Genomic DNA, 140,614 nt, shown 5'->3' with positions numbered 1-140,614 from the left:
ATAGTGAGTCTTTTAGTCTATATAGAGCTTGTTTAAGCTTAACGCACTTCCTAGGTATTTAATATCCTTTAGGTAGCTTATAGATAACTATAGGGTGTTAATCCCTTAAGGCGTTAAGGAAAGCTCTAACAACGTTATATTAATATATCTTAAGGTTAAACTTAGCTCTAATAGCTATTATAGTCCTAAAGGTTTAAGCTACTAGGGTAGCTGCGTAGGTTAAATAAATTAAGTTAGTAAGCTATAGATCTCCTCTTACTACTATCCTTGCTTTACACTTAATTAGGTAACTATCCTAATTAAGCTTATATGTAAACACCTATTTAAGTAGGAGTAGACGCTCTCCCTTAGTTAGCCTATTAATCTCCTCCTAGGTACTAGCTTTTAGTAGAGTATTAATTTCTTTATATACTGCGTCTCTAAATTGCTATCCTATTTAGTAGTTATAGAGATCCTTCTATTATTTTAGCTCTTTTTATAGAGCGTCCTAGTACGTATTTCTTTTAGGGTTTTTAGGACATTTACTCCCTATTACTACTATAATTATAGCGTAGATTGTAGCGTTTAGTTTAGGATATACTAAAAGATTGTGCAAGGGATTTCTAATTAGATCTATATCTAATAGATCTATTACTATATATATCCCTGCACTTGTGGAGCCTCCTAGTAGTTTATTAGGGTCCTGTCCCTAAGCTTGCTTACTAACACGCGTTAGTGGCAGTCCTTTAACTTGTGGTTTTCTACTTCTTCTAGGAGCTCTAGGTGCCGCTTGTGAGGGATCTGCAGGAGATACAGAATCTAGTCCTAAAGTAGGTAGGTAGGAGCTCTACTTACTACCCCTATAAGAGCTAGATAGGGTGCCCTTACCTATCTCCGTGCTCTTATAGAGTAACCTACTAATAGCACTCTCCCCTCTAGGTCTTTCCTAGGAGCTACCTATCGTGGCGTTAAAGTAAGTTAGATTACTACTATCTTAGGTAGTAAGACCCTAATCTATAACCTATATAGATCCTTTGTCTCTATGAAGGGCTTAGGCTTATGCCTAAGCCTGGGTCTAACACAAGACGGACTAAGTCTAACACCACTACTAAGCGAACACACTAGACACCTATAAAAAGGCGTAGAGGGCTTACCTCTCCTTTAAGATACTAAATACTATTATTAACGCTTATTGTATTCCCCCCTAAGGCTAGTTTATAATATTTTAGTATCTTCTTCTAAATATACTATAATAGTAATAAGAGATAGACGCGCTAGATGTTTAGAATAACTAGGTGCAACCTAATATAGTAGAAAGGCTAATACAATAGGTCTATAGATTAATAGAATAATAGGCTTAAGACTCTGCTATAATAGCTATACTACGTTAATAGAACAAGGAAATACGCAATTAGATTCTATCCTAACCCTCCTCTAAGCCCGCTAGGTTTAATAACATACTACCTCTACCCTCTCCTACCTTACGCTATAAACCTTTCCTAGTTAGCTTGCTATATAATAGTACTAAGGCAAACTTCTCCTCCTAGTAAATAACTATAGAGTTTAAACTGCGTGCAGACAAGGTCTTTATTAGGGATAAGGAGGCAAGGTTTATATATATTTAGTCCTAGTTATTGCCTATAGTCTAGCGCGCTATAGCACTATACTTTAAGGATAGTATACGCAAACGTTAGGATATAAGCAGGTTTCTTAACTACCTAGTGTTCTATTATAGTAACTATTATAGGCAGGAGCGCGCCTAAGTTGCGTTAGAACACTTATATTAGGGCTAAAATTAGCCTTTTATAGAGTTCTTTATAAATTTTATATAGCTCCTTATATAGTTAGGAGGTTTATACTAGGATAATAAATAGAAGCTTTTATAACTTTAGTAATCTCTTAATAGTTATATATGCTTAGTTTCCCTTAATAGGGGAGTCTTTAGGATAAACTATAACGCAGCTATAGAGGAATACAAGATAATTATAGTAGATATTAAAATAGCCTCTCTAGAACTAGGCTTTCTTTAGGCTAGTAAGTCTAAGGAACCCTAGTAGAAGTCTAACTTAGATTAGGACAGCAATATAAATATAGTAGAAGTAGTAGCCTTATTAAGTGCACCTACTAAACTACTAATATTACACCCTAACTAGATCCTACAGGACCTATTTAATACACAGAAACTAGCAAGGGTCTATACCTAGTATAGATAGGGTAGTTATTTTATACGTGTATACCCTAATACCCTATTACTATAACTAGTAGGTGTTAAGATAGTTATAGTATTAGCAAGCAGCCCTAATTTAGGAAACTAGCTACCCCTAACTTTAGGCCAAGTTAGGGGTATAAGGAGGACACTATAATAGAGGAATTATTAATAGTAGAGGCTATTAAGTGTCCCCTAGATATTAAGGCTAGGTTAAATAATCCTCCTTTCTTTATTCCTCTCCTCCTAGGTAGAGTAGAGAAGGTGCAAGCAATAGTTAATTTAGGGTGCTAGTGTTTTAGTGCGGTTAAGGAAAAGTTAGCAAGATAGATTAGTAGGAACTTTATTAATATTCCCCTGCGACCCTTATAATATACCTAGGGAATTACTAAGGGTATAAGAATTGTATAGTTAGTAGTATTAGACTATAATTTAGATAGTTAGCAGTCTTAGCTTTTAGCTTATATAGTACCTAGTCTCTCCTATTAACTAATACTAGGTAGACTATAGCTATATAGAGAGGGCGTTGTTATAGATATTCTACAAGGTAAATTAATAATTAGGAAGGCGGGAAATATAGTAGTATAAAAGAGCAGGAGACGCCTATATCCTACCTATATCTCTACTATCTTAGGTTTAGTTATAGTAGAGTTACTAAATTAAGGATCCTAATAGGAAGATATATAGGTACAAATTTTTGCAATAAATATACTAAATATTTTATAGGTAATATATAACTTGCGCCTAATAAAATATCTAGGAAGTGTTAATAAGGGAGGTCCTAATAATATACACACTATCTATATTACTAATAATATAGTTCCCTATAAACCTAAGTATAAAACTAGAAAGATAAAGTTACTACTAGAACTATAAGAGTTTAAGGACCTGTTTAACAAAGAGTTAGCAAGTAGTTTGCTGCCTTATTAAGGCAGTATAGATTACTATGTTTAGTTAATAACTCTCCTAGATAGAACCTAGCCTAACCCCCTATAGGGTCCCCTGTACCCTATATCGCGTAACTAATTACTAGAACTAAGAACACAACTTACTAGATTAATAGATAAGGGCTAGATCTAAGCAAGCTCTTCTATAGCTAGAGCTCTAGTATTACTAGTAAAGAAGCTATTAGGTAGTTAGCGCCTTTGTGTAGATTACTAGATACTTAATAGTATAATAATATTAGACTAATACCTACTACTACTTATTAAGGAAACTTTATATATACTATCTAGCGTAAGTTAGTTTATAAAAGTAGATGTTCACGCTACCTTTTATAAAGTTAGAATAGTAAAAGGTTATAAGTCCTTAATAGCTTTCTGCACCTAGTTTAGGTTATATAAATAGTTAGTATATCTATTTAGTCTTAGTAGTGCGCTATCTACTTTCTAATAATATATTAATACTACACTTATAGAGTTACTTAGATTATATATAATAGCCTACCTTAATAATATCCTAATTTATTTAGGAGGAGACTAGTTTAACTATATAGAAAAAGTAAAGCGTGTACTTACACTATTAAAAGAAGTAGGACTACACCTAGACTTAGAGAAATGTGCTTTTAGTGTTAAGAAGGTATGCTACCTAGGCTATATTATTAAGGCGGGCAAATTACTTAGACCTAACCCTAAAAAGCTTAGGGCAGTATAGGAATAGGAATCCCCTAGGAATATAAGAGAGGTAAGAAGTTTTCTAGGTTTTGCTAACTTCTACTATAATTTTATCGCGAAGTTTTCTAAAGTAGCAGCACCTTTAAACTAACTAACTAGGAGGAACACCCTATTCTAATAGGGAGAGGAAGAATAAAGTATATTTAATACGCTAAAAAAGGTGTTTATATTAGGACTAGTATTAATATAATAGGACCTAGCTAAAGAAATATTATTAGAAGTAGACTATTTAGGATGTGCTCTTAGGGGTTGCTTATTACAAAAAGTTAGGGGCGTCTAGCGCCTAGTTACTTACTACTTTATAGCACTAACGCTAGAGAGATAAAACTACACTATATATAATAAGGAATTACTTACTATTATTAAGTATCTTAAAAGTTAGTTAGTAGAGTTATAGAGTATTTATAAGCTGTTTATAATATTTATAGACTATAAAAACTTAAAGTACTTTACTAGCCTTTAAAGCTTAAGCAAGTAATAGTACTACTAGGTGGAGGAACTTTTAAAATATTAGTACATCCTATAGTATAGGCCTAGCTATCTTATAGGATAACCTAATACCTTAAGTAGATAACTATAAGATTTAAACTCCTCTAAAGTAATACTATAGTTAGTAATACGCCCTAAATTAATTTAGGTTGCAGTGTTAGAAGTAGAGGAGGCGTCTAAGTTACTAAAGGGCGCTAGCCTCTTTGCTAACCTGCACATGTAGACACTATAGGACAAAGCAGTACTAGAAGATAAGATATACTAAGTACGTCTTAATGCAGTTTAGAAAGGCGCTAGGTCTTTCCTAGTTTTAGCTAACACAAAGTAACAGATTAGGGACTATACAATTAGTGCACACAGTACTTTGCTCTAGAGGGGTGTTATTTAGTTGCTAATATAGGAACCCCTTATAACTACTATTATATAGCGAGCACATAAATTAGGTTTAGTAGGACACCTAGGAAAGAATATAATATTTTAAATACTGCGCTGCGACTATTATTAGGATAGAATATTAAGAGATATTGCGTAGTATATTTAAAACTGCTATTATTATAGTACTTATATCTCCTAGAAGCGCTAATAGGGTCTATTATAACCTATACTAGTTGTGTTACAATACTAGTCCTAAATATCTATAGATTTTATAGTTAACCTACCTATAAAAGATAATAGCAAACCCTAGTCCCTATTAGTTATTACTAATAGATTATCTAAATATATTTAGCTTAAAGTAATAGTCTCTATAGTAGCTAATTATTATACAAGGATCTTCTAGGACAACTAGTAGTAGTTTTAGGACTTCCTATCCTCTATTATTACTAACTAAGGTTTAGACTAGTTAGGATCCTTCTAGATAACGTTATACTAGATAATAAAGATAAACTAGTTACTATCTACTATATACTACCCCTAGATAGACAGCAGGACAAAGCGGGTAAACTAAGAAGTGCAGGTAGTGCTGCGCATAATAGTATGCTTTAAGCAGACTAACTAGCCTAATTACCTACTAGCCTACTAACTTGCACTTAATAATAGGGACTCTAGTATAACTAGTATTAGCCTAAATCTACTTTTAAATAGGTATACTATAGACACGCTATAAAAGATAATATTACTACTAGTAAAGCCTAAGAATCCTTATAGAGAGGCTGTAACGTTCTTATTACACCTATAGAGGGGTGTAGAGCTAGCGTAAGCTACTATTACGTTCTAATAGTAATAATAATAGGAAGTAATAAACTAGTTTTAACACCTAGCTAAAAAGTTCCTAAAAGGTAATATAGTTTAGTTTATAATACCTAATATAAAGATAAACTAACTAAGCAAAAAGTTTAACTAGCTATAGGTAAAGTATAAAGTAATACAAGTTCCTACTCTACTTATAGTAGTATTAGACTTACTAGGGAGCTTATATAAGACTATGCATATAGATCTGCTAGAGAGAGCTACTAATAATCTACTACTAAGCTAGAAGCTTTAGGACTTATAACTAGGTCTAATAGTTACTCTAGAAAATAAAGATGCAACACTAGATAAATAGGAAGTAGAAGAGATCCTTTATGCAAAGAATGCAAAAGGAAAAGGAAAGCGTTAAGTCCTAGTAAAATAGAGGGGGTATATTAATCTAATATAGCACCTACTAGAGGTAGTGTAGGATACTAAGGCTCTAGATAGGTTTAAGGAATAGTATAGGGATACCACGTATAATAATAGCCTAATACGTATAAAAGCTAGGAAGCAAGGGTAAAAGGAGACTAGAATAATAACCTAGACCTTTATTACAATTAAGAAGTAGAAAGGTATTAGAGATATCTTTTATTTATCCTTATAACACTCTAAGTAAGTGCCTTACTACTAAAGTTTTATAATATAGCTAATAATTAGGTAGTAGTATCTATACTATTACTATCTATAACTAACCCCCTCTTAGCCCCCCCTAAACTATTATTTATATTATTCTAATACCTCTATATCTCTTAGGAATAGTAGTAACGCTTACACGCGGCGTAGGTAGGGGAGAACTTAGTTAATAAGTACGAGCAGTAGTAGTAGTAGCGTTAGGAGAAGGGTAGTGCTTTAATAGCTTGCTAACGCATAGCACCCTAGGCCTAAAGAAAGTAAATATTAGAATAGATATAAAGGGAATAAGGGAAAATTAATACTAATAATAAGAGTCTTAATACTATAGGTAGTGCGCTTAGTAGCGCTCTTAAGCTTATTAGTATAAAGGTTAGTTTAGGCCTAGGTCTTATTTATACACTAGTTAATACGCTAGAAGGTAATACTAGTAGTAGCAGTAAGCTATATAATATTGTTGTTGCTATAACTACTATATAAAGGCGTAATAGTAGACTAAAGTAGAAATACTAGAGTACTAGTAGTAGATAGAATAATAGCACTAAGCTAATACTAATTATAGGCGCGTAAATAGGTAGTAGGGGCAAGTAGAGTAATAGTATTATTAGTTTAAGCCCTTAATATAAGATCCTTAAAATAATAGTAGAGCTAGTAGAACTATAGTATAAACTAGTAATAGGTGCCTTTAGTAGGTTTCCCTATAAAAGTGCTAAGGGTCCCCTTCTTTATAATATAAAGGTAATCCTCCTAGTAACTATAATAAAACTAAAGCTAGTTGCGGAGGGCTTAGCAAATATTAGGATTATTAGTAAGGATAGCTTCTAACTAAGTATAAGTCTTATAGCTATAATAGCAGGACTTATATAAGCGCCCTAGATATAGTTAGAACTTGCTATAAAGAAAATAAAAATTAAGGGGAACTTACTACTACCCTCCTAATAGTTACACTTGCTAAAGAGACAAAGCTAGTTAATACACTAATTATAGGGAAGTAGCTTTATAAAGCTACTATTATATTCCTTATTATCTAAGTTACTAGAAATAATAAAGCTACTAAGTAACTAGATTTAGGGAGATATATGCTAAACAAAAAGTTAGTGCAGGAAATATAAGGAGAATATTAGAAGTACGCACCTTGTCTTAGTAGGCCTAGCGCAGGGTTTAACTGCCTTGTAGTAGATTACTACTACTAGTACTAGCAGTAGTAGATAAGGATATAATAGGGGCTAGATAGGCAGGATTAATAGAAAAAGAGTAGAGAGAGGGCTAATTAGTAGGGGGGAAATCTGTTATATAACAAAGTAAGTTTAGGAAATTTATAGTAGGGTAGGATAGCTATATTAGAACTTTTATAGTAGGGTGCTAAAATAAGCGTATAGATGCTACGCGCGCGTACTGCTTAATATATAGGCCTGTTATAAATTAGGAAGGAATATAAAGATATAACAATAAAATTAAAAAATATAGCAATAAAGCCTAATATAGATTATAGAGGACAAAGATATAACCCTAGACCCCTAGAAAGACAATTTCACGATAGTTTATAGGGGAAGGTTAGGGGTATGTAAAGGGCTTAGGCTTATGCCTAAGCCTAGGTCTAACACAAGACAGACCAAGTCTAACACTACTACTAAGCGAACACACTAGACACCTATAAAAAGGCGTGGAGGGCTTACCTCTCCTTTAAGATACTAAATACTATTATTAACGCTTATTGCATTCTCCCTTAAGGCTAGTCCATAACAGTCTCCTATACTAAAGTTTAGTTCTAGTGTTAGTTTAGGAGTTTAGAGCCCTATTAGCTTAGGGGACTTTGTATAGATCCTTTATGCTAAGCTAGCCATGCTTAGTACCTACGCTAGAGGTGTCTGCTTAAGGGGTTGTGAATTACTAGGCTAGCTAGCCTAATTATCTACCTCCTCTAGCTCTACCCTACCCCCTAGCTCCTACACTAGGTTTAGTTCTCCTTGCTTACTAGACTCCTTATATTGCTCTACTGCAATACAAAGCTAATTAAAGATATTAAGCTCTTTATATGCTTCTCCTATATTACAGATCTTATCTTTGCTAATAATATTAACTATCTTTTAAGCCTCTAACTATTAAAGCTACTCTAGATCTTTCTGTTTATAGAAAAGATCCTTATTAAAGGTAACGTTCTGCGTTGTAATAATCTAATTAAGTAAGGGGATCTATATCCTGTATATATTAGATGCTCTGTATCCTACTAGATATCTAATATAACCCTAAAGGTTTACCTTAAAAACCCTCTTGTAACGCCTAGCTACTTAATCTCTATTAAGGGGGTAAGCTTAATAGCCATAGGCGTATATTCTGCTCTAATTAGGGCGGAGATTAGTAGTTGCCTCCCTTCTCTACTCTGGTTGCCACTACCTAAAGTATCTAGTAAACTAACGATCTAGCACTTTGTTAGGTGATATTATATTGTAAGTATAGGATAGGCTTATATTATAGAGCTAAGTTGCTGCTTTAATAATTTTAGGCTAGAGCTTTGTTAGTAGGTTAGCACTAATCCTTATTTTAATTAATTTTGTTATAATCTCCTGCCCTACTCTTTCTACTCCTCTATTAGGTTTATAGGTATATATAGGTAAGCTTTTAATTTTAATACTATTATTAGCTACCTAGATCTAAAAGCAAGATTTGCCCCGCTAAGGGAGCGTTGCAACGTTGTTATCTTGCATAATCTTAACTATGCTAAGCTTATATTAGTTAAGTATTAAGCTCTTAAAATTTTTAAACACCTATATAATCTTATTAAGGTTTTTAGCTTATAGTAGATAGGTATAAAGCTTTCCTAAGTAGTTGCACTTTAATACTAAGATCTATTGCTTGTAAGCTATACCTATTAGCATGTTAAATAGATCCTATAATACCTAGTAGTATAGACGTAGTGATCTTTCCCTTAGTTGTCTTAATATAACCTGTTAGGCATGTATAATAGCGCAGTGCTTGCATTTGCTCCTAGGAGTTCCTTTAATCCTAACGTTTATTACTAACTTAACTAGAGCTTTAAGCGCCTTAGGTCCTAAATAGCCTAATTGTTAGTACTAAAGCTCCTTACTGTCGTGTCTTAGGTAAGTCGTCTAGGATTGTTAGGGTTGTTTAGGCACTATGCTTTAGATTATTTAATAAGGGGTAGAGGGCTTATATTCTAGGAAAGTTAATTTAAACTTGTGTAGTAGCTTAGCTAATACAACGCTCTTTCCTAATAATCTAAACTATAAGGTAGTATCTAGCCTAAGGAACTAAACTCCTACTTTAAGCAATCAAGCTTCTAATATAATATTTATATAAAAACCTTCTACTAACACCACGTTAGTAAGCACTAAATCTTCTGTTTTTGGACCTCTTAGTCTATTAAGAGCATTAGGGATTACTCTAGTCCCTCTGCCTAAGATTAGAAAAGCTTAAGTTCCTGCTTTAACTATCTTATATTTAACTAATCTAAACAAGCTTTCTTCTAGGTAGCTTATATTATTAACTAGGTGTACTGCACCCCTATTGTTAAAGATAGTGCTCTTTAATAGAGCGTGAGCTTCAAAGTCTATAGTTAAATAGATCCTGTTCGTTTTCTCCGCTATTAATATAGGGTTAATTAGTGCTGCCTAGATACTACCTAGATAGGTGATCGCGCTTACCTTACTACTATAATCTTGATTAATAGGATAGGACTTGATTAGAGCTTTTCTTAACTCTTTGAATTTTTAATTCCTATTAATCTTTTTCTTAATCTCTAATTATTAAGTAGTAGTAAGCTTGTTACCTGTATTAGTCTAAGCTTTAATAACGTTTTTGCATTTAGGAGGTTTCTATAGGTAGGATCTACTATATAGGTATAAAGACTCCTTCTTAGGTTAATTAGAAGGAGGAGCTCCTATTATTGCAAACACTCTAGGACCTTTAGAGCTTAATCTTATGTTGTTCTCTTAGAGAAGTAATAAATAGATCTTAGTAACCTACAGGAGGTTATAAGTTAGCTCTCCTATTACTAACTTTTTAATAATCCTTTAAAACATGGTTTAACCCTAATCTAGTAAGATCCTAGTAGATAGAGCTTTAAGATAATCCTGTACTGCAAGCTATCCTTTAATATTAGGAATATTGTATACCTTAGCTTGCGTATATAGGATTGTCTACTCCTTCTACTAGTAATTAGCGTCTTAGCTACTTATTTTTGCCTTAGCAAGATAAGCTTTATACTGCGATCTCGCTAGTATTGCAGCGCTTAAGTTAGTTAGCACTAGGTTGTTGTAGAGCACTTAGATAAGTGCTTAGAGGATTACTCTTCCTTAATTAACAAGCTCTATATAGGCTAGGGTAAGGATCCCTTAATCTACTATATTATTAACCTATGTAAAAAGGTTCTAGATTACTAATAACTTTAATGCCTAATCTAATAAGCAGGCTTAGTACTAAGCTATTTTAAGTTTGTACTGCTTGCTTGTTATATTAGATAGCGTAATATCTGTTAGCATGTTAGGCTTAATAGGTTTATTCTTAAAGTAGTTTTTAGTATCCTAAGCCTTAGGGTCTACCTCTGCCTAGATCTCTTTAGTTAGGGCATAGTATCTAAATTAAATGTACTAGGTAGGCTAGTTAGTTAATCTAGTAAGTAGGATATCCCCCTTTAGGATTTAGTTGCTTATAGTAGAAGAGTAATAAGTAAGCTTCTGCTTAAGAAATAGTATAAAGAAAGAGTAAAGCTTGCTAGCTTAGTGTCTAAGTTAAACAATACGCTTAAATAGATAGGACAATCTTTAATAAGGTAAAGCGCGAACTAGGCTTATAACTATAGAAATTTAGATTACTAAGGTTAGGAATAATTTAGGAGATAGATTATTAGATTATATCTACTACGATTGTACTTATATATATATAGCTTTAGCTACCCTTACTAGAAGGTGAATAATTAGTAAACCTTCCTTACTAGAGCTCCTACTTTTAGTTAGGTACTTGGTAGTAAGCTAGCAGTTGATTAGATAGTGGGTCATACAGGGGTATTGATTAGGGTTGATTGGATTAAGATGCTCCGTGATTAGGTTAATATCCCTCCTGCAACATTTTCATATTAGAGTATTATTAAAAACTAAATATATATTTAATAAGAGCGCCTATAAGTAAAGAAAGATTAAAGCTATACTTTAGGATAGTAATAGGGAGTAGATTACTACTATAGCTTGTATATGCGCTAATAGTACTACTCTTACCTCTACCCTTATTTATTAGTCCTAATCTAGAGCTCTATAGGATACCTAGTTATAAGATTTTAACCTATTATAATACTAAGCTTTCTTTATAGGATTACTAAATAGGTAGATAAGCTATACCCTATAGGTATCCTAGCTTAAGGAGGTGTTTAATTATAAGACAAAAGCTAAAGCTTATACTTTATACTAGCTCCTTATCCTTAATAGCTATAGATCTTATATAATAATAGAGTTTATTAAGTACTATAATAAATATAAGATCCTACTTATAATATATCCCTCTTATAGTACTTATACTCTTTAGCTACTTAATATTATAATATTTACTCCCTTTATAGCTTTATATAAAGCTTAACTATCTAGTTTTCTAGATAGCTCCTAAGGGCTTATAAGCATTACTAAGAGGGATTTCTACTAGTTATTTAATACTATATAGAGTAATACCTTTAAAGAAAAGCTAATATTAATAGCTTTTAAAGTAATAGGTATCTTACTACTTAACCCTAATATTATCCTTTTAAGGTTTAAAGTACCTATAAATAATAGTAACTAGCCTTCTTTAAGTAATAGTATAACCTTAATATTAAGTGTAAGCAATTAAAGAAAGATAGAGTAGTTACTCTATAATACTATAATTAATATCTATAATAAATAGTTAAAGAAGCTTAGCTAGATAATCTATACTATATTAGTAAGAAATACTCTACTTAACCACGAAAATAAACACCTAAGGGCTACCCTAGCTAATAAGAAGAAGCGTAGGAAGCGTGGTAAACCTCTATTATTACCCCCTAATAATAATTATAGTAGTAGTACCTAATTTATTTTACTATTAAAGGTAAAGCAAGTGTTTAAGCTTTAGGAGTAAAAGAACCTTAAAGAATAGGAGCTATAATACTAAAAAAGTAAGGTAATTAAGCTTTATAAGTAATAGAAGCTTGCTAAAGCTTAACTTATAGAGGAGTGTTACTTAAATTAAGTAATTACTAAGAAAGAGTAGGAGGAGATGATGTGATGAAAGTATTGATTAAAGAGAATCTATGGAGCAAGGTGGCTAGATATAGACCTCCACTAGCCCCAAATGGGCGTCTCCTAGACGACCTAGGATGAAGGAGTCGTGATAGGAGGTAGGTAGTCACCACCTTAGTATAGGGTAAGCACTATAGGTAATACAAATAACAGTCCCCTAAATCTATAGTAATTCAAAAAAATAGGTTACCCTTGGGCAAAGATTTATTTTTTATAAATAACAGTCCCCTAAAACTATAGTGTTGCCCTTAGGCAAAGACCTCTTTTATAAGTGCTATATCCCCTAAATCCTTAAAACAAAACAATTATTTGTTAGTAATGTGCGATATCCTAGTGTCTAGCTTCTCTAATATAGGTTGTGGGAGCGCCTTTGTGCATAGGTCTGCAAGATTGTCCCTAGATTAAACGTGCCTAATATTAAAGTTGCCCTCTAGGAATTGTTCTCTTACAAAGTTGTAGTGGACGTAGATATGCTTTAATTGTAGGTTTAGCTTTTAATCCTAAATAAGTGCAATAGCTAGTTTATTGTTAATAAGAAGACAGTATAATAGTGTAACTAGCAGGAATTCTATAATAGCGCGTTAAGCCTAGATAAGGTGTAATACTGCGTATAAGGCAGCTATATATTCTGCTTCGCATGTGCTTTAAGCGACGCAGCTCTGTCGCTTAGATAACTATAAGATAATAGAGCTATTAACCTTAAGAATATAGCTAGAGAATAACTTTAAGTTATCTAGGTCTAATATATATAAGGCGTCTAAATACATTATAATCTAAGTAGGTTATCTAGTAGGTTGTGTCCTAATTATTAGTTAATAATCTAATATTGCGCGGACATACTAGAGCACCTAGAATACTAACTTAAGATAGTTGTCTAATAGATTAGTATTATAGGAACTAAGTAGACTAATTATATATACTATATCTAGTCTGCTTATAACTGCTATAAAGTTAAGGGAGCTAATAATAGATTAGAACTTCTTCTATTATTTAACGTTAATAGGTATATCTACAGATATACGTGGTGGGAATAAGCTAGGGTTAATTAGCGTGTGTTAACTATTGTAGTTAGACATGCTATATTATTAAAGAATAGCTATGATGTACGTGCGTTAGTGCAACTCTATATAGTCGTTAAAATAGTTAATCTTAAGCCCTAGCATTATGCGTGGTCGTCCTAAGTCTTAAAAGCAGAAACGAGTCTTTGTAAGATAGAGCATTATATTAATCTGTTCTTAAGTACTAACTATAAGAATATTATCTACATAGATCCTAAGGACAAGGTTACTTAAGATAAAGACACAGGGATTAAAATTAGCCTAGGAGAAATGCTAGGATGTTAACTATTTAGACAGGACAGCATACTATTCACGTCTAGATTGCTTAAGGCCATAGAGGGTCTTAAGCAAGAACAGTGCTCTATTAGATAGCAGTCCTAGTAGTAGTTAACAATAGATCCTGTGCTTAAGATATCTATTTAGGTATGCGGCGTTAAAGTCTACCTATCATATCTGCTATCTATATAGAGCGGCAAGGACTAGGAGGATTTGCAGACTATTATATCTAACCACTAGTAAGTATGTATTATTGTAGTTAAAACCTAGTTGCTGTGAAAATCCTTGTGCTACAAGTCTCGCTTTTCTCTTAATAATATTACTAGATTTATCTTGCTTAGTGTTAAATACCTATTAAGTACCTATAAGCTTCACACCTAGAGGTATCTTGTAGTAGGGTACAACTTCCTATATGCCATTTTCTGCATAATTAGCAATTTCTTTGTTAATAGCTAGCTACTATAAGGTGGCATAATTCTTGTCTGTTGCTTCCGCGAATATCCTAGGGGTATTAGTTAATATTGTAGTAGTAGAGAAAGTTGTTAAAAATAATAAGATATATACTAGTGCATCTTCTTTATAAGTTATAGAGAAGAGCTATGCTATAGTATAGGAACCCTAGTATTATTCTAGCATTCTTGTTTGTCGTCCAATGCGAGTCGTAGCTATAGGTGTTAGTGCCAATATCTCCTTTATGTTATGGACTGGCCTTAAGGGAGAATGCAATAAGCGTTGATAATAGTATTTAGTATCTTAAAGGAGAGATAAGCCCTCCACGCCTTTTTATAGGTGTCTAGTGTGTTTGCTTAGTAGTAGTGTTAGACTTGGTCTGTCTTATGTTAGACCTAGGCTTAGGCATAAGCCTAAGTCCTTTATATACCCCTAACCTTCCCCTATAAACTATTGTGAAATCGTCTTTCTAGGGGTCTAGGGTTATGTCTTTGTCCTCTATAATCTATATTAGGCTTTATTACTATATTTTTTAGTTTTATTATTATATCTTTATATTCCTTCCTAATTTATAACAGGCCTATATATTAAGCAGTACGCGCGCGTAGCATCTATACGCTTATTTTAGCACCCTACTATAAAAGTTCTAATATAGCTATCCTACCCTACTATAAATTTCCTAAACTTACTTTGTTATATAACAGATTTCCCCCCTACTAATTAGCCCTCTCTCTACTCTTTTTCTATTAATCCTGCCTATCTAGCCCCTATTATATCCTTATCTACTACTGCTAGTACTAGTAGTAGTAATCTACTACAAGGCAGTTAAACCCTGCGCTAGGCCTACTAAGACAAGGTGCGTACTTCTAATATTCTCCTTATATTTCCTGCACTAACTTTTTGTTTAGCATATATCTCCCTAAATCTAGTTACTTAGTAGCTTTATTATTTCTAGTAACTTAGATAATAAGGAATATAATAGTAGCTTTATAAAGCTACTTCCCTATAATTAGTGTATTAACTAGCTTTGTCTCTTTAGCAAGTGTAACTATTAGGAGGGTAGTAGTAAGTTCCCCTTAATTTTTATTTTCTTTATAGCAAGTTCTAACTATATCTAGGGCGCTTATATAAGTCCTGCTATTATAGCTATAAGACTTATACTTAGTTAGAAGCTATCCTTACTAATAATCCTAATATTTGCTAAGCCCTCCGCAACTAGCTTTAGTTTTATTATAGTTACTAGGAGGATTACCTTTATATTATAAAGAAGGGGACCCTTAGCACTTTTATAGGGAAACCTACTAAAGGCACCTATTACTAGTTTATACTATAGTTCTACTAGCTCTACTATTATTTTAAGGATCTTATATTAAGGGCTTAAACTAATAATACTATTACTCTACTTGCCCCTACTACCTATTTACGCGCCTATAATTAGTATTAGCTTAGTGCTATTATTCTATCTACTACTAGTACTCTAGTATTTCTACTTTAGTCTACTATTACGCCTTTATATAGTAGTTATAGCAACAACAATATTATATAGCTTACTGCTACTACTAGTATTACCTTCTAGCGTATTAACTAGTGTATAAATAAGACCTAGGCCTAAACTAACCTTTATACTAATAAGCTTAAGAGCGCTACTAAGCGCACTACCTATAGTATTAAGACTCTTATTATTAGTATTAATTTTCCCTTATTCCCTTTATATCTATTCTAATATTTACTTTCTTTAGGCCTAGGGTGCTATGCGTTAGCAAGCTATTAAAGCACTACCCTTCTCCTAACGCTACTACTACTACTGCTCGTACTTATTAACTAAGTTCTCCCCTACCTACGCCGCGTGTAAGCGTTACTACTATTCCTAAGAGATATAGAGGTATTAGAATAATATAAATAATAGTTTAGGGGGGGCTAAGAGGGGGTTAGTTATAGATAGTAATAGTATAGACACTGCTACCTAATTATTAGCTATATTATAAAACTTTAGTAGTAGGGCACTTACTTAGAGTGTTGTTAGGATAATTAAAAGATTTTTCTAATACCTTTCTACTTCTTAATTATAATAAAGGTCTAAGTTATTATTCTAGTTTCCTTTTGCCCTTACTTCCTAGTTTTTATATATATTAGGCTATTATTATATATAGCATCCCTATACTATTCCTTAAACCTATCTAGAGCCTTAGTATCCTACACTACCTCTAGTAGGTGCTATATTAGATTAATATACCCCTTCTATTTTACTAGGACTTAATACTTCTCTTTTCCTCTTATATTCTTTATATAAAGGATCTCTTCTACTTCCTATTTATCTAGTATTATATCTTTATTTTCTAGAGTAACTATTAGACCTAGTTATAAGTCCTAAAGCTTCTAGCTTAGTAGTAGGTTATTAGTAGCTCTCTCTAGTAGATCTATATACACAGTCTTATATAAGCTCCCTAGTAAGTCTAATACTACTATAAGTAAAGTAGGAACTTCTATTACTTTATACTTTACCTATAGCTAGTTAAACTTTTTACTTAGTTAGTTTATCTTTATATTACGTATTATAAACTAAACTATATTACCTTTTAGGAACTTTTTAGCTAGGCGTTAGGACTAGTTTATTACTTCCTATTATTATTACTATTAGAACGTGATAGTAGCTTGCGCTAGCTTTATACCCCTTTATAGGTGTAATAAGAACGCTATAGCCTCTTTATAAGGATTCTTAGGCTTTACTAGTAGTAATATTATCTTTTATAGCGTGTCTATAGTATACCTATTTAAAAGTAGATTTAGGCTAATACTAGTTATACTAGAGTCCCTATTATTAAGTATAAGTTAGCAGGCTAGTAGGTAGTTAGGCTAGTTAGTCTGCTTAAAGCATACTATTATGCGCAGCACCGCCTACACCTCTTAGTTTGCCTGCTCTGTCCTACTGTCTATCTAGGGGTGGTATATAGTAGATAGTAACTAGTTTATCTTTATTATCTAGTATAATATTATCTAGAAGGATCCTAACTAGTCTAAACCTTAGTTAGTAATAATAGAGGATAGGAAGCCCTAAAACTACTACTAGTTGTCCTAGAAGATCCTTATATAATAATTAGCTACTATAGAGACTATTACTTTAAGCTAAATATATTTAGATAATCTATTAGTAATAACTAATAGGGATAATGGTTTGCTATTATCTTTTATAGGTAGGTTAACTATAAAATCTATAGATATTTAGGACTAGTATTATAATATAACTAGTATAGGTTATAATAGACCCTATTAGCGCTTCTAGGAGATATAAGTACTATAATAATAGTAGTTTTAAATATACTACGTAACGTCTCCTAATATTCTATCCTAATAATAGTCCTAGCGTAGTATTTAAAATATTATATTCTTTCCTAGATATCCTACTAAACCTAATTTATATGCTTGCTATATAATAGTAGTTATAAGGGGTTCCTATATTAGTAACTAAATAACACCCCTCTAGAGTAAAGTACTATATACGCTAATTATATAGTCCCTAATCTATTGCTTTATATTAGCTAAAACTAGGAAAGACCTAGCGCCTTTCTAAACTGTATTAAGACGTACTTAGTATATCTTATCTTCTAGTACTACTTTATCCTATAGTATCTACATGTGTAGGTTAGCAAAGAGGCTAGCGCCCTTTAGTAACTTAGACACCTCCTCTACTTCTAACACTATAACCTAAATTAATTTAGGGCGTATTACTAACTATAGTATTGCTTTAGAGGAGTTTAAATCTTATAGTTATCTACTTAAGGTATTAGGTTATCCTATAAGATAGCTAGGCCTATACTATAGGATGTACTAATATTTTAAAAGTTCCTCTACCTAGTAGCACTATTACTTGCTTAAGCTTTAAAGGCTAGTAAAGTACTCTAAGTTTTTATAGTTTATAAATATTATAAATAGCTTATAAACACTCTATAACTCTACTAACTAACTTTTAAGACACTTAATAATAGTAAGTAATTCCTTATTATATATAGTGTAGTTTTATCTCTCTAGCGTTAGTGCTATAGAGTAGTAAGTAACTAGGCGCTAGACGCCCCTAACTTTTTGCGATAAGCAACCCCTAAGAGTATATCCTAAATAGTCTACTTCTAATAATATTTCTTTAGCTAGGTCCTATTATATTAATACTAGTCCTAATATAAACACCTTTTTTAGCGCATTAAATATACTTTATTCTTCCTCTCCCTATTAGAATAGGGTGTTCTTCCTAGTTAGTTAGTTTAAAGGTGCTGCTACTTTAGAAAACTTTATAATAAAATTATAGTAGAAGTTAGCAAAACCTAGAAAACTCCTTACCTCTCTTATATTTCTAGGGGATTCCTATTCCTATACTGCCCTAAGCTTTTTAGGGTTAGGTCTAAGTAATTTACCTACTTTAATAATATAGCCTAGGTAGCGTACCTCTTTAATACTAAAAGCACATTTCTCTAAGTCTAGGTGTAGTCCTACTTCTTTTAATAGTATAAGTACACGCTTTACTTTTTCTATATAGTTAAACTAGTCTCCTCCTAAATAAATTAGGATATTATTAAGGTAGGCTATTATATATAATCTAAGTAACTCTATAAGCGCAGTATTAATATATTATTAGAAAGTAGATAGTATACTACTAAGACTAAATAGATATACTAACTATTTATATAACCTAAACTAGGTGTAGAAAGCTATTAAGGACTTATAACCTTCTACTATTCTAACTTTATAAAAGGTAGCGTAAATATCTACTTTTGTAAACTAACTTATACTAGATAGTATACGCAAAGTTTCCTTAATAAGTAGTAGTAGGTATTAGTCTAATATTATTATACTATTAAGCATCTAGTAATCTATATAAAGGCGCTAACTGCCTAATAGCTTCTTTACTAGCAACACTAGAGCTCTAGCTATAGAAGAGCTTACTTAGATCTAGCCCTTGTCTATTAATCTAGTAAGTTATATTCTTAGTTTTAGTAATTAGTTACGCGATATATAGTATAGGGGACTCTATAGGGGGTTAGGCTAGGTTCTATCTAGGAGAGTTATTAACTAAATATAGTAATCTATACTACCTTAATAAGGTAGCAAACTACTTGCTAACTCTTTATTAAATAGGTCCTTAAACTCTTATAGTTCTAGTAGCAACTTTATCTTTCTAGTTTTATACTTAGATTTATAGGGAACTATATTACTAGCAATATAGATAGTGTATATATTATTAGGACCTCCCTTATTAATACTTCCTAGATATTTTATTAGGCGCAAGTTATATATTACCTATAAAATATCTAGTATATTTATTGCAAAAATTTATACCTATATATCTTCCTATTAGGATCCTTAATTTAGTAACTCTACTATAACTAAACCTAAGATAGTAGAGATATAGGTAGGATATAGGCGTCTCCTGCTCTCTTATACTACTATATTTCCTACCTTCCTAATTATTAATTCGCCTTATAGAATATCTATAACAACGCCCTCTCTATATAGCTATAGTCTACCTAGTATTAGTTAATAGGAGAGACTAGGTACTATATAAGCTAAAAGCTAAGACTGCTAACTATCTAAATTATAGTCTAATACTACTAACTATAAAATTCTTATACCCTTAGTAATTCCCTAGGTATATTATAAGGGTCGCAGGGGAATATTAATAAAGTTCCTACTAATCTATCTTGCTAACTTTTCCTTAACCGCACTAAAACACTAGCACCCTAAATTAACTATTGCTTGCACCTTCTCTACTCTACCTAGGAGGAGAGGAATAAAGAAAGGAGGATTATTTAACCTAGCCTTAATATCTAGGGGACACTTAATAGCCTCTACTATTAATAATTCCTCTATTATAGTGTCCTCCTTATACCCCTAACTTAGCCTAAAGTTAGGGGTAGCTAGTTTCCTAAATTAGGGCTGCTTGCTAATACTATAACTATCTTAACACCTACTAGTTATAGTAATAGGGTATTAGGGTATACACATATAAAATAACTACCCTATCTATACTAGGTATAGACCCTTGCTAGTTTCTGTGTATTAAATAGGTCCTGTAGGATCTAGTTAGGGTGTAATATTAGTAGTTTAGTAGGTGCACTTAATAAGGCTACTACTTCTACTATATTTATATTGCTGTCCTAATCTAAGTTAGACTTCTACTAGGGTTCCTTAGACTTACTAGCCTAAAGAAAGCCTAGTTCTAGAGAGGCTATTTTAATATCTACTATAATTATCTTATATTCCTCTATAGCTACGTTATAGTTTGTCCTAGAGACTCCCCTATTAAGGGAAACTAAGCGTATATAACTATTAAGAGATTACTAAAGTTATAAAAGCTTCTATTTATTATCCTAGTATAAACCTCCTAACTATATAAGGAGCTATACAAAATTTATAAAGAACTTTATAAAAGGCTAATTTTAGCCCTAATATAAGTGTTCTAATATAACTTAGGCGCGCTCCTACCTATAATAGTTGCTATAATAGAACGCTAGGTAGTTAAGAAACCTGCTTATATCCTAACGCTTATATATACTATCCTTAAAGTATAGTGCTATAGCGCGCTAGACTATAGGTAATAACTAGGACTAAATATATATAAACCTTACCTCCTTATCCCTAATAAAGACCTTATCTGCACGCAGTTTAAACTTTATAGTTATTTACTAGGAGGAGAAGTTTGCCTTAGTGCTATTATATAGTAAACTAACTAGGAAGGGTTTGTAATATAAGGCGGGAGAGGGCAGAGGTAGTATATTATTAAACCTAGCGGGCTTAGAGGAGGGTTAGGATAGAATCTAATTGCGTATTTCCTTATTCTATTAATATAGTATAGCTATTATAGCAGAGTCTTAAGCCTATTATTCTATTAATCTATAGACCTATTATATTAGCCTTTCTACTATATTAGGTTACACCTAGTTATTCTAAATATCTAGTGCGTCTATCTCTTATTACTATTATAGTATGTTTAGAAGAAGATACTAAAATATTATAGACTAGCCTTAAGGGAGAATACAATAAGCGTTAATAATAGTATTTAGTATCTTAAAGGAGAGATAAGCCCTCCACGCCTTTTTATAGGTGTCTAGTGTGTTCGCTTAGTAGTGGTGTTAGACTTGGTCCGTCTTGTGTTAGACCTAGGCTTAGGCATAAGCCTAAGTCCTTCACACTTTATACGTGGTTTCTTCTTAGTTAGGGCAGGCATTTAGGGGTCTAAAGATAATAGGCCTCTATCTATCTAAAGTAGTACTTGTGTAGAGTAATAATCTAGGCTTAAAAGATTATATAGCAAGTTCGTCGCTCTTATTTTAAGTAAAGGAGGCGTCTAAGGTGTGGAGGGAAGGTTACTAATATCCCCTAGCTTAGCGTTATTAAATTTAATAGGAGGGAGCGTTGTGACTAATTCCCTTAGCTACTATTTAGGGTGTTAAAGGTCTTAATATTATAGTTTATAGTTAATCCTATTACCCTAAATAGTTTAGAATATCTAAGGGACTAGTAGGATAAAAGTAACATCCTAGGATTTAACAATAACAGCCTGTTATGGTATATAGAGGCAGCTCGTTCTAGTGCTATAACTATAGCTAACAAAGATACCTTCCTTAGAGCGGTGTAGGAGTTTAGTACCTAGCTTTTAGGCCTCTATAGGAATATAGACATAGGCCTAGATACTAAATAGTTAGAGGTGTTAAATTAATAGTTTCCTCCTAAAGAGCTATTTATGTAGGGTACAACGTAATAAATCTATTAAATACAGTGCAATATTCTTAAGGAAATTTGCAAGTATTATAGCTTTAGCCTATAGGAAAAGCAGATTGTTAGATAGTATTATGTATTAAGTAATTTAAAATAGTGTGCGGTTAAATTGTTCTAGAACGCTATTTAGCTTATAGTAGTAAGGTAGTAATAGCTTATGGTTAATTCCTTTAGCTTTAAAAAAATTTTAAAGATTATAACTAATATACTTGCCGCTATTATTAGAGCGGAAGGCTTTAACGATAGAATATTATAGGATATTATTACTTATCTTGTTATAAAATCAGGTGTTTACGTAGGCAATAAAATCCTTAATAGCTTAGGGTGCGTTAGCTTTAAGCTTAAGAAACTAAATCTATAAATATTAAGTGCAGTTATTAATAAAGGAGATATAATACTATAAGCTACTAATGCTTTAAGCAGGTATTTTTCCTAAGAGGTTAGAATAAATAAGCTTAAGTAGCTAGGTATAGCGTAGTATCCCCTGTGTTAGTATATAGTGCACTAACTTTAATTGTTAATATATAGTATATACAAAATCCTTAGGTTTATCTAGCACTAGATATCTATTAGTATAGATACGTAATAGGTTTAGCACTAATAGATATCCTATAGCTTTATAGAACTCTTAGTATATCCTAAAACCTTTACCTTTATATGTATTATCCTTTGCCTTTATTGCTACTACTATTACCTCTACTGTCGTTGTTACTAGCGTTAGGGCCATTAATGTTTAATTAGAAGTAGGGGGTGTTAGTAAGCTCGTGAGTATAAAGGTAGATAGTAAGGCTAAAGGTAGTTAGTTAGTCTAGAGCTATATTAGACCCTAGATATATCTAGCCTATAGTATATATTAACTGTGTCTAACAAGATATAGGTCGTTCTTCTTAGCAAATAGCTTAAACCCCTTGTGTCTAATAAATATCTATAAGAATAAGCAGGTGCTATAGAGTTTAGCGCTATAGAGTGTGTTAGTTAGTACTATAATATTAGTTAAGCTATTAGGGAGCTATAGGCGAAGTTAAACTGTACTAATTCCTTATATAGGGAGCTTAATGCTGCTAGCCACAGTAATAGTGCCCGTCTTTAGTATTAAGGATAGGAAGTTATTAGCGTAGCTAGATATATGCCTAGAGGCACTAGTATTAAAAAGCTATATAGGTAGGTTAATAGTAGTAGGTTAATAGATTACTATAAATACACTTACTAATCTAGTACATTTGCTATTTAAGTTAAGCACTTAGTGTAATAATAATAATAGTAGTAGTAATATTATTAAGTTAATATAATAGTAAGTAGAGTAACTAATAATAGTAGTTAAGCTATTAGAGTCTTTATCTAGGTTAACTACAGTAGTATTATTTGCCTTCTACTTTTTCTAAGAGCCTAATAATAATAACTATAACTATAATATATTACTAGCTTTTTCCTTTACCTAGTTCTCCTTATACTTCTTAAGGTGCTTATAGTTAGGGTAGATATAACTAATAAATAACAAGTTATATTTCTAACACTAGGTATATTCTAGGCTAGTACTAGTTAATAGTAGCTTATTAGTATTTAGTCTTCTAAACACTATCTATCTAGCTATATAAGTAGCTAAGGAGTTAGCAATATCTAGTAAGTGCTTCTTAGAGATATCTAGGATCTTAGGTTTAATATCTTTAAACGTGGTTACGTTCCTAGTAGATAGGTTGTCTATAATATTGTCTATTATCTTAGGTAGAGTAGCAAGAAAGAAAGAGCCCTTAACCTAATCTAAGTTAAACATGTTACGTATTACTACTATAATAGGCTATATAGATATTATACAACGTTTAGCTATATATATCTAGCGATAATAAAATTTATTAAGGTGTAATCTAAGGTTATTACTATTATAATAGTAAAGGTTTATAAGTAACTAGAATAGTAGGATTAATACGTTACCTGTGTCTCTATTAAAGCAGTTAGCGAGGTGCTTCTAAGCTTCTAGGGAGGTGTTATAGCTTGCTACGCTTATTATTAGATTATTGTATACTAATAATAGCAGCATAACTAGAGCCTTATTATCTTGTTTATCCTAATCCTCTGTATTAGAAGGGAGTAGTAGACGTAACTTTTTCCTAGCAAGGATAGGCTAAATACCTGCGTACCTAAACGCTATTATCCACGCTAATTGCTATTCTAGGTAATTCTTACTATATAAGCCTAGCTTAGGGAGTAAGGATAGGTCTAGATAGAAGTTAAACGCTAGTTTAGATATATTAGGGGGTGCTAGGGATAGTAGCAATAATAGATATAGTAATAGATCTATTAGTAGAGCTATAGGAGCTATAAGAGCTAGTAAAGCTAGGGCTAGTAATAATAGGGGCAACGCGTTAAACAGGTTAGTGTATAAAGCTATAATAATAGTAATAGCAAGGTAGGTAAACTAAGTGTTTAAATATAAGCAGGTATTAGTAAATAAAGCTGCTAAGTATTTACTAGCAGATAGGCTAGGCTTATAACCTAATATAATAAAAGTATTAATTAAAGAGAATCTATAGAGCAAGGTGGCTAGATATAGACCTCTACTAGCCCTAAATAGGCGTCTCCTAGACGACCTAGGATGAAGGAGTCGTGATAGGAGGTGGGTAGTCACTACCTTAGTATAGGGTAAGCACTATGGGTAATACAAACAACAGGAGAAAGCTACCTAAAAAGCTACTATATATAATAAGTAGAAAACTACTAAGTAACTAGAAAAGTAACTCTAAAATAATATTAAAATATCCTAAATAGGTAAGAAGTAAATCCTTAAGCCTCCTACTATTATACTAGCTAAGGTGGTTAATAAGGAGCTAGTAGAAGAGGATATAGTAGTAGAGGCAACTTTATAGCGTAGGCGCCTAATTAGACCCCCTAAAAAGCTGCTTATATAATCTAAAATATTTAATCTACTCTAATAGATCTAATAATCACAAGTCTAAGAAATCTTGTAATAATAGCTATTATAGGTGGCGCAATATCCTTATTTAGTGGGTGGTGGATTTTGGTGTTGGTGGGCGCTCGGTGGGGGTGGGCGCTCGGTGGTGGATCACGTTACCGGTACCTCCTACCGCACGTGCTCTGACGCGCCGGACTGACATGTGACAGACCCACAACACAATCAGCCCTGCTCCTTTCACATGTCAAGAACACCCAACCCCCAATTCCCCCCGCCTTCTCTCCCTCCCTCCCTCTCCCCCCCTCTCTCTCTCCACACCAACGATGACGCAGTTGGCACGCACCAAGCCAGACCCTGCATTTCCTTCCTCCTCCCCACCCGTTTCCATCTCCACATCCCGCAGGCTACCCACTTGGCTAAACGACCGATTCCATGCGCATGGACGACGGACGGGGGCGGCGAGTCCCGCAATGCCCTCTTTTTTTTTTGATTTTGATTTTGATTTTTTCGTCTTTGTATTCCGTTGGAAATCTTGGGGGCTTGTAGACCCACAGCATACGTAGCCTACTACTACTACTACTACTACTACTACTACTAGCAACACAGTAGACCAGCCCATGTACATGCAAACCATAAACTTCACACAACCCCATTCAAATATACTTCGCTTTCGCATTACAAAACATCTACCTCTACTACTACTACTACTACTACTACTACTACTACTACTACTACTACTACTACTACTACTACCCTCTTCTTCCCACCAAGCCGTTGCACTCCATCTATGAATCCATCCATCCCTATCCCGTACACGTCATCAGAGTCATCCATCTCGGCCAACAAAAAACACCCGCGATGCTCGTAGAATTCTAATAGGGGGGAATCAAACATGTCCGTCATCCTCTGTTCTCAATCGTCCATCATACACACGCACACAACAACCGTCCAACATCAACGCTGCTCATGTCTGAGCAATGGCGACCGCAACGGCCTGGTCGTCAGAGTGACTGATGCTAATGTTGATCTTCTTGACCCCCACCCGATTGGCTTCCTCCTGAGCCTGGCCGTGAAGCTATCCATCTGTCAGCATTGGATACCACTAGGGCTCCGTCAGAACAGCCCAACGTACCTGTACAGTCGGCGCACCAGCCTCGTCGTTGACAATCTCAATCTCCTTCAGTGCCGCACCAGCGCCTTGGCCAGGAACACCGAGCGACTTGAACACGGCCTCTTTGGCGGACCACCTGCCCGTGAAGCTTGCCTGAGGATTGGCTGCCTTTTGGCAGTACGCAATCTCCCTCTCGGTGAAGTTGCGCTCGATAAATGTCTCGTTCTCGATGTTGATCGCACTCAAACTCTCCACGTCGACACCCACCTTGGAATTAGCAGACGCCGTGGACTGAGTAATGGACTCGACCATCTTCATCGTCTCACGCGCTTGCTGGTCCTTCTTGGGTGCTGGCCCCGATTTCGGGAAGCTATAAGTCGAAGTCTTCTTGTCCAACGTGACACGTGCGCTGGGGTTGAGGAATATCTCCTGCATCCTGTCGTCCTCATACGGTGCCTTGTCCTTGGCGCGGAACATGGTGTTATTGATGAGGCCATCGTGGTAGTAGCGATAAGCCTTCTTCTGGCGAGCTTCCACCTTCTGCTTGTACGCGGCAAATTGAGATTGGTCAAGCGTGGCGTACAGGTACTTGGGATGAATACCAATCGCCTGGGTACCCTTCTGTCCAAAACCAAAGGACGTCACCGAAAAGGCCTTGATGCCATCTGTTTGAATGGCCTGCGAAGGATAGACAATGTAGTCGAACTTCTCCATGATCTTGTCAACGTTGTCAGCGTTGCGGTTACCGGGAACGAGACCAGTATTGAGCACTTGAAGACACCCGTTGAACATCCAGGCTCCGGCGGCACCCTTGGGATGACCAGTAAGGTACTTTTGATGAATACCAAGGAGCGCATTACCCTTGGTTCGACCGAGATGACGCATCTGTTCGCAAACAACGTCGGATTCATTCTTGTCATTGGCGACGGTAGAAGTACCATGGAAAGACGCGACCCCGAGATCGTCGATAGTCAGACCCCAAGTGGCAAGGGCTCCACGCAAAGGAGCAATGCGTGGATCTTTTTTCCAAAAGCTGTTGCCCAGGCTGTTCAAGGCCTCTTTCTCTTGGCGCTTGGCCTCAAGCTCAATGTTGGCTGCTCGTTCCTCCAAGTAGTCGGCCTCGTTGAAACCTTCAAGAGCAGTTTCCTTCATAGCGGCAACCTCCTCCTGGAGATACAAGAACTCCGATTCTTGCCACTGCTTGATTTGCTTGCGTCGTAGATCCATCTGGCGCCTGCGGTACTTGATGTCGAGTAGTGGTGACGGAAACTTGGATGGGTTCTCGCGAGCTGTGGAAAGGACACCCTTGCCGGGAGCAGGCACTGAACGCCCAATCTTGTCGGTGGCAGTGGCGGTGAAACCAACGATGCCGTAAATGGGAACGCCCATGTCCAAAGCGAGTTGGGCATCCATGATGACTTGCATACCGCAACCCTGCGACTCCATGAAGCCATTCCTCGTCGTCGTCGTGGGGCGGGACATCTCCTTTGGTGTGCGACCGTGGGCAAACTCATCCTCGGCGTTACTGGTTGCCTTCATGTTGGCAAACTCGTACGAGCCCTCCTCTTGGAAGTCATCGAAGCCACCGACGAAGCACACTCGCGCCTTGCCCTCAACGATTGTGTCGTAGCCGATGTCAATGGACTCCACCGCCGTGGCACAAGCACCGACCGGCGTCTTGATGGGACCGGTGGAAGACATGAGCAACATGTTCACCCAAGCGCTCATGGTGTTGATGAACGACTCTTGGAGAATGTCCTTTTGGACAGGCTTGTCAAGGAATCGATCCTTGTACATGCCTCTCAGAGCAGAAGTACCACCAATACCTGAGCCTATGCAGTTACCGACCTGCGACAGGTGGACGTATTGGTAAAACTCGTATGGATCAGTGATACCACTGGACAAAAGACACTCCGCCGTGGATACAAGCACAAAGAGGGTGACAGGGTCGACCTGGGAGATGATGTCGTCCGGTATGCCGTACTTCTTGGCGTCCCATCCGGTGGGAATCTGACCAGCAACAAGACGATCGAAACGGAGAGCCTTGGGAATCAGGAGGGTAGCGCCCTTCTTCATGCGGACTGTATACTCTGCTGAGTCTGCAATGGCGAATATCTCCACCTTGTCCCCATGCTCGCGTTTGAACTCGTCTGCGACTTCCTTTGAAGCCTCAAAGGGGTCGAGATCCTCCTCAATCTGGATCTCTTGCATGAGCTGCTTCTTCTTGGGGTCGTAGCCGTGGAACAATTCAGGTTCGATCAGACGAATACCCGTGTGCTCAAGGATATAGGACTCGTACTTGGCTTTGACATCTTTATCGTCCACAGGTTCTCCGGTCTTGGCATCCACCCAGCCAGAGTAAGACTTGCCTTTGAGGGGCCCGTTGTGGTTCTTGATCAATCCCATGATCCAAGCCATCTCTACACAGCCTTCAATGGAGAACTCGCCGTAGGCCTCCATTTCCCAGCGGGTCCTCGAGTTACCCCAAGGGCCAACTTCAGCGAAACCTGTAACGACGACAACCTTCTCAAGGTCAACCATACCCTTGAGATTATCGTTCAGTGGTTTAATTTCGCTGTCCCAGTCGGGAAGCTTCGCGAAGTCGAACTTCATGTTCGCTCGGGGCGCAATCTTGGCCTTTTTGTAAAGAGCCTCGCTCGCTTCACCGTTCACAACCTTGTTTTCAATAGCGTTCTCCTTGATCACGGCTCGGCGGATATCGCTTGTCTGAGTAAGGTCCTTGCGAAGATCGGTCATGAGGTCTTTGAGGTTGGGAATGTACTGGAAGCCACCATTCAGATCGGCCCAGACAGGCTCAATCTGGCACAGGTTGACGATCGCCGGCGCCATGAGACCCAGCAAGTTGAAAGCCATTTCCTGTTGAGAGAAAGTACGCACGCCGTACTTCTCAATCCCCTCCGCGACGATGTTGTTGGCACCCATGAGACCAGTACCACGGGTCCAGCCAATGACCGCTCCACAAATGGTGAGGTAGTTACCCCAGCTCTCAGAGTGCCACCTGGAGAAGAGCGTCTCAAGAGAGATTTTCGACTCCGAGTACAGACCGTCGTTGCCAAAGGCACCGTGATTGGGAGACAATGGCAGGATGACTTGAGCCGGACGTGTCTCGAAACCGTGAGCCTGCTTCTGCCTCTTGATAGCACCAAGCATGCGAAGAAGGTTGGTAAGCATGATGCGGTGGGCAAGCTCGGATTTGGAGTCGATGCTGTCAATCTCACGACCATTCTCGGGAATGGCAGCAAAAGGAACAATGAGATCCAGATCCCATCCGAGGCCCTTCTTATCGTCATAGACGTAATCAACGAGAGCCTCTACATCCTGATTGCTGCCCTGATTAAAGGGCACGACAATGAGCTGAGAGCCACGAGCACCATATTGAGCGTACATGGACTGGTAGTACTCGGTCACCTGACGAGAGAATCGTGAAGTGGTGACGACTACCTTGGCGCCACCGCTAATCAGGCCCTGGAGGACCTGCGCACCGATGGAGCCGGCGCCAGCGCCCGTCATGAGCGCATGCTTTCCCTGAAACGTGACACCTGATTTGGCAGCATTTTCAAGACAGTCGAGGTAAACGCCGGTCAGCTTTTTGCTGTACTCCCAACCGTGGTCATCCTTTCGCTTGAGATGAAGGAAAGGAATGGTTTCGACTTTGCCTTGCTTAATGGAAGCAACACGGCCGCCCCGGCCCCGCTTGCCATGGCCAGCCTTGCCATTCTCGCTGGGCATAATCTGGCTCTCGTTCATGGACAAGGAACGAATGACATTGCTATACAAGCTCTTGATCTGGAGCTGGGACGAGTTCGAGAGCTTATGTTGTTGCTTGATGAGCTTGTAAATACGCTGCAGGTCGTTCTGAACCTTGGTTCGGTTGCCATATTCTGACAGCTTTCCGCCTTCCGCCATTTCCCGTACGTAATGCTCCAGCTTCCGGACACTCGGGCGAGGACCCTCTTTGTAGTTCATGTTGCCCTTGCTATCAATCTCGAGGTGGGGCGCCGTTGGGATGGCGACGTCCTTGTAGACTGGGGCCTCATTCAGGACGTCTCTGCAGTTGTCAATGAGCTGTTGACCAAGCTCCTTGGCCAGCTCATAGGTTTCACCGCGCTCCGTCGGGCAGTGATCCATGTGGTACTGCATGAAGTCGAGCAGGAGAGGATTGGATCGATTCATAATGGCAATGCATCGGCTGACAATCTCGCGATCGACGGCCTTGAGCTTTCCGAAAATGATGTCGTAGTACATGGTCAGCGCGTCCTGACGAGCCCAGTTCCACGACGAGTCGTAGACACGAGCTTTGAGAGGTGTGAATTGAGGCTCAATGCCAGCCGCGTAGAACTCGCCGTGCTCCGTCAGCCAGAGGTCGAGTTGAGCCTGTAGAGCCGCTTGTGTCTTTTGCGAGTCGACGAAGGACTTGTCACCCGAACGAAGATCGATTTTGAGATATCTCGCAAAGAGCTCGAGCTGCTGCTTGAAGAGCGCTCGCTGGTCCTTGGTGAGTGCGTCAATGGCAGCTGGGTCCATCATCATGCCGCCGCCTGCAGCACCGCCATCACCGCCGGCAACGGGGGCAGATAGATTGATGCCAGCGGCCGCTGCGTACTTGTTCGCCTGCTCGTCCAAGAAGGCCTTGCCGTCCGCCTCGGAGGCAAGACGTGCTGCGGGCTCGTTGGTGAGGGCGAGAAGCAGGACGCCGTCTTGGCGTCCTTGAGCCAGACCCCATCTGGTCTCGAGGTGCTTGCGCACCGCGGTGATGTTGAAGCCACCAGGCATCTTCGAGGACACCATGCGGGCAATGAGGGACGAGGACTGCTTTCCTAGCTGGCCATTGAATGTGTCTTGCATCGAAGCTCCGAGCTCGTCGAGGGGCGTGTCTTCGGGCTTCTCGGGTGTCGAGCCGAATTCCTTGCCCAGATCACCGAGGATCTCGTTTTGGAGGGTGGATTTGCCTGTTGGTTGTTAGCTGTGCGCTTTTGTGTGGCCGGGCAAGAGAGCACTCACCTCCGACGAGGTCCTTGATGGCTTTGCTCAGCGGAATCTCCATGAGCGGCTTCTTGAGCTTCTGGGCCACCAATGTCCGCAGAATGTCGGTGGCTGTGACAGGCGCATCGGGCACTGATGCTGCTGGGCCGGCGTTGGCGGGGGGTGGAATCGCCATGGCTGGTGCAGAGGCAGCTGGTGCAGCGGACGAAGCAGCCGGTGCACTCGCACTGCCAGCTGCGGGAGCTTCTGGCTCCTCCTCGACCGGGTCGACGTCGTAGTAGATGTCTTTTGCGTCCTTGTTGTAGCACAGAATCTGGCGCTGGACTGAGCGGGCGGCATCGTGTGCCTCGTATTTGGAAGCAATTGTCCGCTTGGCCATTACCCCAAGTGTGTCTGCGGGGCCAATTTCGACGATGCGCTCGGTCGTCTTCTCGCCGAGAACGACATCTTGCGTCTCAATCCACCTGACGGGCGAAGCGAATTGGTATGCAAGTAGCTCGATGAGCAGGGTGTGGGAAAGCTCTTGCTCGACCTCGGGACGCATGGCGGTGAAGGCGGTTGTGTGGGCAGCAATGGGTTGAGGGAGGGTGTAGAATCCAGCTCAGTGGTCGAGCTCAGTCAATGTAGCTGTCTCAATCAATGAAGAGAGAGACGAGGGAGGGGGGTTATGTTGACGGTTTAAGGAGAGAAGCGGCAATGGCAGGAAGGAGCGACGTGCTGCTGCTGCTGAGTGAAGTTGGGGGGGGGGAGGAAGGTGCGGCCGGGGGTGGAAGAGAGAGAGAGAGAGAGAGAGAGAGAGAGAGAGAGAGAGAGAGAGGAGGGCAGGATCAACCCCGAGCAGAGTCTAATTTACAAGGCAGAGGAGAGGAGGAGAGAGATGCGGGCGTTTGAGGAGTCAAGGAGGCAAACGCATTGGCTGAATAGCTCTCGTCTAATGGGCAAAGAAAAGCACGAGAAGGCGTCGAGGGGTTGAGGAGGAATTCGACTCGGCTGACGGGACCAGTGCAGAGAGTTGCTAGGTACAGCGGTAGAGTGATTGGGGTAGAGTCCAAACAGTGCAGTGCTCACTAGTAGTAGAGTACTGCTGGGCACCTACCAGAGTATTACTGGTAGAGCCTTAGCCTGGCTAGTAAAATGCCCGGACCCCTGCAAACGAAAAGGCGGCCGCACTGGAGTTTTGCTCGACGTTTGCTGTTCTTTGGCCGGGGGTCTCAACAATTTTCCTCGCAATCGACCCCGTCTTGATAACAAGAATGCGGCGGAATCTGGTTGGTCTTGCGAGTGGGCGGTCAGCACAACAGTGGTGGCGGCTGGACAAGAACGTTGACGGTTGCGAGCGTGCTCAACAGCAGGGCTCAACAATCAAAGTCTACTCTACCACCCAACTGGACATGAACCGTTCTACTTCTAGTACCGTACTTGTTACTTGGAGTACTAGTAGTACGTATTGCTATGGTAGCACCGTAGACTTTTGGGGGTTGTTGTTGTAGTTTTTTTTTTTTTTTTTTTTTTTTGGCCATTTAGAGGGTCAGGGCCAGGAGTGTATCAGTGCGCGTCCCCAAGATGGAACGGCTGTGGGTGTGCATGTCCAGTGTGTACAAACAGGATGACTACCTACCTATTTGTTGTACGTGGTGGCATGTCATATGACCATGGGTTTAGCGTCGGGCGACTTGGGCTTTACTCCGAGTGGTTAGAATATCCCTGTAGGTTCAAGTCCACGTCACAGCGGCAAATTTTTATAGTTATATAAACTAGCCTATAGTTAAGTATAAATTAGGGTAATTTAAGCAAGTAAACGTAGTTTTTATTACTATCTTTTTTAAACGTGTTCTAAACCTATTCTTAATAATATATAGGCGTTCCTAAATACTATACTAGAGTTTAGTATAGCAGTACTAGATAATATATCTAAACTAGATAGTAATATTAGAGATAAATTTAGGTAACTATATAAAGTGCTAGAGGAGGATAGTAGTAGTAGCGTTAAGGAAGTAAGTAAAAGTAAATAGAATAAGTTTAGAATAGGTTAGTAACACGTTATAGGGGCATAATATATACCTTACTTATAGTAATAGTTAAGGACTACTACTTACACTAGCAATTATTAAGCATGCAGCTATTCTCCTAGTATACCCTTAATTATATAGCTAAGGGTATAGGTATATAATACTAGTTTAGCAATATAAAGATAGCTCTTACCTAATAAGAGAAGAGGTGCTTATATAGGCTACATAGGTAATACGTTAAGAACACGTTCTTAAATTGTTCTAATTCTAGTAGGTATAATACTCCTGCTAGTCTATCTATCTTAATAGGCCTATAACTTTACTATTCTTTAATAGCTAGCTAGTAAGCTAGTATAAATACTAATACTCTAGGGTAAAAGCGTGTAAGTATCTTAAGAACACGTTATAAACGTGTTCTTATTATATTATTAATAATATATTATATAATTAGATCTAAACCTTAAAAAGTGTAGTACCTAAGAAAATTCTATAAAGAGAACTACAAACAAGAAGCTATTATTATAGCCTTATTAAGCGCTTCTCTTTAAGGATTTATAAGGACTACTAGGTATCTTATTATCCTATAATAAGGACTATAGTAAATTAGGTAGGGAGCAAAACTTAAATATATTTAAAACGTGTTAATAATAAGTTAGTAAATTATAGAACAGGCTTAACTATATATTAGCTATTAGAACTATAGCCTAATATCTGCTACTAGGAAAAAATATTATTTTAGTTAGGTACTACTAGAGGTAGACTCTATATATCTATAAGGTCTTCTAACTAGGGAGATATTAAATCTTTCTAGTAGTCCTGCTTTATATTCTGTAGTTAAGCTATAGTTAAGCTAGATAAAGAAGTGTGGTAGGCATATTGTAACCTATTCCTAACATATTCCTAACATGTTCTAGGCGTTAATTATCTATAAGGGTAAGGATCTCTATTTAAAATCCTGTGTAAAGTTACCTTCTAAGTAATTATACTAATAGATATAGTAGCAATACCTTTTTTTACTATTATTTCTTTTAGTATATATATATATATACCTCCTCCTCCTTTAACACTATCTAATAGTAATATTAAGGAAGTAGTAAAGGTGTTGTAGCCTATGCTTACTCTATAGCTTATATAATATAAGTTGTTTATAACCTATTATAAATGTGTTCCTAACTTGTTATAGCCTAGTTCCTAAACTTAACCTAGCTCTAAACCTATCTCTAACTTAAAGGTTTCTATTCTATTAAAGAAATACATATTAGCTTTGCAAATAAAGATAAAATCTCGCGTATTATAAAGCGTGAAAAGCTTCTATAGTTCCTATTTAAGAGTAGCCTTAGAGGAGTATACTATAAGTAGAGGACAAAGTATTAGGATCCTAAAACTATACATAGTATAAGAGAATAGGTTTAGAATATATTGCTAACACGTTACTATAGGCGTATATATAGTAAATCTTTATATTAAGCTTAGGTAACTTAATTATTTACCTTTTTAAAGAGCAGGTATTAATTCTATTAGATTAAGATACGTTCTAGATAGATATATTATATAAGAGGTTATATAGGGTATAGGTAGAGATTCTAATAGTAATCTTCTACCTATAGGAAAAGAAGCGTATATATTAAGAATAGGTTTATAACATATTTCTAACACGTTGCAGTTATTACACTTAGCTAAATTATTATAGATAAGGATATAACTAAGATATATTAAGTTACTATTACTAACTTCTTTTAGAAGTGTGAAGCACTTATAAAAAGATAAGTATTATAGAGGTATATTTACTTATAGGGATTCTATAGAACTACTATTAACATGTATAATAAGTAGATAATAGGCAAGTTTTATAGCGCACCACAATATGTTTGTAATATATTTCTAACTTATTTCTAGGACTTAGGCGCTATCTCTAGTTAATTAATCCCTATAAGCGTAACTAGCGCTAGCAACTTTAATCTTATATAAGATTTTGTTAAGTATATCTACAAAGAAGTATTTATAAAGTATATAAAAGAGAGCTAGATAATACTACCTCTTTATATCTAAGTAAATTACTATAGGTATTAATAGCAGAGGAATACTTTTAGCTTGCTAACCTTCTCTTACATAAGTAAATATATTCTAAACCTATTCTAAACATGTTCCTAACTTATTCTTACATAATTAGAACACGAACCCTCTAAAAATACCTAAAACTAGGTAATCTATAAGAAAAACCTAGTAATTACTACTAGGATTGTGCAATACTATAGTAAAATATTAAAAAAGGTATAGGAAAAACTAGAATCTTATTTAAATATAGCTAAGCAAGCAGGCTAGAAAGGATATAAAACTAGTAAGCATGTAAGTATTCTTAAGGCTACTTAGAAGTAAGTTTATAACCTATTCTTAACCTGTTAGAATTGTATAAGTAATATTATGTAGTGTACACTAGATAGATCTGCAGGATATAAAAGAGTTTAAAGCCTAGAGCAAGTTTAGAATACGCTATAACTATAGAACTCCTAATAGGCTTAAGCAAAGGTACCTTAAAAAGCTTTAGAGGGGAGAAAGTAAGTCTTACGCTAGCGTTATGCATATTTGCTAATTAAAACGTGTTTAGAATATATTTAGAACGCATCCTATAATAATAATAATACTCTAGATAATAATAAAGCAAGTCTTGCTATATCTAACTTAACTAGATATATCTTAGTCCTAATAAGAAATAAAAGAGCACGCTTAAAAGCCTAAAGCTAGAGGGCAAGTAGTAGAGCGGTATTAGAAAGAAGTTTACTAGCCCCTTTTCTATCTTCTCTACTACTAGGCTCTTCTCCTCTACTAATAGCAACCTAAAGGTATGCTTTGCGAAACACGTTTATAACACGTTCCTAACTTATTATTAGTCTATAACTATAAACTTTATAATAAAAGGCTCTTCTTAGTAATTAGGCTCTAAAGGAGAGAAAAGAAAAGCTAGAGGTAGATAAGGAAGAACTTATATAGAAAAAGGCACTATTTAAATTGCAAAAGGTATAGTTTAAACTTAAGAAAGAGATAGCTACTTTTTATATAAGGTAGGGTTAGTCTATAAATATAGTAACTAGTTCCTAACTAGTTCTTAATATGTTCTAGTCTATTATATAAGTATATATAAGTAGATAAATATATATTCTTTCTTCTTCTCTTTCTTCTTCTTTCTTCTTACACTCTATAAGAACTTTTTATATTTAAGAGTTTAATACTATTTTACTATCTATCTTTCCTAATATTATTAGATATAACTAGTTAATATAGTCTATAAAGATCTTTTAAAGTTAGTATATAATAGAACGCGTTAGGAACACGTTATAAACTTGTTCTAATACTAAGTAGGATTTATACTAGTAATATATTAAGCTTAAGTTACTTCTATCTAATACTAGGGCATTCTCTCCTATAATATCCTACCTAAATAATAGGTGTATAGTATTTCCTAGCAAGCTTTTCTACTAGGCTATTTAGGCTAGATTAGGGGTATAGGAACTTTGTAGAGTATATATATATATAAGTTAGAACACGTTTATAATATATTAATAACTATTTTAGTATTACTTCTTTAATAGAGGTAATCTTATCTACTACCTTAAGAGGTATTATCCTAAGGTTTAAATAGCCCTAGTAAACTATAGCAGAACCACAATATAAGGTATTATAGAAGCAAGGATCTTCTATAGGAGCTTAATAGTAAATACTTAAGAACGTATTCTAAATACGTTAATAATACGTTCTCTACTAGTAGAGTAGACTACACTAAGTGCCTCCTCTAAGGTTTAAGAACCCTCTAAGATAGCTAGTCTATAATAAGAAGTAGTAGCTAGAGTAGAGGCTAAAGAGGAAGTAGAGAGTAAAGAAGAGGAGCAAATAGTTGCTCCCCTTTACACTATAAATAATATTTAGTAAAAGTAGCAAAAAGGAGATATAAGTCTAGTCTCTTAAAACATGTTTAGAACATATTAATAATACGTTATAGCTAGACACCTATAAATACTAGATTCTTCTTTAATCTAAGGGACTACTAGAGCTTTATAATACCTATAAAAGTTAAAAGAAAAAGTTATATACTATTAAAGGACCCTATAAAAGTAAATAGTACTTTACTTTTAGTAGATAGAAAAAAAAAAAGAAGAGTAGAGAGTTTATTTTAGTAATTACTACTACCCCTTTAGGTTATATACTATTATATATTATTTATTAGAACCTATTCTTAACACGTTCTTAATGTGTTCCTACTTATTACTATTATTATCTCCCTCCCCCTCTCTAGTATCTTCTCTATCCTCCCTATCCTCCCTAGGCTCTATAAAAGTATACTATAAGTAGAACTAGGTAGTATTCTAGCAGGAATTAGTAAGGTCTACACTAGTATTAAAGTAATAGTCTTAAAATATATTAGGAATAGGTTAATAATATATTATAAATAACTTACTATAGCTAGGATAATTATAAGTATAGATAGTATAAGGAACCTAATAACCTTAAATCCTTAGTAGGGTAGATATAGTAATAAAGTTAAGCTATAACAAGTTAGTAATGTGTTTTTAATAGGTTCTTATAGGCTATACCTTATTACTATTATAGCTACTATAAGTCTTCTTCTAAATTATATTTAGGAGGGTATTAGTATTTATAGGGGGGCCTATAGTAGCTACTAGCTAGGCTTAGAGAACTTCTATAAAATATATTAGTAATAAGTTTTAAATATATTCTAAATAACTTATAGTAAGGAGTGTTCTAGTAATTATATATAACCTTTATATAGAAGTCTATATATATTAGTATAATAAGTTAAGAATAGGTTAATAATATATTTACTCTTTACCTTATAGACCTCTATTATAGAGGGCTAGCTAGTCTTCTTAACCCTACTAACCTTATAGTAGGCTATATTAAGCCTATAATCTTTTTTAGTATAGGTATATAAAGTGCCCTTAGTACCTAGAATAGCCTAAGAATATTAGAACCTATTTAGAACACGTTTAGAACCTATTCTTACTCTATATAAGGTGCCCTTATTATTAATCTTAGTATAGTAGTAGCGCTCTTTACTCTCTATCTTAACTGCCCTATTAGGGCTAACTATAGGCTATACCCTAATATTATCTAGGATATAGCTAAGGGCAAGGTACTATTAATAGTGCTTCTATAACCTATTAAGAATATATTCTAAACACGTTTCTATCTACTTATATAGGATAAGAGGGATACATTAGTAATAGGTATAGTAGTAGTAGCTTATAGTATTACTAGTATAGAATATATTTAGAATAGGTTTAGAACGCGTTGCAAAATCTTACGGTATAATATTTAGTTAACCTCGCTTAGCTAGCTAGTAGAGCTTAGCACAGCCTAACCCCATGCTGAATACAAGTTCACGCAGCGCTAATTCTATGGTTATATGAACTGCGCCCTCTTGTTGTACCGTGTGCGTATGGGTGTGTGTGTGTGTGTGTGGTGGGCAACCCCCCTGCCCGCGCTAAGAGATGCGTGTGCGGGTCAGTGAGCCTTTGAGCCAGTTGAGGTCAACCAAAAAAAGTTCGCTCGGCCACCAGCAAGTCGTCTTGTCTGTCCTCCACAAAGGCGACGATACCTACCCTAGATCATTGTCGCTTCCCGTGCCTCTTCCTTCACCCTCTCCCCTCTCCTCTCCTCCCCCCTCCTCTTTCTCTGAACAAAATTCCAATATATACCCACCCTCTCGCACGCCTGCTGCCTCCTTGTGGTCGTCCAAGTTCTCCACTGCACCTCACCTCTCTCTACACACACACATACACACACACACACACACACACACACACACACACATACACATACACATACCGTGAGGGCCCTGCCATCACCACCACCACTACAAGCAGTACAGACGACGCCCCGCGCCAATCAGCCAGATTCACTTCTGTCTGACCTCCTAGGTACGCTTGGACACATTGGGTTGCTGCGAGGATCCAGATGGAATGGGCAAAGAGTCACTGGCCGAGCTCGTCAAGGTCGCTCTTTCCCTTTCACACCTTGATCCTGCCTTCCCCGCCACTCCAGACGGAAGTTGACTGACCATTCTTCCAAGACGCACCTTCCCCCTCCTTGACCGCCCTCATTGGATATCTGGACTGCCTGACCCCATTGACCAAGCCACTCTGTAATAAAGTAGGTGCCCCTTCTTCACAATCTATCCACTCTTCTCTCTGCACCACGCATTGGCAGGCAATCCCTCATCCTGCTTCAATTGCCCCCTCTCCAAACCCCTCCCTACCTGTCCACCCTACCCCTCATTGCTCATTGATGAACCACGCTCACCATGTCCAAAACAACAGCCAATTCTCCCCCGAGGCCCCTCACGCTTGCCATCACACGCACACGCTCCAAGTCACTCGACATGTACGGTTCTGGTCAGCAGACGGGCATCTCAACGCCCCGCTCCGCTGCCAACCTACGCCCCCTCATCCTCTCCCACGGCTCCCTCGAGTACACCCTACTCATCCCCACGGCCCTCCACTTCAATGCCCAACAACTGCGAGACACATTCAAGTCGACTCTGCCGGAGCCCACAGACGAACTGGCCCAAGATGACGAGCCATCGTCAGTAGCAGAATTGGTCGCACGATACCTCGGCTTCGTTGCCAAGGAGGTAGACGAGGGCGAGGACCCAGACTCGTTTGAAGAGGTCCTCAAGCTCGTCCTCACCGAGTTTGAGCGCGCTTTCCTCCGCGGCAACGAGGTGCACGCACTGGCTGCCTCGCTTCCTGGCATCACAGAGAAGAAGCTCGTCACGGTCCGGTCCTACTATGCTGCCCGTGCTGCCGTCGACAGGCCCATCAAGCATCACGAGTCTGCCCTCTTCCGCGAAGCCGCAGACGAGAATGCCTTCATCTATGCCGTCCTGGGCGGGCAGGGGAACATTGAAGAGTACTTTGACGAACTTCGCGAGATTTACACCACATACCCGTCCTTTGTCGAAGATTTCATCTCAGCCGAAGCCGCTCATCTCTTGACTCTCGCACGAGACCCGCGAGCTGAGAAGCTCTACTCCAAGGGTCTCGATGTCATGCGCTGGTTGAACAACCGGGAGGCGCAGCCAGATACCGATTACCTAGTTTCGGCACCAGTCAGTTTGCCCTTGATTGGGTTGACGCAGTTGGCCCACTATGTCGTTACCTGCAGAGTCTTTGGAAGCCATCCTGGCCATGTCCGCGCCCGCTTCTCAGGTGTCACGGGCCATTCACAAGGTGTCGTCACCGCTGCTGCCATCGCCGAAGCGAAGAACTGGGAGACTTTCGAGAAGTCGGCCAAGAAAGCCATGGAGATCCTCTTCTGGATCGGTAGCCGCAGCCAGCAAGCGTTCCCAAGGACATCGCTTGCTCCCACCGTGCTGCAAGACTCGATTGACAATGGCGAGGGCATACCCACTCCCATGTTGTCCATTCGAGACCTTTCCCGGAAAGCAGTCGAGGACCACATTGATGCGACCAATTCTCATTTACCCAAAGACCGACACATTGCCATATCGCTGGTCAACAGCGCGCGCAATTTTGTTGTCACAGGGCCCCCCATTTCGTTGTATGGCCTGAATCTCCGGCTACGAAAGGTCAAGGCCCCGACCGGTCTCGACCAGACAAAGATCCCCTTCACCGAGCGCAAGGTGCGCTTCGTCAACCGCTTCCTACCCATCACCGCTCCCTTTCACAGTCCGTACCTTGCAGACGCTACAAGGCAACTAGAGGATGATCTCAAGAATATCAAGATTGCCTCGAGTGATCTTGGTATACCTCTGTACGACACGCACACGGGCCAAGATCTTCGCGAACAAGCATCCGACAACATTGTTCCGAGGATTGTCGCCATGATCACATCCGACTCGGTGGAATGGGAAAAGGCTACGGTATTTCCCAAGGCCACCCACATCCTCGATTTCGGTCCTGGTGGTATCTCGGGCTTAGGTGTTCTGACGAATCGCAATAAGGATGGAACTGGTGTTCGCGTTATTCTCGCCGGAGCCATTGAGGGTCAGAATGCAGAAGTTGGGTACAAGCCGGAGATTTTTGATCGTGATTCCGAACATGCTGTCAAGTACGCCGTCGACTGGGTCAAAGAGCACGGTCCTCGTCTCGTCAAGACCTCGACCGGGCAGACGTATGTGGATACCAAGATGAGCCGTATGCTGGGTCTTCCTCCGATCATGGTTGCTGGTATGACGCCTTGCACGGTGCCTTGGGATTTCGTGGCCGCTACCATGAACGCTGGCTACGAGATTGAGCTTGCTGGTGGCGGTTACTACAACGAAAAAACAATGACGGAAGCCATTACAAAGGTCGAAAAGGCCATTCCTGCTGGGCGTGGCATCTCCATCAACCTGATCTACGTCAATCCCCGCGCCATGGGCTGGCAAATTCCGCTACTGGCCAAGCTAAGGTCGGAAGGTGTGCCCATCGAAGGACTGACCATCGGTGCTGGTGTACCCTCGATCGAGGTAGCCAATGAGTACATTGAGACGCTCGGTATCAAGCACATTGCTTTCAAGCCAGGGTCCGTCGAAGCCATTCAACAGACTATCAACATCGCAAAGGCAAATCCAACTTTCCCAGTGGTGCTACAATGGACGGGAGGTCGTGGCGGCGGTCATCATTCCTTTGAAGACTTCCATCAGCCTATCCTGCAAATGTACAGCCGCATTCGCAAGTGCGACAATCTCATCCTCGTGGCAGGATCTGGATTCGGTGGCGCAGAAGACACCTACCCTTACCTGACTGGTAAATGGTCTACTGGTTTTGGCTATCCACCCATGCCCTATGATGGCTGCTTGTTCGGCAGTCGCGTCATGACGGCCAAAGAGGCAAAAACGTCCAAGATGGCTAAACAAGCCATCGTCGATGCCCCAGGTCTCGACGACAGTGAATGGGAGAAGACCTACAAAGGCCCTGCTGGCGGTGTCATCACCGTCCGCTCCGAAATGGGTGAGCCTATTCACAAGCTCGCCACGCGCGGTGTCATCTTTTGGCACGAGATGGACCAGAAGATTTTCAGTCTTGACAAGGCCAAGCGTGTACCCGAGCTGAAGAAGATGCGCGAATACATCATCGAGAAGTTGAACAAGGATTTCCAAAAGGTTTGGTTTGGCAGGAACAAGAAGGGCGAATCTGTTGATCTCGAAGACATGACCTATATCGAGGTCTTCCAGCGCATGGTAGATCTCATGTACGTCAAGCATCAGTCCCGCTGGATTGATCAGAGTCTGAAGCGCTTGACGGGCGACTTCATTCGACGACTGGAAGAGCGTTTCAGCAAATCAGACACCGAATCGCTTATTCAAAACTATGAAGAGCTGAACGACCCATTCCCGATGCTTGAGCAGGTCTCCAAGACCTATCCCGAGGCCGACAAGCAGCTCATCAACGCTCAAGATGTCCAGCACTTCTTGCTTCTCTGCCAACGGCGTGGACAGAAGCCGGTACCCTTCGTCCCGGTCCTCGACGATACCTTTGAGTTCTTCTTCAAGAAGGATTCCCTGTGGCAGTCTGAAGACCTCGATGCTGTCGTTGATCAGGACGTTGGCAGGACATGTATCTTGCAAGGACCTATGGCTGTCAAGTACTCCACCAAGGTGGATGAACCGATCAAGGAAATCCTTGACGGCGTGCATGAAGGCCACATAAAGTTCCTTTTGCGCGACATTTACGGCAATGATGAGGCCAAGGTGCCTGTGATTGAATACTTTGGCAGCAACTTGTTGGCGCCGCCAGAAGGACTGGAAGTGGATGGTCTTGGTATCTCGGAGCTCGAGAACAGAATCATCTACCGTCTTTCCGCTGCACCCAATGCTCAGATGCCCGAGAGCCACGCTTGGCTACAACTCCTTGCGGGAACCAGCTACTCCTGGAGACATGCCTTCTTCACCGCAGACATCTTTGTCCAAGGACAGCGTTTCCAGACGAATCCGTCTTCCAGGATCTTCGCTCCGACTCCTGGTATGCTCATCGAGATCCAAAATCCTGCTGAGCCCGCAAAGACCTGCATCATTGTCAAGGAGTTGCATCACGGCGGCAAGCTGATCAAGACCGCTGATGTCAGCCTTACCGGTGACAATGAGATCTTGCTTAACCTGTACGAGGAGCGCACTGCTCTCGGCTCAACCGTTGCGTTACCTTTCAGATTCACATACCGCCCTGATGTTGGATATGCGCCTATCCACGAAGTCATGGAGGCTCGTAATGACCGTATCAAAGACTTTTATTACAAAATCTGGTTTGGCAACGAGCAATGTCCTTTTGACGCTCCAGTCAGCTCAACCTTTGATGGCGGTCGCGCAACCGTCACTGGCGAGGCGATCCATGACTTTGTCCACGCGGTTGGCAACACTGGTGAGGCTTTCGTCGACCGGCCTGGCAAGGAAGTGTACGCACCCATGGACTTTGCCATCGTTGTCGGCTGGAAGGCCATTACCAAGCCCATCTTCCCACGTGCGATTGACGGTGACCTGCTCAAGCTGGTCCATCTTTCCAACGGCTTCCGTATGATTGCCGGTGCAGAGCCTCTCAAGAAGGGTGATGTCGTCGACACGAATGCGAAGATTAATGCCGTCATCAATCAGGACTCTGGAAAGATGGTGGAGGTGTGTGGTACCATCACGCGAGATGGTGAGCCAGTGATGGAGGTTACCAGCCAGTTCCTCTATCGCGGTGCTTACGACGACTTCCACAACACCTTCCAACGCAAGAATGAAAAGCTCATTCAGCTGCACCTGGCCACTAGCAAAGACGTCGCCATTCTTCGGTCGAAGGAGTGGTTCAACTTTGAGGAGCCCGAGATTGATCTCCTGAACAAGACGCTGTTATTCAAGCTCGAGACCATTGTTCGTTACAAGAACAAGACGGTATTCTCCGACATTGAAACCATGGGAGAAGTTCTACTTGAGCTTCCTACCAAGGAAGTCATTCAGATTGCTTCTGTGGACTACCGATCCGGCACCGCCTATGGCAATCCTGTGGTTGACTACTTGGAGCGCAATGGATCTGCTGTTGATCAGCCAGTGCTCTTCGAGAACCCCATTCCTCTGCATGGAAGGACTCCTCTGAGCCTCAAAGCGCCTGCCTCGAACGACAACTATGCCCGCGTCTCTGGCGATTACAACCCAATCCACGTTTCGCGCATTTTTGCCAGCTACGCCAACCTGCCAGGTACCATCACGCACGGCATGTACTCGAGTGCTGCAGTCCGGAGTTTGGTCGAGACATGGGCCGCAGAGAACAATGTCGGCCGTGTGAGGAGCTACCACGTCAACCTCGTCGGTATGGTGCTTCCAGATGACCTGCTCGACGTCAAGCTTCAGCATGTCGGTATGGTGTCTGGTCGCAAGATCATCAAGATCGAGGTCAGCAACCGAGAGACTGAAGACAAGGTACTGCTTGGTGAGGCTGAGGTGGAGCAACCAACAACCTCGTATGTCTTCACCGGTCAAGGTTCGCAAGAGCAGGGCATGGGTATGGAACTGTACAACAGTAGCCCTGTGGCGAAGGAGGTTTGGGACCGTGCTGACAAGCACTTCATGGACAATTATGGTATGCATCATGGGAGACGCGACAAGAACCAGTAACTAACGAGCACCAGGTTTTGCTATTACCAATATCGTAAAGAACAACCCCAAGGAATTGACCATTCACTTTGGTGGGCCTGTTGGCAAGGCAATTCGCCAAAACTACATGTCCATGACCTTTGAGACGGTTAGTGCCGATGGTACCATCAAGTCCGAGAAGATTTTCAAGGAAATTGATGAGAACACGACATCGTACACTTATCGATCACCGACTGGTCTTTTGTCAGCTACGCAATTCACGCAACCTGCCCTTACACTCATGGAGAAGGCTTCGTTTGAGGATATGCGTGCCAAAGGTCTTGTGCAAGCGGACAGCACCTTTGCCGGACACTCTCTCGGCGAGTACTCTGCCCTTGCTGCGCTGGCTGAGGTCATGCCAATCGAGAGCTTGGTGTCTGTCGTGTTCTACCGTGGTCTCACGATGCAAGTTGCTGTCGAGCGCGACGAGACTGGTCGATCCAACTACTCCATGTGCGCCGTCAACCCCAGCCGCATCTCAAAGACGTTCAACGAGCAAGCTCTCCAATACGTGGTCGAGAACATTGCAGAGACTACTGGATGGCTCCTGGAGATTGTCAACTACAACATTGCGAATATGCAATACGTGGCCGCCGGTGACCTCCGCGCCCTCGACTGTCTGACGGGCGTGACAAACTACCTCAAGCAGCAAAAGATTGACATTCAAGCCCTCATGCAGTCCATGTCGCTCGAAGACGTCAAGGCACACCTGCAAGAAATCATCAAGGGCTGCGCCGAGCAGACGGAAGCCAAGCCCAAGCCTCTGGACCTGCAACGCGGCTTCGCAACGATTCCACTCAAGGGCATCGACGTTCCCTTCCACTCTACATTTTTGCGCAGTGGCGTCAAGCCCTTCCGCAGCTTCCTGCTCAAGAAGATCCACAAGACGAGCATTGACCCGAGCAAGTTGGTTGGCAAATACATTCCCAATGTTACCGCCAAGCCGTTTGCATTGACAAAGGAGTACTTTGAGGATGTGTACAAGCTTACCAACTCACCCAAGATTGGTAATATTTTGGCGAATTGGGACAAGTATGAGGAGGGCGGCAAGGAGGACAAGGTTGCTGCGTAGGATGGTTGGTTATGATGTGTGGGGATAGGCGGCAAGGGGGTTTGTTTTGGGTGTCGGGGCAGGGAGATGTAATGATATTGCTGTATTCAGGCCTGCGTTTGTTTTATTTTGTGCTTGGCATAGGGGATCATGGTAGATGATAGATGGAGTAGAAGGGGTGGGGGACTTGATATCCATTGATGAGAGGATGACGGGGAAAGGGAATTGATGCATGTTTGTGTATTGTTTTGAAAGCCGGGGGTGTTCTCTTCATGTGTGGCCAATGCAGTACAGCCGTGTACTCGGGTTTACAGGTTGAAGAAGGTTGAAGAAATCAAGTCGAAGCATGCGAGAAAATGGAACTCATAGTTGTGCTCCAGTCCTCCTTGGATTGAATGCCAATTGCCAATGCTAATCCCCCAAACCTTGATCCATGTACATGTACCTACACTCCAACTCCACAGCGCATGAGTGCCAAATTTCCGATTCCCAACACCCTAAAGCACGCCAACAAGATCCCCCTAAAGATGAAAAATGACAAGAAGGAGAGAACGAAGAAAAGAAGAAAAGAAGAAGTGAAGTGAAAACGAAAAGAAAACGAAAAGAAAACGAAAAGAAAACGAAAAGAATGAGAATATAAAGTCAAGGTTGGCGGAACAAAAGCTAGACGACAACATATCCTACCCTACCCTTGCCTGACCAACCAAACACTCATCGAAACAACCCCCTCTTTCTCGCCGATTTACTCGCCCGCGCACCCACACTTTCCTCGACCCCAACGCCCGAAGAGGTCATCGCCACCCCGGGCGCACTGACACTGTGCACCAAAGGCGGAGGAGCCTGAGCCCGACCCTGACCCTGTTCAATCAGCCGCGCCATGACCGGAGCATCACGACTATACTCTCCGCCCGCCCTGCCGACGACACCCAGTCCCTGGCCCTGGCCTTGCCCATCCTCCGCATATCGCGGCAACGCACTCCAATTCCCACCCCAATTCTCTGCATTCTGCAATTCGCGTTGGAACTGGGCGTCGTGATGGAGACGTTGTTGCTGCTGCTGTTGTTGTTGTTGTTGGTACGGGGTGTAGGTGTGCGAGGGGGCGCGATGCGGGGTTTGGGGTGGGTAGTCGTATTCGTAGTCGAGGGGATGTTTGGGGGCCGCAGAGGAAGACGAGGAGCGTAGCCAGCCAAAGGCCCAGTTGGAGAGGTTGAAGCCGCCGAAGATGATGATGGCTGTGAAGATCTATCGTTGGGATGGTGAGCGATTTGGGTTTTCTTGACTTCAGTGTTCGATTGACTGGTGTCAATCAGCCAGGAAAAGAGACTCGAACTCACCATGCTCTTGTAACTAAATTCGTCGACAAAACTGTTGAAAATCATGGCAAACGTCTTGGCAGTCACACTTGCCCGAGCCACCTTTCTTGGGTCCCGGCTCATGCAGGTTTCCCAGACGCCACAGACGGCCTCGAGGGCAGGGGCCATGTTGGGGGTACCGCAATGGTTGCGCTGATAGTCTGTTGCACAGGCCGAGATTTCGACCATGACTTCGGCCGTATGCTTGCTCGACTCAATGTCCACGTCGGACATGATGCCCGCCCAGGCGCAGTAGATGAGGTAGAGGAAGCCGGCGCCAAGGAGGGTGTTGACGAGGAATTGTGCGTAGACGGAGAGGACGGTGGGGAGGGCGGGGTGGGCTTCGACCCAGTGGAAGAGGTTTCCTAGGCGCTTGATGAAGGTTTCCTGGACGACTTGGACGACTTTGGGTTGGCTGGAGTGGGGGTTGTTGAGGCCATCGAGGGTGGCGGGGTTGGCGGTGTTTGCGGATGGGGTTTCGGTGTCTGAATCATCGGAGGGTTGGAGGGCGTAGCGTTTTTTGCTGCGCGATCGATCCGAGCGTTCAGAGCGTCGCTTCACGATGCGCCCTTCTTTTTCCTTGCGCGATGAGGCTGGGCGGCGCAGTTCCCGGTCCCGGTCCTTGTCCCTCTCGCGGTCCCTCTCGCCATCTCTCCGCTCCCTCTCTCTATCCCGTTCACTCTTGCTCGGACTGGGACTGGCGCCAAAGAAGCCCTTGAAGGCCATCCAACTATCGCGTCGCGGGGGCTTCTTGTGGCTCGTCTCGCCCAGTCGGCCCATCCTGCCAGCCAATTGTGTGTCCGGTGTGGCTGGCTCGCTGTCTACCTGGGGCGTGTTGGGAGTCTCGCCGCCGGAGCTGAAGTCGTAGTTTGTGGCCGGGGTGCGGGGCTCCCAAGTTTGGGACTGGATGTGGGCAGGCAGCGAACTGGCGGGAGTGCTGGGGAGCTGCTTGTTGGCGGAGAAGTAGCCGGAGCGATTGGGGGTGGCGAAGCTGCCGTTGTAGCCGTTGTAGCCGTTGTAGCCGTTGGAGGCCGTGGATTTGGAGGGCGAGTCGAGGACTGAGTGGGGGCCTGTAGGTCGCGGGTGGTGGTTGATGTTAGTTGGTCGTCTTGGGGCCGCCATTGTGGGAGGAGAAAGAGAAGAGAGGGGGAGGGAGAGGGATTGTTGTGTCATGGGTAGGAGGGCATCAACGTACGCTTCACACCCGACTGCGACTGCGACGGTTGACTGGCAGTCAAGAAGGGCGATTGAGAGTCTACGGGTCCCGTCTGATTTGTCCACTCAAAGTCCATGGGCGTCGTCGACGGACGATGAGCCCGCGACATGTTGAGTGTGTGTGAGCGTGAGTGTGAGTGTGAGTGCGAGAGAGAGAGAGTGTGTGTGTTGTGTGTCGATGGAGAGGGTTGTTGTTCTTTGGTGGTTGTCCGTATTGTTTCTTGTTGTTGTTTCTTGTTGATTATCTTCTGGTTGTGGTTGCAAGGCTGGCCGACTGGCTGACTGCTTGGCTGCACTGGGTTCGTTGGTTGTTGACGCCAAAACACAGCCCGTTGCGGACTTCCGGGCCTAAGCCAAATCAATCCATCCATCAATCAATCCATCCATCAATCCATCAATCAATCAATCCATCAATCAATCCATCCATCAATCAATCCATCCATCAATCCATCAATCAATCCATCAATCAATCCATCCATCAATCAACAACGATGACAACAACACACTACTTTCACCACAACCACCAATCCACCAATCCACCAATGCCATCGACTTGCCAATTCAATCTTTGCCGTCATGCATCTTGTTGTCACGCGACCGAAATGATCAGTCATCAAAACGGACATGCTCGTTCATCTCTACTCTACTGTGACCGCGTACTACTCCCACCCGTCTCACTCTCTTGGAAACACTGCCATTCACGTCCACAAAAAAGACAGCCTGCCTCTCGGTGGTGGAGAGTCAAGAAACCCTTTTGCAGAATGATAGGCTACCTCTCTCCCGTCTACTCCAACCCCCTCGTCTCAGCCAACAAACACAAATCATCGTGCCGCCCTCTCCCCTCGACATCACACATGCCAAAACAGCGACTCCGCCTCCTAACCCCATGGCTGACCTTCTAAGCCGGCGTCAACCCAACCTTGACCCCATTCTTCGAGCACAACGTCAGCGTCAACCCCTCAATCCATGGTTCAGCATCCCGGCTCTCCATGGCCTTGAACTCCTGCAACATGCGCACCGTCACATAACTCGCCTCGGTAAGCGCATACTGCTGTCCTAGGCAGATTCTCGGTCCGCCGTTGAAGGGCAGATATTCCCAGCTCGGGCGCAGTGTGGCCCACCGCTCGGGGTCGTACTTGTCCGCGTCGGGCCCATACAGGTCTTTGCGCCGGTGCATCGTGTAAACGGAGTAGCCCATGATGGTGCCCTTGGGGACGAAGAGGGGTGCTTGGCCGTCTGGGCCGCCGCCGCGCGGGAGGACTGTGTCGCAGGCTGCGAGCCGGGAGTTGTTGGGCACGACGGGATGGGTGCGTAGGGCTGGTGCTGGGTTAGCCTTTGAATGGCCCTGCACTCCCCTTTCCCCCAACCCATGGCCCATCCAGGCTGACAGGACAGGCACTTACACTCGTTCAAACACCATTTGAGATACTTGAGGCCCCTCAACTGCTCATACGACGGCCGCTCTCCTCCCAAACTCTCCACCTCCTCCCTCAGCTTCGCCCATATCTCCGGTCGCCGAGCAAGCTCGAAGAACATGTTGCTCAGCAAACTGGCCGTCGTGTCGCGTCCCGCCAGCAGGATATTAATCAGTTCCTCACGTATCCTCTTCTTGTCCGTCGTCTGTTTCGCCACCTCCTGGATAAAGTAGTACTTCTCGTCCTTGGCCTCCCCACCCGCCTTCTTCTCCCCATCCAACTCTTTCCTGAACCGCAGCGCGTCCTCGACAAACTTGTCAATGTACTCGTGGCAGATTTTGATCGCCCGTTCACCCTCCTCATTACTCCGGAAGCGATCCAACGGCCCCAGTCGCATCCGCTTCGTAATGTCAAACTGTGCAAAGTTGAACGCCTTGCTGAAGATGACATCCTCATTGTGGGCGTCATCGTTTCCAGCCATGCGCAGTGTGTTGGTCGAATGGTTGAACAAGAACTCGGTCGCCGAGTCAATCGTGAGCATGAAGAATAGGTCCTGCAAGTCCACCGTCGTGCCGTCACGCGGGATATGCTTCATCATGAGTTTGAAATGGCGCTCAAACGCGTCGAGGTCCGCCACCTGATCTCTTGCAAAATTCGGCCGCAGCAGTTGCCGACTATTCGCCCACCGTTCTCCCTGTGCATTGAAGATGCCATGACCCAGCAGCGGTCCCAACCCGGCCTGACGGTGCTCAAAGCTGTAATCCTTGAACCGCAGACTCAGCATCGTCTTGATATTCTCGGGCTCACACGTTGCAATCAGAGGCGTGTTGATGATGCGATTGTGGAACGTGTTTCCATATTTTTCGAACCGTCTTTTGTTTTCTTGCAAGGTTATGTGGTGCTTACTGTTGTAAGCCATGACTCTCATGGCGTCGAGGCCGAGGATGGGGTCTTTGTGGAAGACGGATGTGCATGGCTGGCAGTTGTGTTCCTTCTTGAAGCGCTGTCGTGCTCGATAGAGGGTGATGCGGGTGTAGATGAGATAGGAGAGAGCAGCGCCTGTTAGGATGACAAGGAGTGGGGACAGCGCCATGGTAAGATTGTAGGGTCGTAGGTAGTAGGAGGAGGAGGAGGAGGAGTAGAAGGAGTAGTAGTAGGAGGAGGAGGAGGAGGAGTAGAAGGAGTAGGAGTAGGAGTAGTAGGAGTAGGAGTAGTAGGAGTAGGAGTAGTAGTAGTAGGAGTAGGAGTAGTAGGAGTAGGAGTAGTAGTAGTAGGAGTAGGAGTAGTAGGAGTAGTAGTAGCAGTGGCAGTAGTATCGAGGCAGATGATTGTTGGTGTGATTGGTCGTGTGTCACGGTGTCACGGTGTCGTGGTAACGGTGAGGTTGGGGGTGTTGTTGCGGTCGTCGACTTCCAAAGGCGGCGAGACGAACAAAGTCCCTGGGGCTCGTGGCTTGTTGCGGGAAATGACGTCGGTCCGGGCAAACAACCCTCGGTGCTTTCTATCCCCAATTCCCCACGCGAAGGCACCACGCCCTCTTTTCTTCTCTTCTTCTCTTCTTCTCTTCTTCTCTTCTTCTCTTCTTCTCTTCTTCTCTTCTTCTCTTCTTCTCTTCTTCTCTTCTTCTCTTCTTCTCTTCTTCTCTTCTTCTCTTCTTCCCTTCTCTTCTTCGCCTTCCCCACCACCACAGCTTTCAGCTCAAGTCCTTTGCTGCGACGTTGCTTTCCCCCGTCCCGCCCCGTCCCGGCTCAATGACGGATGATGCTTGGTGCGTAACCTATAGACCGAGGTGTCGGTCCCAATCAACTTGACACCTTTTGGATGGAAATCGCCTAGGTATCCCATCTTCACCCTCCTCCTCCTCCTCCTCCTCCTCCCCGTCGTACTGCAACACCTGTCGATCCCCACCTGCTCACAAACACTCGGTGGCTTGCTCCGTGACCTTGTCCACCGAGGCATGTAGCCGACTCGGGATCGAGATGAGAGCTAGGGGTCGCAAGGGCCGAGTTTGGAGTCTACAGTATACCCAATGGTAACACCAGCCGCACTTTGATACATTACTTCATCAATGACAACAAAACATTTCAGAATTAAGTGGGTAGTATGTTGGATCATTGGAATTATCACACACAGCCATGTTCCCACGCGCTACAGTTACCTCCATACCCTCTCAATCCGACCCAATCCACTTGACATCACTGACCGCCACGCCCTCCAACCATCCCATCACCTCGCCATAATCCCTACACACATGTCGCCCATCCCACCCATCGCTCCCCCCTCGATCCCCAAACTCGCCCTCCGGAAATGTCGTCGCCGCCCCTTCAAGCGCAACATCGGCCCCACACATGATCGCCTGCCGCAAGTACTCGGCGCAGTGCGTAATGTGCCACGGCTCTTTTACCGGTGGGACTCGGGGCGAGGATGAGGAAGAAGAGGTAAAAGAGGAGAGGGCCACGGTCTGCGCGTTGTACGCGGATAGGATGGTGTAGAGGCAGTGCAGTTGGTGGGTCAGGGATGTGGTGAAGACGGATTTGGAGGGGTAGTCGTGGATGGGGTGGGGGAGGGGGTGGTGGTTTTGCGGGTCGGTGATCTCGGTGTAGCCTAGGCCTGCTGTTGGTGAGGGGAGGCTGGTCAGCGGTGGTAGTACTGGTGTAACTGTTGTTTGGGGCCTGATGAGGGTCGAAGTGTGGACGAGTGGCATAGTATGGGGGAAAAAACGCGAGCTAAAGCAATTTGGGAGGTAGGAATTCAGGCACGTAGAATACAAGTGACCAGCTACGTAGACATCCAGCCAGTCAAGCAGTGAAACGAATACTCCAATCAAAAAAAAAAAAAAAAAAAAAACTCACCAGGCACGATCCCCAACCAAGCCTCCAACGTCTCATTACTAAAGAATGCCTCGGCCTTTTCAGGCGCAAACCTCGCATCCGGCCTAAATGTCACCACCTTGCTGGAAAACGAGGGTGTGAAGCCGGAGACATCGCCAAGGAGCTCAAACCGCGATGAGCTCGACGCTGTCTTGAACCCCATTTCCCCCTGCTCGCTGCCCATGAACAATGATAATAGCAGGAGTAGGAGTATAGCCAAAAGCAGGACCGTGTTGAGCATCCACAACTGTGATTTGATAGCTCGGACTGCAGTCTTTCCCTTTTCTCGTCCATGGCCGGATGCTTGCAAACCGCGCTCGGGATCCCAGCCGTCTTCTTCCTCGTCGCCAATTTCTGTGCTAGCGTCTGAGTCTGCGTCCGAGTGAGCAGAGCTGGATGCCTGGGCCAAGGGATCGTAGCGTTGCGACTTGGGTCTCTTGCCCAAGGCCGTGTCCATCTTGCTGGAAAACCTGCTGGCTGTCTTGTCCATGTGTGTGTGTGTGTGTGTGTGTGATTGTGGAAAGCGTGAAAAATGTGGGGGAGGAGATGATTTCATATAGGACGTCCTTGGACTTGTGATGTTCATTAGATCATCTGCGTGACTTGCACCTGAGGTGGTTGGGTTCAAACGTGGTTTGCGACGTTGAATGTTAGATGATGTTTCCGAGCAGCCTCGTTGTCACGGAAAGGCTGATCCCGATGCTTCACAAGTGGAGTAGAGTTTCTTGGAGAAGGATAAAAAAATCATGACAACTCAATGGTAAGTCGCCTTGATTATGTACAGCGGTTTTACTTGTGGTTGGAAAGCTCAGTGTGGAGGTATAAGTAAACGTATCTGCAGTGAATACTGCAGACGCCTGTGAACCCAGACATCTTACAAGTATGATTATCGTAGAAGAATTCGCATGAATAAACCATCACAGCTTCATGACATGTTACATTGTAGAAAGTTATAGCCTTGTAGTCCTGAGGTAATGCCTACCCTGGTGCGACAGAGCCGGCTGTCTAATTCCATCGAATCTTTGCACAGCACAACACAACACTACGCCTTGCATCAACAAGACAAATCAACCCAAGAGTCTAATATGACGCCGAGAAGGAGACTCCCTATGCGTACCAAGCATCGACGCCGCACTCCTCTTTTGTAACGCCGGCAGAGCACGCTCCTTGATCATCTCAAGTGACACCATAGAAGCATCATCATCAACATCGTCCAGGCTCAACAGACCAGACTGCAGTACCTCTTCCCGTAGAGTATCTCTTGATGCAGACTTGGCGTGATTCCTCGCATGCATGCGTTTCTTGGCCATGGACACATAATCCCCATGAGCAAAAAGCTCGGGCGAAACGCCGCCAGTGCGGACCAAGCGGGAATGCGCAGTAGTGACAGAGTCGCGATGGCCACGAAATTTAACGTCGTCATCTTCAATGTCGGACCACTTGTGAATGGCGGGTAGTAATTGCGCCCTCATTTGGCCTGTGCTGGCTGAATGTCTCACACGCCCTTTGGGGTCAGGCACAACGAGTGATGAGTGTTGATGCCCCTTCCAATCGTCTACACTGACGGGACAAGGTCTTGCGAGTACCAAATCAGATGCCTCATATTCGTCATCTGAAGGTGCTCTTGTCGTCGGTGCACTCTCTGGGCGGGACTGATGACGAGAGGGCCCAACGCTTGTTCTTTGGCTATTTGGAGGTGCCAACACTGTCAAATCTTCGTCATCTTCAACCGCCCACTCGTAATGGGGAGTTTGCGTATCTTCATCGGGAAAGACCACAGTCGTAGGCTGGAAGCTGTTTGATGGACTGTTCCAGCTACCAGACCAATCAGCAAGCTTGGTGTTCACTCTGTCCAGTCCTCGTTTCCCATGACAGCTGACATTGTGAAGAGCCTGTCCCGCAGATGAACCACGTCGGTCCATAGGCCTGCTATCGTCCTCTTCAGGCACATCATCCCAGACTATCTCATGGCGGCCGGCTTTGGATTCTACAACTTGCATGGTGGGTGTAACGGGATCAACACTATCCTCGTTCGAGTAGGTGGCAGCGTTAGCCGAGGGTGCAATGGCAATGACGTGAACATCCGTACGAGTGACTGCTGGATCGGCTGGGCGACCTTTCATTTTACCGAGTCTGATCGGGTACAATGACATAGTAGCAGGACCTTTCCCAAATTTTGTCTTTGTTCGGTCCAGTTTGGGATTTTCAGTGGTGCCACCAAGAACCATTGCTACGGGGTTAAGCGATTCTATGGATTCTTTCGATCCCTTCTCGTCAAATTCGACAGTCTTGACTCGGCGTAGAGAGTGTATTCCATCTTCCGAACCCAACTGTTCGCCTGGAGGCGATGTTGGAGTACTCTTTGCTTTTGATTTGATGCATGGCTTGAGTGTCTGATCACTTGCCCTTGATTTTACATGCACATCCATCCGTTCCCGATACGAAGTGGGCTCTATAACAACGTGCCTTCTTGGGCTAGATCCATTCTCACCCTGCATGCGTTGTAGACTCGAAATCAAAGGAGGCGAAGTAGATGCCGAAGACTGATAGCCGGGAAACTTTGGTGGTTGTATGATGCCTTGCTGCAGTGTAGCGATAGTACTTGTAGGATTATGGTAGTGTCTGTAAGATTGCACAACTGGACTGCTGGCGCAACGGTGGGCTGATGGCCGTGGAGGATTGAGCGATGTTTGAGCTGGAGCACGTCCTTCATAAGCCCTTTGGTGATCATTACTGAATGAAACAATCAGTAATGACTCTAACCCGTCTCTCGACATGCTTTCGCTGGTCGCTCTTCCTGGTCTCTGTCGTGCAACTCCACAGCTAGAACCCGTTGACCCGAATGCCTCCATCATGTGCACATCAACATCGGCTTTCCTCTTAGGCAAGCTTGGTCCCCTCTTTAGATTAGGTGAAGTAAACTGATCTATTGCAGTTGAGAAGGTTTCCGGTGTGAGATAGGATGTGAGCTTTACAATCAATCGGTCGCCGCCTGAGTGTCCGGGCATATTGATCCTTTAATCAAAGCCCCGTAGAGCTGGAAGTGGAGAATCTTTCTCCGCACTCGTAGGATAGTGATATGAGGCGCCTGACCGGTGTTTTTGGCGTATAGGCGAGTAGGGTCTAGGATAAGTGAAGAAGCTGAAGAAGAGTACTTGTCAAGGTCCATGGCTTTTTGGAATGATGTTTACGTGTCCAAACAGAGCTAGCTGGTGCTTCCAGGAAGTTACAGACTCGTGGCAGATGTCACATGTTGCTATTTTTTGCAAAAGGAAGCGACAGTTCCATCAATCTTTCGAGCTGCACATCTTGGCCGTGACTGCCATACGAAACCTTTGTAATCCTGTCTCCAAATACAAGTTTTTTATTAGTCATTAATATTTCGTGCACACTCTGCTTCAAGTTGTATTGAGAAATAGAAGTTATAGTAAAGGCAGTTCTATCAAAAACCGTCTACTTAACTATACAACTAGTAGCAATCACGAATCTAGGGCCTTAGATTACTCTTGATTATTTCCCACGTTAGGCTAAGTTGCTGCTTATAAGGCTTTTTCTCTGCTATCCTATTCAGTTCTGGTAAAAGTCGCGCTTAGATGCTCCTAACTGTTCCAAAGTCTAGATCACTTCACCGCTTTAGAAATGGAAACTCGCTACTAGAGATTTCTGCTGTTCCTGGTCACCGCCGCTCCTAATGAATACCGCTACTGGGTATTACTCTCTACTATGTTTGATACTTAACTTTTGTAAGCAGGATATTGATTTATCGGATTTGTGATAGACAGAGGTCTAATTTCGAAAGGGGCAATGCCTATGAGAACAAGGGCTAGCCAGGGGAGCAGGCAAAGGTGCTAAAATAGGGCAGTAGAAACAGTATCACAATATCGTCGACTACGTGGGCTTGAAATTGAAATTTCAACGGCTTTACGTACGAATTTTGGTATACAACTTATCTTCATACCGTATGGATAGAAGAGCGATGTAAGGTATCGATACTTCAGGCCTTAGGTACGAATAAGGCTGGCCTTGTCCCTTATTCCTATTAGCACTACGGTACAAAACCGGTTTACAGTAGCCATATTTATCTAAAGTAGACTAAGAAGTGGTTTAGGTAGAAGAAGTAAACCTAAATAGGGTTTATTATACCATGTATTCCACAAAAGTAAACTAATTTTATTTCTACTTCTATTAATCTACTAGTATTACGTAGTACTGTAACAACTAGTTTCCTACTAACTATCTAAGTATTTTACCCCTCCTTTCTTTAATCTTCTTCACCACCTCTACCACCTCTACCACCACCTCTACTACCTCCACTACCTCCACCACCTCTATCACTACCTCTATCACCACCTCCACCACCTCCACCACCTCTATTATCACCACCTCCACCACCTCCACCACCTCTATCACTACCACCACCTCCACCACCTCTATCACTACCTCTATCACTACCACCACCACCTCCACCACCTCTATCACTACCACCACCTCCACCACCTCTACCACCACCTCTATCACTACCACCACCTCTATCACTACCACCACCTCTATCACTACCACCACCTCTATCACTACCACCACCTCTATCACTACCACCACCTCTATCACTACCACCACCTCCACCACCTCTATTATCACCACCTCCACCACCTCCACTACCTCTACTACCTCTACTACCTCTACCACCACCTCTATCACCACTACCTCTATTATCACCACCTCTATTATCACCACCTCCTATTATCACCACCTCCTATTATCACCACCTCCTATTATCACCACCTCCTATTATCACCACCTCCTATTATCACCACCTCCTATTATCACCACCTCCTATTATCACCACCTCCTATTATCACCACCTCCTATTAGTAAAAATATCATGACTTATTATTATATCATATGTGCGTATAGCGTGAAGCTAATCTTTTCTACCCCTTTTAGTCTTAGTTAGGTATTATAGCGTATAATAGAAATAAAACTACTTTTTATACTTAATTTAAACCCCTACTATAAAAGTAAACCACCACTTTAATAAAAGTAAACCACCACTTTAAACCTATTTACGGGTATACACGAGGTCAGTTTACACCTATATAGTAAACCCCTAGCGTACCATTCTACAGTAAACAATTTTTTACCGTAGTGTAGATACCTAAACGCAGTCTCCAATTCAACAGGCAAGGTACCGGCCGGTAGGTACAATCCAGTGGGCAAAGGCGCAATCAATGGCAATCATTGGAAGGTTCCTGAATTTCATCTGAACACTGGAATCAAACCATCTCATGGTAAGCTTCTGGGGAATGTGTGGTTTGTCCCACCACAGTACCAGTACCGCCGCCGATACGCTTTGCTCTCCGGCCTGCCTATTTGAGTAAAGCGTTCCGGCAGAAGGAACGAAGCCCATCGAGCGACTCATGGGACATGTTAAGCAACGTGCGCTCAGCTCTTTCAACTATATATAACTGTGCGACAATGTGAATCAAACACTCGACCGGGCGCTTACCGTACCGGTACCCAAACACTTGGAGCGAACACAGCCCAGCCAAATTGCCGTCCGTCTTCAAGCCCCTCCTCCAAGCCAAATGCGAGCCGCCTGAAGATCGAGCTGAAGGGAGATTCAGCTTCTGAGCGGTGCTCGAAATGGCCCGTCACAGTGCCCTCCTCTGCCTATGACCGGTACCCGTCATTTCCTACGGTACCCGTCAATGTATACGACATGCCCTCCATTGCCATTCCACATCTCGGCAGCACTGCCAGCAATCTGTGGATTCTGGAATACCTACCTAGCTCATATCCTGATAGAGTACCGGTACAGGTAGCAGCTGATAATCACTTGACTAGTGCTGTTTTACCTAGACAGCGGCCAAACAAATCACGCGTGTGCTCTTGCTGTGGATAGGTACTACCGGTATCATATCCGTGATCCTACAAGATCTGGTATACAAATACCTTGCAGCCGATCCTTGGATAGCGTCATGACTAGTCATATGCATGGTTCCCCGTTTGCAAATAGAGCTGCAAAGGCCTCGTTCTCGTTTCATCCATCCTGACGATCAGTGTCTCCAAAGTACCGGTAAACGACGCCGATTCCTCCCTCCATTCCATTCAAGATGCTCCTTCCCTTCTCCCTCGGCTTCCTCGTTCTCTCTCTCACCGCTATCTGCGCAAAGCCCCTCACCTCTCCTGCCGATTTCTCACCCGTCAATGTAACAATCTGCAACGGAAAAAAATATCTATACTCCTCCCTCGCTGGCTATGGCCTCCTCCCAAGCAACGCACGAGACAAATACGGCGACACCATCGGCGGCATCGGGTCCGCCATTGCCCTCGACAAGAAGTCTATCAAATTTTCCAAGCGTTCCCAGTCATATTCTGGTATAATCTATGGTCTTCCAGATCGCGGCTGGAATACCCAAGGCACGCAGAATACGCAATCCCGAATCCACAAGTTCAAGTTCACATTCAATGTTGTGGGAAATGCGACTGTGGAGAACCCCGCGAGTCCCAACTTCAGTTTCGACATACTGGATACGATTCTTTTGACGGGCCCGGATGGCACGCCATTGACAGGACTGGATCCCACAGATACAATCGTATATCCCGGCTTCCCACCTCTTCCGTTAGCAAAATGTAGGTAGACCCTCTCCCCATCCCATATTTGCAAAGCCAAACCGGCCAGTCAACCCCCCACTTGCATGCTTGACATTAACAACGTTCGTCAAAGACATTGGTAACGGCTTTGGTCAATCTGGCTCAGGAGGTTCCCGCGTTTCCCTAGACACAGAAGGTCTCGTACTCGGCGACAACAACAGCTATTGGATCAGCGACGAATATGCTGCCTACCTATACCACTTCGACAGCGCCGGCGAAATGATACAAGCCATCAGCACACCCAGTGCACTACTCCCTCGCCGCAGCACCAGCAGTAATAACGGAACCAACGCGAATGCCCTCTCCTTCAGCGCCGCCAGCCCCCCATCTACGCCCCCAACACTACAACCTTGCCCCAAGACCCCACCACCGGCCGCGCAAACAACCAAGGCCTTGAAGCTCTAACCGCCAGCCCAGATGGCACACACCTCTACACCATGCTGCAAAGCGCCACCATGCAAGACGGCGGCAAATCCTCCTCCAAACGCCGTAACACGCGCCTCCTCAAATACCGCATCGGTGGCAACACCCCCACGCCCGTCCCAGAGGCTGAATACGTAGTCCAGCTCCCGTTGCTACCCTCGGGCAAAGTCGCAGGCCAGAGCGAAATGCTTTTCATCTCCAACACGCAGTTCCTCGTGCTTGCGCGCGACAGCGGCGCGGGCCATGGGCAGGAGAAATCGGAATCCGTGTATCGTAACGTGGATGTTGTCGATGTTTCCGGGGCGACGAATGTGCTGGGGACGGATGCGGATGGCGAGGCGGGGCAGGTGGCCTCTCGGGAGGGGGTGTTGAATGAAGCTGCGATTGTGCCGGCGGTGTACTGTCCCTGGTTGACGTTTAACAATATTGCGCAGCTCAACAGGTTCGGGGTAAGGAATGGTGGGTCGCGGGATGCGAATCTGTTGAATGAGAAGTGGGAGGGTCTCGCTATTTTTCCAGTGCATGCGGATGACGAGGTGGGTGGGAGCGGAAAGCAGGGCGGGCATTATCTTGTTTCGTTCAATGACAATGATTTCATCACGCAGGATGGTGAGCACAAATCCAGAATCATGGGTTCGGCTGCATGTGCTGACATTCTAACAGGATACATCAACGGCGGCAAATTTCAGTACAAGGACGCAAGCGGGTTTAATCTGGACTCTCAGGCATTGGTGTTCAACGTCCAGCTTCCAATAGGGGCGACATCGGTATGAGTTTAGTGTACTAGATATGATTATATTCAGAAAAGATTTAGGAACACACTTCCATGCAGATACTTTGTATATCTGCCTCCATGAGCATACATAGTACTACAGGGGCCAGCTAATCTGCATGTGAAGAAGATTGACCCTGAAGAGAAAAATCAATTCAGAAAACGATTTCCATATATGTCATGTCTCCCTTCTTCATTAGAGTAGTACAAAAGTGAGTCATTGGAGCCGCAAGTGCATCGAAAACTAAACAGAAATGTAATCTCGAAAGCCGCGTCCAAGCAATGCAGCTAGGCCAATGACGCAACCGCCATAATCAAAGAAAGGTGCAACCGCCTACACACAAAGTCCGCGCAATCATCAAAACCAGACTGCTACTCGCTCTCTGACCCAGAACTCTCCTCCGCCGATGAATTAGCATAAAGCTCGAGATACGGAGGAAGATTGTGCATTCCTTGCTCAAATACACCTTCGTCATCTCCATCTGCGCCAAACAGGGAATCCGTACCATCCATGTCCTCATCACTCAACTCATCACTGGTCCGCTTCGTCGGGATCAGCGAGACGGTGCAGCCTCCGTGAGCATTGCGACGGCAAGCATTCGACTCTGCATCTTCAACTGGGTTGGTCTTTGCAGACGTGTTGCCAGAATGGCTGCTGGAGGCCGTTGGAGTGGTATCTTCGGCGCTGTTGGACACTTCGTCATCATCCTGCTGTTCATACTGGCGAGCCAGTTCATCCTGTTTGCCATCAAGCCAGGCATCAGTCTGTTCAAGAGCGAGTTGCAGTGCCTCTTCATGCTCAAGACCTTGTGCCTTGGCCTGGAAATACTTTTCCGAGCAGACTTGGTTATGACTGCCAGGTTGGGTTTTAATGTTCTTGGTAGCACGAACGTTGTTGGCGGCGCGGGCTTTGTACTGGCGGGGTTTCCATTTGACCAGGCCTGGTGCTTCTTGACGTAGTATTGTTCCCGGAGGGAGAAAAAAGTCCATGACTGTTTGTCTACCGCGGCCGCCTTTGTTCGTGCCACATCCAGGGCAAGACTTCTTATCCCCTGCAAGATAGTACCGCCCAAGGCCATGACTGACATCGCAGCGCCAGGCAAACTCCTCATGTCGCTCTTTCTTTTTCCAGTATGCGCATTCAAAAAACTCTTGTCCAAGCTCCATAGTCGTGGAACCACTGGGGTGAGGGGGCGGGCCAGGCTCAGGTTCCGGCTCAGGTTTTGGAGTAGGTTCCTTGCGAGGCTTGGGTCGGAGATACTCAATCACAGCGTCGCGACCAATTTGTCGTGCTTGATCTTCCGTAGCACCAGCATCTATAGCAGCCCAGAATGGGTATTTTGCAATGCTGTTGTGGCATGAATGGTCATTTTTGCGGCCTTTACCAAGGGGCGGCTTACATGGCTTCCAGCGCATGCCTGTGGCAGGCTGGTGGAAGAATTGCCGCCGAGGCATATAGAAGTCCATATATGTCACCTTGGGTATGTCCATGAGTGTGCTGTTGCAGCCACGGCATGTTTTACGGTCGCCAGCGTTGTAGTAGTGGCCCATTGCATGCTTGATGCAACAGCGCCAGGCCGGCTTTTCGTCCGGACTTTTGGCTTCGAAGTAGGCACCTGGTGGGAGGATCTGATCAGGCTCAAGGGTCTTTGATCCGCTTGGATGAGGCAGAATGGGTGTATGAGCAACAGGTACCGGAGAATCGGGTTGCTTAGTGCCTGACCTTGATAATTTGCGCGCCATGACAGTACTTCGCTTGGTGAGCGGCCTCGAAGCAACTCTCTTCGTATCCATCTTTCTCCTCTTCATGACAGGCCTATTCGAGGGCACAGACGCCTCATTCGGTTCTGTAAGCTTAGCAGTAGCGTGGAAAGGGGCAAGTGGAATGTTATCAATGCCGTTCTTGTCTCGCGGAGAACGCGAAGTCCTGGCACCAGCCGTGATGTGCTCCATGACTGGAACAATGTGGTCAGAAATGGAATTGGTCTGCTCTGAAGCAATGATCTGCACTCTCTCATGCCAGTCTGGAGCTGTTGGGCAAAATCCTTTCGCCAAAGCCTGAACCAGCGTCTGCTCGGACCCGGAACGAAGAGTTTCCAGAGCCTGTGTTGGGTTGCCCCACCTCTCTGTCAGCCGCCTTTTGTGATCATGGAGCAATTTTAGAGGCCAAGAAGGTACGTCCATGATGCCGCTATCGCTATGGCCCCCAGCACATGGCACTGCGCAGTCACCAGTAAGCGCATCGGCTCCACAATGATCAAAAAGCATCTCCAGCCGTGTTGGGACAGCGTTACGACCGTATGGGTTAGTAAAGTCTTCAGCAATTGAGTTGTTATGATTATACTCTAGTTCAAGCTTCGCGTTGTTGGGCTCCACAAAATGACTAGGTTGCGCATTGACTATAGGCGTTGTCATCAAAGTGAGGGTTTTCTCAGGGCCGGAAAGTGAACAAGGGGAGATCGAAGACTCCTCGATGTCCGGGTCATCAATGTGATTGTTGGACGAAACAGAGGGCTGCTTCTCTCGTTTGGTAATGCCTGGTATGTTTCGAGCTTTCTTCTTCCTCGTCAAAGCCATAGGAGGACTCCTAGTCAGAACCGCATTGGGAGCCGATTGATTGAAGGATGTCTTGACAAGATCATCAATATCTTCAAGTGGATGGGTGTGGCGACGAAGAGGATATTCTAGAGTAGAAAGCTGTATCATGGGAGGCTCAGACATGGCGCGATGCCACGATTCGCTGAGTTTTCCAGCTACCCGTGAGGCTGTTATGGGTCCGAAACCAGCAAAGACATTTTCAAGATTGCGGACATGTAGGAACGATGTGCTCTCTTTGCCCTCGTTGGCGAACATGCATATCACGCGATGGTGCGCATTCCAAACCATCTTGTTCGCGAGTTTGTCGACATTCTTACTAATTGAAGCCATGTAACGAGTGATGTCGATACGCGTTGCTTCTTCGCTCCCGAAGCACTTGCCAACTTGATCGGGATGCAAGGCATGCGCAACGAACTGTTTGAGTATTGTCGCTTCATATGCTTTCTGATTGGCCTGGTAGAGGACGAAGTCCATGTAGTCGTCTCTAGAGGGAACGCGGTAGTGATCACGCACACTGGTTTCAGCACAACGGATGGTTGATGGATTGTTCTGCTGTATTTCTTCCAAAGATTGAGCTATATGGCATCAGTAAATAGTCCCTCTATGTCGAAACACTTCATACCTATGTCGGCAGGTAACCCATGAGAAAGCTGATCCACTTGTACACTAGGTAGCTTTTCATCATCAGACTCAAAAAGAGAGTCATGTTGCCGGTCGTCAACAGGGACAGGGCCGGGACACATGTTAGCAGTGTCAGGCTCATGGTACGCAGGGGCTGGTGTATGCAAGGTGCCATCACTCCAATCAATCTCGTCTTCGGTCGCGTACGGCATAGTCAAGGAATGTATGTGATTCCTGCGTTGTTGGAGACATCGAAGAAAGGGTTTATATGGTCAGAGGGTAGGGGGCGTCCGTCCCCAAGGTCTACGCAGCCTCCATGGCTGATCACGCCACACTACATGCTGCAAACGAGAATCACGGGCCGCGAATCGATGTATGGCCTTGCACACCCATGTCCGTTATGCTGATGTTGAGTGGTGAGTGGATGCGGTTGGCGTTTGCTGTCGGGGCGAATCTCGACCGCCATGTGGAGCATGACAGAGGATCCAACTAGACACCGGTTCGAGGCCATGGTAGGAAAGCGCCATGTCTTAGGACCATGTCTTAGGGCGATGGACAATTTGACGGTGGGTATTCTGTCCACTCACAGCATTCCTAGAAGGTGTTCGTTTGTGTATCTGCCCGCCGACGGACGTATGACTTGACAAGCGGTGGCGGCTCGGGAGGGCAGTACTTTTCGAATATTCGTTAATTTATACCGTAAAGTATACTTGGATGATGCAATTTTTGATTTCTTTGCTCGAGGAATCCTTTCTCATCGCATCTGCGTCATTTACAGGCCGAACTTTGCGAAAGGAGATGACATCGACTTTTTAACCCAGGCCAAACTTCGGGGACTACCAGTACTACACACTCTTGAGAACCAACTTTTGCGCCTTTGCGATCCATTTTGGGATCCGTCTTGGGATTCAGCAAGAGCAAGGGAATTCGGTAGCCCTCTGGCACATGTCCCCAGTCAAAACGTGTCGGTCTTCAGGCGGTCAGAGCAAAGGTGGCCAGCAGCAGGGCCAAGGTCATGGTAGGCAGGGAAGCCATGAGCCATAGACAGACAGCAGCCTGGAGGTCTGTTCGAGACGAAAGGAAAACAGCTGATTGTGACACATGTCGTGTTGGGTGGTGGTGAGGATACCGGTCGTAGATGTATTCGATAGATGATTAGACTCTTGTCGGTTGAGAGCTGTCTAATCGGGTGGCTGGTGGTTGCACGTGACACTGGACAGGTGGTGAGCTCTCATGGCTCGTGCGGCGGCCTATCTGTCTTTGATTGGCCCAAGCCCACTGGACCCTGAACAGCCAACGTTTCGTGGCATCTCTCAACTGTAAAGAGCTCCCTTCAAGTTTCATTGCCTTGATTTGATGCTTTAAAGGTCGTCGTCAATTCCTCTCTCTCACCACACAAAATAAAAAAGAACATGGGGAAACGACACGTGACGTCGATTGCTTTGCTGCTCCCCGTGCTCGCTGCCACGTCGCATGCGGCTTCGGAGCCTTCACGGCCGCGGGGTGTAGGCCCTGAGTGTATGTCGCTGTACCGTACTCCAAAACAAGCTCATGGGAAGATGAAGCCATGAGACGAGAGAACTTTTAGCGGGTTTGGGGGGGGGCTGGCTGACTGAGGCATTGTATAGTTGCAAAATACTACAAAGACGCCTCGACCTTCACTTGCATATCCAATCCATCGATCCAGATGCCAATGGCTCGTGTCAACGACGACTACTGCGATTGTCCCGACGGCTCAGACGAACCAGGCACCGCAGCCTGTGCCTACCTCTCGCCCCTCTCGCCGCCCCAACCCTCGACTTTCCAAGCTGGCCAGGCCAAGAGCCCGCCCGTCCTGCCAGGCTTCTACTGCAAGAACAAGGGCCACATGCCCAGCTATATCCCCTTCACCAGGGTCAATGACGGTGCATGTGACTACGAGGGCTGCTGTGATGGCAGCGACGAGTACGAGCATGTCGGTGGAGTCAAGTGTGAGGACCAGTGTGCTAGGATCGGCAAGGAATGGAAGAGACAGGATGAGATACGGCAGAAGAGCCTCAATGCTGCAAAGCAAAGACGGAAGGAGCTCATTTCCGAGGCTGGGCGGTTGCGTAGAGAAGTCGAAGACCGCATTGCAACACTCAAGACGCAAATCGAGGGCCAGACTGTCAAGGTCGACGGGCTGACCAAGAGCCTGGCAGAGATTGAGCGTTCGGAGAGAGGAAAATTGGTCAAGAGTGCGGGCAAGGGAGGCAAGATCACGGTGCTGGCGAGTTTGGCCAAGGAGAGGATCCAGGAACTGACGGACAACGTGAACCGGGTGCGCAGCGAAAGAGATGCGGCAAAGGCGAGAGTGGATGAGCTTGAAGCGATGCTGAAGCGGTTCAAGGAAGAGTACAACCCCAACTTCAACGACGAGGGCGTCAAGCGCGCCGTCAAGGCCTGGGAGGACTATGCGGCACAAGATCGGCCTGCTTTTAACGACGCCCTTGACCGAGACCTGGACGAGGTCCTCAAGCCAGACTCGGAGAGCGCCATCAAGTGGGAAGAGTTTGAGACTACCGATGACGAGTCTGACGTCGAGCTTCGTAAGTTGTTCCCTCCCAAAATCCATTCCTACAGCTCACCAAGTCCTCCCCAGTCTACCAATTCGAAGCCTACCTCCCCGCCCCCATCCGCGACTGGGTTGACGCCAAGCTCCGCGATTTACGCGTCATGCTCATCGAGAACGGCGTCCTCGCCTCCCCCTCCACTGACGCGCCCGAATCCAAGCTCGTTACTGACGCAAAATCTCAACTCGATTCAGCCAAGAAGGAGCTGGACGATGACAAGTCTGAACTAGCAAGACACGAAGATGACCTAACAAAAGACTATGGCCCAGATGGTATCTTCCGCGCCCTGAAAGAGACGTGCATCTCTACTGACAGCGGTGAATACACATACGAGCACTGCTTCTTCTCCAAGACGACGCAAAAGTCCAAAAAGGGTGGCGCGCACACGGGCATGGGCAATTTCGCGCGCATCGAAAGCATCACCGTTGATGAGGCGCTACCAGCTGATGGCCGGGGTCTGGGCAGTGGCGAGCGTCTCGCGCTCAAGTATGAAAACGGGCAGCATTGCTGGAATGGGCCGAATAGAAGTACCTTAGTCATCTTGGCGTGTGCGGAGAAGGATGAGATATGGAAGATTGTGGAGGAGGAGAAGTGTGTTTATCGCATGGAGGTTGGGACGCCTGCAGTTTGCGGGGTAGAGGTGCAGAAGGCGGTGCCTGAACACAATGAGCTATAGCCTATGAACGATAGAGGACTGGAGAAAGAGTGATGGGGTGCGACGCGAGAGATGAGGTGGTTGACTTTGGATGGTTTGGGGTGAAATTGGTTGAGCGGAGTGATGTGCACTGGACTGGTGCAAAACATTTCGAATAGGCGTTGGAATATAAACTTGATGAAGTATAATTCGTACAAATACGAGGAGCCTGTAGCATAAAACGCAAGAAACACAAAACGCTTTGCATAATCAGTTTCGCAGTATTCAAGCATGGCCTCCATCATGTTCAAGCCCTCACCAGTCCATCCTTCATCGGCTGTGCAAATCTAGCTTAGAAGTATTGTCATGTTTGCAGTGTTGATATTAGAACTTAACGAACCGCAAGCAATATGTCACCGGTGCAATGAAGGCCAGTGTACGAGGATGTCCCGTTCACGCGAGACAGAGTAACAGAAGGTTCAGTCAAGGAGCCAAACTACAAGCATGACATGAAGACTAGAAGACACCATTCCATGAGTTGCCGGTGAATTAGTAATGGTATTCAAACTGAAACTCACGCGTTGGAGTAAAATGAGAAATGGTACGCTATGTTATACACGTAATGGACGTCGAGCGTAAAGAATTTGCAAAAAACAAAAAAAATTGCAGATTCACTCTCAGGCCGTCTATTTCAAATCTTCTCATAGCGGTACGGACTCTTCAGTGTCTCTTTGTTCAAGCCAGGTTTCTATCTTTAGTAGCAAATTCTATCATGCCAATGATCAGTCGTGGGAAGTTTAATGTGATTAATGGTCTTAGACGAGAGAATAGGCCACTGAGGTAATGACTCACATAAGTGAAATTTCCCATCTTGTCTTGGGATTCATTTCATTGATTTTGAAGTTAGCCAAATCCTATTATCTGTCGATGTTTGAATCCTCTTTCCTTAACAATAGTAGCAAATGCATGTCTTTTTTTAAGTTCCAAAAAAAATCCATCGAAACGTATCAGATCATGCTTACACGCCACGCTGATTTATCTTACGAAGGCTATCGCATAATCTCAGCTTTCCTATGAAGTCCATGTTGAACTATGCTACTAGTATAATTTCCCAGGCCACGTCTTCGACATACGAATATCATCTATCAAACACTGAAAGTGAAACTATCTATGGCCCCTTACCGTGTCATTCAATGGCCTCGGCTGTTTCCAAGGAATTTCAAAGTCTACACTCTTGATTTACACTAGTAAATTCCGTTCGAAATCCTTTTTCCTTCTTGAGAACATTGTTTGTTTCGGGAAACTTGCAACCGCTTCCCTGAGTGTTTGCAAGCCGCGTACACTGCCAAGTGATGCTCGCATCAGGGGAGCAAAATCGATAGGTATATGTGATTGTGCTGAAAAATGCCTTTCACAATGATCAGCATTGTCTGAACAGCTGAAATATGCTGATATTGACATGGAGCACTTTGGGCTATTAAGCACTATGGTAGTTTGGAATCGGATGGAGATTGTGCAACAGATCCGAACCTGTAAGATCGCCGTATCAAGATTTTGATTATGTAGTATGGCAGTAACAGCACTTGTGTCTCCAGATGCAAGTTGAGAACTGTTCCTAAAGCTCCTGAGGTGAAGATGGGACTGGCCTAGGCTCTTGTACCCAGGCAGGGAAAGTTCCGCGGCAGCATATCCTTACCACTCTGTACGAGAAAGTGGTGTCACAACACAACATCTGATTGCTTGATCAGCGTGCTACAGTAATTTACTAGTCGTTGGTAGTCTATGCGACTCAATCTTGCTATTATTGCATTGCTGAGCAGTGGGTACAAGTACATATGGCAGGCATGGAAAGCACTTTGAAACCCCGGTGCCGGCACATCGCATAAAGATTATGAGTGACATGTTCCTTCAGGGCCAGCCCATGCCCCCCCGCAAAGGTTCGTCTTATTTCGTCGTTTTCTCTCCTTGACACTGAAGGAGAAAAGTGAGATGGAGAGTGTTCCATAGTAGACGGTGCAGTCGAAGCGCAGCTCGGCACTGTCAACGGTTAACGGCCCCGCTATTTCGCGTCACCAATCCCCACCACCTGAACCCCCCGTCCCAAATTTCCGAGCCTCATGGCACGTCTTTTCGCGACAACAAAGCCGTGGTTTTTCTACCCCCTGTGAGACTTCCGATTGTTTCCCCGTTTGCCATTATAAGATCAGATACTCTCACTGTCTAATCTCGATTGGCGACTTATACGGCATTATGGCGAAAACGAAAGATCTACAGACTCTCATCGACCTCACCACATCCGCGCAAAGACTCTTTACCCACTATCAGGCCTCGCTTGCGCCCTCGAACGTTACTACACCTACAAGTCAGACGGCAGAGAGCGGTCTCCCCAACCCACTCGAAGCCGTCAAAGCGTCAGTCACGCTTCTTAAATCGCATACGACCACCCTGTCCCTGCTCCTCCTTACGCCCCCCCTCACACCCTCTGCTGTGATTGCAAAACTCAACGAAATAAGCTCAGGGCCACTGAGTGGTATGGTTGCCGCTGCCTCATACACATATCAAGATGGCCAGATCGATCCACTGGGTACAATCATGCGAGTCGAAGTCAAGTCACAAGTGCGAAGACTTATATCTACATGGGGCGATGTCCTTGCCCTGATTTCAAAGACGGCAGAGAGAAGACAAGCAACCAAGAAAGATGTTGGACTTTCAGAGAGCGAAAAGCAAGAGGTTCTCTCCGCTACTGGCATGGTATGGGGAGCATGCGACACCCTACTCAAGCTATGTACCGATGGTATCGTCGGATTAATAGTCAGGAAAGCAGGGGAGCTGAGGGCCGTGCTCCTTGATGCGATCGAGGAGCTCAAGGAATGGGGCGATGACATTGATGACGGAAGCGACGACGAAGCAACGCACAGCGATGATGATGAAGACGACATGTTTGGTTCATCGAACAAGCTTGGCAAGGACGACAAGGAATTGAAGGACTTATTGGATGCAAGCCTCAAGAAGCTCAAGATGATTGGCATGCTCTACCAGGCCTTGATCAAGCGGAGGCTGAAGACCTATACTCCATCTCCCCCGCTAGCCGCTAACGGTGTCAAAGACGCGACAATTAATCCCAGCACAAAGCTAGACAAGCTGATGGATAAGATGAAGACCATACCTGAGACGGCTGACGATTTGGCGAGCGCGTTCTACGACCTTGACGAAGACGAGGTGAAGCAGACACTGGACAAATGCTGCACGGCAGCCAAGGACGCAGTAGATATCGTCAAGCAAAGTTGGAACGGTAGGGACGATGAGTTCACAGCATGGTCAACAAAGTGGCTGGATGCGCTGGAAGCGTCGTGAAAGTATCTCAGGAAACGAGGGTATCGCTATTATATTGTTTCGTCGCGTATCCCGTACGCTTCTCGTGCTACGGCAACATTACATCTTACAACCTCTCCACTGTCCACCTCCATCTACAAAGCGAAAGCAGCAAGACCCAGGGCAACGGCACCGAGACCAGCAAAGTGGGAAGCGGCACCGGCGGTGGAGACTTGGGGAGGAGCAGATCCGGTGGCGGATGGCATACCGCTGGTCCTGTTACCCGAGGGAATAGGAGAGCCAGAGGCCATGGGAGAACCCATGCCAGAGCTGGCGCTAGGTCCCATGGAGGGCATAGGTGAGGCGACGGGGGTGGCGGTACCAGAGACAGCGACACCGGAGCCGGCGCAGATGCCACCGAGGGCAGCTTGAGCCTCTGGAGCATGGCGTTAGTGCATATGGGGTAAGAGATAGAGTTGAGGGGACATACTGGCTTGGTCTTCACCGTTGCAAGCATTGGGAAGGCAGCCCTGGATGGACTCGGCGATCTTGGCAGCGCCAGTGGTGCACTGACAGGTGATGTCGGTAGGACCGCATCCTGAGGCGGGGACGGCAGAGATCAAGCAAGGAAGCTGGATCGGAGGTCAGTAAATGTAAATGAAAACCCTCAAGATGTGTTCCCATTATGGGTCAGGTTGGGGGAGACATACAGCGCACTGGGGGACTTGAGACAGATCCTGCGCGCCAGTGAAGGCGAGCGAGGCAGCGAAAGCAACAATGGTAGCCTGGAAACGCATATTTGCTAGGTGTTGATGAGTGATTGAAGAATCTGGTGAGTAAATATTACAACGGGAGTGAAGGAATTAGCGATTGTGAAGGATTACTTTGGATTCCAAAGAAGAGCATAATGCAAGGGCGGTCCTACCATCTAAATACCCCATTGCCCCCTGACCCAGAGTCAAGGGCATACGACTGTATCTTGCACACACAGACCCGAAACATTACACGGCGCTACAATATGCGCCATGGTCCATCATCCTTTCCTTTAGGGCCGTTAAGTGGCACCGAATCATAAAGACCGGGGGGCCAGATTCAGGGGTGGCTAGTATGATTCCGACGGGAAGTAGCGGTGCCTTGGCTGGTGAGCTATCGATGGCTGAGGCCCTTGGAGCCAGAGCGTGGCGAAGATTTGATCCAAGTGGATGGTGATTGGAGTCTGCTGGAATGCTATTCACCTGTGGCTTTGCGACGGCGTCGTTTCCTCTCCGCATTTGGGTTTTCGCTGGGGTGGGAGGGGAGGATGAGATGAGAGCAACGCACTGGTACCTATCTAGCTACAATGAGAGATTTTTCTTCTTCTGCTTTTTGGTTGAGAGGGACTGACAGGCCTCTGGATCTAGGTGCGTTCCTTCGGGCACTCTGCGGTAGAGATCTCGGCACTGTTACACCACAGTTTAATGGTCGTTGGTGCTTTTCCGCCCCAATTCAGCCGAACGCAGTGCTCGTATTGGATGTGGAAATACGTGCAGCGTGCGTTCCCCTGCATGCATAACATGATCATTCATGTACTATAGTAACTTGGTGACTACCGCCGTTCTGCCCGCTTGCAGACTGTCCGCGTAGCTATCAAAGCCGTCACTTACACTAGGTACTGGCTGGGCCGCGAAAGTATCCAAACTATGATGCCAGCCGATGAGAACCAAATTTTATCAAGTCGTTTGCCATGACCTGACCCTGCTCCAACGATGTGTTGCATGTCGATCAGGAGCTTAGCATCATGGACATTCTGGATCCTCTTGTTGATCACTTAGCGCATCAACCACTGTTCAAACGCTCTTTGAGCCTCGTCATGGTATTTGTCTAGATTGAGATGGTCTGGTCTGGGACAAATTATAATGAGGCGCCATCCATTTGCAGTAATGCATTACTGCGGCTAATCGCTCTGCTTCCCCGCATTGCCGTAGCAGGCAAAAAGAGGATAGACTGTCTTTGATGAGAAGGAGGATTCCGCCAGTTATTTGAATGTCACTTTGGTGCATAGTCAAATACCTACCTACATATTCAGATTAGACTGAATATCAAAAGCCGAAGCTGTGTGAATATCAAAGGGTTCCAGTACATGCAGATACCATGTCTTTAGTCGCCATCTCTTTTGCCTACTCCGGAACTTTCCCATCACATCTGCGATGAGTGCCAAAGACGATTTACTTTAGCTTACTGTGTACATGGCCAAGGACATGTGTATCAGTTCCCATGGGCGCCCGTCGCCTTCTTACTCGCATGCCTGATTTCACCCACTGCAGTCAGGTTCAGGGGCTCCGTGAGGCTGCTTCTGACAGACTGTGGTAGCACATTCCAATGATCTTGACTTAGCTGCGGCTGTCTCTTGCGTCAGCAACCTCCAAGAGGCCTAGTCAACACGATAGCTCCACACAAACCCACCCCCATCCAACTTTGCTATACCTGTTGCGCACCGTACCGGTAAAAGGAAAAAGCATAATGGGTCAAGCCAATGTTCGCCGCCCCCAGATCCATAGTGTAATTACCGTAGACTCCCAGCTTTGCCTGCAGCGCAACAGCCCTCCCACATGAATCAATTGCGTCTCAGCTCTCGCAGCAGTCACAGCATAGTAAGCCGCACGGACACTGCATGTTCATCATGATACAGCGAATAAAGTCCCACGAGTGAGCAAGTCGTTCGATTCGCCTCGTTCCCGCCTCAACACTCACGACACATAAACGGGCCCTACTGATTGCAAAGGAGAAGAGCGACGCTCGGCTGTTGAATCCGACTCTCCAGGTCACCACCTCACATCCTATTGTCTTGTCGATCAGGGGGGGGGGGGGGCGGAGAGTTGTCGGTTTCACTGAAACCTAGTCATCACGACGATCCATCCATCCATACCCACTCCATCACACTACAAAAAGGACTGCATCCTGTCACGCACTCAGATACATACAATGATGAAGTACATAGGCACACAAGTAAATAAAGTCCTATTGAAACGTTGGCCCAAGCAGCATAATGGAATCCCCAATACTAGATCCGTGTCTATGAACTTCTCCCTCCCCACCACGCGAACCGTTCGCGTTCCCGAAGACAAAAGAGAAGAAGACGGAGATGTAAAAATCAAAATGGAAAAATGGAAAAAACAGGCAATGCCAAGAGAAGAATAGGGTTCCTGTATTCTCTCGACCGCAATTCATGGCGCAACTGAGAGGAAGGAGGTTTGGCCGCTGGGTAGGTGGGGGGAAGCGGTAGATCCCATACGGCATATTGCACAGTACAATAGGCACGGCAGGCAGAGGCTTAGGTATTGCACCGAATTCGACCGGGACCAATATACAAATCGCTCGGCTTTTCTTCGATGGAATACGTGCGGAACAAAGGAATGGCCAGTGTGTTGGTTCTTTCGTATCCTTGTCTGTTTTGGTGCCCATAATGGTGGACCAGTTTCCATGTACGGTACCTATCCTCGAGAATGGGTTGTGTGTGCAAGCTTTTCCAAGACCATAGAGGCTGATCGCGCATGTTTGGTTGGATCCCGTCTTCCGGGTCATCGCGATTGCTTACAGAGAGGTGTCTAGTTGTGCCATTTTATGCAAGTGGTGGCATCAAAGCCAGTTTGTGTTGCCAATGCACAATATGAGGTTATAAATTCCTCTGTTCCCTCTGCTCCCTTCACCCCCTCTGTCCCAGACGCACGATGCTCCCCATCTGCCCTTACCCTTCTCGCCCGAAAACCCGACACGTACCCTGACCACCCAATACCCTCGCCATCCTCTTCCCACTGAATCACCGTTTTTTCCCCGTCCTCTTTGCGCAACGACGCAGATGAAAACAACATTGGACAAGGGGCGTGTGTGGAGGGTTACAACAGTTCGCCATGCCGTTGAATCGACTCACGAACTCACGCACGTCGACGTTACCGCAACACATAGACACGGTAGCACGCATGGTTGAAGCTCCCACAAGGATCCTCGGCACATTAGCAGTCGTTGTACTTTGCTACATGCGTGTATCTAGCCATGTCCACTTCGCAGGGCATGGGTGATTGGACCTAGAGAACATTCTGTCCTCGGGTAAAGTGCTAGTAGTACTACAAGCAGACATTTTCTACTCTCCCACTCCCATGGACAACATTTCGGGATCCACTTTTGAATTGCCCATCCACTTCTCCTGTGGTCGAACGGTTGCCGTTGTTGACGGTCAGCTAGTCGTCCGAACCTCCCTAAAACACCGTGTCCAGCCCGGTGTCGGGTCACCCCATCTTCCCAAAAGAAAAAGAGATAAAAAATAATTGGAACAGAAGATGAAGCCAAAATCCTGGTAAAAATTTGCTTCAAGAAATACAATGAAATCCCTAATGTAGCAGACGAAATGTTAAGAAGTTTAAAAAAAGCCGGAAGCGGAGGAGGTATATTGCTGAACCCACAAGGGAAAAAAAGACAGAAACAGGCCGTTGTGCACAAATCTCGAGACACGACGGGACAAAACCGAATAGAAACCAAAGAAAATACTGCCTTCCCACTCTCTGTTGTTCTCTCTCTCTCTTTCACTCACACACACACATATATATATATGAGAGAGAACTAGAAGAACAAACTGATTGCTTTTGAACACTGCGCCGACAATACTTTGCCAATGCTTGACTAAAACATTGCACCTTCCATGGGCTGCGGCGCCATTGGCTGAGGGTTCATCGCATGGGGAGGGGAGTTGTTGCGGTTGACGAATCCATCCTGTGGCATAGCAGGCGAAGGACCTGTTGGGCCCTGGGCCTCACCGCGTAGGCTCTTGCCCTCGCTCGACGTCTTCCGTAATCTGGCCCTTGGTCTTGGGATCTGGCTCGCCAGCCCATCAGACGAATTAGTTCTCAGAGGCTCAGCGTATGGCGCCCGCGGGGTATCTATCCCGGCTTGGATAGCAGGGTCGTGGCGGTTGGCTGCCTCACCGCGACCGAAACCAAATCGCCGTCTCATTGGGTTGATGGGTGGCACTGGAGGAGGCTCATGCTCAATGCCATTTTTAAGCGACGCACCAGGTGGTAAGTTGACGGTATCAATCACTGAAGTCGTAGACACAAAGACTGGCTCAGAAATGTCCGACTTGGCCACAGACTTCTTCCGAAGGACTCCGGTCCTGGTCAAAGGTTGAACCGAACTTGGATTGAACGTGGTGCCGTTGGGTGTGGTAGGGTTGGAGATGGGAGGTGTGTTACTGGCCGAAATGGGAGGCATAGGAGAGGATGGTTGATGGTAGCCATGCCCAGCTGGGCTGTTGAACCCACCAGGGGAAGGTCGAGGTGAAGCGGGAATGCCTGGCGAGAATTTGCCTCTGCCTGTTCCAGCACCAGTCTGGATAGGGTGGAGGTGCTTTGATTCAAAATAGCTTGCAGCAGCCGTCTTGCTGTTACTGCGTGATCGTGTACGACTTTGAGCCTCGAGCGATGGCCTCTCTGCAGACAGCGGTGGAGTGGGGTGAGCAACATAGCCGGGAACAGAGGGAAGGGTGTTGGGCGGGTAGGCAGCCCTGGTGCCTTCTGCCATGGCTTGGTCCAAATCGTCACGATACTCGCCAGGACGACTGCGGGAGCGGGCCGATGAGGTTCCGGAGCCGGATCTCTCTCGTGTAGAGCTTCTGGTGGTGGACACGGCTGCTGACCTGCCAGTAGGACGGCCTGTCTGGCTGGCGTCCGTTCCCGACCGTTGTCGAGTACTCATTTCCCGCTGTGCATCCTGCTCACTTTGCTGCAAGACGCGAGAGGGCTTCGTTCTGAGCGGTGGCATTTCGGCACCCTGCATACCGGCCAGAGAAGTACTACTGCCATTTGCGTAGCTGGCACCGACGGTAAGCTTCCTAATGGACTTGTTCGAGCTTTGCTGCTCAGCCACGGTGGCAAACGATTCACGGCTCGACTTTGCACGCAGCATATTCAGGGCGGTTTTGAGTCCTCCAGACGGGCCTGGGGCCGGGGCCGGACTTGTCGATCGACCTTCTGCTCGCGCACGAAGATTCTCCTGAATGAGACGTTGTCTATGCGCAAGGTCCTTTTGGAAGGCCTCGTGTTCAGATTCCGTCTCATTGCTCGCGATGCGTTCGTGATTTCTCCGTGGTGTGAGGTCCCAGGGAGCGCCGTTGGCGGGCTCAGTAGCGCTCAGGATGAGGGGTTGCCTATTCTGACGTTCCAACGGACTGGTGGAAGCCATGCTAGCTTGCTCGTCCCGATACGGGTTGTTGTCAATGTCATCGAGATCCCATGGGTTCGAGTGACTGTGAGTCGAAGGTGCCGGTGTGGCCGAACCGGAACCAGGTTGCTGACGTCGCTGAACGAGACCCATATCCTGAGTCTGTATGGCAAGACCCAGTGGAGCATTGCCCGGTGGACTCATCAGAGGTGGGCCAGGCTCGCCATAGGTCGAAGAAACATTGCTTCCATTACGCAGGTGCTGTCGAATCATACCACCCAGTCCGCTAGAGTCAGGACCAAGCGTTGGCGAGTCTACCTCGGAGCTCAGCTTTGGTGAGACGTCTGCTGTAGGTGAGGGCTGATCAGGCGGGCTGATTTGTACGACGTGTTCCTCGGACGTGGTACGGGATCGCATCGCAGGATGCTCGAGGAGGGAAGGGGCTGGTCCAGTCGCAACGGGAAGATTGTCAAACCGACGGCTGGGCTCCGAAGGACGCAAGGCCAATGGTGGTGATTGCACTGGCTGCTGCTGCTGCTGCTCCTCCTCCTTCTCCCCCTCTTCAGCATCGCTCGAATCGTTCGAGGCGAAGAACGTGGTGCCACCACGAGATTCCGAGGACTCGAGGTCTCGAACCCGTTCCTCGGATTGTGTGGCAACTGGTTCTGGCGAAGCTAGACCGGCAGCTCTAATTTGACTGGCAGCTGCCTGAAACCGGGAGAAGGCCGACCGTGCTGGGCTTTCTTCAGCAGGTGGTGGTTGAGGAGTTGGCTGTGGTTGTATCTGCTCGGCAGCATTCGACTTCTTTCGCTTGGCTTGCACGGCACGTTCGCGAAGACTTGGCTTGCGAGAGGGCAATTTATCTACGAGCTTGGGTACTACGGTGGCTTGAGAGGGGGTAGATTTGGGCTGCAAATGCCTTAGACGCTCTGCATATTGTTCTTCGCTAAAAGCCTCCTTGGGCTTATTGAAAGCACCCATGGCCGTTGCCTTGCCTCGATCATTGGGTTGAAGGGCGGCATTGAGGGCGTGTGCGTCTTCCGAATCGCTGGCACCAGGGCTTAGGGGAGGCGACAATGGTCGAGAGAGGACTGGACTTGAGCCGGCCGAGGAATTGTTTCGACTGACATTGGGGTAGGCAAACAGATTGGGACTGTCGGAGCGCAAGGTAGGACCCCGGTTGAATCGGTCGCTTAGATTTGTGGCAGATCTAGCCAAAGGCAGAGGGATAGGGGGTGTCGATCGTCCAGTCGGGGCACGGGCTCTCTGTATTGAGTTCAAGCGATGCATAGCCGACGACTGTTGTTCCTGGATATGCTGGTCCAAACCCTGGTCATACAGCCTGCGGTTCTTGGTAGTTGGTCGGTTCAGTTCGAGGGAGGGATGGGTGGTGGTGGGCGAGAATGCGGGCGACGATGCCGCGACCGAGTTGGCACCTTGCGAGGCTATCGATGTCGCGGCCGTGGATGTGCGCGTGTCCATGGTCCCAGAGTTGGTCGACGAGGACGTCTCCCGCTTCTGGCTCAGAGTCGTGGGACTCGACGGCTCCGAGGGCTGATGGTCCCTCTCCTGCTCCTGCCCCTCGTGCTCTTCTTGTTCTTCTTCCTCTCGCCTCAGCCTATCCTTTTCCTCTTGCCGCAGCTTTTGATAGGCAGACATGTTCACGTCGTCATCGTACAGGGTACGGCCCAGGCCTTTGGAGCTGTTGTTTGCCACCATGTAAATCTTCTGACGTCCACCAAAGAGGACATTGCCCTCGCCCGGTCTGGACCGTGTCATGACGCTACCCGGGCTCTCCTCGTCTCTACCGCTATCAAACGAGTTTGTCCGCTCGGTCGCAAAGGGAGGTTGGATGGAGCCATGGAGGGAGGAGACTTCGGCAATGTCTGCCAGGCCGCCGGCTGTAAAACCAAACTCGTGCAGTCGAGACTGTCGTTTGGGCTGTAGGACACTGTCGTCGCTTGCCTTGCCAATCTTGGAGGCGGGATCGTCCTGTTCCCGTAACATGCTGAAGCGGGTGGAGAGGCCAGGCATGATGAGACTTGTGCGGAAGTCGTCGACTTTGGGCAGGGCGAATGCGAGGTCGAGTTCGGGCTTGGGGGCCTCGTCCCCCTTCTTTCCCTTCTTCGTCTTCTTCGGAGCAGCGGCCTCGTCGCCGCCGTCCTTGTTCTTTCTCGTCAACCAGCGATTCATAATGGCCTGAGAAGTGTTAGCAGGCCATGACTTTGGTAGTGCTGGTAGCTTGTGGTGTGTGCTGCCACGGAGAGATGGGAATCTTCTTACGTAGCGATTGGCAGGGTCACGGCGAATGGGTGGTGAGTGACAGGGCGAGGGAGCCAATGGCGATGGTTCCGAGGGAAAGAATCACGTCACTCGCGTCCAATTGAGCAATAGGGAGGCGTGGTGTTGTTTTGGTGGTGATGGGCAGGTGATGGCGCGTGGGTGGAAGGAGGAGGAGCAGACGCGAGCTCCATGTACGATAGTAGCGGTACGCGGAGAGGGCAGGAACAACACGACGCAAAGACGAGCGGTCGGCGGCGAGAGGAGAAGAGAGAGAGAGAGAGAGAGAGAGAGAGAGAGAGAGAGCGCGCGAGAGCGAGAGCGAGAGAGGGATGGAAGGCGAGGAATGCAATCTGGGGTAAGTCGAGGAGTGAAACAGGCGAATGAGGAGGGGCGTCTGGCAGTGGTGGCGGGTTTGGCTTCTTTTGTGTGTGTGGCTCTCCTTGGACGGTGGGCAGTAAGTAGGTAGGATGAAAAGGATGGATAGTAGACAGTAGATTACGACAAAAGTAAGGAGCGTGGGCCAACTCTGGCAAGAGCAACGGAAGAGGAGGTGAGGTGAAGGAGTGTGGGCGCACGCGCACAGCGGTGATTGTGTTTGTGATTGTGTGTGTGTGTGTGTGAGGGTGGAGGGTGAGTGTGTGGCCGTAAAGGAAGGAATGCGACGAAGAGGAGGGCCCGACCGAATCCAGCAGACAAGAAAAGAGAGAGAGAGAGAGAGAGAGAAAGAGAGAAAGAGGGTGAAGAAGTGGGCCCACAGCTTGGGTAACTAACTACTCTACTAGAGTACGTACTACTCACTCACTAGTCATCATAATTACATACTACTCTCTCCCTCCCTCTCTCTCTCTCTCTCTCTCTCTCTTTCTCTCTCTCTGCTTGATGGCTGGAGCACAGTCTTTTTCTTCTCGCTCGCCGCTCGCCGGGCTCTCTGGGAGAGCGACAAGGCAATTCCAAGTTGGAGCCGGGGGGGGGGGCGTTGAAGCTCAATTTCCACTAGCCTCCTCTCCGCCCGCTGCATGGCAAGGGCAAGGGCAAGGGCTTGGGCATGGGCATGGGCGCTTGACAAGTTGAGACAGCTGAGCTTCGACGCGCCTCCACAGGCTCACACAGGCTCACACAGGCTCAAACAAGAGCGCGTTGGCTGCAGCTGCTTGTGCCATGGTCTGGGGGTTGTGAATGAATCTATGGTGTTACAGGAGTAGGTACTGTAGCTGGGTATTGAACAGGGTCGCCACAACGGGTGCTAGCGTCTTTTGGGGGAGAAAGGGACGGACGGAGGAGCGAGGAGGGGCATTCCTCTTTCCTTGACCACTTTGGACTGGTTCCTTGACCTCCTCACGTCTCACCACACAGAGCCGGCACAGCATCCTGCTCTTGCACATGCAGCCTGCAGCCTGCAGCATCCGCCACTTGTGATACAGTCCGTCAACGCATGCATTGGGGGTAGAGGATAGAGTTGGGTAGGACAGAGGACTTCCTCCTACGATCTACTTGGGCGGCCTGGGCAGTGTGAGTAGTTCTACTCCTATGGTGCACCCTCGGCTTCCCTCGTCCTCTCCAGCCAATCAGCGGAAACGGCTGCATTGTACCTTGCAGCCGCGTCGGGAGGGGCTGGGACGATCCCTGCGCGCTTCGCTCTTTCCCAACGCGCCCCTCCTTCCTGCCTGTTCCTGTCTTTGCAATCAAAATCTACCCAGCATGGAACAGGGCAAGTGAATGGACAACCACTCTATACTCTCCTCTTCCCACTTGCACTCACTTGGCCATGTCCCTCGACAGGGCTGCATCCTGCTTCCCAAGTAGGAGATACTGGCACTCTGCCATTTCTTCATGCTTCCAGACGTCCAGTCCAGTCCAGACTTCCATCATATCCCTACCCGCCTCATCTCCGTCAACCCGGTCCGCCCACGTGTCATCAGCCCATCCATTCCCCGCCCAACCATCTCCTCTTCCCTCACCAATGCTGTCTCTGCACGCGAAGAATGAAAAGAAGAAGAAAAGAGTGTAATGACCTCATCGCTATTGTGCTTGCTCATCAACACAGCTGCACCTCTCCGCGCCCAAACACACGAGACTGCCCTCCGAAACAAACAGGTCGCAGCAATGCCCTTGGCAGAGAATACCACAACCTGAAATCGTCTCGTGTCTATTCCCAGCCACCAAACGTTCGCCAGCCCGCCCGACCCTTTGTACGAAATTGCCTTTTCAACACTCACTTCCACTCTGAAACACCACAAACCTTGGCTAGCCACCTACTGCGTGGGCACGGTACATGGTACTCCGACAAACTATAGACGACATCATCATTCCTCGTCAGCACTAACCTGTTTCCTTTTGATGTAGTCGTGTTCAGATTCGACGCGACTACGATACCACTCATTGCCCCAAAACAAGTCCTCGTGTACGATTCACACAACACTGGTTCATATCCAACTCCCTATACGCCTACCAGATGACCAAAAAAAACATCTCTACAATTCCCTCTTGAGATTCTCAACGCCCTTGTCCAACTCCCGCTACAGTAGCTACCCCCACCCTCTACAATTCTCTCTTGAGATTCTCAACGCCCTTGTCCAATTCCCGCTACAGTAGCTACCCCCACACACCCTCCAACTCTCTCTTGAGATCCTCAACCATCCTCTCTCCCTCTCCCAAACTCATCATGGCCGTGGGTGCAAAGACACCGACATCCAGTGCACCATTGCGAATGCTGGCTTCAACATCAATCGCATGCTGTCTCCACATTAGCATCCACCTCAACCACTACACCAACCCCATACACGCCATGACTTACAAGATAGGCTCCATTCACAGATGCATTCGCCAACTTGCTCTGCATCCCTTTCCTTTCCACACTCTCCATGCTCGACACCCGGCTTACCGGCTCCTCCCACGCCTTCTTGGGCTGCACGCCAATATGCAAATGACTTCTGTACAACTCGTCGTCCTCATCCTCATCCTCGACCGGCAGACTCAGGAAATTGACAAATGTGTCCATCTGCACTCCCGTCCATTGCCAAATCTCGTACAGGCTTGCCGAGGTATTTTCTGGCGCGCTGATGTCTTGCAAATCCCTTTGAATGGTAGCGGCCAATGCCAGTATAGCACTTTGCTGTGGTGATGTTATCCGGAGCGGCAGCATCTTGACAGTCGGTATTGCGGCCGACGCAATCTTGTCAATGGGCATCGAGCGGTTGGCGAGGTAGACTCCAATGATGACATCGCTTTCGCTGGCCGTGCCCGTCATCCTAGCGTACAACTTCGCATAGCTGGCGAGAAAGATTGCCTGTGCGGATAGACCATGTTTCCGAACCATGGCCTCGAGGCCTGACGTCTGAAGCAGTCCTGGTCGGAACACTTCCGTCTTCTCCCTAGCCGTCTCGCAGGGTTGCGACAAGCCCTTGTTGCTCACGTCGTGCATGTATTCGATCCAAAAGGCTTTGCGCTTGTCCATGGTAGATTTTGCAACAGCATACGCCATCCATTCGGCAAAGCTGTCGGTGGGCGCTGCAGGTGCTGCCACACTATTGCACATACGCTTGTACTGCTGCATCAGAAGAGGCAGACTCACGCCATCGTACAGCGCATGATGGATACTCAGTCTCGCATCCCAGCCGTCTTGCCTTCTGGCAACAAAGAGGTGTGCCCATGGCTGTCTCGACCTGGCAGCTTCCCTCATTGCTCGACTGTCATCCTTGTCATGATGGGTTGTATCGACGATGAAGCCGGTCGTCTGGCGCAGTACCACTTGTACAAACGGTGTTTCATCGTTCTGCGTCGGCGCAAATACCGTGCGCAGAATCGGATTCGCCCCAACAAGATCGTACCACGACTCTTGGAGCATTTCCCAACTTGCGCATCCGTCGATTTCATAGTCAAAATCCGAGTAGAAGCTTCCGCTTTGGGTGTTTAGCCACATTGAAATCATGTCAACTTGTCCTGCAGATGCTGGTAGCACATCACAAACATTGGCTGCATCAATCTTGGCTTCCTCCAGGATGCTTGCTTGGTCAAGGGCTCGCAACGCCGCTGAAATGGTCAATCGATAGTGCTCACCATCCTCAACCGTCTTCGTTGCTGTCGTTGTTCGTGAGGCAATGATATTGGCCATCTTGTCCACGGTGCCAGCTCGGACCATGTCAGCCACACCAAGGCTGATGCCCTCTTTACGAAGTAGTGAGGACACCTTGATGGCACTAATCGAGTCTAGGCCCATGTGGAAAATGGTCATGTCGCTTGTTATATCATCCTCTGGCGTCTTGGACACCTTGGCTAAGACTTCCCTGATCGTCCGAGTCGTGTGCGCGTCTGGTGCCATTCCGTCGTCATCTGTGTTTGCCTCCAATCTGACAGGGACGGCTTTTCTCTCGTTTTCAACAAACGCCGGTAGCCCACAGAGGGAAATGCCACTTTCCATGGTCGACATGACTGGACTGTCGGGGCTCTGCATGATGTGTCGGAGCACTTCATCAAGCCGGCCTAGCAAGCCTCTCGTCCCTTCGTCTGAAAGAACATCCTCTTTCACGGCGCATCGCCAAACCAGTCTTTCGTTTACAACCTCCATTTCTACACATACCGGATACTCCACATCACTGTAACCCTCCATACTTGTATACAAACGCTCCACTTCGGATGTCGTCCCTCCCAAGCTTTTCTGGTAGATGAATAAGCTTTCGAACAGACCCGCACCAACTCCGGCGAGTGATAATGCTTTGCGCAGTGGGAAATGTTGCCATTCTCTGATGCTCCTGAAATTGTCTTGCATGTATTGAAGCATGTCATTGCACGTGCCATGCAAGATCGCTCGGATCGGCACCGTGTTCATGGTCGGGAACATGAGCTGGGCTGTCTCTTCATCCTCTCGCCCAGACAGAACAGATCCAAAGGTCACGTCCAAGGATCCTGTATAGAAAGCAAGGACCATTGCAAAGGCCGCCTGTCCAACAGTCTGAAGAGCCACATTGTTCTTCTTGGCAAACGCGGTAAGCTGAATTAGAGAGGCGCAGCTGACTTGTTCATGGCGTTGCACAAGTGCTCTGCCCAACTTTACACCTTTGCTTCGCCTCGGAAATACACCCGTCTTTGCGTCATAGAGATAGTCTTGCCAGAAGCCAGCTGCATCCTTTCCAGAAGTTGATAGTATGTCTGCCAAGAGGTTGGCATAGCTTGGCCGACGTTCGAGCTCGTCGTAATATGCGCGATGGACATCCGAATGAAGCAGACCAAGTGACCAGCCGTCGTAAAGTGCATGCGCAATTGCCAAAACCAGATAGGACTGTCGAGGAGCCTCAACAAGTAGTATTCGAAATGGAGGAGTGGATACCGAGGTTTTCAGTGCATCGGTTCGTAACTGGTCAAGGAGTGTTGTAAAGTCCGCATCGGTCTCGGTATTCTTATGCGACCAAAATTCGTGTGGTCGCTGATACACGACCTGCGCGAATGTGAAATCAACAGTCGGGTCATCTACTTCAACGAAACCCGTGCGCAGAATGGGTGAAGCTTCAACCACTTGCGACCAAGCATCCCGCAACTTTAATTTGTCCGTGTCGTGCTTTACACTGAGCACATCGAAGTTGTAGTACCTTGTGTAATCAGACGCGAGCATCTCAGCTATCATGGCCTCCTGGAGTGGCGTCGGAGGGAGAACATTTTCAATGGCTACACCATCGATTTCGTGTCGTTGCAGGTAACCTGTGAGCAGGCGCTTCTGTTCATCAATGTAAAACGATGACGGGCGATCATGTACTTGCGTGTCTACCTCTGCCATGCCCTGCACCATGCTTGCGATGGTAAGGCCTCGCATGATAGCGCTGACCGGAAGATCGATGCCGCACCTCTTGAGCTTCGACGAGATTTTGATGGCATCGATGCTGTCCAGACCTAGCTCAAAAATAGATGTTCTTTCACTGATATCCCCGATTTCCATGCCAGAGAGACTAGCAACCTCCTCTCGTATTTTGGTGGCTGTGTTCGTCCATGCAAAGTCCATTGGCCGGGCGAAACCATCCGCCATATTCTCTCTCTTCAGCTTCTGATCAAAATTATTTTCTACTCCAGCCGGCAGCTTGACTTCGGTGTATGGATCTGTCAAGATTATACGCAAGTTGTCCTCGAACCGGTCCAAAAGCGTAATCGATGTTTGTTCATCTAGGACATGCTGCTGCGTGACCAAAGTCAGCTTCAAAGCATCCTGCGACCACTGCTCTACTTCAAGAGCCAGTGGATAGTCGGCCAGGGCATCTCCGTCGGTGATCTCCCATGCACTGTTCTTCGACCAATCCTCTGTTTGTTGAACGATCTGATAAACGAAGAGCGTCTCGAAGAGCCCTCGGTCACCACCTCTTCTACACCATTTCGTGATATCTCGCAACGGTGTATGCTGATATGGATGAGCAGCGACATTGAAGTCGTGGACTCTCTTGATGATCGATGCCCATGACTCGCCGTCCTGAGCCTGGTGATGATACGGAATGGTATTGAACAAGGGACCAATGATGCGGTCTGCACCCTCAAGATCGATACTGCGTCCTGAGACAATGAGCCCCGTGGTTACTACTGCCCTCGTGTATTCTTGCAGCACGTTCAGCCAACAAGCTTGCGCAATCGCTTGCGCCGTGACATTCAGTCTTCGCCGCATGGTATCGAATGATGCCAGACCTTCCAGCTTGCGCACGCTTCTCACCGGTAATGCTACTACCGGCCCTTCACTTGATGTTCCAGGAAATGGTGCGGACGACGATTGCGCAAGATGATTCTGCCAAAAGTCTTTTGCCCCAGATTGCGTCAGTAACGGGCCATAAACGAGGGCAGTGTGAAAGTCGGGGATAGGATCGGTAAGCTCTCCTCCGTTGTACACCTGCCACACCAAGCTGATCATAATTTCAATGCTGTGACCGTCATACAGTCCATGGAAGATGTGGACAACTAGAAGCCTTACGCTCGGGCTTGTGAGCATGTGAAGTTCGAGAGGCTGTTGTAGTTCATTACGGTTGCGCAACAGCCACTGGTTCTTAACATGATCCAATGTCTGACGTACAGAAGCATCTGTCGCGACTGCATGTGTGGACCAGACGAGTGGCTTTTTACGCAGCACTGCCTGAACATAGCCGTCCTCGGTATTGACAAACACCGTACGCAATATTTGTGCGTACTCGGTTACGCGTGACCAGGCAAGCTGCAGTTTCCTTGCATCAATGCTCTCGTTGAGCTTGAATTGGAAGGTGTTGAAATATAAGCCGAAGTCGTTCTCGAGCGATCGTGCGATCATACCCTGCTGAAGAGGTGTACATGGCGCGATTACCTCGATCGATGAAGAGCGTATGGATAGAGTTTGTGCGACAGATCTTCGATGACGATGGTGAATGGCAGAGATGGTTTGTTGTGCAGCCAGTACTGATCTCTGATCATTACTAGAAAGTCTGGTAGTTCTTAATGCCTTCGCTAGACGGCGGATGGTGGAGTGCTTCATGACCATGGAGGCAGTTGCTTTCACCATGCCAGCATTTCTCATGGCTCTTGAAATAGCAATCACGGATATAGAGTCCATACCTAGCTCGAAGAAGCTTTGGTCTTTATCCATGTTCAACTCACTAACATCCAGAGTTTGTGAGAGGACGCGACGAATTGCTTGCTCAGTGTTCGTCCATGAGTCGTCCCCTGTGCCCGAAGTAACCGACAGCATTTGTAATTCGCCAGCCGAGAGACCCTGAAAGAGATTCTTCAGTTGCTTAGCGTCAGCCTTGTTGTTCATGTTCAGTGGCATACTAGTGAGTGACACGAAGTGAGTTGGGACCATATATGATGGAAGCTTGTCGTGGCATGCTTCTTTTGCTCGCAATATTTCTTGTGTTCGGCTGAAAGAGAGCTCTGTCTGACGGTTCGCTTGGCTTCCAACAACTAGGAAGGAGACAAGTTGTTCTTTCTGCTGTCTCGGATGCTTGAGAACTAGGGTTGCGACATCTGCAATGTCGCTGCTCGACTGTCTGATCACCGAGTTGATCTCACCAACCTCCAGCCTTTGACCACGTAATTTGACTTGATCGTCCGCACGGCCGAGAAAGTCGAAGGATCCATCGTGCAGTATCCTCACGAGGTCACCTGTGCGGTAGACTCGTTCCCCGAAGCGCTCAAGATATGGAAATTTCTCGGCAGTGAGATCTGGGCGGTTGAGATAACCTTTGCCTACGAGCTTGCCTGTCACGCAGAGCTCGCCGACGCCTCCTCGAAGAACCGGTTGATCTGAGCCAAGCTTCAACACCAACGATCCCACATTGTCGAACTGCCACCCGATGTTTGACGGTTTGCCGTTGGTCGGAACACGAGGGTACATCGTGCACCCAATCGTAGCTTCTGTCGGCCCGTAGCCGTTGTAGATCACAGACTTTGACCCCCATACGTCAAGAATCTCTTGCTTCAAGCTTTCTCCACCAGTAACAAACACACCTTTACATAGGCTTGGCACATCGTCCGGATGTAATATCTGGGCCAGACTGGGTGTTAGGTCGATGTGTGTTATCCCAAGAGCGTTGATGGAATTTGCAAGATCTTCAAAGATGAAATCTCGGGGCGCCGACACCACGCAGATACCTACTGACCAACTCCAGAATTGCTCAAGAACTGAGACGTCGAAGTGAAATGAGGCAAACTGCAACCAGCGTGAGTCTGGATCCCAATGATTGGCGAACAAGCGTTGAAAGGACAACATTGCCTGGACAGCGTTCTCATGTGTCAATTCGCATCCTTTTGGTGTACCGGTGGTGCCACTGGTATACAAGCAATAGCTACGGTCTTGTGTGCTGACGCTTCTCTGAAGCATTGGCTTTCTGCTCGAGAGAGAGCTAGTTGTAATCTCATCAAGGTTCAGGATCGGTATGTGGGCTTCGATCCCCAGCTGGGAAGACTGGCTTGACTTCGACAATACTGCGCGAGCATCAGAATCTTTGACGATGAATGCCTGACGTGCAGCTGGAGCACTCGGGTCGATGGCGACGAAAGCACAACCAGCCTTGAGTATGCCAAGCATGGCAAATGAAGCTTGGGGACATTTGTCGAAACAGACACCAACTAGCATACCTGGCCCAACTCCGCAAGAGATGAGGAGATGAGCAATTCGGTTCCCCTCGGCATCAAGCTCGGCGTATGTCCAGCGCCTAACAGAAAATCGACCATTGTGTATCGAATGTGCAAATTCTAGTGCGATACGAGAAGGGAATTTTGCCGCGGTTCGCTCTACCAGCTCGTGCAGTAAGTGTGCTTCCGATGGTAGTTTCGACTCTTTCGCGGGCGTGATGGAGTAGAGGTTGGAATCACTGACGACTTCTTTTGCAGGTATGGATCGATCGAAGATGAAGCTCTCCATCAAATAATCCATCTGATTGAGAATGAGGAGAGCCTGCTCGCGAGGTACCACATCCGGGAGAAAAGTAAGGCGATACTCCAAGTGCCCCTGCTTTGGTTCGATCTCAATAGATAATGGATATTCAATAGTACCCCTTTCGTCGACAATTTCCCAAAGGGTTTGGGCGAGCTCCTCTTTAGGCGACTTCTGAAAGGCGAAGATTGTGTCGAAGAGAGGCTCGCTCGCATAGCCCATCAATTTTTGGATCTTGTTGAGCGGAATATACTGGTGCTGTTGAACCTGTGCATTCAATGACATTGCCGCCTTCAGCACTTCCCTTTGATCGGTCGATGTGGCGATTGTAAAGGGCACCGTGTTGATGCAAGGGAAAATGGCATTCTCAGCAGCATCAAAGGTACGTCCAGAAAGCACAACTCCGCAAGTCACTGAATCTTCTCCAGTATATGCGGAAAGCAGCGAAAGCCAACTCGATATACCAGCGGCCTGTAGTGTGATATTGGCACTCATACAACCCTGTTCAAGATCGATGAGTGCGCTTGCTGATCGTTTGACACAAATCGTGGGTGGCGTAGGGTCTAATCTTAGGGACGATAAGTTAGGAAATCGGGACGGTTTGACTTTCTTCCCCAGTGCGGTCCAGAATCTCATGCTATCTCTGTTTTTTTCATCACATAGAGATAGAATACCACTAATGACGGGTTCCAAGCTAGAAGGTGACAAGTTCGGTTGTCCCCCATATTCCGATGCAACATCATTGAAAATCAATTGGAGGCTTTGTGCATCAAAGAGAGCATGAAAAATGACCAGATTGAGGTATCGATCTCCATTTGTTTGGCTGACCTGAATTGCCCATGGCGGCTCATGAAATTTGCTCAAGGCACGCCGTTGGTGCTCGTGTATCCATTCTTCGGACACATCAAGGGCTTCCGATCTTGAATCTACCGTCCATGGTAAATTTACAGCAGTTGTGTCAAATGTGATCATGACAAATGGATGCTCAGGGTTTTTCGTATGGGCAAAGCCAGATCGAAGTATCTCATGCCGACCCATCGTTGCGGTCCATGCATCCCGTAGCCTTCCCACGTCAACACGATGATCTAGTCGCAGACGGAGATAGTTCATGTAAACAGATCCTTCCTTCGCGATGAATTGTGACAGCATACCCGTTTGGAGTGGTGTACATGGTCGAATGGCGCAAATTTTGCTATGATCAATCTCGCAGATTTTTGACACTGACTGTTCATGCTGTCGGTGAAAGGCCCCGAAGTCGAAATTTGCAAATGCGGTTAATCTTGCTGAACCATCCTGACCAATCCGTGTAGCGATTTCCGAGCAAGTGGCGTACTTCATGACATCGCTAGCTGTCACTATATGACCTTTGCCCCGAAGGACAGCTGCTATTTGGGTTGCACTAATGCTGTCCAGTCCAAGCTGGTAGATTGTAGTCACTGGGCCGATGTCCTCAACTGGAATCTTGGATAGATCCGCAAGAATAGTACGGACTTGACCTTCAAGATGTGTCCAGTTATGCTCTGTTCCTTGCTTGGCATTGCCATTGGCGACGGTGTCCTTATCGATCTGGTCGCGGAAAATTGTGGAGAGTGCATGTTTGTCAATCTTGCCAGCCATTGACCTTGGAACCGCTTCGATGAAGATGAAGAATTGAGGTACCATGTATGAAGGTAGCTGGTGGATAGCTGCGTCCCTGAGTTGTGTTCTCATATTGGACTCTTTCTCTTGACCCAATGGCGATTTCGTCACAACGAATGCGACCAGCTGCTCCCTTGACGCCTTATCCCGTTTCAGAATCTGCGTAGCTATAGTCTTGATATCGGGGCAAGAGTTTCGAAGTGCGTGGTCAATTTCACCAAGCTCCACCCTTAAGCCCCTAATCTTCACTTGATCATCTGCACGACCAATGAACTCGAAATTGCCGTTGCTCAGCATTCGAACAATATCGCCACTTTTGTAAAACCTTTGGCCTCGTATGTGGATGAAACGATCATCCGTCAGTTCGGGTTTACCTAGGTAGCCGCGTGCTAGTTGTGTGCCCCCGATATACAATTCGCCGGTACTCAGTACTGGTAGTGGACAGTCCGCATTGGCAGGTAAAATGGCAAATGAAGTACTTGGGAAAGGCCTTCCAATGACTGAAGTGTTGGCCTCACCCGAGGCTGTGAAAATTGTCGTGCAAAACGCGGCCTCGGTAGGCCCATAGGAATTGACACATGTACTGCCCCATTCCTTGATCACTTCCGGTGACATCGCTTCACCAATACAGTAAAGCCATTTTATACTGGGTACCTCTGATCTCCGCAACGATGCTGCAACTGATGGCGTGAGGTCAAGCAGTTCAACACCCAGGGTGTCGATGACTTTTGGTAATTCGTTCAGTAAAAGTGCTTGTTCTGCAGCACAAAGAGTGAATCCTAAAGTCCAAGCGAGGAAACAATCGAAGTAACACATATCGAATGTTACAGCGGCATATTGTAGCAGACGGGATGTAGGTTTCCATGGAACTAAAGGTCTGGAACTTGCAATCGTCTGGATTGGGGCACAATGTTCCATGCTGACCGCTTTTGGTGTACCTGTGGAGCCACTTGTGAAGAGACAGTACGCCAAACTATTGGTATTCAAGCCGTGAATAACAGGGTTTTCCTTTGGAGAGTAGTCAATACGCTCCACATCAAGGCTAAATGCTCCGTCATGCTGAATGGCTGAACCAGTGCAGCATAGGATGATGCGCGGCTTCAGCTCGTTGAGCATAAATTCTTTGCGGGCCATTGGCAAGTCGGGATGAATGGGGGCGAATGCCGCTCCAGCCTTCAGTATACCAAGTATGCTAGCGTAGAAATGCGGGGACTTGGGGCAGTGGAGAGGAATAATAGTTTCAGGTACTGCACCGTTTTTTATGAGCGTATTCGCGATGGCGTTTGCTCTGTCATTTAATGTTTTGAATGACCAAGTCGTCCGAGTCTTATCCAGATGCAGAAAGTCCAACGCAACTTGTTCGGGATTGGCGGCTGTTATCTTTTCGAAGCCGGTATGTAGGTAAGGGTCTTCTGTTTTGCAGCGCTGAAACTTCGAGTTGGACTCTGCTCGAAGATATTCAGGAATACTAACAGTGTCATTGGCCGAGGCATGAGGCAATCTAAGTAGTGACATGAGTGTATGGTCGAAAGTCTCTGCAACGACCATAGCGTCCGTATACGACAGCAGCGATGTATTATAATGAAGCACGAGCTTCAGACAATCTTCAGTCTCGTCCTGCTGGACTTCACATACAATAGGTAAGTCCATGTCGCCAAGATCTTTCTCAAGTGTCCAAATGGAAGCATCTAAGCTAGCAACAGGTTGCTGAAGGATGACGAGTGTGTCGAAAAGGCGGCCGCCGTCCCTGAGTATTTTGCTTTGTATCCAACGGAGAGGTGTTAGCTGAAATGCAAGCATCTCGATGTTGAGCGCATGCGTCAGTCCGACCAGGTCCGAATTTGTTTGTCTGAAGTCGAAGTCAACTCGCACAGGTAGAGTATTAAAGCAAGGAGCCACAAGACGATGAATGTCAGCGCTTGGCAGATTGCGTCCATTTACGACATTTCCGAAACATATATCGGACTCGCCTGTGTAGAAATATAAGAGCTTCGCCCAAGTCGCTTGGACGACGGATGATAAAGATGTAGAAGCGTCTTGACAGGCCCGACGTACCTCCCCAAGAGGTTGGAGAACCTTCATCACACTAGCTGGACGTCCGACGGACTCAGTGTTTGCACCCGTCAGATTAGGAAAAGAGGTAGGCTCAAAACCACTCAGTAACGCGCCCCAGTATCGATCAGCTTCTTTGAGGTCCTGCGATAGCATCGCTTGTAAATATGAATCATATGGTATGGGAGGAGGGAGGGCGGTGCCTGTATACAGTAGTTGGATCTCTTCGAGGAGTAACGCAATAGCGCTACCGTCGTACAGGGCATGATGGCAGCCGAAGACCAGCTTTGACAAGGTCCCTTCACGCGCGATAGCGAGATATATTGGCGGTTCATGCGCAGTGAGAAGAGCTGATATAGTCTTCTCAATGTACAACTCTAAATTTGTGCCTACAGAGGTTGAATGCCATTTTGAAGTCGAAAGTTCCAACACAACTTGGGCAAAAGCATGTGAGGGATAATTGGTAGGCATGAAAGCTGTGCGGAGGATTTCGTGCCGATGGATTACTGACGTCCAGCTTTCTTGAAGTCTTTCCAAATCGCCATTCACCCTGAAGATCATGACATTGCAATATGCTGAGCCTGAACTTGAACTAGTGCTTGAAAGCATCGCCTCTTGAAGGGGTGTGCAAGGTAGGATTCGGGCGACTCGCGATCCTCGTTTCTCAAAAGTTGAGACGATTGCAGAGGTCTCGTCCACTGTAAACATGTGGGGGAAATTGATCGGAGGAAACTTTTTCTGCTCCTTAGGTGATAGCTGCTTGTCTTTTATCGTGGATAATCGGGCTATGCTAGGATTCTTTAGGACTGTAGTGACGGAAAAGTTCGCTATTGCTGTATGCTTGAGATCATTGCAGAATCTTATTGCAGAAACAGAATCAAGACCGAGATTGAAGAATGATGTTCCCTTTCTGATGTCATGGATCGGCAACGACAGAATTCTGCTCAAGATAGAGGCCACGGATTGTTCCCACTCTGATAATTGCGATACATCCCCGCTTTCATCTTGATAACTTGTAGTGTCGGCCAGTTCTTTTGCTGTCAAGGCTCCAAACGTTCTCTGAAGAACTCGTCGATCTATTTTGGCTTGTGTGGTCATGGGGAGGCGCGAGATTGGTATGAAATGCAGCGGGACCATGTACGACGGAATTTTGGAAGACAATGTGTCGAACATTCTTGAGATGGTAGCTTGGTGTTCATTCGTATCTAGGAGTTGATAAGTCTGGCAGATGGTATCCTTTGGCACCCAGAAGTTGACCAAGGCTGGCCTGTCATTGCGGCCCGGCAGTAAGCAGGTCACACAATCACGAACCCCGATGACATCGAGGGCTACAGAAGTTATCTCTCGGAGTTCGACCCGTTGGCCGCGAATCTTGACTTGGTCATCTGACCTGCCCACAGAGAGGATATTGTTGTCCGGCAACATAAGGCCCATGTCACCAGATCGATAAATTCTGCCGTACGTAGGGTGGTTTATAAGCTTCATGGCATTAAGTTCGGGCTTGTTGAGATAACCGCGAAACACCTGCATGCCTCCGAAACACAGCTCTCCAACAGCACCACGAGGCAAGATCGAATCGCCGTTTAGGGCCATTACAAAAGCGGACGTGTTAGTGAACGGCGACCCAATATTATTAATCAAGTCATCAATTGTGACAGAGGGTCGAAGAGTGCAGATGTTGGTCGTCTCAGAAGGACCATAACCTATTCCTCTGTCAGTTTACGAAGGCAATTCCGTTGGATAATCATACCCTGGTAAAGACCGCGACCAGCCCATTTTCTTCGAACATGTTCCGTGAGTCCTTCACCGGCAGTTACCAGGAATTCTACTCTTGGTACGTTCTTGGGATCTACCAAAGCTGCCACGGTTGGTGTGAGACTTAGATGTGTGATCTGAAGACGACGGATAGAAGCTTCGAGATCATGAAACAGATCATCTTTCGTAGCTGTGCATAAGCATATACCAACATACCAAGAGAAGAAGATTTCGAACACAGAAACGTCGAAGGCTTGCGAGCAGGCCTGTAGAAGTCTCGCATTTGTCGAATACGGATAGACGCCTGATAGATACTGTAGATTACTCATTAGGTTATCTTGAGTCACGAGAACGCCCTTTGGTGTACCAGTGCTGCCACTTGTGAAGATGGCGTAGGCGAGGTGATGTCCATTGTAAGCGGTTTCGAGGTTCCTGTCAGACCACAATCCAATGTCGATGAGATCGACTTTGACAATAGTCAAAGAAGGGATCTGTGGTAGGTATGTGGATAAGAGGGATGAACTGATGCAAAGCGCAACATTGGCATCCTGCATGATAGTGCAAATCCTCTCGGTCGGCGTGTCAGGCACAAGTGGTAGGTAGCCACATCCAAGCTTCAGCACTGCAAGAATTGAGACGTAGAGGTCTACAGACTTTTCCAAAACGACTCCAATCAGTTGATCCTTCTGGGTGATATAAGCGGAAAGACTGCGAGCAAGTTGATTTGCGCGTGTGTTTAGAGTCGCATATGTGACCGCTTCCTTCACCTGCATGATGCCATCTACAAGATGTCCGAAACATATCGCCTCACGGTCTGGATCGCTCATAGCCCAATTTTCAACGGCGTGTGATGGACCATGTTGGAAATGTTCTTGAGGGGGACTCGGGTTTGCGATGGAAAGAGAGGATGCAGTGAAGCAGCAATCGATGGCAGACATCGTGCATGTGGCATTCTTCAGAAACGATGACACCAATTCATCAATCTGAAGAGACCAATACTTGATCTGCTGCTCTGGAATAGTGGCAGGATCGTAGGTGGCGCGGAAAGAGATGAAGTCTTGACTGGTCTCAAACTCGAGTGTAAGCTTCATCTCAGAGTCGTCGGCGCTATCGATGATCTTGGTAGTGAGCGTATCGTCACTGCAGTTGGCAAGAGGCTGCTGCCAGACAAACAGGATGTCAAAGAGACGGGTGCCTGGCTCCACACCAGCCGCTTTCGCAATCTCGCGCAACGGGTATGCACTGTGCTCTAAGCTTTTTCGATTCAGTTGCTGGGTCATTTCTAGAAGATCTTGGACCCGAGGGACGTCTCCGAGATTCATTCTGCATGGCAGCGAGGCTATACAAGGCCCGATGATTTCTTCTATCCCTGTGACAGGAATCGTCCTCCCTGACACAACATTTCCAAACGTCACGTCGTCTGATCCTGTATACCGTGACAAAAGAAATGCGGTGGCAGCCTGGAAGTATACTTGGGGGCTCACGCCAAGTTCACGAGCTTTTTCGAATAATAAACTGGCCTTGACCCGCGATTTCTGGGAGAAACGCCGAAGGGTTTCCCCGTGAAAGATTTTACCGTTGTAGTTCCAGAGTGTAGTAGGGACGAAATCAAGAAATTGTTTACTCCAGTACAGTTTTGCTTGGGCACGCTCGTGCTTCGAGATACCATGGGAAAAGTGTTGAGCAACATCCTGAAATTGTGGTCGAGGCGCAACTTCTTTCTTGTGCAAATACTTGAGGAGATCTTGGAGTAGGAGTTCAAATGACCACCCATCGTATATTGCATGATGCAACTTGAATAAAATCCGCGGTCCTTCCGGGTCCATCCTGATATCTATGTTCAGTGGACGGAGCAATGCGTCTCCTGTCGTTAGCGCACGAGAGTGAGAAAATCCTGAGACCTTGCGGATCTGTGAACAGGAAAACCGCTCCCAAACTACCTGCATATAGCTTCTGGTATGATCGGTAGCTGGTGCAAACCCTGTCCGGAGGATCTCGTTGTTCTGGCAAATCAACAGCAGGCTATCGCGAATCTCAGTGTACGATGTGTAAGGGCATGAGAGTCCCACTTCGATCCAATTCCAGTACGCTTTGGAACGAGTGGATGTTTCCGCGAGCATAGCTTCCTGTAATGGAGTACAAGGAAGTGTTCGTGTGATCTGGTTCTCAAGGTGCGGGGGGAGGGATGAGGTCGTATCAAGGTGGCCACTGTTGCGGATGCCATGATCGCCATTTGATGTATCGTTGGCTCTTGTACAAGAAGCGCTGTCCACCGGGCGTATGAGGTCTGAGATGTTGATGGCATTCGTTGTGTATGTGCCATTGGATTTACACGTACCGTTCATGCCAGATGCGCCATTGATCTCGCTAACATTATTCCGTGTACATGTACCGTCCGAGCCATGCGGTATTTTTGAATTGTAGCTTGCGTCTGGTGAATTCTTTCTATTTGCCGTGCTCTCACTATTGATGCGTAAAACAGCTTTGCAATTGGCGAAGAGATCGGCGACCGTGTCAGATTGAAGGACGTCTATTGCACTCAGGTCAAATCTTTCTCGCCTCAATGCGGATGCGAGTCTAATGGATTGGAGTGAATCTATTCCAATGGCAGCGAGACTCATCTGCGATTCGATCTCTACCTTCGTATAGTTTTGAAGTAGTCGTACGATTGTGTTTTCGATTGAATCTTTTGAAGTCGGCTTAAATGCCCCGTTGATCAAAGGTTTGGGCTTGTACTGGGCCTTTAGTAAAGCCCGATCGATCTTCCCTGATGGCAGCTGAGGTACCCTATCTATGAAGCAAATGTCTGACGGTACCATGAAGCTTGGCAGCCAGTTGTTGCAGTAGTCGAGCATCATTGATCGCGATACTGTATCTGGATTGATCGTGCAGAAGGCAATAAGGTGGTCGTCGATAATCATTACAGTAACTGTGCGACATCCATTGATCCTCATAATGACTTGCTCAATCTCCCCAAGCTCGACTCTTTGGCCACGCAGTTTGACTTGGCCAACCGTGACGCGGCCTAGACATTCTAGACAACCATCGCTGCGTAGCCTCGCCCGATCTCCTGTTCGATATATGCGACCATACTGTGGGTGATCGACAAACACTGCGGCGGTCAGCTCCGAGCGATTGAGATATCCATCAGCAATCTGGAGTCCACCGATTGCAAGTTCTCCTATTTCTCCAGCAGGCAGTATGCGAACACCCGCAGAAACGATGGTTTCTGATATTGCGATGATAAAGGCCGAAACCGTATCGAGGGGGAAACCAATGTTAGCGATCGTCGACCGAGTTGATAGCCGCGGCTGTAGGGTGCAGTGAATCGCTGCTTCGGTAGGACCGTACATTGCCCATAGTATGCTCTCCTTGAAATCATCGCCACCAAATTCATCCACCACATGCTGAGTGAGCATCTCGCCAATTGTGAGGAGCAACTTCAACCCAGGAACACTAGATCTTCCTTGAAGGAGATTGCTGACCACTGTCGGTGTGAGTTCGGCAGCGTCAATTTCAAGCTCATTGATCCATCTGGGAAGATCGTCAAGCATTTGTGCTCGACTGCAGCTGACCAACGTACGTCCACGGAACCAAGGGAAGAAGATTTCGAAGATGGATACATCGAAGGTAGGCGCAGCAAACTGCAGAAAGCGTGCAAAATGTGGGATATGTCGATCATGCGCTAATAAGCTCTGAGTGACGGCTCGGTGTGAGACTTTCACAGCCTTGGGAAGCCCAGTGGACCCGCTCGTATACAGTACATAGGCTAGGTCGTGTGGCCTAGCATGAGGCAGAATCGATTCCGCCAAAGAAGCCTCGGACAGTTCGCGATCCGCGAGAATGGCCTGTAGATCTGTCTTATTTCGCAATTGTTCGTGGCAATGTGACAGTGTAATGAAGAAATCGGCAGATATATCCTGGAGGATGAAGTTGAGACGTTCGGCAGGCGTATCCAGGAGAAGTGGGCAGAATGCTTTGCCAGCCTTCAGTACAGCAAGCAAGACTACGTATAGTTCTGGACACTGAGGGATAAGAACCGGAATGACAGGAGAGGCACTTTCGAGCTTCGCCGATATTTCGTTTATTCTGCCGGCTAGAGCATTGCTCAAACTATGCAGATTCTTGTAGCCAAATTTCCGCCTCTTCGTTCCGTTTTCCAGGAAGTCAATGGCGGGTGTGTCAGAATCTGATTGAACCAGGTCGTGTAGAAGCAGTGGACCCTCGAGGGTGGCCGGGTGTTCATTCAGTATGGATAGGTGGCTGGATGCGACGTTGCTGTGGACCATTTTGAGGAGTCCGAATTAGGAAGGTTTTGTACCTGGAGATGGTAGGTACTGGTAACGCTCAAGATGCTCGATAGCCACACTACGCAACAACACGTCTGCGCAGTCAACACGAAGTGCGCTCGATGCAAAGGCGCCCTGAGCAGCTGCACTTGAATGTTTGCAAGTCAATGCCTTTTGGCAGGCATGAATGAGTGATGAGAAACGGCAGCGCACTGATTGGTCGACAGGCCAGAGTACCTTCTCACAAGTACCTAGAGAGGTATCCAAGGCTGCTATACACGTGAGAGCGGGTTCTCTTCCCTTGTCGAGGGCGCGTCAAGCACTGGTTGGTAGGTATGCCACAGCCGCTCCTGAGAATCGAGCTACTAAGGTCATCCCATAACACGAGTGTGGGTATTGCTGGACGACGTGTGAGGGAGCGTGATCAACGTAACGAGAGCAAGGGCGATGATGGTATTGAGGGCTGGTTTCTGCGACCGGCTGCTACGAATGAGAATGTGGATTGCTGCCTTGGATCGGGGTGGTGAGCGCGTCGTCGTCTACAGGTCGTGGCGTCGTACATTCGCATCAAAGACAGCGTTGGACAGATTACGCATGACGGCAAGTCGACGGATCTTGCTAAGATTCTAGGTACCATGTACCGGTACCAGTACGGTAGGGACCTGAGACTGGACATCCGCCGAACGCGCGCAAGAAGCGCGAAAAGCTTTACGTACTTGTAGAAGCGAATCGCCACAGCAGAGCCAAAGGCTCCACTGCTAGCCACTACAGTCTAGCAGCCTCTGAAGTCGTCGCGCGAGACGGCAAGGTGCAAATAGAATAGCACAGTAATGGGGTGGCTAGGTGACGCGATGGACAACATTCCCGCCCGCCCCACGCAGACTGCGGATTCTGTGTGTCAACCGCAAAACACACCGTCGCGCTTCGGTCACAGTCTCGGATCAGTCAGCAATTTCGGGCTTTATGCCGCCAGTCACACGCTGGCTGCACGGGATGATGATGGAGGGGAGAAAGCTGAAGTCAAGCATGTGCGCGAGTCAGGACGAAATGGGGGTTCTCGACCGAGTCATCCCACAACTCCATCAGATAACTCGGATCCGATCATCTGATTACTAGCCGTCGTTGGTCGTCGGCTGCTTGATCCCAGATCCAAGCCTGGCCGCTGCTTTTTCTTCCAAGGTTTCCTCAAGGGGGGCTGGCTGGACAAGGTTCACGAAGACGCTACCTACTGCATGCACATGGAAAGCAGCCATGGATGTAGTAGTACCTAGGCACGGCATGTAGTATGTATGTACATGCTTTAACTACCTAGATACACACACAGTACACATGTACATGTATGTATACTCTACCGTACCGGTAGTTGGACTGACAGTATCATGCATGCCTTGGCTGCTACCTAGCACTAGCAACACCCTTCGCCATCCACATACATGTAGATACCGGTACTAGGTACTGTACTATGCACGGGTAGGTAGGTTCTAGGAACCTACCTTATAATACACCGCATCCCCCACATCGAACTCGCAAGAGACAGAATAATGACACTGCCATGGGCCTATGGTCGACAGCAGAGCTACGATACTACTACCATGCCCACTGGGCCGCTTCTTCGTCAAGACGCAAGTCTCCACGGGCAACCCTCGGCAAGGAGCCGGCAACCTTCCAGGGTTCTATTCGGAAGATGGGATGTGTGGAGGAGTCGCCAAGGTGACGCTAACCTAGTTTGAGACTTGTCGAGCTTCCAGGTGCCATTCGGTCTCAACGCGACTCATCGCGAACGCATCACCAACAACATCCTCTCCATGGCTTCTGTCGTCTTCGAAGCGAGTGACCGCTGCAACTCGTTTTCCATTGCGAAACCCCGTATGTGTACTTGATCACAATGCACTACTCATCTTCTCTCGGTGGCGCATACACCGCGAGCCCAGACGACTCTGATGATGGTAGCTCTGAGACACAACTGCTTCTTAGTTCTGACAGCGACATCGAGGACGAACTTTCTGTCCGTCAAAGTGCACAATGGGAGAGGCAAATTGAGCCGTCGTTGGCTACTGTGCAGCCGCAAGCATTTCAGGGCGTGACCACGTTTCGACAGCAGTTCATCCGACAGATTTTGGGTCTCAATCCCTTCAAGACCTCTTATTTCGCCCTGTACAGCTGTTTGGACGATGCTGGATCGAAGGGAATTCTTGCTCTGGGCATTGGTCTTGCCATCTGCGCAGGCGTTCCTCTACGTACGTAAATCTCCTCGTCTACAAAACGGGCATCGGGAAGAAGCCGTAGCTATACGCATGTAAAGTTCGACCTTCAACTAGAACATGGCGCCCCGTCCACGGGTAGGCCTGACATCGTTCCTCCTCGGTTTGATGCTGACGGAAACCGCTATTCAAGCACTCATCGGCGTGATTCTTGGCAAAATCATCAACTCATTTCCCCCACCACAAGACGAGTTGAAGCAGCTGCTATATCGCCTCATGACGGTAGCGGTTGGCTATTTTGCTGTTACATGGGGATGGGCTGCCTGTTGGGCAGTCATCGGGGAGCGGGTCAGCCGCAAAACCCGCGAAAGGCTCCTTCACCGCGCCCTTGGCATGGACATGGAGTATTTCGGTCAGTATGAATTTGCATTGATTCGAATTTGACAGCTACTGATGCACCTATCCGCCGATCAGATACTGTATCTCCCGACATGACTGGCATTCTTACCGAAAAGACACAAACAATCCAATTAGGAACGTCCGAAAAAGTGGGATTGTTCATCGCATCCATAAGCTACTTTATTTCCGCATTCACTATTGGTTTCCTTCTTAATGCAAGACTCACTGGCGTTATGTAAGATTGATTGTATACGGTCCAAAATGCACAGACATTTGTGACTAACCTACTTCACAGGTTTGTCACGGTGATACCTGCTATGGCCTCGATTGTCTACTTTGGCACCAAATCAGTCTCCAAATTTACCAAGCAAGCTAGTATGTACACTGAGAAGGCGGCTTCAGTCGCAGAAAGTGCCATTCGAGCTGTCCAGATCGTACAGGCCTTCGGTCTGTTTGAGCAGCTCAGTGAAGAACATGTTGGCTACCTCAGATCTGCGTTGCGTGTTGGAATTCGCAAAAGCATCGCTGGTGCTCTCATGCTTGGCTCTGTCTACTTTGTGGCTTACGCAACAAATGCCCTGGCTTTCTGGTACGGTGATCAATTACGAGACGGTAGTGCGGAAGCTGGCACGATTTACGCAGTTGTATTCCTCATCCTTGACGCATCTTTTGTTGTTGGATCGTTCGGACCCTTCATACAAACCTTCGCCATGGCTGCAGCCGCAGGCGCTGCCGTTTCAGAGGTGCTCAGCCATCCTCCTAGTGACATCGATGTTTACTCCACGAAGGGAAAACCAGCCCTAAAGTCGCATTTTGAAAACGAACTTGTGTTTTCAGCCGTCTCATTTGTTTACCCGGCTCGCCCGACCGTTCGAATATTGGACGGTGTGGATCTTCGTATCGCGCCTGGCAAGGTTACCGGATTAGTCGGACCTTCGGGATCAGGCAAGAGCACAGTGACTTCACTACTGCTCAGATTCTATGATCCCACCTACGGCAGTGTCTCTCTTGGAAACACCGACCTGAAAACTTTCAATATCCAGAGTCTGCGCTCACACATTTCACTTGTTTCACAAAACCCGGTGCTTTTCAGCGGAACAATCCTCGACAATATTATGCATGGTAGGCCACACGGATATCCAATTCTGTCCTGTTCACATGCTGAAACTAGTGAAAACGCAGGACTGCCAGACCGCGAGCACATATCGGAAGAAGAGGCCGTTGAAAGATGTAGAGAAGCAGCTAACGAGGCATATTGTGACTTCATAGATCGTCTTCCAGATGGCCTATATACCAAGATCGGCTCGGGCCCTCAATCTCAATTATCCGGGGGACAGAAGCAGCGTATTACATTAGCTCGTGCTTTGGTGGGTGCTCCAGCGCTCCTCTTGCTGGACGAATTTACCAGTGCGATGGATGGTAAGTGCGCTTCCAGTATGCCGTCTTGGCGTAACACAGCCTCCCTTCGATCATGTTGGGTCAATCTGGGGGTTTAGACTTCGATGCTGCCACCAAGTTAATGTGTGTGTATGCATGCTGTACTTCAAAGCCCGCTGGACCCTATATCTGGATCATGACGATATCATCGTACTAATTGTATTCCCAGGAACGAGTGAAGCCATCGTCTTGGAGAACTTGAGGCGCTCCTCAGCAGCTACCGGCCGCACGACAATCATCATTGCCCATCGCCTCGCCACTGTCCGAGACGCTGATCGCATAATCGTTCTAAAGGACGGTGTAGTAGAGGAAGATGGACAGCATGAGTCATTGATGAGAACAGACGGCATTTATGCAGAGTTGATCAGAGCCCAGCAGTTTGATAAACGTTCTCGACCATCTGCTGCGTCGTCAATTCGATCTAACCCCCGATCAAAGCTCCAAGAGGATGAGCATGTCCGTCATCAGACGGGTGATTCAAACCCGGAAAATACACTCTCCGCCCAGAGTCAACCCAAGAAGAGTGCCATTGAGCTAATTGGCAGGTCCATCGCGCTTAGTCGCGATGAGGCTCCCGCTATCGCTATAGGGCTGGTCTCCTCTGTCTTCAGCGGCAGCATTATCGTTGGAGAAGCGATAATATTTGGCAATCTTGTTGAACTCCTAAACGACACATCGGGGTCCGACGAGTTGACAAGACGTATTGCTTTCTACTGCTCGATGTTTTTCGTTCTTGCCATTATTGCTTTGGTGTCGCACTCATGTGGTAAAACGGCGTTCGGCATTGTGTCCGAGAATCTGACGTTGCGAGTGCGTGACCTTTCATTTAGGACCATTCTCCAGCAAGACATCGCTTGGTTCTCGAGACCAGGACACTCCCACCACGCACTCATGTCTCGCCTCAACGCGGACAGTGGTAGCATCAGTGGTTTGTCTGGCGTCATATTGGGCACAGTGTTTTCTGTGGCAACTTCGGTGATTGGAGGCATTGTCTTGGCTCATGTGGTGGCCTGGAAGATTGCGGTCGTTTTACTAGCCGCCGTGCCGGTCATGCTCCTTGCTGGCTTTTTACGATTGCGAATTTTAGCTCTTGCAGAGGAGCACCACCAGACAGCATACAGTGATGCAGCAGCTTTGGCATCAGAGGCAACTTCATCTATGCAGATCGTCGCAGCATTCCGCTTGGAATCCCATATTCTTGAGCAATACCAGGAGGCGATCCGCAAACCTTACGAAGATCATCTGAGATTCAGTATTCTCGGCAACATCCTGCTCGCCTTCTCGCTGAGCGTGACGTACTTCGTCTACTCTTTAGCATACTGGTGGGGATCAAAGCAAGTTCGCAACGGGAATTACAGTCAAAAAGATTTCTTCATCGTGCTACCAGCACTGCTTTTCTCAGCGCAAACCGCTGGGCAATTGTTCAGCCTTGCACCGGAAATTACGCGAGCTAAGACCGCTGCGCAAAGCGTCTTCTCTCTACATGACGAGAAGCCGAGCATCATCACCGAGACAATATCTCCATCAAATGGAACCGAAGCCAGCGAATCGGCGTTGCTAGCGAGCCCATCCAACTCATATGGTACATTTGCCATTCAAGGGGAGCTTGAATTTCGTGGAGTCAGTTTGTACTACGACAGCAGACCGACTGTTCCGGCCCTGGATAACGTTTCTTTCATGATTAGACACGGCGAATATGTGGCATTCGTCGGACGTTCAGGTGCGGGCAAATCATCTACCATCAACTTGATCGAAAGGTTCTTTGATCCCACCGCCGGACAAGTCTATCTCGATGGACACGACATACGCAAGGAATCTGTACGAAACCACCGGGCCCGTTTGGCACTTGTGGAACAAGAACCAGATCTTTTTCCAGGGTCGATTAAATTCAACATAGGCCTAGGCGCGCGGCCAGCCACGCGTATAACTGACGAGGATATAGTAAGAGTCGCTAAGGAGTGTGAGCTTCATGACTTCATCATGAGTCTCGCTGAGGGCTACAACACGCAAGTCGGTGCGCATGGATCGAAGCTTTCTGGCGGTCAGCGTCAACGACTTGCCATTGCGAGGGCTCTCATACGAGACCCGGAAATATTGCTCCTTGACGAGGCGTCCTCTCAACTAGATGCGAATACGGAGAAGGCATTACGCCGTACCATTGCGGCTGCGTCTAAGGGTCGAACGACGATTGTGATTGCGCATCGGTTGGCAAGCGTTCAACATGCAGATCGCATTTTCGTGTTTGACACTGGACGCATAGTTGAGCAGGGTCGGCATGCAGATCTCGTTGCTTTGGGTGGTATATATTCTGGCATGGTTTCTGCCCAAGAGCTTGAGTGATGAATTGCATCCTCCCGCGCGTCGCCATTGCTGCCACTTTTCATTCTCAAACACTTGGCCTATCGACGGTCCTGTACAACACCTTTACAGCCTACACCATTTTTCTGGCTAATACTATCGGCATGATCTGTCCTATATATATATATATTTCTGTTCAGCATCGAGCCAGGCGAAGTTCGAATGGATATATCAACATTGCACAACAGTGAATTTATTGCACAAGTTCATTACCACCATCGACACCAGTGAGAGTACTAATGGGAGTCTGTAGGATGTTTGCAGACTACCTTGCCTTACCGGCTGACGTTCTGGGCGAGCAGATCCACATTTCAACTGAAGTGCCGTTCCTGCATGACAGAGGGCTGCGTGACTTGCTTACTGTGGATTGAAACGTTTTCACGCCAAGCACATACTCGCAATCTGCTTCATCAACCCGAGCGGAGGGAGATCTGGCATGTTTCGTCTACGACTTGTCTCTTGCATGTAGGTATGTTCCGATGCAGCTGCACATAGGTATTCACAACACAAGCATCAACTCACAAGCATCCCCTGGGTGCATGATTGCGTGTCGGACGAAACCAGTCTACAACGAACATGACATATGGTGGCGCATATGCGCCAAAGCGCCTCATTCGTCACCAGCTGCACAAAGTCGGCTAGAAAGGTTTGCTTTTACGATGAAGTGGCCAGCAGTTACGACGAGCTAACCGAGCACAGCATCTATACCGAGCCCTGCATCATGCGTGGACATGTCAGGCAGATGTGGTGTTGAATGCCTACCTACACTAGTAGGGCCGAGACGTTATCTGATGGAACTTATCAGATTTTTCTGACTTGATCCATTTTCATCCGACATCGCCCCGAGCCTATGCCCCGGCCTGTCCGCCATCCCACGCCCCAGGCACTCTCCGGCATATTTTCTTTTGGGGGTTGCGGGCATGTATTGGGCAAAGCGCAGCGGGGCCCGTCAGAAAATTTGCCTCCATCATGACACGGCCCAAGCGCGGATTGAGCCGCTCTTTGGCGTGTTCGGTCTTTGAAAATTTAATCAATCAGATAAGATGCTCATCCATGGCGGTCGTCATAACCCAGTACCAGAGACGCAGGCTGCATTTTGGACTGCACCGTATCGGTCTAGTTGCGACTGACTATCGAACGATCCTCTGGCGAGCGTCACAGATCTTTTTTATTGGCGTGCGTTTACGCAATACCTAACGGAGATCGAGCCCAAGTTACCCAATGATAGAAATAGTGGAGGTCGACGACTTTCTCCATAACTTGGAGAAGGCCTCCAATATCGATCTGCAAGTTGTTACTCCCACCCTTCCCCTCTTCAAGGCGAACTCAGTTTCCGACGACGGTACGTGATCTTGCGGCGCTACAGACCTCGCATTTCGCATCGAGTGTAAATGTCATGGTCAGACGTAAACAGTTACTGATTCTGTACAATCATAGAGACGACCTAGACACTAGCTACTGCCCAGCGCTCAATCATAGGCGACGCAAAGGGGTGGGTTTTGTATAATCAGCAGGGTGTGATTGGACGAGTCCCTGGGTTGCCAGTACGTGGGACTAGCAACGGGCCTTGCTATGTATATGAAAATCATACTAATAGCGAGCATAGAGCATTCAAAGCCATTCTTGCAAATTGTTTTTTGCTCGCTTTCAACATGAGTCCTCACGCAGAATTATCATCGACTTCTTCGGAAAACCCTGCTCCAGCTGTACAAAGGGCGTTTGACGGGTTTCTCACCGAGAATATCAATGAGAACCATTTGCCCTCGGTCGAAAACCGATCTCATTTGCGCTACACCCCAGAGGAGGAAGTTCATGACCTGGTGTGTGTCGGGTTTGGCCCAGCTTCCCTCGCCATTGGCGTGGCTCTTCATGATGCTTTGGACGGCACTGATGCGTCCCTGATGGATGTGCCTGGACTTCAAACCAGATCGCCAAAGGTTGCCTTCCTCGAGAAGCAGTCGCAGTTTGCATGGCACGCTGGTATGCTTCTTCCTGGTGCAAAAATGCAAATCACTTTCATGAAAGATATGGCAACCTTGCGAAACCCCCGCAGCGAGTTCACCTTCTTGAACTACCTGCACCAAAAGGACCGACTCGTCGAGTTTGCCAACTTGAACACCTTCCTACCCGCACGAGTGGAATACGAAGATTACATGAAGTGGTGCGCAAGCTGGTTCGAGGACGTGGTATCTTACGACCAAGAAGTGGTCAAGGTTGTGCCCGAAAAGTGTGCCAGCGGCGAAATCACCACCTTCACAGTTGTGTCTCGCAATCAGCTTACAGGCCGAACGGAAGCGCGGAGAACTAAGCATGTGGTCATCGCTGCTGGAGGACGGCCCAACATTCCCCGGCCATTTCCTTCCCATCACCCCAAGGTCATTCATTCTTCCAAGTTTGCATACACGTCGAAGCAAGTACTTCCGGATTACCAGGCGCCTTACAAGGTTGCCGTTATCGGTAATGGCCAAAGTGCAGCAGAGATCTTTGACTTTTTGCATGCAAACTACCCCAACTCACAGACGCGTTTGTTGATCAAAGGAGGGGCGTTGCGACCCAGTGATGACTCGCCCTTGTGAGTTTTGCATTCATCAAAGTCGACGAACGAAGCTTACTTTCCACAGCGTCAACGAAATCTTCAACCCCTCGCGCGTAGACTCGACCTTCAATCGCGAGTCTAGGCTCCGGAGCACTACGCTGCTCGAAGACAAGGGTACCAACTACGGTGTAGTCCGTCTGAATCTCCTCGAGCATATTTACGAGACTCTGTACATGCAACGCATCCGCTATGGCTCTTCGCCCGAAGCCGAAGCAACACAGTGGCCGCATCGGATCATGCCATACCGCCGCGTCATGGAGGTAGGCGACTCGCCCGTCCTCAAGAATGGCGTCCGTTTGACGATCCAAGACCAGTCCCCTCTGTACTTTAGCGAAGTACCGGGCGGGCAGGAGCGCAAAGAGGTAATGGACGTGGATGCAGTCTTTGTTGCTACGGGTTACCTGAGGGATTTGCACGAGACGTTGCTCCAGGATGCCAGACACCTCATGCCTGGTGGTGACTTGGCCGATGCAAAGTGGACGGTGCAGAGAGACTACAAGATTCGATTCGAGGAGAAGCGAGTTGCGGAGGATGCGGGTGTTTGGCTACAGGGCTGTTGTGAGACTACGCATGGTGTAAGTTGAACCTGTTGCAGGGCTCTCCTGCAATGACGATGATGATGATGATGATGATGAGACGGAGCGCTAATCAAGTGGATGATAGCTGAGCGATACGTTGCTTTCAATTCTTGCCTGTCGTGGTGGAGAGATGGTCAGGTCTCTTTTTGAGCAACCGACCAAGTGGGATAGCGGCGATGTGCTGGGTGGGTTTGAAGAGAGGAACTAGATTTTTGGGCTTGATGGGGATGGCCAGTCTTGTGATGGATGTTTGCAGGGTGAGCAGAGGAGTGTTGTGGATCAAAGGCAAGGTAAGCTTCTAGCTCGGGCGACGCAACGGGCAAGGAAGGGACTAGGGCGATTATGGGCGCAGAGGGCGACGAGTGACGTACAAAGTATCCATGAGTCTACATGCTTCGTTTTCATTGCGCACTCTCCTACTCTAGCTGCGTCCAGGCTTTGGACGGACGGACGGATGGACGGATGGATGGATGGTAACACATGGCAGCCACGTAAGCAAGAAGGCCAATTTGGGGTCGTGTCAAGGCGAGAAGTCTCCACACTGGTGGTGGTGGACTGGAGACTGGGAGGTGCTGCGAGGGCGATACAGCACAGCTACTGCACGTACCGTACAGTACTCCTAGGTAGGTACATTGAATACATACATGTAGTAGCGTTCAAGCTGAGCAGCGTCCGAGTGAGTGAGCGACTAGGCGTGGCCATGTACCTATGTACCTAGTGGCTGAGTCGAACATGTGAATGGTTGGGTGGATAAACTTGGCGAGGCCATGGATGGTCTGATTCCATGGATTGTCTCGCAGCAAATTTCAAGATGAGAACTTTGTTTGGTGCGTTGCTGCGCTGCTTGCTGCCTGGCAATCCATCATTCATTCGCTCGCGAGGCTAGGCCCGATTGGGCACACCAAGGCAGGAAGCAGCCCAACATTGAATGCTGTTCGCTGTTCACTGTTCACCAACCATGGATGGGGCCCTCTTCTTTGGATTCCAACCTTCCAGCAGCGGCTCACACTCCACTCGACTTGTAAACCACCCATATTCTTTGCCTCTTTTCCTCTCCTGCCACGCCACAAGACCCTCGCTCTCTGTGCCAATTGCTCGTCGCTCGTCGCTCTTCACTCGCCGTCTGGCGTGTGTCTATCAGCTAAGAGTAGAGTACTCCTAGAGTATTGTCCTCGCCCTCTTCCCTGCCAGGCTGTGCCTGCGCAGGCAGAACTCGGCCGGCACCTTGTGGCCGCCCTCTTGTTGACGGTTGAACGGGCGCGCACTGGTTTGCGGCTTCGGCATGCACCGCGCAAATTGACTGCGTTACAGCTGAGATAGCTGGCCTCTGCGACACCCGGTTGCCTTTACCTCGCTCTCTCTCTCTCTCTCTCTCTCTCTCTCTCTCTCCCTCATTCCCTCTCTCCCTCTTTCACACTCTTCCCCCCTCTCCCCCCTCTCCCCTCTCTTCCTTCTCTTCTCCTCTCGAGACCCTGCGTGCGGGCGCACACCCCCACCCCCGCCATGGACCAGCAGTGGACTGCCTACTCGGAAGCGCCAGGTGCGACCCGCCAGGCGCGGTACGCTCCACACGCTCCGCACGGAAATGCTTCGCCCCAGCACACACAGCAGCGCGACACCAGTGTGTCCTCGCAAAGTAAGCAGGACGCCTACGCCTCATCCAACGGCCCCTCGCGCCAGAACTCCATGCCCCTCGCCGCGCCAGGTCCATCCACCAACCGCGCCGGCTCCGACTTTACCAACGACGGCGACGGCGACATCGCAATGGAAGACGCAGACCCCTACAAGCCCAAGTATGGTGCACAGCGCCCCCACCACCACCAACGGCACTCGCAGCAGTTGTTACAGCAAGAAGAGAGCGCCGCGGCGCGCAGGTACTCGCCCATGAATCTGTCGCCCACATCACCTTATCCGGCCACCACGCAGCAGAGCGGCCAAAACTACACCAGCTTCACCCCTCAAGCCCAGTCTCAGGCTCAGTCCCAGGCTCAGGCTCAGTCTCAGTCCCAGTCCCAGTCCCAGGCACAGGCACAGGCACAGGCACAGACGCACAGCAATCGTCAGAGCCCAACACGGACGAATCCTTACATGTCGCCGCCCAACAGCTATTACTCGCCTCCAGGTACGTCCAACACCATCCTTGGCTCTTGCATCCTCTTAGCGCACATATACTGATTCGTCTTGCCTGCAGCATCCCGGCCACACGCGCCACAACTTCCACCAATTCAGTCCAACATGAGCCCAGATAGTTTCTATCCACAGTCTGCCACGGCACAACTAAACGCCGTCTACAATAGGGAGGCTCGCTCCCCCCGCACAACCACCAATTCAAACCCTCCTCAGCTACCCCCAATTGGCCGAGGACCTGTTCCCAAGTTTGAAAAATGTACCAACACAGCAGGTTTACAGCCCAAGATCAATGCCCAGCCTCCCTTTCGGCGCGCAAACCCAGAAGGCGGGTTTATTAGTGTATGTTTGGCAGTTCCCAAGGACAATTCATCATGAACTGACAATAGGAAATCAGCCTCTACAAGCCCTGACGGCGCATCTTCCTACCACGTACAAGCTTTGCAATGGCGGTTTCAACTACCAGTCCTCGCGCAACCCACGGCGAGTCCTCACAAAGCCAAGCAAAGGCGTCAAGAATGACGGGTACGACAACGAGGACAGCGATTACATCCTCTACGTCAATGACATTCTCGGCTCAGAGGAATCAGGGCACAAGAACCGCTATTTGATCCTGGACGTACTGGGACAGGGTACTTTTGGACAGGTGGTGAAATGCCAGAACCTCAAGACGCAAGAGGTGGTAGCAGTCAAGGTGATCAAGAACCGGACAGCGTACTTCAACCAGAGTATGATGGAGGTTTCTGTGCTCGATCTGGTAGGCCCTTCCTTTACAGAGAGACGACCATGTGATGCTGACAAGGATGACCAGTTGAACAAGCAGATGGACAAGAACGACGACCATCATCTCCTCCGGCTCAAAGACACGTTCATTCACAGACAGCATTTGTGCCTCGTCTTCGAACTTCTCAGTGTCAACCTGTACGAGCTCATCAAGCAGAATCAGTTCCGCGGCCTGTCCACGACTCTGGTACGCGTGTTCGCGCAACAGCTCATCAATGGTCTGGCGTTGTTGGGCAAAGCCAAGCTCATTCATTGTGATCTGAAACCAGAGAATATTTTGCTGAAGAAGTAGGTAGTTTAGCAGATGATCGCCTTGCACCTGCTGATATATGACGACAGCCTCGAAAGCCCAATCATCAAAATCATCGACTTCGGTTCTGCCTGTGACGAACGGCAGACAGTTTACACCTATATTCAATCGCGCTTCTATCGCTCGCCTGAGGTCCTACTGGGCCTACCATACTCTGCCGCAATCGACATGTGGTCGTTGGGTTGCATAGTCGTCGAGCTGTTCCTCGGCTTGCCCTTGTTCCCTGGCTCGTCTGAATACAATCAGGTATCGAGGATAACCGAAATGCTCGGTCTACCCCCACATTGGATGTTAGAAATGGGCAAGCAATCCGGCGAATTCTATGAAAAGAGCCAAGACGAGTATGGCCGCAAACAGTATCGGTTGAAGTCGATTGAGCAATACTCGCGAGAGCATGGCACAAAGGAGCAACCGAGCAAGAAATACTTTTCAGCGACGACCTTGCCTGACATCATCAAGAACTATCCAATGCCACGGAAGAACATGAAGCCGAACGAGGTTGAACGAGGTTAGTAGTACTCCCTGCGATTTTCCTGTCGAACTTTACCAACCTGTTTTTTCTCTCTCTAGAACTGGCCAACCGAGCCGCCTTTATCGACTTTGCACAAGGCCTGCTGAACCTTAACCCCCTGGAGCGATGGACGCCTGCACAAGCGAAACTACATCCTTTTATCACCCAGGCGAAATTCACGGGTCCCTTTGTGCCCCCAATGACGCTGAAGTCGGGCTCCAGCAGGTCTCCGGCGCCTGGGGTACAGGAACAGCAAAGATACGAAGGCATGAGCAGGCAACGTCAACAGCAACAGCAGCAACAGGTTGTCGCCGCACAGCAGGCTCAAGCAGCGCAGAACGCTGCCTATGCTAACATGCAAATGAATCAATATGCTGCCGCCCAGAGCCCACACGCTCAACCCAACCCGTACAGCAACAACATGTACGTGCCAAATCACCAAGGTGCACCTCCTCCCTATCCTGCCCAGGCTGGGCAGTATACTCAGCAGCCGATGAATATGATGCAACCTCAGCAACCCCGACAGTACAATCAACCCCAGAATCTCTATGCGCAAGCCACGACAAGGGCTGGGAGACAGCGGGCTACCACCATGGACCAACAACAGTCAGCGGGCTCTGGGATCCCTCCGGCACTCCAGCGTGTCATGAGTCATTTAGACCCGAATGCGCCTGTCCGATTGCAGCCATCGCCCGCCTACTATCCACCGCCGCCAGATGGTGCACCTGAAAGTGCTGGTAGCGCCCGGAGAAGAGGGTCACGCGCCAATAACGGGACTGGGAATGCGAGCAACCGAAATCAAAATTTTGTGCGCAATCTGGAAGATCGAACTTTGGAGGAAGGATTCATGAGCCAGAACCATTGGCAATGATGAGGGATGGACCAACATGCTTGCATTTTTTGAAGAGTTGCCTTGAACGCACTACCACGCAGGAAAAGGCCAACATGGGCCTGATGGTGGGCCAGAGGCGACAGAGCTATTCCCGGTGGACCACATGCCAGCCTCAATATCCTCCTCGTGTTTGCTATGGACAGGCGAAATCATGTCTTTTCGAAGACGGTACAGCGAGTGCAAGCCCAGAGCAAACCCATAAGTCATGGACCAGCCCACAAACTTGTTTAGCCCCAGATCGTCATCTGTCTCGAGCGCTTGTGAAAGTGTACAATACCTTTGATTCAATACCAGTAGACATCCTTGGAGTGTGACTGGGTGATTTGGTGAATGGCTTTGGGTATGGCTTGTCGCCGATGCGCGAGGCTTGGCTGAAGGAGGGGGTATTCAAAGGAATCATCATCATCATCATCATGAATTAGCTACGACATTGAGGGTACCAGGGCTTACATGATGGGGCTTGGGTGTACTAGGGAAGCAAAACAAAAATGGGAGGCATCTGGTGAAAGTTTTGGATGGATGATTGGCGACTCGTGTACTTGTAGTGGATGATTGGTGGTGGTGGTCATGGTCCATAATGGCATGCTTTAACCTTGCCATGATGGCGAAAAAGCAGCTAGTACTCCATGGCGGACCAAAAGTGCTGCGTTGATACAAGATTAAATGCAATTTCTTGTCTATTGAGTGCAAGTAGCGAGTGCTCATGAATGCATGGTTCGCATACACGCACACACAATGAATGATGAATGTAACAGCAGGTAGGTAATCTTTGGTGCTTAGCGTGGCCTTAGCGTTGACTGGGTTGGCGGGGCACACACAGTCTTTGCCAAGCCAGACCCAAAATCCGTCGCGGAAAGTTACAAGCCCTCAGGCAAAAGGCGGCCGCAAAGTATCACCCACCCCTCCAACGGCGCCGCCATACTTGACCAGACACAACTCCTCGGGCAATTTTTTACTCTCGAGACCTGCAATCATGGCGTCCCGCTTCTTTGCCGCCAGCGACAGCTCCTCGGACGAGTCCAGCGAGGAGGAGCTCTACTCCAACGACGAGGAGTCTGAGCAGGACAACTCGGACCAGGACTCGGACGATGACGACTCGGATTCGGATTCGTCGTCGGGTTCCGAGACAGGAGGTGCCAACCGCTTCTTGAAGGATGCGGACAGCGGGAGCGAGAGCGACAACGAGGACATCAACAAGGTGCTGAAGAGCGCCAAGGACAAACGCTTCGACGAGCTGGAGGCTACGATACGGCAGATTGAGAATGCGCAGAAGATCAACGACTGGGCCGTTATTTCAGACCGTACGTTGCTACCCTCAATCAGTGATCATCAAACCCGTACTCTCTGGCCATGATGCACATCGATGAGATAGTGTGTGACTGAGTGCGCTCTCGGCGTCGAAGTCACATTTTCTCTATCCATGGATGCGTCGATAGTGGACAGTGGAGTGGGCCATGCATAGGATATACACAATACTAACGTGGCAATCCGATGTATTCTAGTCTTCGACAAGCTCAACCGCCAGGTGCCCGCGCTCATCAAGCAAAATGATGGCAAGGTACCTAAGCTCTATGTGCAGGCTATTGCCGACCTCGAGACGATCGTCCTGGAGACGCACGAGAAGCAAAAGGTCACACCCAAGAAGATGAATGCCATCAACACCCGTGGCTTCAACGCAGTGCGCCAAAAGGTCAAGAAGCACAACCGCGAATTCCAGCGTGACATCGACGCCTACAGGGAGAACAAGGACGATTTCATGCGCGAGGTTGACGAGGTCGAGGCCGCTCCCAAGGAAAAGAAGAAGAAGAACAAAATCCCTCAGCTCGGCACCGAGATTGTCGACGAGGCTACCGAAGACGGTTTCATCACGGTCGGAGCCGGCGGCAAGGCTGTCCTCTACACAGCTGAGGGCATCCTCAAGCACTTGCGTGCCATTGTCGAGCAGCGTGGTCGCAAAAACGCAGACAAGCTCGAGCACATTCGCACCTTGGAGAAGCTGTTGGACGTCTCCGTCAACGACTACCAGCGTGTGCGTGTTCTCCTCACCCTCATCTCGACCCGCTTCGACTTGACCTCTGGTACCGCTAGCCACATGAACCAAGAACAATGGAAGTTGTAAGTCTCCCCATTCATACCATCCCCTGACGCCGAATCTTCACGTGCTAATAGCGTGCCCAGGGCCGACCAAGAGCTCGGCAAGCTTCTCCAGATCCTCGAGAACAGCGAGGAGATTGTCGTCATCGAGAATGCCGAGGAGTGGGAGGATGACGAGAAGCTGCCCACCATCACCCCAGGCCAGATTTTCCGCGTCCCCGGAAGCGTCGTGTCTTTTGTGGAGAGGCTTGATGACGAGCTCACCCGCTCGCTGCAACACATTGACCCACACACGGCAGAGTACGTGGAACGGCTCACAGACGAGGCTCTGCTCTACGCCCAGCTCGTCCGCACTCTCATCTACGTCGAGGGCCTGAAGAAGAATGCGAGCTTGGAGCTGCCACAAGAGCCTCTGAACCGCATTGTCATGCGGAGATTAGAGCATGTCTACTTCAAGGTAACGCCTTCATCCTCATTCTTGCCCAGACTGTACTGACCACTTCTACAGCCATCGCAAGTCATCACCATCCTCGAGAACAATGTATGGAAGGCCATACCAGAGAGCCTCGACTCCGAAATTACCCCCCGCGCCATCTCCAACGACACCGCCTCCCTCGTCCAGACCCTCTGCACATACCTCTTCCAGAACAGTGAAGGCATCATCCGTGCCCGGGCGATGCTCTGCCAGATCTACTTCTTGTCTCTCCATGACCAGTACTACAAGGCTCGCGACATGATGCTCATGTCTCACTTGCAGGAGACGATCAGCAACTTCGACGTCAACACCCAGATTCTCTTCAACCGCGCCCTCGTCCAAGTCGGCCTCTGTGCATTCCGCGCTGGACTTGTGTACGAGGCCCAGACATCGTTGCAGGAGATCTGCGGGAGCAACCGGCAGAAGGAATTGCTCGCACAGGGTCTGCAGATGCAGAGATACTCACAGATTTCGCCCGAGCAGGAGCGACTTGAGCGTCAACGACAACTCCCATTCCATATGCACATCAATCTCGAGCTCCTCGAGTGCGTCTACTTGACCTGCTCCATGTTGCTTGAGATTCCTCTGCTGGCGCAACTCGGTTCGTCACCAGATCTCAGGAAGCGAGTGATCAGCAAGACCTACCGTCGTCTCTTGGAATACCATGAGCGTCAGATCTTCACCGGCCCGCCTGAGAACACGCGTGACCACGTCATGCAAGCCTCCAAGGCCCTCTCTGCTGGCGAGTGGAAGAAGGCGGCCGAGTTCATCAACGGCATCAAGATCTGGGAACTCATGGCCAACTCTGAGCAAATCAAGGAGATGCTGTCTGCACAGATTCAAGAAGAAGGCCTCCGTACCTATCTCTTCACCTACGCGCCCTTTTACGATACCCTCTCCATCTCCACCCTTGCAGGAATGTTTGAGATCTCAGAACGCAAGGTCTCGGCTGTCGTGTCCAAGATGATCTCGCATGAGGAGCTCGGAGCGGCACTGGATCAGGTCAACTCAGCCATCATCTTTAGGAAGGGTGTTGAGCTCTCGAGACTCCAGACTCTGGCACTGAGCTTGTCGGATAAGGCGAGCGGCCTAATCGAGAGCAATGAGAAGACGCTCGAGCAACGCACACAGGGTACTGCCAATGCTTTCGAGAGGCAAGGTGGACGTGGTGGTCGTGGAGGACGGGGTGGTGGTCGTGGTGGTGGCGGAGGACGCGGAGGCGGTGGCCCGAGAGGTGGACGGAATCAGCAATTTACTGGTGGTGCACTTGGAAGGGCAATTCAGGCCTAAGTTCAGGTATGCGGCGGCAGAGTTTTGTTCGATGCGGATTAGACACTTGATATGTCGTGTCAGGCATGGATGGTCAGGAAAAGGGTTTAACTTATCTTAGAGGAGTCATGAGTAGGCAACGATGATCATGGTCATACGATCACGCTCTCTTTCTCAGTGGTCGAACTTGCGTGGTTCAATACGATTGATTGTGTTTGTTTCTTCCCTCTGTTTGACTCTTTCGATGTCAGTCATGTCATATCATTTCCCATCATGTAATTACCGCGCTGAAGAGGGTGCTCGGGTAGGGGCTCGCATATGCCAGTATCACAGCACTGATCCTCAAAAAGAGATTGTGAGGCAACTAATAGTACATGAAGTATGATGTTCCAGAGAGGTGCTGTACGACATATTTTCATAAAGAGACTATGAGCTATTTGATAAAGTGTAGCAGATGTAGAAAGCTTCAGTCACAAAAAAGGAAGTTCTCTTCATTAATGAACAGTAGTCATGGTCTTTAGCATGCCAGCCAGCACTTGGCAAAAAGTGAGTGAGATCTGCACTCCACAGAACTAAACATGTTCTCTCGCCCGTTGCCATAACTATGAACAACAGGAGGGTGAAGAATAGAATAATCAAATCTGGTCGGTGGAAACGACAGAAGTTCACTCGGTACCTATGGTAGGCCACCCTGACCACATCTCTGAACAACACAAAGCACTTGAGCATCCAAAGCCGTTGCATCTGTCTCTCCCTCCGACTCCAGAAGAACGAATACGTTCAAATTGATCTCCCGCTTCCTTGCCCGTTGGAAAACTGGCTTTCCTATTAATTCACAACGAGAAGCTCCGCTTTATGGGCTGCCCTGATCTTTGTACATGTTTTTCTTGGTATGTGTCACTCACATTTTGCAACAATCAGACCATTTTTCAAACGTGTCATGGCCGAGCGTTAAAGGAGGACCGCAGAGCGGTCTTGTGCGCCGGATAGATGGAGAGATCAGTCAGTGAACCGGTATAGCAAATGCACCTACGGCTAAAGGTTGTCGCATTGAGGGTGTGAGCACAAGAAGGTGCATCATTTCCACGTGAAGCATGCGTGAAATGAATAGGGAGACTGCAGAAAAGAGGACTATTTTGCCTACACTCTGTTCAGCGGTCACCATGTCCGACCGTAGTCTGATCTCCATTGCAGCCTTTTGAGTTGCATCTACACCATCACGTTGCATTCAAGGTGAAGTTGTTCTATCTAGACTACCCTTTTGCGATGACTGTCTCGTTCGAGGATTTGTGGATTTTATAGGCAATGCACCTCATCATCGTAGTACCATGTAAGTATGGATCATTCATTGAATTGTGTGACTACAGAATGGGCATCACTTCGATAAACAGGCCCCCACATTTTGCCCACCCAGAGCTTAGTGCTTTGAGCTGATCTATGGCCAATCAGGTACTTGGAAGATATCGTATACAGGTACGGCAGTGCAGCCTTTGTCTGAATCCACAGATTAATACCGGGGTCGACTGGGCGGTCCTTCTGCAACACATGGGCTACATCCTAGTAGAGGTGAAGTGAGGACCAGCCTAGGTAGGTCGGGGTATCGCCGACTCCACAACGTACCCCTCTTCTCCAGGGCCTTTTCCCGGCGCCCGTTGAGGATCAATCCTAAACTTTCCTTGCAATGAATTCCGTCAGTATTGCATTCCTGATAGTAATACGACTGAGAAGCAAAGATCTTTGTACCGAGCTTCCTAAGTGGGACCTGAAGTCGTCTGTATTGCATTTAAACCACTTGATCGGCCAAAGCGTTACACCAACAAAACATCATGGTATGAATGAGACCCCTCATGAGGGTCCATTTATAATCTACACAGTATTCGGGGAGTATCTTTGGAGCTTGAAATTTTATTTTAACTTGTTACTTCCAATACATGCTGCCAAAGTATCTACATAGCGCTATGATGTACCTGAGCCAAATCGCTCATGCTCTTTTAACTATTGCAACTGTTACAACCGCTGCGAGTCATGTGACTTCAGATGAGCATTCGGGCTGGCTAGATGGCTCTGGTGATGTAGGCCCAGGTGCGACGGCCCTAGTGCGACCTTTCCGGCTCAATCAGGTGCATCTCGGGGAAGGCCTACTACAGGAGAAACGTGATCAAATAAAGGACTTTGTGCGCACGTACGACGAGCGGCGCTTCTTAGTTCTTTTCAACAAGGTGGCTGGTAGAGCCAACATCACCAATCTCAGCCCGCCTGGAGGATGGGAGGATGGCGGGTTATTGAGTGGGCACTGGACGGGACACTACATGTCGGCATTGTCACAAGCATACATTGATAAAGGCGAGTCCATCTTCAAGGAAAAGCTCGACTGGATGGTTGCCGAATTGGCTGCTTGTCAGGAAGCATATACGGAGTACAAACAACCCACACATCTAGGCTATCTAGGTGCACTCCCCGAAGATACTGTACTACGTCTTGGCCCACCTCGCTTTGCGGTATACGGATCTAATATCAGCACTGATACATGGGCAGGATGGTATACGCAACATAAAATCATGCGGGGGCTTCTGGACGCGTACTACAACGCCAACAATACCCAGGCACTCGACATCGTTATCAAAATGGCCGATTGGGCGCATCTTGCCCTCACCGTTGGCGACAAGAATCAGCCTGGCTATCAGGGAAATGTAACACGTAGCGACCTCAACTTCATGTAGGACACGTACATTGCTGGCGAATTCGGTGGAGCTAATGAGGTGTTTCCAGAGATTTATGCCTTGACTGGCGAAGAAAAGCACCTGCAGACAGCTAAGGCCTTTGACAACCGTGAATCCCTCTTCAGCGCAGCTGTTTCAGATCAGGATATCCTCGTCATGACACCGGAGAGAAAACCCGGTCGGCGGCGTCGCGAGCGTCTTCACGCTAATACTCATGTGCCACAGTTCATTGGCTATCTCAGGATCTATGAACACACTGGTTCAAATGAGTACCTATTGGCAGCCAAAAATTTCTTCGGGTGGGTAGTGCCACACCGTGAGTTTGCCAGTGGCAGCACTGGCGGCAATGTTCCTGGTTTCAGTGCAAACCCAGAACTTTTTCAAAATCGGGACAACATCGCCAACTCTATTGCCGACGAGGGTGCAGAGACATGTATAACATACAACACCCTCAATCTAGCACGAAACTTATTTCTGGATGAGCACAATGCAACCTACATGGACCACTGTGAACGCGGTCTGTTCAACATGATCGCCGGGTCGCGGGTCGACACCAGCAACAATTCTGACCCCCAACTCACCTACTTCCAGCCTTTGTCTCCAGGTTTTGGACGTGAGTATGGTAATACTGGTACATGCTGCGGTGGCACTGGTATGGAGAGTCACACCAAGTACCAGGAAACGGTTTACCTACGCTCTGCTCATAGCCCAGTTCTCTGGATTAATCTGTTCATTCCGTCAACATTGCATTGGATGGAAAGGGGCTTTGCAATCAAACAAGAGACAAATTTTCCACGTGAGGGGTCAACCAAATTGACCATCGCCGGAGAAGGCGCACTGGTGATCAAGCTACGAGTACCTGGCTGGGTTCGCAACGGCTTTGCAGTCACCATTAACGGGGAGGCTCAGGCCACCAAAAACGTACAGCCTAGCACCTACCTGTCCCTGAAGCGGATTTGGAAAACAAACGACGTGATCGAAGTGCAGATGCCCTTGAGCATTCGGACTGAGCGTGCCATCGACCGCCCAGACACACAGGCAGTGATGTGGGGTCCAGTGCTATTACAAATTGTTGGCAAGCCAGCTGGGGGAGGTTATTGGCAGCTGTCGCTATACCGGTACCTAAAGCGAAATGGGGACTACCGCCATACTGGTATAAAACAAACAAGCGAAACATCGAACGGTAATCCGTTATTCGCCACTACTTCCTCGAACAATAATAGCTTGACGCTGCGACCGTACTACATCAGTGACACACAACCCGTGTCGTCGTACTTTCGAAGCGTCGAGCAGACTGTAGTCTTTGGTTCTATCAATACCGGTGTACCGAATTGGAAGCGCAACGATCGTCTACCCAGATACGATGTGCCGGTTGCTAACATCACCTCACTAGGTACTAATGGGCCAACCTTCCTTCATGTTCTGTGGGATCAGGCGCCCTTCGCAACCTATGCAGCGTTTGTCCAAGCAGTCATTTTAACTACTGATTTATTTGTTTCTGCTCGTGTATTCACGTCTAGTGAAAGGGATAGCATTATTAAACAAGCAGGCTAATCTAAGCAGGAACTACCCCTATAAATGTGACTAATTAGTAAGCTAGAAGGCCTCTTTGATTGCAGTGCGATAAGAAATCAATTCTTATTAATAAAAGAATTAAAATTCACTTTTAGCTCTTAGCTCTAGATATTTATTAAAAAGTCTTATGCATTTTACCAATTATTAGTGCTTTTTAAAATTAGGATATCGCTTAGACAACAAGAGGTAACTGTTAAAATAGAATAGTTAAGAGTTATTGTTAGATGTCGTAATATTAATATCTTATTAATATCCCACTATATATATTAACTTATTAGGGTAGGGTAATAGTATTTACTTTTGCCCTATTCTTGGTTTGCGATAGTTATTATAACGACTTAGGTAGGTAGGGAATCCAAAAGGTATCCTATACAACTTAAAGGCATATAGGAGTGCGCGTCTATATAAAAAAGGATAAGATTCCTACACCTATAGGTCTTGTATAAAAGGACAAGAAGAACATGCCTATCCTAATTATAGGCAAGCTGCTCTCTATATATATTAGTAAGTTAGGCCTTTATTAGGCCTAACTTAGTATAGAATAATAGGCAAGTAATTCTACCTTATTATTATACTACCCCCTCCTATAGAGAAAGGATAGACAGAGTCTAATACTACTACTAAGCGAACACGCTACACACCTATAAAAAGGCGTAGAGGGCTTACCTCTCCTTTAAGATACTAAATACTATTATTAATACTTATTATATTCTCCCTTAAGGCTAGTCTATAATATTTTAGTATCTTCTTCTAAATATACTATAATAGTAATAAGAGATAGACGCGCTAGATATTTAAAATAATTAGGTGCAACCTAATATAGTAGAGAGGCTAATATAGTAGGTCTATAGATTAATAGAATAATAGGCTTAAGACTCTACTATAATAGCTATACTATTTTAGTAGAATAAGGAAATACACAATTAGATTCTATCCTAAACTCCCTTTAAGCCTACTAGGTTTAATAACCTACTACCTCTACCCCCCTCTACCTTATATTATAAACCCTTTCTAGTTAGCTTACTATATAATAGCACTAAGGTAAACGTCTCCTCTTAGTAAATAACTATAGAATTTAAACTACGTGTAGATAAGGTCTTTATTAGGGATAAAGAGGCAAGGTTTATATATATTTAGTCCTAGTTATTACCTATAGTCTAGCGCGCTATAGCACTATACTTTAAGGATAGTGCATATAAGCGTTAGGATATAAGCAGGTTTCTTAACTACCTAGTATTCTATTATAGTAACTATTATAGGTAGGAGCGCGCCTAAGTTATATTAGAACACCTATATTAGGGCTAAAATTAGCCTTTTATAGAGTTCTTTATAAATTTTATATAGCTTCTATAGAAATTTAGATTACTAAGGTTAGGAATAATTTAGGAGATAGATTATTAGATTATATCTACTACAATTAGACTTATATATATAGAGCTTTAGCTACCCTTACTAGAAGGTAAATAATTAGTAAACCTTCCTTACTAGAGCTCCTGCTTTTTATTAGGCACTTAGTAGTAAGCTAGCAGTTAATTAGATAGTAGGTTATATAGGGGTATTAATTAGGATTAATTAGATTAAGATACTCTATAATCTAGTTAATATCCCTCCTATAACACACCCCCTAGGTATAGGTAAATCTTTTATTATAATAGTTGCGCTTATAGTTAGTAGGTAGTGTAGCTAATTAGAGCGTTGTATATCTAAAGGGTTAAATTAGTACACCCTTTAGATACTAGTTTAGAGCTAGCGCGCCTTCCTTATTAGGCCTACGCTTACGCGCTTAGATATTATCTAGACTAAGCTCTATAACTCTATCTACCTAACTATAATCTTTACTATAGCTTAAATTATAAGATTATATAACCCTAAAGATCTAAACTATACCTATATCCCTACTAACCTATATCTTAGTTAAAGTTAAAATCTACTACTTATACTTACTCTACCTATACTACCCTTAACGCCTCCTACGCTACTAAAGCTACTATTACTAAAGCTACTACTACTAAAGCTACTACTAAAGAAGAGCGTGCTACTACTAAGCGTAAGGCTATTATAGAGCGTGCAGTAGCTAATTACGTAGCTACTACTACTATAGCTAAGATTAAGAAGCTAAGGAAAGGGAAAGCTCCCCCCCTAGCTCTTACCCCTCTAGCTCTAGCTCTATCTCTAGCTCCTGCTCCCTAGACCCTATCTAAAACCCTTGCTCCTACTCCCTCTCTAGCTCCTAAGGAGACCCTAAGATCCTCCTACTATAGAGAGCCTAGTATTTATTATACTAAAACTTATCTAAATTATCTACGCTCTACGCTCTTTAATAAGTCTAATAGCAAGTGCTATAACTCTTCTAGTAAGGGGACTTAGTACTAGTAATACTCCTCTAGGTATAGCTATATCCTAATATATATAATCTATATAAGAATTTTTCCTTTATAATACTTTAGTAAGATTAATATTAATACTAATAAACTAATAGCTCTAAGCTTGCCTAACGCTCTACGCTGTCCTTCCTAGCAAGGAAGTAGGTAGGTAAGAGCTAAGACCTTCTTAAGGATAAGAAGTAGAGGGTCTTAGTACTCTATAAGGAGAGTAAGGCTAAGTAGTAGAAGCTAGTAAAAGCTACTACTACTACTGCTAAGCTTGCGCGTAAGGCTACTACTATAGCTAAGGGCGCCTAGAGCTCCTTATTAGAAGATAAGGACTCTAGCTCCTCTAAGGTTCCCCCTATAGATCCTAGGTTAGGGCAACCTAGGCGGCTCCTTATAGACTCTAAGGCACGCTTTGCGCGTGTAATAGAGCTCCTTAGGGAAGCTACTTAGTTAATAATAGAGAGGTAGGCTATAGTTATTTTTATATTATATATTAATAGATTTTATATACTACCTTTACTTTAATTAATACTTTATAATATATACTCTACTATTATAAAACTTTAGGTACTCCCTAAACCTTATAAATTATTATATAGTTAGGTTTTTACTAAGCCTATTAGCTAGTATTTTGCTAGTAGGTAGGTAGGTAATATAGAAAGATCCCTTTATATATTCTTATCTAAGCTATATGTTTTAAATATCTATATAGTAGAGCTTAGTAGTAATCCTTTTATTATTACCTACTACTAACCTAATAGTTTATTAATTATTATAATTAATTAACTAGGTAGTATCTAAAGTAAGGTGTATTTTAGTTAAAAATTGTTTTAACGCTATTGCTTCTTTACTTACTTACTTAAGTATAAGGAGCTCTGCCTCTATAGTTAAAGTAGTAATAGTTACTTATTAAGCTACCTTCTAAATAATAGGTCCTCTAAAGAGCGTGATTAGGTATCTCTATAATAATTGCTAAGTATTAATATTATTAGCAAATAACGTATTACTATATATTATAAGCTTATTAGAATCCCTATTCCTATATTAGATTAATTAGTATTAAGTCTAGTATAGATAGATAATTACTTAGTTAACCGCGTTAAAGTGTTGTTTAGATAGGTTAGTAAGGTATTAGGAGAGCTAGGAGGCTATATAGGTAATATTAGGGCGCACTATAATTAAGGTGTAAAGGATTAATCTAACGCGCTCCTAATAGTCCTTAATCTCTTTTTTAGTAGCTTCTCCTATGCTCTTTTTAATGTCTTTACTTAATAGTAGTGTAGTAGGGAATTTTCCTATCTCTGCTAGATTAAATTTCTTTGCAATCTTGTTAATGTATTTATTATAAACAAGCGTTATTATCTATCTCTTTCTATCCTAGATTACTCTTACCCCTAGAAACTAGCTTACAGGTCCCTTTTCTTCTATAGTATATCTTTGCTTTAGAGCTTAGATAACTTTGTGAGCTTAGCTTGCGTAGTTTTAGTGATAGAGCGATAGGATATTGTCTATATAGAATATTAATAAGATACTGCAATCTCTATTAAAGAATAGGCATAGCTCCTCTTTAGAAGTAATAAGCTTATTTTCTTAGAGTGTAGTTAAGAGCTTATTATACTATAATAGTAGTAAGTCTTTTAATCTATATAGAGCTTGTTTAAGCTTAACGCACCTCCTAGGTATTTAATATCCTTTAGGTAGCTTATAGATAACTATAGGGTGTTAATCCCTTAAGGTATTAAGGAAAGCTCTAATAACGTTATATTAATATATCTTAAGGTTAAACTTAGCTCTAATAGCTATTATAGTCCTAAAGGTTTAAGCTACTAGGGTAGCTGCGTAGGTTAAATAAATTAAGTTAGTAAGCTATAGATCTCCTCTTACTACTATCCTTGCTTTACACTAAATTAGGTAACTATCCTAATTAAGCTTATATATAAACACCTATTTAAGTAGGAGTAGATACTCTCCTATATTTAGCCTATAAATCTCCTCCTAGGTACTAGCTTTTAGTAGAGTATTAATTTCTTTATTTGCTACATCTTTAAATTGCTATCCTATTTAGTAGTTATAGAGATCCTTCTATTATTTTAGCTCTTTTTATAGAGCGTCCTAGTGCGTATTTCCTTTAGGGTTTTAGGGAAATTTACTCCCTATTACTACTATAATTATAGCGTAGATTATAGCGTTTAGTTTAGGATATACTAAAAGATTATATAAGGGATTTCTAATTAGATCTATATCTAATAGATCTATTACTATATATATCCCTATACTTATAGAGCCTCCTAGTAGTTTATTAAGGTCCTGTCCCTAAGCTTGCTTACTAACATGCGTTAGTGGTAGTCCTTTAACTTGCAGTTTTCTACTTCTTCTAGGAGCTCTAGGTGCTGCTTATAAGGGATCTGCAGGAGATATAGAATCTAGTCCTAAAGTAGGTAGGTAGGAGCTCTGCTTACTACCCCTATAAGAGCTAGATAGGGTGCCCTTACCTATCTCTATGCTCTTATAGAGTGACCTACTAATAGTACTCTCCCCTCTAGTTCTTTCCTAGGAGCTACCTATTATAGCGTTAAAATAAGTTAGATCACTACCTTCTTAGGTAGTTAATTACTAATCTATAACCTGTATAGATCCTTCTCCTATACTAAAGTTTAGTTCTAGTATTAGTTTAGGAGTTTAAAGCCCTATAGGCTTAGGGGACTTTATATAGATCCTTTGTGCTAAGCTAGCTATACTTAGTACCCACGCTAGAGGTGTCTGCTTAGGGGGTTGTGAATTACTAGGCTAGCTAGCCTAATTATCTACCTCCTCTAGCTCTACCCTACCCCCTAGCTCCTACGCTAGGTTTAGTCCTCCTTGCTTACTAGACTCCTTATATTGCTCTACCGCAATATAAAGCTAATTAAAGATATTAAGCTCTTTATATGCTTCTCCTATATTATAGATCTTATCTTTACTAATAATATTAACTATTTTTTAAGCCTCTAACTATTAAAGCTACTCTAGATCTTTCTCTTTATAGAAAAGATCCTTATTAAAGGTAACGTTCTGCGTTATAATAATCTAATTAAGCAAGGGGACCTATATCCTGTATATATTAGATGCTCTGTATCCTACTAGATATCTAATATAACCCTAAGGGTTCACCTTAAAAACCCTCTTGTAACGCCTAGCTGCTTAATCTCTATTAAGGGGGTAAGCTTAATAGCCATAGGCGTATATTCCGCTCTAATTAGGGTAGAGATTAGTAGTTGCCTTCCTTATCTACTCTAGTTGCTACTACCTAAAGTATCTAGTAAACTAATAATCTAGCACTTTATTAGGTAATATTATATTATAAGCATAGGACGGGCTTATATTATAGAGCTAAGTTGCTACTTTAATAATTTTAGGCTAGAGCTTTGTTAGTAGGTTAGCACTAATCCTTATTTTAATTAATTTTGTTATAATCTCCTGCCCTACTCTTTCTACTCCTCTATTAGGTTTATAGGTATATACAGGTAAGCTCTTAATCTTAATACTATTATTAGCTACCTAGATCTAAAAGCAAGATTTGCCACGCTAAGGGAGTGTTATAACGTTGTTATCTTATATAATCTTAACTATGTTAAGCTTATATTAGTTAAGTATTAAGCTTTTAAAATTTTTAAACACCTGTATAATCTTATTAAGGTTTTTGTCTTATAGTAGATAGGTATAAAGTTTTCCTAAATAGTCGCACTTTAATACTAAGATCTATTGCTTATAAGCTATACCTATTAGCATGTTAAATAGATCCTATAATACCTAGTAGTATAGACGTAGTGATCTTTCCCTTAGTTGTCTTAATATAACCTGTTAGGCATGTATAATAGCGCAGTGCTTGCATTTGCTCCTAGGAGTTCCTTTAATCCTAACGTTTATTACTAACTTAACTAGAGCTTTAAGCGCCTTAGGTCCTAAATAGCCTAATTATTAGTGCTAAAGCTCCTTACTGTTGTGTCTTAGGTAAGTTGTCTAGGATTATTAGGGTTATTTAGGTACTATGCTTTAGATTATTTAATAAGGGGTAGAGGGCTTATATTCTAGGAAAGTTAAGTTAAACTTGCGCAGTAACTTAGCTAATACAACGCTCTTTTCTAATAATCTAAACTATAAGGTAGTATCTAGCCTAAGGAACTAAACTCCTGCTTTAAGTAATTAAGCTTCTAATATAATATTTATATAAAAACCTTCTACTAACACTATGTTAGTAAGCACTAAATCTTCTATTTTTAGACCTCTTAGTCTATTAAGAGTATTAGGGATTACTCTAGTCCCTCTACCTAAGATTAGAAAAGCTTAGGTTCCTGCTTTAACTATCTTATATCTAACTAATCTAAATAAGCTTTCTTCTAGGTAGCTTATATTATTAACTAGGTGTACTACACCCCTATTATTAAAGATAGTGCTCTTTAATAGAGTATAAGCTTTAAAGTCTATAGTTAAATAGATCCTCTTTATTTTCTCCGCTATTAATATAGGGTTAATTAGTGCCGCCTAGATACTACCTAGATAGGTAATCACGCTTGCCTTACTACTATAATCTTAATTAATAGGATAGGACTTAATTAGAGCTTTTCTTAACTCTTGAAATTTTTAATTCCTATTAATCTTTTTCTTAATCTCTAATTATTAAGTAGTAGTAAGCTTATTACCTATATTAGTCTAAGCTTTAATAATATTTTTGTATTTAGGAGGTTTCTATAGGTAGGATCTACTATATAGGTATAAAGACTCCTTCTTAGGTTAATTAGAAGGTAGAGCTCCTATTATTGCAAACACTCTAGGACCCTTAGAGCTTAATCTTATATTATTCTCTTAGAGAAGTAATAAATAGATCTTAGTAACCTGCAGGAGGTTATAAGTTAGCTCTCTTATTACTAACTTTTTAATAATCCTTTAAAATATAGTTTAACCCTAATCTAGTAAGATCCTAGTAGATAGAGCTTTAAGATAATCCTGTACTATAAGCTATCCTTTAATATTAGGAACGTTGTATACCTTAGCTTGCGTATACAGGATTATCTACTCCTTCTACTAGCGATTAGCGTCTTAGCTACTTATCTTTGCCTTAGCAAGATAAGCTTTATAATATAATCTTGCTAGTATTATAGCGCTTAAATTAGTTAGCACTAGGTTATTATAGAGCACTTAGATAAGTGCTTAGAGGTTTACTCTTCCTTAATTAACAAGCTCTATATAGGCTAAGGTAAGGATCCCTTAATCTACTATATTATTAACCTATATAAAAAGGTTCTAGATTGCTAATAACTTTAATACCTAATCTAATAAGCAGGCTTAGTACTAAGCTATTTAGAGTTTGTACTGCTTGCTTATTATATTAGATAGCGTGATATCTATTAGCATGTTAGGCTTAATAGGTTTATTCTTAAAGTGGTTTTTAATATCCTAAGCCTTAGGGTCTACCTCTACCTAGATCCCTTTAGTTAGGGCATAGTATCTAAATTAAATGTACTAGGTAGGCTAGTTAGTTAATCTAGTAAGTAGGATATCCCCCTTTAGGATTTAGTTACTTATAGTAGAAGAGTAATAAGTAAGCTTCTACTTAAGAAATAGTATAAAAGAAAGAGTAAAACTTGCTAGCTTAGTGTCTAAGTTAAATAATACACTTAAATAGATAGGATAATCTTTAATAAGGTAAAGCGCGAACTAGGCTTATAACTATAGAAATCTAGATAACTAAGGTTACAAATAATTTAGGAGATAGATTATTAGATTATATCTACTATGATCGTACTTATATATATAGAGCTTTAGCTACCCTTACTAGAAGGTAAATAATTAGTAAACCTTCCTTACTAGAGCTCCTGCTTTTTATTAGGCACTTGGTAGTAAGCTAGCAGTTGATTAGATAGTGGGTCATACAGGGGTATTAATCAGGATTAATCAGATCAAGATGCTCTGTGATCTGGTTAATATCCCTCCTGCAACACTAACTAAGGCTTAGACTAGTTAGGATCTTTCTAGATAAGGTTATACTAGATAATAAAGATAAACTAATTACTATCTACTATATACTACCCCTAGATAAATAGTAGGACATAGCAGGCAAACTAAGAGGTATAGGCAGTCCTGCGTATAATAGTATGCTTTAAGTAGACTAACTAGCCTAACTACCTACTAGCCTACTAACTTGCACTTAATAATAGGGACTCTAGTATAACTAGTATTAGCCCTAATCTACTTTTAAATAGGTATACTATAGACACACTATAAAAGATAATAGTACTACTAGTAAAGCCTAAGAACCCTTATAGGGAGGCTATAGCGTTCTTATTACACCTATAGAGAAGTGTAGAGCTAGCGCAAGCTACTATTATTGTAATAACTTAGGTAGGTAGGGCATCCAAAAGGTATCCTATACGCATATAGGAGTGCGCGTCTATACAGAAAAGGATAAGATTCCTACACCTATAGGTCTTGTACGAAAGGATAAGAAGAATATACCTATCCTAACTATAGGCGAGCTGTTCTCTATATATATTAGTAAGTCAGGCCTTTATTAGGCCTAACTTAGTATAGAATAATAGGCAGGTAATTATACCTTATTATTACACTACCCCCTCCTATAGAGAAAGGATAGTCCCTATGCTTAGGATTAGGTTTAGATCCCTTATTAAAGAAAAGCTCTTGCAAAATAAATCTACCTTCACCTCTGCCTTCACCTTTACTTCTTGTTCCTTAGGCACAGACCCCTATCCTTAGCCTGCCTATAACTAGCCCTCTACCTACTAACTTTCTTATTCCTATATCCCTAATTTTTTAATTATTTAACCTAATCTATCTAAAATCTAGCAAGTATTTAATCTATATAATTAAGTAGTTACTAATCTAAATTAGAACCTTTAGCTATGCTAGTACTAGTACTACTAGGAGTCCTCCCTATTGCTTATCGCGCTCTCTATATAAGGGTAGTTAGGGCTCTAGCTAGGGGCAAGTTTAATAACTTTAACTTTAAGTTAAAGAATTCTAAGAAGTGCTAGTACTATATCTCCTAGAATAAGTATTGTAATCTAGTAAGTATCTAAGTCTAATAGGGTTCCTTTTCTAATCCTAATAGATTCCTTTCTTTGTTAGCCTAGAGTACTCTGCCCTTAAGGGTGCTCTAGATAAGTTCTATAGCCTAGTAGCAAACCCTACTAAAGGGGATAAGGATAAGGATACTATAGTTACTTATTAGAAGGATGTTAAGTAGTTTAAGGCTACTATTTAAGAAGCTACCTAAAACCTAGCTAAGTGCATTACTATTACTAATACTTAGACTAAGGGTATAGAAGCTACTAAGATCCTTATAGCTATATATTATACTACTATATCTAATTTATGTTAGCTTTAGAATAGTATTTATAAGATAGTCTTAGTAGTTAGGGGCTTAATAAGGGCTATTAATAAACTTAAGGAGGAAATAGCACTAAATTAGGAGGCAACCTTTATAGTATAGGCTAAGATAAAGGCGCTTAATAAGAAGGCGTCTAAATTAGTTCTAGCTCCTATACCTGCTCCTGCACCTACTCTAAAACCTGCTGCACTAGTTATCTAGAAGCTAGCTAAGAAAGCTAGTCTAGGCGCTATCTTAGCTAATACAGAGTCTAAACTAGGTTCTAATAGAGAGATAGATATAGAATAAAGAGGTTTCCTAGGGGTAGTGTCCTAGGAACCTTAAGGGTTCTAGGATAGTTCTAAATAGGATATAATAATAAATAGCAACAAGAATAATAGTAATAAATAGTACTTAATAGTATAATATATAGCTAAATAGGATATAAATTAGTTCTAATATTAGGTATAATTATTATAAAGTAATATTAGATCCTCTTTGCGTTTTTCCTAGGCTTAAATCTATTTTAGTAAGCTGCGTAGGGGACCTAGCTAATTTAGATACTATTAGTAGAATACCTATAATTTATAGGGAGCACTTATAAAGTTAGAGGCAGGATACTAAATAGGGTTAGAATTATATCTAACCTACTTAACCTTATATTTTAGCTTAGATTAATATAATTTGCTAGCTAGGATTTCTTCTACCTCCTATTCCTCTATACCTTATATAGGGGTACTAGGGGGTTTTAGAGCCTCTTATCTAGGTAATAGGTCTTAGGGATCTTTATATAGTATATTAGGAGAGAAAACGTTATAGATCTTAGAACTAGGTAGTAATTAGAGGTAATACGCGTTTCCTACTTATTCTAATACCTTAAAGGGACCTTCCTAGTATTTAGATAGTTTTTAGCTAGGTTATAAAATAGCAAGATTAGTAGTAGATAAATAAATATAGTTACTAACCTTCTAGTTAACTAGATAGTAATAGCAATTAGTAGTAGAGCGTATTTAGTCCTAAGCTCTTTCTATATTTTCTTTAGTAATCTTCTATATATTGTATATCTAAGTAGCAAGGGATAAGGCGTCCTTATAGTTTAGTTTCTCTAGTATAGTAGATAGGGTCTTTTCTAGTTTCTAATACTAACTTTACTTTAACAGGGAGCTAAAGAGGAGCTAATATAGAGCTATACTAATAGATAAATATAGTAGAGTACTTTAGGTATAGTCTATTATAGGTAGTAGCTTGCTCTAGTTATCCTAGTAATAGGATATAAAACGCCTTAGTCTCTAATTAATATACGTATTTATAATCTTAGTTTATCTATTAGTTTATTTATAGTAGGTAGTAGAGAGCTTAACTTTAGTACTTATAATCTAATAGAATTAGACTAGAAACTAGATACAAACTAAGGGCCTTAATTAGAAATAATAGTATCTAGAGTGTGTCTAAATTAGTACACCTACTATATAAATAAGGTAGCTATACCTTAGGCGTCTATAGTTTTATAGTAAGGGATAGTAATTACTTACTTTAATAGGTAATTAATAATAACTATAATCTAATTATAACCACGTTAATACTAGGGAAAATCCTTAAAATTAATACACAGGTGTTGCATTAGTAGACTAGGGATAGGAAGGGGGTAGAGTATACCTAGGAGTTAGTGCTATCTTAGGTGCCCTCTCCTGTATAGGATATAGTTCTAAACATAGTATTTATAGGTAGTCTTTATACCTTTTTAGTAGTAATATTAGGCTAGAATCTAATAGGTTTTAGTAGCTAATAGGTAGGTAGTAGATACTTAATTATAAGCCTTACAAATTAGTCTAGTATATATAACTAACCTAGCAGGCACACAAAGTTAATCCTAGTAGAGAAGGAGTCTATTTTCTATCTAATAGTGCTTAGGTAACTCTAATCTTTCTATTAGGAATAAGGACCTATTTTCTTAAAGAAGAGTTTTAATAAGTTCTAGGGATCTAAGAGTTATAGGGTTCTAAACTACTATAATTAAGGCAAGGATTAGTAAGGAACGCTTAGCTAGGTAGTCTTGCGCTAAGTTAGAGTTAATTTAGGGGTGTAACCTATCTAGGGTAATTATTACTTGTAAACAATTATCCCTCTAAGTAGTCTTAAGGTTAACTATATCCTGTTCCCTTCTACTTAGGATATTAGGTTAGGCGTTATAAGATCCAGGAGTATACTTAATTTAGAAGTTAAAGGGACTTATAACCTCTAGCTATCTAGCTTGCCTAGCACTAAGGACTTTAGTAGATATAAAGTACTCTAGTGCTCTATAGTCTGTGTATACTCTAATAAGGTGCTAAGTACTTATTAGGTTAGCACGCTATTTCTTAAAGGCGCAGATTATTATAAACAATTCTTTATTATAGATTTCCTAGTTAAGTTTAGAACTAGTAAAGGTCTAACTAAAGAAGGATATAGGGTACTATTTCCTATTAAGATACTCCTATAAGAGGATAGCTATAATAACTCTATTAGAGGCGTCTATCTCTAGTTTTAGAGGATACTTAGGATAGAAGTAAGCTAAGCTTAGGATTACTAGTAGGGTATTCCTAAGTTACTTAAAGGCTTATTAATATGCTAAAGTCTATATAAATAGGGTAGCAGGGCTCTAGAGAGTGGTTAAGGGCTTAGCTATCTTAGAGAAGTTTTCTATAAATTACTAGTAAAATCTAGTAAATCCTAGGAAGGACTTTACTCTAGTTATTGTCTTAGGAGCGGACTAGTTTTAGAGTACTTTAACTTTGTTAGGATCTACCTCTAAGCCTTTATTAGTAAGGATATATCTAAGGTAATAGGTATAGGTTATATAGAATTTGCTTTTCTTAATATTAGCCTGTAATCTAGCAGAATAAAGACGCTTAAGGACTTTTTAAACATAGTCCTTGTAAGTAGCAAGGTTTTTAGAGTAGATAAGGATATTATCTAGATAGGTGATGTAGAAGTTGTCTAAATAATCTATTAGTATATTATTTATATAACGCTAATAGGTTGCAGGTCTATTATATAGCCTAAATAGTAGGACTTTGCATTTATAGGTACTATACCTAGTGTAGAAAGTAGTGTACTCCTCTAAGTTAGGGTCTATTTAGATCTTATTAAAGGTAGCACAAATATCTAGCTTAGTAAAGATTTTTACTTTAGCTAGCTAGGATAATAGGTTATCTATATAGGGTATTAGATACGCGTCCTTTCGCGTTAAGCTGTTAAGCTTATAGTAATCTATATAGATCCTAAGGCCTCTATTTAGCTTCTTAATGCATAGGATAGGAGAGGCGAATAGGCTCTAACTAGTCTTAATAAAACCTTCCTATAGGTGCTCTTGTATATATTCCTTAGTAGCCTAGAGTTCCTTAGTATTTTAATAATAGAGGGGACTTTAGTAGTTTAGAAGGGGTTCCTTTAGGACTATCTTATAGTTATAAGGCTAGTAGATTAAAAGTTTATTAGCCTTAGCCTTATTAAAGATATCCTAATAGGAGTTATAGTTAGATAGGAGCTTCTAATCTAACAAGCTATAGTCTAGAGTATCCTATTTAAATAGGGTTTAAATCCTACACTTAATCTTATATAGGCTAGTAGTAAAGAATTTATTAGAAGATTATTTTATATTAAAATAGAAAGTATTAGTAGTAATAGTAGTAATTTAGAATTTTGTAGGTAGGGTAATAGTTAGTAATTAAACTAGGGTAGGTAGCGTAGTAGGTTTAATAGTAGCCCTATAAGTAGCTAGAATTTTAAGTATACTACCTATCCTATTAATTAAACCAGGACTATTTTAGTTCTAATTCTCCTCTTAATCCTAAAGGGCGTCTCTTTATAAGATATTATAGGTAACTAGAGTAGATAGCACTTGCTAGTAGAGTTATACTAGAATTAGAGGTGTAGGGTTATAGGTTAGAGGATATTTCTCTAGCTAGATTAGTTAAGATGTATCTATATTAATTAGGATTTAGAACTATTTTAGCTAGTATTATCTAATAATACAATCCTAAGAACCTAAGTCTACTATTATAAAGGGGTAGTTATAAACCTTTTAGCTACTAACTATTATATAAAGCTAAATATAGTAGGCAACTAGGGAGGTAATCTAATCCTAGAACCCTTTAATAGTAAGCTTATATAGTAACTTTTAGATAGGTACCCTAAGCGTAGAAGAGATATTATAAGCAATTTTTAAATTAAGAAATAAGTAACCTTAGGCCCTAGTATCTACTAAAGTATTTAGGCGAACACTAGATCTATTAAGGTATAGGGTTATACATGCAAGCAAATAGGAACTAATAAATAATTTAGTTAAGGAAAGGTTTAATAGGTTATATTAAGTTAGGCCTAAGAAGGAGGATCCTCCTAGGCGTTGTTATTTCCTGTCTAATAGCTATCTAAATTAGTTAATTTAGCAGTTTCTTCTTCCTTAGACTTCTTAATAACCTATTCTATATCTATAGCCTAAAACCTAGGGGGTTTAGGGTAGTTACTAGAGAAGTGCCTAGGCTTTCTATAATTATAGCACGTTACTAGGGTTCCTATTATAGTAGCGCTAGGAGTAGCTAGCGTAGTAGATAGGGGTTAATTATTTTAAGGGATAGTGCCTTGTTATTATAAGTAGGGTATATAAGGTTTAGCTATTAAAGGTCTATTATAGGGTTTCTAATTAGCGTCTAAATAGGACTAATTTCTAGAGTATTAGAAGGGGGTTAGTCCTTTTCTAGATAATAGAGTAGTCTAGGTAGGAGTAGATAAGGTAGGGTATAGGTAGCGTTCTATATTAAAAGCAGTAAGATAATCTACTATAGTCTTAAAATTATTGTGCTAATTCTATTAGAAAGTAAGGTTTAGCATCCTTAGGGAAGGTGTAATCTTTATCTAGAGGTAGTAATACTACTCTAATTAGGGTACTTCTTCTCTAATAGCAAGACTCTAGAATTATAACTTAAAAGTAGGGAACATCTCTATATTAGTTATATATAGGCGGTTAAATATAGTCTAACTCTTAGCTATCTTATTTCTAGTAATAAAGTAAGTTTAAAGGAGGGTAATTATTTCCTTAGCTTTTTAGAACTAAAGACTTAGGGAATTAAATAGGTAACGTAGCTCTAAGTATTCTCTTACTAGTCCTAAGTAGTGTCCCTAGACTAACGCTATCTAAGCTCTAGAAGAGGGGTAGTAATTAGCATTAATCTCTAGTGTATCCTAAATAGATGCTTACTATTATCTAAAAGTAGGATTAGCACTATTACTAAGTATAGAGATATTTAGCGTCTTTTTAGATTATCTTTTAGCTTTTATAGTATACACTATAGGGTTTAATATAGAAGCTAAAGACTAGCTAGGTTAGGTAGTACCCTATATCTCCTTATAGAGGGAGGTGTTATATAACTAATTAGTAAGTTATTTAACTTATTCCTCTAACCTCTCCTTTTTAGATAGGGTTAATATATATTTATCTTTAAGGGAGGTGTTGCTTTAAGATTTCCTAGGAGCACAAGGTACCTTAAGAGATAGATAGGAAGCAGGTCCTTTAAGGAGGGCGTTATTAATTAAGTCTTCCTTATCTAATTTCTTTCTATTAGTAAATAGGCTTTTAAAAGTAGCTAAACTAGATACCCTTCCTTTACCTTTATCTAATATTTTATAGTTAATAAGAATAATAAATCTTTTCTTTAGGGGGGTTTAGTTATAGGAGGATATTAGCTTTACCTCTAATTCCTCTAGGCTTTTAGTAGTCTCTAGGTCTCTACCTTAATGCAATCTAACGCGATTTTTCTAAAGGTAATCTAGCACTACCTATAGGTCTAGAAGTCTAAGCCTATAGGCTTTAGTTGTTAGAAGTTCTAATAGCTATTCTAACTATAGAGTTATAGGGTTAGGTAGCTACTAGAACTAAATTAGTAGCTTAAAATAACAATAAATACAATATTCTTAAATACTATTACTAGCTAGGATAATATTCTTCTTATAATATAACAACTTAGGTAGGTAGGGTATCTAAAAGGTATCCTATATAACTTAAAGGCATATAGGAGTGCGCGTCTATATAGAAAAGGATAAGATTCCTACACCTATAGGTCTTATACAAAAGGATAAGAAGAACATGCCTATCCTAACTATAGGCGAGCTGTTCTCTATATACATTAGTGAGTCGGGCCTTTATTAGGCCTAACTTGGCATAGAATAATAGGCAGTTAATTCTGCCTCATTGTTACACAAGGTAGCATCTAGCCTAAGGAACTAAACTCCTGCTTTAAGCGATTAAGCTTCTAATATAATTGTAACAACTTAGGTAGGTAGGGCATCTAAAAGATATCCTATATAACTTAAAGGCATATAGGAGTGCGCGTCTATATAGAAAAGGATAAGATTCCTACACCTATAGGTCTTGTATAAAAGGATAAGAAGAATATACCTATCCTAACTATAGGCGAGCTGTTCTCTATATATATTAGTGAGTTAGGCCTTTATTAGGCCTAACTTAGCATAGAATAATAGGCAGGCAATTCTACCTTATTATTACACTACCCCCTCCTATAGAGAAAGGATAGTCCCTATCCTTGTAATTAGGTTTAGATCCCTTATTAGAGAAACGTTCTTGCAAAATAATTCTACCTTTACCTCTGCCTTTACCTATACTTCTAGCTTCCTTACATATAGACGCCTATCTATAGCCTGCCTATATCTAGCCCTCTACCTACTAACTTTCTTATTCCTATACCCCTAATTTTTTAATTATTTAACCTAATCTATCTAAAATCTAGTAAGTATTTAATCTATATAATTAAGTAGTTACTAATCTAAATTAGAACCTTTAGCTATGCTAGTACTAGTACTACTAGGAGTCCTCCCTATTGCTTATCGCGCTCTCTATATAAGGGTAGTTAGGGCTCTAGCTAGGGGCAAGTTTAATAACTTTAACTTTAAGTTAAAGAATTCTAAGAAGTGCTAGTACTATATCTTCTAGAATAAGTATTGCAATCTAGTAAGTATCTAAGTCTAATAGGGTTCCTTTTCTAATCCTAATAGATTCCTTTCTTTGTTAGCCTAGAGTACTCTGCCCTTAAGGGTGCTCTAGATAAGTTCTATAGCCTAGTAGCAAACCCTACTAAAGGGGATAAGGATAAGGATACTATAGTTACTTATTAGAAGGATGTTAAGTAGTTTAAGGCTACTATTTAAGAAGCTACCTAAAACCTAGCTAAGTGCGTTACTATTACTAATACTTAGACTAAGGGTATAGAAGCTACTAAGATCCTTATAGCTATATATTATACTACTATATCTAATTTATATTAGCTTTAGAATAGTATTTATAAGATAGTCTTAGTAGTTAGGGGCTTAATAAGGGCTATTAATAAACTTAAGGAGGAAATAGCACTAAATTAGGAGGCAACCTTTATAGTATAGGCTAAGATAAAGGCGCTTAATAAGAAGGCGTCTAAATTAGTTCTAGCTCCTATACCTGCTCCTGCACCTACTCTAAAACCTGCTGCACTAGTTATCTAGAAGCTAGCTAAGAAAGCTAGTCTAGGCGCTATCTTAGCTAATACAGAGTCTAAACTAGGTTCTAATAGAGAGATAGATATAGAATAAAGAGGTTTCCTAGGGGTAGTGTCCTAGGAACCTTAAGGGTTCTAGGATAGTTCTAAATAGGATATAATAATAAATAGCAACAAGAATAATAGTAATAAATAGTACTTAATAGTATAATATATAGCTAAATAGGATATAAATTAGTTCTAATATTAGGTATAATTATTATAAAGTAATATTAGATCCTCTTTGCGTTTTTCCTAGGCTTAAATCTATTTTAGTAAGCTGCGTAGGGGACCTAGCTAATTTAGATACTATTAGTAGAATACCTATAATTTATAGGGAGCACCTATAAAGTTAGAGGTAGGATACTAAATAGGATTAGGATTATGTCTAACCTACTTAACCTTATATTTTAGCTTAGATTAATATAATTTGCTAGCTAGGATTTCTTCTACCTCCTAGTCCTCTACACCTTGTATAGGGGTACTAGGGGGTTTTAGAGCCTCTTATCTAGGTAATAGATCTTAGGGATCTTTGCATAGTATATTAGGAGAGAAAACATTATAGATCTTAGAACTAGGTAGTAATTAGAGGCGATACGCGTTTCCTACTTATTCTAATACCTTAAAGGGACCTTCCTATTATTTAGATAGTTTTTAGCTAGGTTATAAAATAGCAAGATTAGTAGTAGATAGATAAACATAGTTACTAACCTTCTAGTTAACTAAATAGTTATAGTAATTAGTAGAGGAGCGCATTTAGTCTTAAGCTCTTTCTATATTTTCTTTAGTAATCTTCTAGGCGTTATATATCTAAGTAGCAAGGGATAAGGCGTCCTTATAGTTTAGTTTCTCTAGTATAGTAGATAGGGTCTTTTCTAGTTTCTAATACTAACTTTGCTTTAGTAAGGAACTAAAGAGGACCTAATATAGAGCTATGCTAATAGATAAATATAGAAGAGTACTTTAAATATAGTCTATTATAGGTAGTAGGTTACTCTAGTTATCTTAGTAATAGGATACAAAAGGCCTTAGTCTCTAATTAATATACTTATTTATAATCTTAGTTTATCTATTAGTTTATTTATAGTAGGTAGTAGAAAGCTTAACTTTAGTGCCTATAATCTAATAGAACTTAGACTAGAAACTAGATATAAACTAAGGGCCTTAATTAGAAATAATAGTATCTAGAGTATATCTAAATTAGTACACCTACTAAATAAATAAGGTAGCTATACCTTAGGGGTCTATAGTTTTATAGCAAGGGATAGTAATAGCTTACTTTAATAGGCAATTAATAATAACTATAATCTAATTGTAACCACGTTAATCCTAGGGAAAATCCTTAAAATTAATGCACAAGTGTTGCATTAGTAGACTAGGGATAGGAAGGGGCTAGAGCATGCTAGGGAGTTAGTGCTATCTTAGGTGCCCTCTCCTGTATAGAATACAGTTCTAAACGTAGCGTTTATAGGTAGTCTCTATACCTTTCTAGTAGTAATATTAGGCTAGAATCTAATAGGTTTTAGTAGCTAATAGGTAGGTAGTAGACACTTAATTATAAGCCTTATGAATTAGTCTAGTGTATATAACTAACCTAGCAGGCACGCAAAGTTAATCCTAGTAGAGAAGGAGTCTATTTTCTATCTAATAGTGCTTAGGTAACTCTAATCTTTCTATTAGGAATAAGGACCTATTTTCTTAAAGAAGAGTTTTAATAAGTTGTAGGGATCTAAGAGTTATAGGGTTCTAAACTACTATAATTAAGGCAAGGATTAGTAAGGAACGCTTAGCTAGGTAGTCTTGCGCTAAGTTAGAGTTAATTTAGGGGTGTAACCTATCTAGGGTAATTATTACTTGTAAACAATTATCCCTCTAAGTAGTCTTAAGGTTAACTATATCCTGTTCCCTTCTACTTAGGATATTAGGTTAGGCGTTATAAGATCCAGGAGTATACTTAATTTAGAAGTTAAAGGGACTTATAACCTCTAGCTATCTAGCTTGCCTAGCACTAAGGACTTTAGTAGATATAAAGTACTCTAGTGCTCTATAGTCTGTGTATACTCTAATAAGGTGCTAAGTACTTATTAGGTTAGAAAGCTATTTCTTAAAGGCGTAGATTATTATAAACAATTCTTTATTATAGATTTCCTAGTTAAGTTTAGAACTAGTAAAGGTCTAACTAAAGAAGGATATAGGGTACTATTTCCTATTAAGATGCTCCTATAAGAGGATAGCTATAATAACTCTATTAGAGGCGTCTATCTCTAGTTTTAGAGGATACTTAGGATAGAAGTAAGCTAAGCTTAGGATTACTAGTAGGGTATTCCTAAGTTACTTAAAGGCTTATTAATATGCTAAAGTCTATATAAATAGGGTAGCAGGGCTCTAGAGAGTAGTTAAGGGCTTAGCTATCTTAGAGAAGTTTTCTATAAATTACTAGTAAAATCTAGTAAATCCTAGGAAGGACTTTACTCTAGTTATTGTCTTAGGAGCGGACTAGTTTTAGAGTACTTTAACTTTGTTAGGATCTACCTCTAAGCCTTTGTTAGTAAGGATATATCTAAGGTAATAGGTATAGGTTATATAGAATTTGCTTTTCTTAATATTAGCCTGTAATCTAGCAGAATAAAGACGCTTAAGGACTTTTTAAACATAGTCCTTGTAAGTAGCAAGGTTTTTAGAGTGGATAAGGATATTATCTAGATAGGTGATGTAGAAGTTGTCTAAATAATCTATTAGTATATTATTTATATAACGCTAATAGGTTGCAGGTCTATTATATAGCCTAAATAGTAGGACTTTGCATTTATAGGTACTATACCTAGTGTAGAAAGTAGTGTACTCCTCTAAGTTAGGGTCTATTTAGATCTTATTAAAGGTAGCACAAATATCTAGCTTAGTAAAGATTTTTACTTTAGCTAGCTAGGATAATAGGTTATCTATACAGGGTATTAGATACGCGTCCTTTCGCGTTAAGCTGTTAAGCTTATAGTAATCCATATAGATCCTAAGGCCTCTATTTAGCTTCTTAACGCATAGGATAGGAGAGGCAAATAGGCTCTAACTAGTCTTAATAAAACCTTCCTATAGGTGCTCTTGTATATATTCCTTAGTAGCCTAGAGTTCCTTAGTATTTTAATAATAGAGGGGACTTTAGTAGTTTAGAAGGGGTTCCTTTAGGACTATCTTATAGTTATAAGGCTAGTAGATTAAAAGTTTATTAGCCTTAGCCTTATTAAAG

At 44.6% G+C, this 140,614-nt stretch overlaps 24 protein-coding genes across 24 annotated transcripts; 13 read left to right on the top strand and 11 right to left on the bottom strand.

Annotated features, from left to right (window-relative positions):
- Positions 1-25,497: 25,497 nt before the first annotated feature.
- Positions 25,498-31,808, bottom strand: IAQ61_008654 (uncharacterized protein). The gene is made up of 3 exons (XM_003843145.2): positions 31,057-31,808; positions 26,056-31,004; positions 25,498-25,998 (listed from the first exon to the last, which is right to left on the bottom strand). The coding sequence occupies exons 1-3, from the start codon at positions 31,580-31,582 to the stop codon at positions 25,888-25,890; spliced, it is 5,586 nt and encodes a 1,861-aa protein (XP_003843193.1). The 5' UTR covers positions 31,583-31,808; the 3' UTR covers positions 25,498-25,887.
- Positions 31,809-39,363: 7,555 nt separating this feature from the next.
- On the top strand, positions 39,364-45,742 carry IAQ61_008653 (uncharacterized protein; the record flags this gene model as incomplete). The annotated part of the gene is made up of 2 exons (XM_003843146.1): positions 39,364-44,617; positions 44,667-45,742. The coding sequence occupies 2 exons, from the start codon at positions 39,364-39,366 to the stop codon at positions 45,740-45,742; spliced, it is 6,330 nt and encodes a 2,109-aa protein (XP_003843194.1).
- Positions 45,743-46,432: 690 nt separating this feature from the next.
- Positions 46,433-48,398, bottom strand: IAQ61_008652 (uncharacterized protein; the record flags this gene model as incomplete). Its single annotated transcript, XM_003843147.2, has 3 exons — positions 46,433-46,963; positions 47,056-48,143; positions 48,269-48,398. 3 exons carry the CDS (start codon positions 48,396-48,398, stop codon positions 46,433-46,435), a joined length of 1,749 nt encoding a protein of 582 aa, XP_003843195.2.
- A 946-nt stretch (positions 48,399-49,344) lies between these two features.
- IAQ61_008651 (uncharacterized protein) lies at positions 49,345-50,631 on the bottom strand (the record flags this gene model as incomplete). The annotated part of the gene is made up of 1 exon (XM_066098067.1): positions 49,345-50,631. The coding sequence occupies one exon, from the start codon at positions 50,629-50,631 to the stop codon at positions 49,345-49,347; it is 1,287 nt and encodes a 428-aa protein (XP_065951976.1).
- Positions 50,632-51,873: 1,242 nt separating this feature from the next.
- IAQ61_008650 (uncharacterized protein) lies at positions 51,874-53,030 on the bottom strand (the record flags this gene model as incomplete). Its single annotated transcript, XM_066098066.1, has 2 exons — positions 51,874-52,316; positions 52,556-53,030. The coding sequence occupies 2 exons, from the start codon at positions 53,028-53,030 to the stop codon at positions 51,874-51,876; spliced, it is 918 nt and encodes a 305-aa protein (XP_065951975.1).
- Positions 53,031-53,640: 610 nt separating this feature from the next.
- On the bottom strand, positions 53,641-55,581 carry IAQ61_008649 (uncharacterized protein; the record flags this gene model as incomplete). The annotated part of the gene is made up of 1 exon (XM_003843151.2): positions 53,641-55,581. One exon carries the CDS (start codon positions 55,579-55,581, stop codon positions 53,641-53,643), a length of 1,941 nt encoding a protein of 646 aa, XP_003843199.2.
- A 3,105-nt stretch (positions 55,582-58,686) lies between these two features.
- Positions 58,687-59,632, top strand: IAQ61_008648 (uncharacterized protein; the record flags this gene model as incomplete). Its single annotated transcript, XM_066098065.1, has 2 exons — positions 58,687-59,206; positions 59,301-59,632. The coding sequence occupies 2 exons, from the start codon at positions 58,687-58,689 to the stop codon at positions 59,630-59,632; spliced, it is 852 nt and encodes a 283-aa protein (XP_065951974.1).
- Positions 59,633-59,664: 32 nt separating this feature from the next.
- Positions 59,665-60,423, top strand: IAQ61_008647 (uncharacterized protein; the record flags this gene model as incomplete). Its single annotated transcript, XM_066098064.1, has 2 exons — positions 59,665-60,259; positions 60,314-60,423. The coding sequence occupies 2 exons, from the start codon at positions 59,665-59,667 to the stop codon at positions 60,421-60,423; spliced, it is 705 nt and encodes a 234-aa protein (XP_065951973.1).
- A 23-nt stretch (positions 60,424-60,446) lies between these two features.
- On the bottom strand, positions 60,447-64,778 carry IAQ61_008646 (uncharacterized protein). The gene is made up of 2 exons (XM_066098063.1): positions 63,643-64,778; positions 60,447-63,595 (listed from the first exon to the last, which is right to left on the bottom strand). Exons 1-2 carry the CDS (start codon positions 63,851-63,853, stop codon positions 60,795-60,797), a joined length of 3,012 nt encoding a protein of 1,003 aa, XP_065951972.1. The 5' UTR covers positions 63,854-64,778; the 3' UTR covers positions 60,447-60,794.
- Positions 64,779-64,953: 175 nt separating this feature from the next.
- IAQ61_008645 (uncharacterized protein) lies at positions 64,954-67,136 on the top strand. Its single transcript, XM_066098062.1, has 3 exons — positions 64,954-65,159; positions 65,270-66,208; positions 66,262-67,136. The coding sequence occupies exons 1-3, from the start codon at positions 65,054-65,056 to the stop codon at positions 66,906-66,908; spliced, it is 1,692 nt and encodes a 563-aa protein (XP_065951971.1). The 5' UTR covers positions 64,954-65,053; the 3' UTR covers positions 66,909-67,136.
- Positions 67,137-69,116: 1,980 nt separating this feature from the next.
- IAQ61_008644 (uncharacterized protein) lies at positions 69,117-70,220 on the top strand (the record flags this gene model as incomplete). The annotated part of the gene is made up of 1 exon (XM_003843156.1): positions 69,117-70,220. One exon carries the CDS (start codon positions 69,117-69,119, stop codon positions 70,218-70,220), a length of 1,104 nt encoding a protein of 367 aa, XP_003843204.1.
- A 113-nt stretch (positions 70,221-70,333) lies between these two features.
- IAQ61_008643 (uncharacterized protein) lies at positions 70,334-71,523 on the bottom strand (the record flags this gene model as incomplete). The annotated part of the gene is made up of 4 exons (XM_003843157.2): positions 71,104-71,523; positions 70,889-70,980; positions 70,669-70,810; positions 70,334-70,614 (listed from the first exon to the last, which is right to left on the bottom strand). The coding sequence occupies exons 1-4, from the start codon at positions 71,144-71,146 to the stop codon at positions 70,334-70,336; spliced, it is 558 nt and encodes a 185-aa protein (XP_003843205.2). The 5' UTR covers positions 71,147-71,523.
- Positions 71,524-74,831: 3,308 nt separating this feature from the next.
- On the bottom strand, positions 74,832-78,560 carry IAQ61_008642 (uncharacterized protein; the record flags this gene model as incomplete). The annotated part of the gene is made up of 1 exon (XM_003843160.2): positions 74,832-78,560. One exon carries the CDS (start codon positions 78,558-78,560, stop codon positions 74,832-74,834), a length of 3,729 nt encoding a protein of 1,242 aa, XP_003843208.2.
- Positions 78,561-81,372: 2,812 nt separating this feature from the next.
- IAQ61_008641 (uncharacterized protein) lies at positions 81,373-93,303 on the bottom strand (the record flags this gene model as incomplete). Its single annotated transcript, XM_066098061.1, has 1 exon — positions 81,373-93,303. The coding sequence occupies one exon, from the start codon at positions 93,301-93,303 to the stop codon at positions 81,373-81,375; it is 11,931 nt and encodes a 3,976-aa protein (XP_065951970.1).
- Positions 93,304-93,413: 110 nt separating this feature from the next.
- IAQ61_008640 (uncharacterized protein) lies at positions 93,414-97,754 on the bottom strand (the record flags this gene model as incomplete). The annotated part of the gene is made up of 1 exon (XM_003843162.2): positions 93,414-97,754. One exon carries the CDS (start codon positions 97,752-97,754, stop codon positions 93,414-93,416), a length of 4,341 nt encoding a protein of 1,446 aa, XP_003843210.2.
- An 851-nt stretch (positions 97,755-98,605) lies between these two features.
- IAQ61_008639 (uncharacterized protein) lies at positions 98,606-98,863 on the top strand (the record flags this gene model as incomplete). The annotated part of the gene is made up of 1 exon (XM_066098060.1): positions 98,606-98,863. The coding sequence occupies one exon, from the start codon at positions 98,606-98,608 to the stop codon at positions 98,861-98,863; it is 258 nt and encodes an 85-aa protein (XP_065951969.1).
- Positions 98,864-99,291: 428 nt separating this feature from the next.
- IAQ61_008638 (uncharacterized protein) lies at positions 99,292-104,131 on the top strand (the record flags this gene model as incomplete). Its single annotated transcript, XM_066098059.1, has 8 exons — positions 99,292-99,464; positions 99,496-99,620; positions 99,686-99,991; positions 100,149-100,367; positions 100,430-100,589; positions 100,650-101,476; positions 101,537-101,773; positions 101,961-104,131. Coding segments are annotated over 8 exons (4,218 nt in total), but the record flags the coding sequence as incomplete, so codon positions are not given.
- A 454-nt stretch (positions 104,132-104,585) lies between these two features.
- Positions 104,586-104,903, top strand: IAQ61_008637 (uncharacterized protein; the record flags this gene model as incomplete). Its single annotated transcript, XM_066098058.1, has 3 exons — positions 104,586-104,614; positions 104,661-104,795; positions 104,849-104,903. 3 exons carry the CDS (start codon positions 104,586-104,588, stop codon positions 104,901-104,903), a joined length of 219 nt encoding a protein of 72 aa, XP_065951967.1.
- Positions 104,904-105,192: 289 nt separating this feature from the next.
- IAQ61_008636 (uncharacterized protein) lies at positions 105,193-105,499 on the top strand (the record flags this gene model as incomplete). The annotated part of the gene is made up of 2 exons (XM_066098057.1): positions 105,193-105,257; positions 105,364-105,499. 2 exons carry the CDS (start codon positions 105,193-105,195, stop codon positions 105,497-105,499), a joined length of 201 nt encoding a protein of 66 aa, XP_065951966.1.
- A 302-nt stretch (positions 105,500-105,801) lies between these two features.
- SIDA2 (L-ornithine N(5)-monooxygenase) lies at positions 105,802-107,958 on the top strand (the record flags this gene model as incomplete). The annotated part of the gene is made up of 2 exons (XM_066098056.1): positions 105,802-106,721; positions 106,771-107,958. 2 exons carry the CDS (start codon positions 105,802-105,804, stop codon positions 107,327-107,329), a joined length of 1,479 nt encoding a protein of 492 aa, XP_065951965.1. The 3' UTR covers positions 107,330-107,958.
- An 868-nt stretch (positions 107,959-108,826) lies between these two features.
- On the top strand, positions 108,827-111,925 carry IAQ61_008634 (uncharacterized protein; the record flags this gene model as incomplete). The annotated part of the gene is made up of 6 exons (XM_066098055.1): positions 108,827-109,445; positions 109,515-109,792; positions 109,848-110,207; positions 110,262-110,521; positions 110,573-111,051; positions 111,114-111,925. The coding sequence occupies 6 exons, from the start codon at positions 108,827-108,829 to the stop codon at positions 111,923-111,925; spliced, it is 2,808 nt and encodes a 935-aa protein (XP_065951964.1).
- A 51-nt stretch (positions 111,926-111,976) lies between these two features.
- On the bottom strand, positions 111,977-112,530 carry IAQ61_008633 (uncharacterized protein; the record flags this gene model as incomplete). Its single annotated transcript, XM_066098054.1, has 2 exons — positions 111,977-112,292; positions 112,397-112,530. The coding sequence occupies 2 exons, from the start codon at positions 112,528-112,530 to the stop codon at positions 111,977-111,979; spliced, it is 450 nt and encodes a 149-aa protein (XP_065951963.1).
- A 389-nt stretch (positions 112,531-112,919) lies between these two features.
- Positions 112,920-115,916, top strand: NIP1 (Translation initiation factor 3 subunit c; the record flags this gene model as incomplete). The annotated part of the gene is made up of 6 exons (XM_066098053.1): positions 112,920-113,247; positions 113,449-114,061; positions 114,125-114,497; positions 114,549-115,647; positions 115,800-115,811; positions 115,906-115,916. The coding sequence occupies 6 exons, from the start codon at positions 112,920-112,922 to the stop codon at positions 115,914-115,916; spliced, it is 2,436 nt and encodes an 811-aa protein (XP_065951962.1).
- Positions 115,917-117,745: 1,829 nt separating this feature from the next.
- Positions 117,746-120,082, top strand: IAQ61_008631 (uncharacterized protein; the record flags this gene model as incomplete). Its single annotated transcript, XM_066098052.1, has 3 exons — positions 117,746-118,474; positions 118,505-120,010; positions 120,068-120,082. The coding sequence occupies 3 exons, from the start codon at positions 117,746-117,748 to the stop codon at positions 120,080-120,082; spliced, it is 2,250 nt and encodes a 749-aa protein (XP_065951961.1).
- Between the last annotated feature and the right edge of the window lie 20,532 nt (positions 120,083-140,614).

This window comes from Plenodomus lingam (assembly GCF_022343315.1).
Source record: "Plenodomus lingam strain CAN1 chromosome Unknown contig_44, whole genome shotgun sequence".
NCBI classification, from domain to species: domain Eukaryota; kingdom Fungi; phylum Ascomycota; class Dothideomycetes; order Pleosporales; family Leptosphaeriaceae; genus Plenodomus; species Plenodomus lingam.
The sequence above is the reverse complement of the archived record's forward strand: the minus strand, read 5'-3'. Positions and strand labels throughout refer to the sequence as shown.

Coding starts and splice junctions, on each gene's coding strand:
- IAQ61_008646 (XM_066098063.1), bottom strand. CDS start 63,853: ATGCCGTACGCGACCGAAGACGAGATTGATTGGAGTGATGGCACCTTG. Junction 63,596..63,642: donor TGGGTTACCTGCCGACATAG/GTATGAAGTGTT, acceptor GATGCCATATAG/CTCAATCTTTGGAAGAAATA.
- IAQ61_008645 (XM_066098062.1), top strand. CDS start 65,054: ATGGGGAAACGACACGTGACGTCGATTGCTTTGCTGCTCCCCGTGCTC. Junction 65,160..65,269: donor GCGGGGTGTAGGCCCTGAGT/GTATGTCGCTGT, acceptor GGCATTGTATAG/TTGCAAAATACTACAAAGAC. Junction 66,209..66,261: donor CGAGTCTGACGTCGAGCTTC/GTAAGTTGTTCC, acceptor AGTCCTCCCCAG/TCTACCAATTCGAAGCCTAC.
- IAQ61_008654 (XM_003843145.2), bottom strand. CDS start 31,582: ATGCGTCCCGAGGTCGAGCAAGAGCTTTCCCACACCCTGCTCATCGAG. Junction 31,005..31,056: donor CATCAAGGACCTCGTCGGAG/GTGAGTGCTCTC, acceptor AACAACCAACAG/GCAAATCCACCCTCCAAAAC. Junction 25,999..26,055: donor CTGGTGCGCCGACTGTACAG/GTACGTTGGGCT, acceptor ACAGATGGATAG/CTTCACGGCCAGGCTCAGGA.